Source organism: Platalea leucorodia (assembly GCF_965183815.1).
Source record: "Platalea leucorodia genome assembly, chromosome: 1".
Lineage (NCBI taxonomy): Eukaryota > Metazoa > Chordata > Aves > Pelecaniformes > Threskiornithidae > Platalea > Platalea leucorodia.
Window position 1 is genome coordinate 98642766 of NC_138823.1, and position 114236 is coordinate 98757001.

General features: G+C 44.9%; 2 protein-coding genes across 7 annotated transcripts; both read right to left on the reverse strand.

Moving 5' to 3' along the window:
- Positions 1-242: 242 nt before the first annotated feature.
- On the reverse strand, positions 243-56126 carry GMPR (guanosine monophosphate reductase). 6 transcript variants are annotated; one of them, XR_014229636.1, is made up of 10 exons: positions 55701-56126; positions 50739-50858; positions 49971-50054; positions 48180-48353; positions 40016-40097; positions 34815-34921; positions 29147-29189; positions 22447-22606; positions 11092-12384; positions 243-9488 (listed from the first exon to the last, which is right to left on the reverse strand). XR_014229636.1 is itself a non-coding variant. In XM_082325649.1 (10 exons), the coding sequence occupies exons 1-10, from the start codon at positions 55785-55787 to the stop codon at positions 9486-9488; spliced, it is 1029 nt and encodes a 342-aa protein (XP_082181775.1). In that variant the 5' UTR covers positions 55788-56126; the 3' UTR covers positions 243-9485. The 6 variants fall into 6 exon arrangements, 5 of the variants coding, with proteins under 5 accessions (XP_082181775.1, XP_082181776.1, XP_082181774.1 ...); XM_082325649.1 differs by having other exon boundaries at positions 12216-12384; XM_082325650.1 differs by adding an exon at positions 52010-52093 and having other exon boundaries at positions 243-12384; positions 55701-55785.
- A 36708-nt stretch (positions 56127-92834) lies between these two features.
- On the reverse strand, positions 92835-110158 carry MYLIP (myosin regulatory light chain interacting protein). Its single transcript, XM_082326621.1, has 7 exons — positions 109901-110158; positions 108594-108784; positions 98244-98429; positions 97290-97487; positions 96795-96959; positions 94577-94997; positions 92835-94202 (listed from the first exon to the last, which is right to left on the reverse strand). Exons 1-7 carry the CDS (start codon positions 109985-109987, stop codon positions 94113-94115), a joined length of 1338 nt encoding a protein of 445 aa, XP_082182747.1. The 5' UTR covers positions 109988-110158; the 3' UTR covers positions 92835-94112.
- Between the last annotated feature and the right edge of the window lie 4078 nt (positions 110159-114236).

Below are 114236 nucleotides of genomic sequence, written 5' to 3' on the forward strand. Positions count from 1 at the left end.
TACTGCCCCTTTGAGATCACAGGCATCCATTGTTTGCAGTTAGGTTGCAAATCTTTGTCTTTAACTCTAGTACTGTTTTTAGTTCATGATTATGGACAACTGGTGCCACTTTTTTTAAATTTCGGTGTGACACAGGAATCCGCTGTTGAAGATGAACCTAGAATGTCTTTAAGCACTTAAAATGCTGTTCACACTTTATTGCTGAGCATCCTGGTCTAACACTCAGTACGTACTGTATCTCATTTTAATCTGCTCAGAAAGCAACAACAACAAACAAACAAACAAACGAATCTCTTCAACACTGTAACTACATGCAACTATGTAAAGTTTTCTCACAGGCGAGATGCTGAAAGTTTTAATGTGGTTTCAAAGGGATGAATGTGAATTATTGAACTAGTATGTGACAGTCATTGTCCACAAAGGACTACTTAATAGGAGGCACTTTTTAAACTTTAATGCTTGAGAAAGAGTTAAAGGCATATGCGAGCTGACAGATAATAAAAAAAAAAAAAGAGAAAGGAAAAAGGAAAGAGAAAAAAAAAATAATTGTCCAGTGTTTTTGAAAAAGATGGACTTTAAAGAATCTTGCAATTTGCACATCTTGAGTTTATCATTTGTGTGGTATTCCTGCAGTTTTTACCTAATAATGTTGTGGGTTGGGGGGGGTCTGAAAGAGCATAAACAAATGTAGCAATTACTCACTAACCTGCCTACGCTCTAGGCCATTTCATAGGGTTACGTTCCTTTCAAAGTTCATTTTTGGTCTTTCTACCATATCTGCCACACAGAACCAGGTCCTACCGGGACAGCTCTGAGAATTTTTCTTCAGACATGCCGAGAGAGTTTTCCACAAGAAACATTTCTATACGTAAGCAAGGTGTTTGTTTGTTTTGAAAACAAACCTATTGTTATTTTATTATTATTATTATTTGTTATTTTAATTGCATCGTTTTCCATTGGAAAGGCGAGATTTCAAGAGTTTAGTACAAACCAAGTAGGATGGGGGGGGATTCATGCCGTTCGGTCTTCTCTTTCCCCAGGTAGGGCCGGATCCTTTGAGGTGCTGTGCACCCAGCCTCCTGCACAAGCCTCGGGGAGGTGCAAGTATGAAGTACGTCGGGGCTGAGCGCTAAAGCCTGTTGCTGCCACTAGAAAGATCCCGTTGATTGCAGTGGGATTGCGCTTGGGCCCTACGTGAGCAAGCGTTCGTGTCGTTGTTTTTGGTTGGCGAGTTCGCATCCTTCAGGTAGTTTTGAAGAAGCTGTACTGATAGGGAGAAAAGGAAATAAAAGTCCGTCATTAGAAACACAGTAACCTAAAGTAAGCAAATTTATTTAAAATCTTGTTTTCCCTCTCCCCTAAAATACAGTGCTTTTATTTAAGAGAAGAAATGTTAACCCCAAACCCCAGCTTTGACTCTGTTACTTGTTACTTGAAATTTAGCTCACACCAGAACTAATTGTTTTTATACCATATTCTGGGGTGCACCAAAAAGTTGAAATACGTTTAAAATAGCTTGAAACTTTTCTTGAATTTCCTTGAATTTTATTAACCTCTCGGCGGGCTACCAAATAGCTGAGTGGGTTTCTTCTCACAGTCACACTGCTTAGTTAGTGCTTATTTGCTAATATTTCTGCTCAGAGAAGTTGCTTAATCTTCCATATACTCTGCTCAGGGCACTTGCAGTTTATTGTTTCTTTTTGTTTCCTGTTTTGTTTTTAAGCTTTGATGGTAAAGGAATAGAAAGAATTACAGATTTTTAGTTCACAGTCGTACCACTATTTCCGTACTTCACGCGTACTCGGGAAAAAAAAAATCTCAAGTAAAACCATACGCATACACATTTGTGGTTAATAAGGAAGCAGGGGCTATTAAACTGACTGGATCTATTCAACTAACACTAAAAAAAATAATAATAATAAAAAAATACGTTTGGAGCAATAGGAATGTATTAGTTCTGTGCTTGTATTTCAGACTGAGGAATTCTGAAATAACTGGTTCTTTCCAAACAATTGTCCCTTTCCATGCTTTGGCTTTTGTAGGATGTGCAATACTTTACGTGCCAACTTAGACTCACCCGTGCGGTGTTAGCTAGATCTCATACCCACTTCTGATTTCCCCTGATTTTGTTCTTTTTGAATAGTTTCTGTCTGTGTTCCTTTTTTTTCCCCCCCTATTAATAAGTCCCTCCCTATCCTCCCCCCCCCCCCCCCCCCCATTAAAAAAGAAAAACGTATTAAGGGTCAAGCATCCCTTGCCCCAGGAAACACCAACCCTTTTTGTATTTGACGTTAAAAAAGATCCAGGAAGAAAAAAAAAAAAAAGAAAAAAAAAAAAGATGTATTGGTGTCTGCGTGCCGTCCAGGCGGAGGGCGCCTGGACAGCACGCAGATGAGGCCTGACTCCCACCAGGGAGAGAAAAATCCCCCCTGGGACCAAGTCCTTTGCAAGGGGGGGGTTTGCCTCTCCCCCCCGGCGCCGAGCATCCCTTGCAGCGAGTCCCCGCGCCCGGGAAGTGCCATCGATCCCCGGGCGCACGAAAAAACACCGCTCGCAGGCATAGAGATGCCGAAGTGAAGCCGGTGGAGGAGGTTTAGCCGCTGCTTCTGCGCGGCGTCCGCTTTGCAATAGTAACTGACAGTAGGTTTCTTTTTCTTGTTGTCTTTTTTTTTTTTTTCTTTCTTTTGTAGCAGGCCTGTTTAGTTTACAATGAAACGCATACAATCACCAAGAAATTAGTCAGGGCAAAGAAAAATAAAACAAGAACCTCTTTATAGGGATTTCTAAAAAAAAAAAAATCTATCTATCTGTCTATCTATATATCTATATATATAAAATGACTGTTCCTTATAGTGTTTAACTTAGGCATTGTTTCAGTTTGTCTGGGCCACATCATGGGGAATTTGAGTTTGATGTCACTTACCTCGAGTCCTCTGGTCGAGACCCAAATCGGAGTCGCCGTTCACCCATTTTACCATTTCGTACCTTGCCCTTGGGCTCGCTTTCCCTCGAAGATGCAGACCTCGGGAGGGGGGGGACACAAACACACACACATACGTTCCTTTTTTATTCCTTTAATTCCTTCGTCCCGCTGTCGCTTCATTTGACCTGTCGTTCCCGTCATTTTCTCGGCGTGGGGAAGTGACATCGCTACTCTCGTTTCCCTTAAATCAAGGAACATTTAGAAACCTTTCACACCTTTTACTCAGGGATGGGGCTGGCATATGTGTGGTACACTGATGTGACCAGAAGCAGCACTTTTACTGCTCCGGAGTAGGGATGTACAATGTTACAGACAAGTTTGGATTTCCTGAATCTCATGGTTTAAACTTTGTAGAGCTCACTTAGATTGCAATACAAAAGCAGCAGGCTCAGTGCGAACTGTAGCTGTTGGTTATCGTGAAAATTCACTCTCTGCAGAGATTTATTTTACTTCAAAGTGTGTTGCCAATAGTAAAAAGGAAACGGTGAAATTCTGTTAATACTTGCAACTGCTAAAAAAAAAAAAAAAGCCTGTATCAAGGAGAGCGAATCCTCAATATTTTTAAACACTAACAGTGTTATTTCAAAGAGGGGGGCTCTTGGCGCAGCGCTCTGCATGTCCTGGGACCCAGTTCTGCAAACACTTGTACACGTGCTTATGGGAGGTCCGGGCTGGCCGGCGAAGGCTGCTGGGGAGCTTGCTGTGAAGCACGTGTATAAATCTTTGTGAAATTGAAGCTTGGTTCAGTCAGGGCCAGATCCTGACCTTAATCAGGCAGCTGGAAAAATCTTGGGGTTCGTCCAGGTTCACCAGGACGTAAGCCCCGGGCGGGCGGGGGGGATTTGGCCCGTTGAAATACTTCTGCTGTCCCAGCAACGCAACAGATGTCAAAACGGGACATGCACCTGTACAAATGGTTTCCATTTCTTCCCTCCTCATCATCACCGGTAACAGCAGAGTCCGCTCTGGGCTCTGGCCGGTGCCGATGCGAAAAGCGAAAAGCGAGGGGGGCGAACGCACCGCCAGCGTGCAGGCAGCAACTTCCCTTCCTCTGGTTTATCCAACCTTCCCCCCCCGCCCCCGCTCCTGAAATACCTAGCAAAATGAGAATTTGTTGACGAGATACGCGTACGTGCACACGCGCCCCCGGACAGAAGCGTCTGTTTGCACACGAATAAATACGTGTGGATTTTTTTTACACGTATGCCTACGTGTCCACTTGATTCCCTGTCCTGAGGACAGCCTTGCTTTGTGTCGGTAGGGAAATTCCAAACGCATTGCACACCTCTACTCCAGAGTTCAATTTCTTTTACATAGACGACCTCGCTTCAGATGTGTTACCTTTACTGATAGGATCTTTTCTTGTAGCACTATACCTTGTGGGAATATTTTTTGATGTAAACCTAATTTGAGAAGCTTATTAAAAATAGAAACTTTTTTTGAAGCACTCACATTGAGGAGTACAGGTAATGTTTTAAAAAATTGCACAAAAGAAAAATGAATGTTGGAATGATTCATTCAGTGTTTGAAAAAGAGACGGCTCTGTTTGAACAGTGAGTTTCATACCTTGTTTGTAAAAAAAAAAAAAAAGTTTTTAAATACAAAAGCAGAGAAAGGTTGAAAGTTACATGTTTTTTGTATATAGAAAATGTCATGTCTAGATGATCTGATTTGTATTGGCTTTGGCCAGGAAGAATTATTACTTAAAAGGCTCTTAAAGAACAACTGTGCTTAATTTTCTGTTCGTATTACATGGGTCCCATTTCTGGGGAATGGAGTCATGCTTCACACTGTTTATTCCTGTGCTGAAAATATACCTTGGAGCAGCAATTCTCGAGTGCAGCTACCGGGCACTTCAAAGGGTGGCTACTGTGCAAAACTAGATAGTCTCACTCTCCAGCTGGATTCTGGCTTTAAGTCTCCCCTGCCCGTGCCAAGGGAGCCCCTGGCAGCCCACCGGGCAAGGCCGGTTTTGAGGGAGGCCTCGGCCCTGCCCTTCGCGGGCCAGGCCGGGCCGGCGCGACCTGCTGAGTTCCCGCCTGAAGCCTTTCGGCCCCGTTTCCCCCCCCCGGGATGCTGTTCCACGTTTTTTCGGCACTTCCTGTTCCAGACGAAACCCAAAGAGTAGAACCCTGAGCAAGAAGTGCTTATAACAAGGGATCCTAGCCCCGCGCTAGCCGCAGAGCGATGCCCCAGGCGACCCGGCCTTCCAGCCCCTCTCGCTGCCCCCTCTGCCCCCGACCCCGCTCCCGGAGCCGCCGGGGAGCCATTAGTCACGCAGAGCACGTTTCCAGTGATGGTCTTGACCGGCGGCGAGACCGGTGTTTTTCAGAAGCCGAAAGGAGAGGATCCCGGAGCGGTTTCTGAGGAGAGGGTCCTTTTCCTGTCCAAAGATTGAGCCGGGCAGCTGGGAGCCGGCGGCGGGGCGGAGCGGGTGAAGTTTCAGGCCGCTCCCGGCGCCCTCCCCGGAGGTAACCCAAGCTTCGGCTCCCGCAGGCACGCGGGGCAGAAACACTCGCCCCGTCCAAGTGACCCCCGGGCGCTCAGAACACCGGCCCCAGTCGTGTTACAATGAAGTGCATTCAGCCAACAGGTAGTATTTATACAATAACAGTCTCTGAGGTTTCCGTAGTTTTTTTCTTGTTGTTAGCTGAAAGGACTCAAGTCTTCCACTGAGGATTTTATGGAGGCTTCATCCGAGGTTGTTTCTTTTTCGTTCGTTTCTATTTTGAGCGGTCAAAGCTCCTGTGCCCTTTCCCTCGACCACGCAGTAGGTATGCATTGGAAGTGGTGTTTGCAGCGAGCGTTAGTCACTCCTTGAAGCTGTCGTGGCTGTACTACGGGATTGCTGACGAGCAGAAACCTCAGGGCCCAGATCCTCGGCCGGCGCGGGGCCAGTGTGGGGCCGCCGGCTCCCCGGGCAGCGCCGCTCTGCCCCTTGGCGCCCGCCGGCGAGGGGATCGCGCCCTGGCGTTTGCTGTAAAAATCCAGGACCCAGGTACTCTCCCTTTGACCGCGCTCTGCAGAACTCCTGTCCCAGCCGGTCGGGTTTGGATCTGTGCAGCCGAGGGCAGAGGGGGCCGGGGCGGCTGCGGGTGGCTCGGTCGGTGCCTTCGGCCTGGCCGCCGGGCTGGCCTCTTAGCGGAGTTACGGATCTGCTGAGGCGTAGATGCGACTCTTCACGACAGTCAGCCAATGTTGAAACTCACTAATGTATGTATTTGCTCCTTTTTTTTTTTTTTTTGTTGGAATAATATATTAACTTGGTGAACACTGTTCTTTTCGCAGTGTTACAAAGCGGGGGGGAGGGGGATTTCCCAACCTTTTTCAGTTCGGGTGAGCTACTGAAAATCATTTTGTACTAGCTATGTCACTGCTCCCGGCAGCCGGCGGCGGCGCTCGGCGCGGGGCCGTGCCGGGGTAAGGTTTAGCCGTTCTACAGCAGTAGTTTAAGTTTGTTTTTTTGTTTTTTTTGTTTTTTTTTAAAAATCGTCTGGTTTTACTAATGAGGGTTGTTGCAAATCACACTTCCAGTGTAGTTCCTAGCGTAGGCCCAGTAAAAGGGATATCGCAGCTTTGTGTTGGGGAGAAATTGAGCTGACATGGCCAGTACAAAGGAGAAATAGGGAGGGAATAACGTTTTGCACCTTATTGAAAAGAGGAGAAGATTTTAAGTGCATACAGACATAGTTAAGAGCTTTTATTGTGACAGGAGAACTTTTTTCCATATGCGTGCATACTCTCTGTAATTCCAGTGTAAAATATTGTACTTGCACTAGCTTTTTTAAAACAAATATTAAAAAAAATGGAAGAATTCATATTCTATTTTCTAATGGTGGTGTGTCTATTTGTAGGATACACTCGCGTCTGTTTATTGAATTTTATGGTCCCTTTCTTTGATGGTGCTTGCAGGTTTTCTAGGTAGAAATTATTTCATTATTATAATAAAACAATGTTTGATTCAAAATTTGAACAAAATTGTTTTAAAGAAATTGTCTGTATACCAGTACAAGTTTATTGTTTCAGTATACTCGTACTAATAAAATAACAGTGCCAATTGCAAACGCGTGGTTTGTCTTTGTGCGTTACGGCTGAATGCGAGAGAGCTTTTCTAGGGAAGTAATGCGCCCAGTTTACCCCCCCCCCCCCATCGGCCGTGCATTTTAAGGCCCTCGCTTTTATTCGCCACGCCGCAGAGATGCGCACGTACCCATCTGCGGCCGCAGCACCCTCTCCAGACCATCAGAGTGAAGCTCTTCATTGCGTAACAAAACTTCCCATTGACAGCTTCCCAACGCGGCCAGCGACTGAGCCACGTGCGCCGGGGGCGTCGCGCGCGCGGGGCCCCTACAGAGGAGGGGAGGTGGTGCTCGTCACGGCCATCGCCGCAGGGCCATCGCCGCAGGGCCATCGCCGCAGGGCCGGCTGGGGCAGGAACGCATCACATGCTCACCAGCTCTTTTTGGCCGATTACGCGGAAGCACTTCACCGTTACTGCAAGCAACACCAAGGAGTTTTGAACTCTGAATTAAATGTGTGTATGAAAGCTTCAACCAGTAAACGTTGCGTCAAGTAAATGCTGGGGAGGGCTCGCTTAAACGTGGGAATGACCGCAAGCGAAGCGAAGGCTGCGGAGGGGGTCCGTGCTGCGTTTAGGGGCGCAGAGCTCTGCCAGCATCTAAGCGAGACGTGCTTCAGCCCCGCCGCCCCCCGGCAGCTCCCAGCCCGCGGGGAAGGGCCCGGCCGCCCGCCCGCTGGCTCTGGCTGCCGCAGAAAGCAAACCGCTGCTCCTGGGCCTTGGCTTTTTTGGGTTTTTCTCTCTTCTACACAAGCAAGACCAAACCTGGCGCTGGTTGCAAAAGCCCTCCTGGCTCCAGCAAAGAACTTTTGGTATAAAACTGATACCAGCAACTAAAAAGCAACATCCCCCGGGTGGAGGGGTGGGAGGCGGTGAGGGACAGACGCTGCACGTACGCTGGCAGAAAGCTGTAGCAGCAAGTCTGTTCAGGGCTCTGGAGCTCAATAGGTATAAACTAGGGAGTGCTTAGTTCAGAAAAGGCTTCAACTCAACGTGTCCGTGACTGGAAAACACCAGCCCCCTGTCCCAACACAGTGGGGCCTGGCTAATTGCCCCTGTGTTTTTTCCTCACCCCCATCCTTTCTCCCCTGCTACTGACTAGCTAAAATGAAGACACAGGCACACTGTGTATGGGAAGAGCTCCTCCAAACGTAAGCAGAAGCTCCTCCTGCCCCTGCTGACAACTCTTCAGATTTACAGGGTGGCCCCATCTCACATTCAACCCCCCATGGCCCAAGGTGAGAAGAAAGCGGCAGAGAAGAGAATGGCCAAAGCGCCTGCCCCGTGGCCGATGGGGGTGAGCCGCCCTTGGCAATAAGCGGGGTGGGGGCAGGCACGCACTCGCTGGGTGTGGGCGCTCGTTTCCCGCAGAGAAAGGAGACCCGCGTGGCTTCTTTTGCACCTGGCAGGGTGCTGGCTCAAGGCCCACTCCCCTAAGGGGCTGGCCTCACACCTGTGAAGAGGTCTACACCTGCGCTCCCCGCAGCCACCACGTAGCCACCCAGGCGCGAGCAAGGCTGCTGCTGTGCCAGGTCCTTCCTCCCCAAGGAGGGCTCAGGTAAGCCAGGCTGCGTGGGCCGGAGGCGGGCCAGCCCACCCTGCGCGACACGCTGCAGCAAGGCGACTGCAGGAGGAGGCTGGGAGCGGCGGGGGTGTTCTACATGCCCTTTTATTTCAAGAAGCCGGAGACGGACACACGCAGCAGGGATTGCTTTAATGATGTAACGCTGCCCTTTTCAGCGTGCCTGCTTGTAGCTCTTTGGTATGTGAAACTAAATAACTGCAGAGCCGGTGGGCCGAACCTCAACATTGCTGTTTGTTAGGTGCTCAACAGCAGCTGGCTGGCTGGGGGAAGCGGGCATGACCTGGGCCTACAGCGCAGGTTATCGCATTCACAGTGTTCCTCTGGAGAGGATGGGGTCGGGGTGGTGGGGTTGAAGAAGACCAGGTTATGCACAATCAATCAATCACCCAGCGCTAAGCGCTTATGAATGACACTTCCCACAGAAGGGCACCAAGGAACAGAGAACCCGGTTAAATGCGCAGGTGAGGTAGATCCACAAATGGCACGTGGCATTTATCAGTAGTTGTGGCCTCTGCTTGGACCACCCTGCCAGGCACAGCGCGCCCTCAGCTCCCTCTCTGCCCCCCGCTCCTTGCGAGAGCGGCCGTGGGCTTGAGCAGGGCACAGGACCTGGGGCGAAGTGAAGACAAGGGCAGCTACTGGAGCACAGGACGGGGTGTTAAAGGAGGGCTCGAGCTCGTCTTTTTTCTGTTTTCCAGCCTGAGAGCTGGACACGTCCAGTGTAAATGGTGAGCGTGACATAGCTGAGGTTCTCCCTGAACAAAACCCACATACAACGTTGGGTGAGATGCAGACGTGCCGCCAGGTCAGCCTTCCTGCAGCCAATTTCTCTCTCCCACTCACTTTTGAAAGAGAAAGGGAAAATGGAAGAGAACACATGCTCCTTATCAAAATGATGGTAAGAGCTGCTATTTAGAAAACCAAATCTCCTAAGTCAAAGCTTTATCAGTAACTATTCTTAGCGCCAACGTCATTCACAGCCTGGAGAATTTGGGGGACAACCTAAGATCAGCCTATCCCCATCCTTTCCCGTTAGTCACCGGGCAGCCAGAGGTATGTGTGAAAGAGGAAGGCGAGCGGGTGTAAGAGTGGCCCCAGCCCAGGCGGGCTGTCTCAGCGAGCAGCCTGCCCGGGGAGGAGGCCCCACGCTTGCTGCGCCTGTGGAGAGGCAGCCACGCCTCGTCCCCAGCGCCTGCCCGGTGGAAAAGAAACTGTTCCGAAGACATAGCATGAAGCTGCTCTCCTCGCTGTGCCTATGATCTTTTTAAAAAAATGTTTACAAATATAGATATATTTTTATATATGTGTATGTATTTCTTAAATTCCATTTAGAAATGTTGCTAAAAAAAGTAGGAAAGCGCTAGCGAGAGTAGGCGTGAGACCAGCAGACTGCTGCACTTCCCACGTATGAAGGCACGAGTGTGGAGACACACCTGCGGTCAGGCCTGCGACACGATGGTCTAACCCCGCTCCTCGCGGAGGTGTTCATTTGCCTTTGTACTCCTACCCTGCGCACCACGTAAATAAAGGAGCGGTGACCTCCTACAGCCCTACCGACGCAGAGTAGTAATACTGCCTGTGCTGTTACTAGTACTCTGGGCTTAGTGAGGGCAAGAGCAGTATTTGGCCTGCGGCAGGGTTTGTGATAAAGAAGCCTGGCATCTTCGTAACGTGATGCTTTCAGGCTGGAAGGAACGGAGACCAGATCCTTTATTCACAGGGCCTGCTTCTCTTCTGCGTTCAGGTCCCTTTGTGGTACGTGGGCAGGACAGACGGTCCTTAAAGCCAGCACAAGCGTAACCTGTGCTCACATTAAGGCCCTAATTCACCTCCAAAGGAGAAGAAGGGCTCATACCACAGTTAAGAATTATGATGTCCTACATGTTAAGTGGAAGACGTTCAGAATACCAGGCTATTTGGAAGAGATTCTGTGCTTTTTCTAATGTGCACAACCCACTTCAAAATCACCAGGGATCAGCCTGTGGCCTAGATGTGCTCCTCAGCATGGTCAATTGTACCAATCCTTGTGCGTGGCTTTTTGAGCAGTCCAGCACATGAGTTTAATTCTAGAGTTTCTCTTTGCTATTCCTCTTCCTACAGATCACTTTTTTGCTTTTCAAAGGAAGCTTGCCTCTGTCTACAGATATCTACAGGAGGGGAACGTCCGACTCTGAAGTACTGAAGTAACATCGGCTGTATTGCGATCTCAGCAGCACTTTAAAGTAAGTGGGCAAGCATTATTAATTTATTGGTGCTCACTTTTACATCATTTATCATAACGAGCTGCTGTGGTATTCATGTGGATGCAATGTGTATTTCCAAAGAAATTTCATTGTGATTTATCTATTAATTAGCGGGCCATTACACTTTATTAAAGTGTTACCCGGAGTCTTAAACATTCATTACTGCCTTTAGAGCAAATGCTTTAACTCCATCTTAGCCTACCAGTGTCTCGCAATCAGGCTATCCTGCTGAAAGCTCTCTTTTGCTTTTCATGGCGTCAAGGACTGAAGAGGAGTGGTACCAAATGACCAAAAGCGAATTTGATCCCTCTGGCCTCATTCACCTGGCCGCAGAGAAAGCACATCACAGCATTTTCATGTCTTTGCTAAATGGATATGAACAGGCAAGGGAACAGGGAGGGCTGCAGAGAAACCTCCCCTTGGTGGGGTTACTGTTGCTGAGTTTCAATGTCTTAAAAATCTGTTCACAGAGAGCAGGTAAAAGCAGGAACCCAGGTAATTCAGTAACTGCATGCACGAAAAAGCAGGCAAGCTCTGAGACATTGTCTCCTGAACTATCTCCACAGATGGGGGCAGGGGGGACAGCATGGGTTTGCTACATTCAATGCCAGCTTCTCTGAAGAGGCGAGTCCATCGAATAGGGAGATTTGAGCAAGAACGGCAATACCAGCCCTGTGAACTGAAAGAGATCGGGCATTTTTATCATCACAGTAAGAAGTCACCAGTAGCCAGGCCTCAACCACCATCCACCTCTGACATTCTGCAGGCTGGCAGCCGTGCCACAAACATCCATTCTTTTGCCAGAACAAAGATTTAAGAGAATTTGATTTTTTGATTTCTCCACACAATTCTTTGCATCTTTTTCTCTCCCCGCCTGCAGTTTCTGGAGGGTGCACTGTCAGAAGCAGTGGTAGCTGACAGGTCAGTCTTAAAAAAGGGAATGGGGGGTGTGTGTGTGTGTGTGCAGGTGTAACGGCCATGTCTGTACAAGCCAATTCCTTGGTAATTGAGGTTTCAGCAGCTATTTGTCAGAGGGGGAAAAAAACAGGTGAAGAAACGTTGATTAAAAAATAAAATAGGCACAACAATAAAAGATGAGGCCATTGCAATTAGAACCGATGGTGCTGTGTTAATAGCACGACCTTCCCCTTCCAAATCCCAGCCACAGCCCCTCCAATGGCTATGACACCGCCATTCTGAGAGAGAGGAGAGTTTGCCACTAACAAACACAACATGGAGGAGAAAGCAAAACAAACCAGCAGCCCTTCCTGCTCCTCTCCCCCACCCCTCTCTCTCCAGCCCCCCAGTCCTGGGCTAAGAGAAGACCTGGCTGTGCTGCTGGGTGACCCGGATAAATGTTGTTCTCCTGCTCAGTTCCTTGAGTTTGGCAGCTCCCACGTAGGTGCAGGTGGAGCGCAGCCCCCCGAGGATGTCCAGGATGGTGAGCTCCACGTCCCCTCTGTATGGTACCTCCACAGTTCTGCCCTCCGACGCCCTGGAGGAGAGATCGGTTATTGCATTTATGTCTAGATATAACAGTGTTTTTTCTGGAGCAATGTGGAGCTTAAGACTCTGCATGCTGCAGTTTACAACCGTTCCCCCAGCTTTCTTGCTTGTTTTCCTGTTGCTGCTTGGTGCTCTCAAGCACTGAAATGCCTCAACTCCAGTCACCACCACTACTGGGAACCTGAAGCAGACAAATCTTGTAGATGCCCCGATATCCCATGAGTGTATTTCAGATCTGCCCCTTCCTCCTCTCCACCCTCTGCCTACAAGCAAGTGAAGCTTCCAGGTTTACTGAAAGGTAAATTTGACCTTGAGAGTTGCAAGCTTTAAAGTATAAGGAACGGCCAGGCTCAGGCAACTTACAGCAGTGCTGGAGCTGGTTCTCAGCAGGCACCACTCAGCACAGCTCTGCAGAGGCTTCACAGCCCCTGGGCTCTGTCCCATGTCACTGACCAGCCGCAGATGGAAATGCTCCAGCTGCCTCCCACCAGCCTGGTTCTCCAGAGCCCACAGAGATGGAGTGGGAAACCTGTTACAGAAACCCGCTGCAGAGCTGCCCCTGAAGCTAAAAGGTGAGCTAGCACAGCTCAGAGCCAGGCAAAAAGGCCAGAAAAAACAGCACTGCTGTGAATACTGTCCAGTACAGCCGCATGCCAGCACAGACTGCACTGTTCCCAAAAGCACATCTGAAGATCTGGAAGAATCCAGGCAAATAACCTTCACTCCTTGCCCTTCAGCTTCCTCCAGCCTCATGCTCAGCAGTCCCTCCTGCAGCGGCGTTCCCCAGTCACCAGCTGATCTCACTAGGCTTGACAGCAAGCTTGTTCCGCACAGCACGCTAGCTCCTTTCGACAGGTAGGCCTTGGGAAGGGGGGGATCTAAGAAGAATGCGGAGGGGAGAGGGGATTGCTCTCCTTCTCCCCTACAAAATGGAAGCAGAAATCGGGGCAGGGATCTGTCATTGTTGTAAATGTGGCTTTATTTACTTATCCCTTAAACAAGTTGTCTAGGGGATAGTGCAAGAAAGAAAGGGCATGCCTGTTTGGAGGCTCCATTTGCAAATCATTAACAACAGCAACAGCAGCTATGTGGAGGTACTTCAGTGTGAGCCTGGCTATATTTCATTCTGTTAGTTTAAATGTGAGGTCAGAGCCCTAGGGAGACAATAAAGGAGAAGTGTTAATATGCCATGTGAATAAGGAACCATGATTAATCTCCCTACAGCTGATGAGTAATTGACTCTTTCTCGAAACTCTTAAATAAACACTGTAATAAGCGGCCAATGGAAAATGTATGTACCACCGCCATGTAGCAGTCTGCACGGGGCTCAGTGGTCTGTTGCAGGGCCTGCGCTGCTGGCAGTGCTTTTATTTTCAGCTCCAGTACCAGCAGAAAGAGAAAGCCTGGCCCACAAAACAACACAAAAGTAGTCATGCTACCATTCTGCAGCTTGGTTTTCAGCCATGCCCACCTACTCCAGTCAAAGTTGGGACGTTTAGCTCGGCCTCCAGGGAGCCTCCTGTGAGATTTTTGAGAGACACTGTCTGTCTGGGATTTGGAGAAACCAGTGCAAATTTCACCTACCAGATCCTGCCATCAGAAGAACTCTGCATGTTGTACTGGGCAAGCAATGCAGGGTTTACTGCATTCATGCATGACTGCCCAGTCCATTCACGCATGAGAGTCCAATTAATTTATGTATGAATGCCCCATCAGTTCAAACATGAGTGCCCTGTTAATTCATGCTTGAGCCTCATGTGGGGCATAAGTTGCAGAGTTTTTGATAGCAGAGAGCTGACTGCAAACAAAGGCAGCCCCAGTTACAGTGGTTCAACAGCCCAGCAGAGATGGGACCATTGCTCCTCAGAGCGTGAACACTTGGCAGTCCTTTTTTCAGAGCAAAATTACAAAAATGTGAGACATACAGCTGCTGCCCCTGGGAGATGCCCCTGCAGTGGCTACAGTGGTGTTAGGAAGCTGGAGCTTGTGGGATGCCACTTTTGGCTTTGGAGACCAAAACCTACAAAAGTGGCGACTGCCTAATGTCACAGCCCCAAAGCTCTGACGGCAAGACTGTTGGCACTGCTCCTCTAGTATCAGCTGATAAGCTGGTGGGATGTCCTGTTGATGAAGGAGTAACCTAACCTATAGAAACCATACTGGGGGAAGCATGCTGGAAGAGAGGTGTGGGATTAGCTCCACAGAAAATGCCGAGTTCAGTTTTATGTTCATCCTTGGAAAAAAGTGTCAAAAAGGCCTGAAAATTCTACATGCTCCCACCCTGCATGCTGGGAATAACGGGTGTTCCAGAAGGAAAAGAAGGAGTATAGGATGGAAGTGGGACAGAAATCTAGAGCTGTGAGTTAAGCAACTGCAAAGGCAGCAAAAAAGTCAGAGCTCAGTTAATGTTGTTACAGCTGTGGAGCAAGCCCCAAGACAGCAAAGCTGTTTGGTGTGTCATCTGACTCCCCAAATGGGGACATGCCCATGCTGCTGCACGTGAACACTGTTCACTGCCACCCATTTTGGATGTAAATGAAGCCCTACAGCTACTGAACTCATGACCCTATTGGTACCTTCAACAGTGATGGTAATTTTTGCTTGGACGATCTGAATCATATGCTTTTATGCTAAAGCACAGTGAATAACTTGAGCTGCCATTATGTTCTTGGTTGGTTGTTTTGAAGGGACAAGTCCTAAAATTTATAGCAAGTATTCTGATTATGATGATGTTAACCCTGAGAGAGGTCCATAGGGGCGAGGGGTGGAGTTTGCAATGGGTATATATTCAAATTGTTGGGGCTTTCTTGGTTATGTATTTTGCAGAAACAAAGCGTGACATTTGTAATAAGCACGTGCTCAGACTGTTGTACTATTAACCTCCGTAGTCTTGTCCACAGGGATGAGGGGGTGAAGTTTGTGATGAGGGATAACATTAACCCCAATACTCCAGTCCCCAGGGGAGAGGGGTAGAGTTTGTAATGGGTAACAGGTTGCCCAGACCGTGCTGATGAGTCCCGTCATCTGGTTCCTAGGGGAGAGCGGGTGGAATTTTACTAAGTGTATGCACACGTTGTTGCACTATTAACTGCTGTATCATCTGGTCCAGGGGTGGGGTCTGTGACAGGTATATAACCAAACTGTGATGTTAACCCTTGTAACGCGGAGGAGTGGCATTTTAGTAAGTGTACTGTTACAGTATTAATCCCTACTGTCTGGTCCAAAGGGAGGAAGAAAGAGTGGAGTTTATAACTGAAGTACATTAAGATTGTGATGATGCTGAAAAGAGTTCATAATGGATTAACGTTCCAAGAGTTCTTCCGTATGTGCCTTGCGGAGGTGAGGAGTGCCATACAGGCCATAAATTGTTGGGCTTGCTGTGTTCTTGTGTGAGTGCCAAATTAGTTCTTGCATGAGCACTGAATAAATTCGTGCATGAGTGCCCAATTAATTTATGCATGAATGCCCAATTCATTTTTGCATTAGCATGCAATTCGTTCATGCATGCATGCCCAAATAATTTATGCCCAAGCACCCTGTTAGTGCATGCATGAGTGCCCAACTTAACGCATGAGCACCCACCTAATTTACATAGGAGCACCCAATTGTTACACATATGGGTGCTGTGCTGGGCATATATGGTAGAGTTTTTGGGTAGCAAGCGCTGCTGGCGTGACCTGCGTGGGAGGAGGCCATGATCCACTTCATGCCAGTCACAGAGAAAGTTCCACCTGGCTCTAAAAACGGTGTGAGCCACTAGGACTTCAGCCAGCCGGGGAGCACATAACGCCCCTGCTCAAGTGTATTTAAGGAACAGCAGCAGCCACTGGGAGAGGAGACACACCTGGACACGCCCGAGGAGACACGTAGCTGGAGAGGGACTCTCGAAAGGAGGTGCTCTGTGTCAAAGGTGTGCACTCCCAAAGGGACTGTTGTCCCTGGGTGACCCATGCCAAAGCAGGGACACCCGCAAAGGGACTATGGCCTGTGGGCGACCCACGATGGAGCAGGCACAGGAAGGAGGAGCGGCAGACAGAAACCACTACACACATGACCACAATGTCCTGTGCCACCCCTTTCTTCACTGAAGGAACTGGGACAGGCTGAGTGTGACCTGTGGTGAAAGTAAGGAGAGCTAAGAGATGGAGAGGCAAAGAGAAGTGTCTGGCTTAAGTGGGGTCTGGAAAAGGGGGAGGAAAGATATGTCTTTGTTTAATTACTCAACAGGGATTAGAAGTTTGTGTTAGTTGGCAATAAATGAAACTAAGTAAAAAAATCCCCAAGTCGAGACTGTTTTGCCAGCAACAAATGCCTGCGCACAGGCCACGCATGGATTGCAAGGGGGTGTCGCAAAAGCTGGCACACTTGGCAGAGGGCTGCACAAGCAAGTCAGCAGGAACTGCTGAGGGATTTGCAGCTCTGACATCTCTCCTGGAGTTATGACCCGAAACTAACCCCTTCTCAGAAAAGAAAGGTAAAGTCAGAGCAATTGGGACTTCCAACAGCTGGGAAAGGTGTGCTCAGATGCTCTCAGCAGAGACTCTGTCTCTCGCTAGCCACTGAATGGTGGATAGAAGGGGACAACTATTTGCTTTAGACTTTTTGCACAGGGTCCAATCTGCGGTGCGCCCCATAACTCCCGGCCAGCTCAAGCCTGCTGCTGGCATGGAGGGATGGGCACGGTGGGTGGGAATCCTGGCAGGGTGGATGGGGTGAAGCGCATGTGATGGTGCTCTTTCAGCCCAGCAAAACATGAGTTGGGATAAAGGGGTCAGGCTGCCCTGGCATGAGGCAACCTTACGAGCGGAGCATTTAAGAAATGGCAGGAACTGGAGGCAGGTCTTCCAGGCTATCATTTGGGATACAGAAAAAGACAGTAAGTAGCAGCCAGCTGCTGGTGCTATGCTGTCTCTGTGGCCCAAATTCCACCCTACAGTTAGTATAAAGTGCCAAAACCCAGCTTAGTAGCAGCTGTGAATTACTGAGTGACCACAGTAGAACCGCAGCATCCACACAAAACCTGGGAAATCGCAAAAGGGTTAACAAAAGCAAACTGGCTCTAACTGAACAATACTGTGAACCCTGTTACTGCTTGCCTTCCCATAAAAGAAAATAATTGCCTTTCAGAAATTCCCAGCTCTGGTCCATGTTCCTTGTGGAAGGAGGTAAAAAGGTAAAAATAAACCAATATATAAATGACATAAAAGTAATGAAACCAGGTACACAGATTTCATACAAAATTAAATGGGATCGACTTGACATATTCATTACAAAAACAATTACTCTCATGACTTTATTCCCTGCTACAGCCATCTCATCTTGCCTGTCAATTTTAATTTAACTGTTTGCTGGAGGCTCAGGTTCTCCAGCCAAAATGTGTAATTTTGAGAAGATGAAGTTAAGTGACAAGTAGTCTTGTCTGCAGGGGGCTGAGCACACTGAGCTCCTCACTGCTTGAATAAAACATTGTGAGTGCTCAGGCTCTTTTAAAGACAAAACAGCTTATTGGGGTCACTGATACAGACTTACAGCTGGGCTTTTTAAATGCATCTAAAGAAGCCCCACTGACTTGATCCGTTTGGGGTATACAGCATTTAAAATGCTGAGTTAGAACCCTTTTGGTTCAAGTTTGCCATAAGCTAAACTAGCAAGTGACTAAACTTCCTGTAACTTTTCCTACAAGAGTAATTCAAAGCAAAGCCTGGCCCTGTTTCCAATCGTCCCTTCAATGCCCAGCACATTTACAGTGCTGGATAACTAAACGGTTGCTATTTTTAAACCACAGTGACACCCATCATGCTGGGACAGGCCAAGCAAGACCAAGACCAAGGCTGGTATGGATAGCCAGCTCTTGAGTTCTGGCTGCAACGTGAACAAGGTGAGAATCGGCTCCTTCACAGTTAACAGCTAAGTCTTAACAGATTTAATGTTTGGAGCTGTTGTAGGTAGCAGTAGACTGGAGACTCCTATGTTACCTATTAGTGGCACAAAAAAGCAGTATCTCAACAGGGACTAAAAATTTCAGATTGTGCTTCTGCTCCCTTGTTGCTGAGGTGGTTTCAGAACTTGATCCCCAGGGGACTCTAAAATCAGGATGCAAATCAAAATACAGCTATGGACCAAGCAGAATTTGTGTAGCATTGCCCATAATGAACTGAGAGGCTCTATCTAGACTGAGCCAAATACACCGCCTTTCTGTACATTCTTTACTCCTACAAGACATAATACTTGCATTTTATTTCATTTTTAAGGGGGACCAGTGTCAATTAACTCTCCTGCTGGCGATAAATTTTGTTGCCGGATCACACGTGCACCTAACCAGGCGGAGCAGAATCTAACCGCTTAGTCCTTTGGCCTACTGGTACAGCAAGCTTGTTCACACTTTTCCTGCAACTGTCACCAGCTCTGTGGGGGCCAGGCCCTAAATGACTATGCTGCACTGAGGTCCATGCAGCATGCTTGGGCTGCTCTGTGATCTCTCAGGGAGCTGCCATTAACTACATGCCTGACCAGCATCAGGCCTTTCCCACAATCCAACTGATGCAAGCACAGGGTAGCAAAGGACAGTAAGTTAGCGTAGTTCAGATAAAGGTTGCCAGCACCTCTGTGTAACTGGCAGCTGCCACTTTTAAATGATGAGGTAATTACTAGTGCTGACTCAGACCATTTGTTCAGAGGCTTTGATGATAAGCAGATTCAATGAGGGACAAAAAAAGCCCCAAAACTGTACACTGCATCTGGGAACTGGCATATGAACCCAGAGTGAATCAACGCTCAGAGGTATGCAGCACAACCTTCTGATGCATCATTTCAGCTTGTCTCAGACGCAGGTAGACTCTTGTGCAGCCCTTTCTTCTGCAAATAAAACAGTTGTGCTTGAAAGCAAAAGCACGCTGAACCTGCAGTGCCAGAAGAGCCTTGCAGGTCAACCAGGTGAAAAGCCAGCCACATGTGTCGCTCCCCTAAGCAATCCACTGGCTGTCCTCAGTGTAGCCAGATATCCTGCAGACAGCGATGCTTTTAACTGGTACAGATGCAGCCCCATCTGAGATTAAAAACAAATCCCTTGCACATTGCTCACTAGCTTCTGATCTGAGCCCCAGAAAGAGGTACACAGGCTCAGGTAAAGTAGGAAGGGTACAGTCCACTCAAGAAAGACATATACGTCCCCCTCAGGCAGAAGGCAAAGGTATCCTTGTCCCCTTCTCATCCTATTAGATGCAGAAAAATCCTGGCTTTAAAGATCTGCCAGGATATACATGTTCTCCTAAACTACAGTATTCACTGTACATTTTTGCTTGTTAAGAAATATCTTTTTTTTTTTTCCTGCAAAAACAAATGCCCTTGGAACTTGCCAGAACTCATCACAACCTTTTTTGCCCTTGAAAAACTCTTTACTATCATCTGTCATCCCCATGTCCAACTGATTTTCTTCTTTTCAGAAGTCTTCCTCAGACAGTAGTACTGAACCAGGCTGTGTCTAGAAGGCACAGACTATCAGATAAGCACAGTGTCCACAAGCTTTCTGTTTCCCCATTTTCACATAGGCTTCTCTTTTAATGAGCCTGGGTTTTCTGCCAGACCAGGAAAGCTAATGATTTCTTTTGTCTCCAGGTCTCTCCTGCACAATGTCTACCACTAGCCTTCCTCAATCTCCATTATTATTGCAGTCTAGGAGCTCATAATAATTTAGTATCTTCATCAATGACACAGACAGTGGGATCAAGTGCACCCTCAGCAAGTTTGCACACGACGGCAAGCTGAGTGGTGCAGTTGACGCACCTGAGGGACGGGATGCGATCCAGAGGGACCTGGACAAGCTTGAGAAGTGGGCCCGTGTGAACCTCAGGAGGTTCAACAAGGCCAAGTGCAAGGTTTTGCACCTGGGTCGGGGCAACCCCTTGTACCAATACAGGCTGGGGGATGAAGGGATTGAAACAAAGTAAACATTATTGCGGAGAAGGACTTGGGGGTACTGATGGATGAAAAGCTGGACACGAGCCGGCAATGCATGCTCACAGCCCAGAAAGCCAACCGTATCCTGGGCTGCATCAAAAGAAGCGTGGCCAGCAAGTTGAGAGAGGTGATTCTGCCCCTCTGCCCCACGCTGGTGAGACCCCACCTGGAGTACTGTGTCCAGCTCTGGGGTCCTCAGCACAGGAAGGACATGGACCTGTTGGAGCGGGTCCAGAGGAGGGCCACAAAGATGATCAGAGGGATGGAGCACCTCTCCTGTGAGGAAAGGCTGAGAGAGTTGGGGTTGTTCAGCCTGGAGAAGAGAAGGCTGCAGGGAGACCTTACTGCAGCCTTTCAGTACTTAAAGGGGGCTTATAAGAAAGATGGGGACAGACTTTTTAGCAGGACCTGTTGCGATAGGACAAGTGGTAATGGTTTTAAACTAAAAGCCTAGATACAAGGAAGAATGTTTTTACAATGAGGGTGGTGAAACACTGGACCAGGTTGCCCAGAGAGGTGGTAGATGCCCCATCCCTGGAAATATTCAAGGTCAGGTTGGCCAGGGCTCTGAGCAACCTGATCTAGTTGAAGATGTCCCTGCTCATTGCAGGGGGGGATGGACTAGATGACCTTTAAAGGTCCCTTCCAACCCAAACTATTCTACAATTCTATGATTCTATGATTTAGGCCAAAGGAGACAGGTGTAAATGCTCTGTAGTAGGCTGTCTCTTTGTAAAGTGCTAGGTGAACTAGTGCACATTTTTATGGTGCATTTTAACTCTTCAGAAGTGGCAGACAAAAACCACCACAAGAGCCAATGTCTGGGTGGAGGACAGGAGGTGGGATCAAAGATGCTTTCTATCTAGTGTGATGTCTGGGATTGTTGTGGTCCTATCAGCATGTCTGTGTCAAAGCGTGAATTCCGTTTTGTTTTGTGGATCCCATTCTGCTTTACAATCTGCACTGTCACCTTCACAGTGCTGCAACTCTTACCCGTGGTAGCACCTGGACACACTGGGAAAAACCCACATGCTGGAGTGGTTGTACCAGACGAGGCCAACAAATCCCATCAATCCTGGATGTCTGGAACAGTAGGTAAGGTCACTGGCTCTGAGACTCTTATGAACAGCAGTTTACCAGATGGGACCAGAGCCTGAATCTACCCCAGCAGAGGAGAAGAATCAAAGGGACCCCTTAATAAACCAGTGTATACTGTAGGACAGGAAACATTCTCTAATGAAGTATGCAAGAAGCACGTTGTCTAAGGGCAGTGACTATACCTGCCACTCATAAGAGTAAAGACACAGAGGTTTTCTGGAGTCATCTGCTTTTTCAAAAAGTCAAAATTCTCAGCAATTTCTGGAATACAATAGCAATGGAAAAGAGATTCCTTTGCAAAGCCTGTCTTCCTTTCCTCTCCCCTGAGGATTTTAGCTCAAAATCCAAGCTCTCGCATGCTGCATGATTTGGGGCTACTCTGCTGCTTTGTTATCCAAAAAGGGGTGGGAAACCTGTACAGCAGGATTCTGCTGCCTAAGATGACTGCTCAGCAAATGCAGGATGGAGCCCTGGGGCTACAGTCTCCCTGTGACTGAGAGTGCTTTGGAAGTCCTGGGCCCTCATTAGTGTTACAGCTGTAACTCAGTACTATACCAGGGACACCGCGGCTGAACTTCGCCAATTCACCAGGCACCCACTTTCTGCAAACACAAGGGAGCATGTAGGCCAGCCGGGAACCCATACACCAACAGGACACCCAACCTGGACAAGCAGAGGGCCAGAAACTGCAGCTGGCATGCCATGTTCCAGCATTTAATTCATACACATCCCAAGAGACCCATAAGTCAGAACAGTGCCTAATGACTTCCCAGACCACGCAGTGCTGCAGTGACAGCTAGCCACCCCCAGCTCCTTCTCCCTGTCTCCCCCTTGATGTCATCCCTCCCTCAGATCTGCTGCCGTAAGTGTTGGTAACAGCTTCCTAAATGGGAATAGAGGCAGGGGCCTGTTTCCAACAGATGTCTTTTGCACAATTCCACTCCAGAAGTTACTGGATGGCTGGTTCACTGCAATTGCTCCTGTGTGAAATTCGTACCTGTATTCAGCAACCCCTCCTGCATGCTTCTTCATGGCTGTATCAGAGCTCATTCCATAGAAGAGTTTCACCTTTTTGCCATTCTTTTCCATAATCTCTCCAGCACACTGGTCATGGCCTGCAAACATTCCTCCAAGCATGACAAAATCAGCACCGGCTCCTGTGATCAGCAAAGCGACATGTAAGAAAGCACAGAAGGGAGAAGACGGTGAAAGACAAAGCAAGAACACAGTGGCCTCCAAAAACAATAGCCAGCCCTAAACAGAGAGTTTGGTACAGAGAGTCCCTTCGTGTAACAGACACAGCAAACTTGGAAAAAATGCTTTACTGAAGAACTGACACATGCTGAATTGTATTTCTCTGGTATTTTAAATGGAAAGACTTCTTTTCTGTTGTGATGACAAAGATATATTCTACTCCACCCCACACTCTTTATTTTCAAATTCAGTTTTAACCCATTACTTCATAATGGTATCTGAGCACAGTTCCTTATTAGCTATATTGTGACTGCAGTACTCAGAAGCCCTAATCACAGGGCTGGGACCTGTTGAGCTCAATGCTGTACAGAGAAGAGGACAGCTCCTACGTCAAGACCTCTCTAGGCTACAAGCTGTGAGTGGGAATGTACCCTGAAGGAAGGAATACTCATCAATGTAAGGTACTACTCCCAAGATTGACATAAAACGAGCAGATTTTTTAATGAAATGATGGATTTTTCAAGTCCATCGGCCATATGTGTTCAGTGTAGGTCGGGGTGATCCCTTGTCAAAGAGATCTGGATGGGCCTGCATTTGGTTCCTATTGTTTAGAAACTCTGGGCCAAGGACCACCACCCCTGGGTTCTGTGGTTCTCAGCATGCACCACAAAGGGGGTCTAACCCATAGCTACAATTGCTAAATATGTTCCAGATACTGAGTAACAACACTGAATACTCAGTCATGCCTGTTCAGTCTGTCCATCTCCCCTGGCTTTGCAAATCATGAAATCAATTCCACTGGGAGTAAGATCAGGAAAAAGGTTTTTGGAATCACTCTTGATTTTCTACTGTGATTTCCAATATTTCCAGCTGGGCTGGAACTATTCCACCAGCAGCTCCTCCTGTGATATTTTGGCATAACTAGTCTTGCTTGGAAAAGTTTGGCTTTTACTCTTTTATGAGCCTGTGGTGACCCATCCCTGAAACAAAGCATTTTCCTGTTCAGACTCTCTGCTGCTTCAGTGTGTATGTGTCAGAACAGGCCTCCCCTCTGCCCAACTTCTTCCCAGAACTGGCAAAAGAACAGGGCTATAAACCTCACTTCGTAGAAAGCAGATGAGCCTGAACTAACCCCACCCTGTTATGAACATGACCGAACTCTGGGGAGATCCCAGGCTAGGTAAGTCTGGCATTAGGATTTGCTGTGATCTCTGTCTCTATCCGAACAATAGCACAGGACCTTGAAATCTGAAAAGTAAGTAAGTGACATCGTTATCAAATCTGCTCAGCTTCTGCCATCTGTTTAAAAGCTCTGCAGACAAACCTGAATTCGAGAATATTTTGATCTTAGAATACATGACAACTGTGGAGTATGCACTGATTTATAAATGCCAGTTGCCTCCCTCCAGCCCTTTGCCAAAGAGCAGGCCGAGCAGCAACGGCTGGGAGCAGAGCACCCAGCTGCTCTGCTGACCTCACCTCCCTTTGCCTGGTTGTTGTTTGAAAGGAACAGTATGTCCGTGGTAAAGCGATATTAAAAATGAGGCTTGTGCAAAACTGCTGAGCACACTGCAAGCAATATTTACAACCAGGCACCCATTCAGGTGTCCTGTCATGCCAGCTACCTGGCAGGTATTTCCTGAGCTCTCTTGTTTCAGATGGCTTAGTTTTAAAGCCTCAGTTTGACTCATGTCTGATACTACTATTAACCTGTCAAAACCGAAGGGAACACTCATCCTTTAAGACATTTTCCATTACTGGCGGGGAGCTCCTGTTGTTACCTGGCACAATCTTGCTCCACCTTTGCAAAAAATAAGTACCCTGGGAAATCTAGTTGATGTCTTCTTTATGGGTAGAAGAAAACAACACGAGGAAGGAGGGATGGATTTGGGGTCAAGGTTTCAAAGAGGGAATTTAAACAAGTCAAAGGCCTGCCAAAGGACACTCTCAACTCTTTGCCTTGTCAATACTATCCCCTGATCCCCATTCTAGTCCTGTCTCTGGTTGTGGGTCTGACAGCCTCTGAATCATTAATGCAAAACAGTCACATGAAATCTACACTTCAGAATCACAGAATTTTGGTTCCTGTGAGCTTAAGTATCTATTTATTATTTTTCTTTTGACTGCATATTTTGGGAGGAAAGCAAATACCTTTCAATTACAGGATTGAAACTCATCCAACTTGAGTAACTTTTGCAAACTCCAATGTAATTCATCAAGCTCTTCCAAAAGAGAGGAGCTATGTTACAGCAGACACAGCACGTCCGAACACTGGAATGACACGTGCTTACTACCCTGCAGCTCCAGGAATGACAAGTCCATATTAAATATATTTTTTTCAATGCTCTCCAGAACTTTCCACCCCACTTCAGTGTTGCAAAGATGTCTGAAAGTTTCAAGTCTGTTCCACTACTTTTCCACCGGTTAACATCCAATCAGGAGGCTGTAGTTTTTAGCGTGGTCTTTCTTTACCTATGCATGGTTTTTTGTATGACCAGAAGCATTGGTGATGTTTGCAACACCCAGCTGCAGTCTTTCATTTTCAAGTACAGATAGACAGTGTGCGATTATTTTAGGTTGTGGAGGACTGGGAACACCTGGCAACAACCCCCTAGGTAATACAGAATGTGATGGGGTACGTTGCATACAAGCATCCCAGTAGCTCACCCAGAGTTTGGTAGACTTATCCTGTTTCTTCACAATGCCACTTCAATGCACTGACTTCCCCCTTAAGGCCTACACGATATCTGGGCTGATTTTGCTCATGCACATTTCACAGCGCCTTCTCTTTCAAGCAGTCACAGAATATGTGTGCTGCCACCAGCCCAATCTTGCAGCACTCACACAGTTCTGCTGGATCTGGATGGAGTCCCTCAGATGTCTTTTGTATGCCTGATAATACAAGTTACTGATAACCAGCTTGGCTCTGCAGAAATTCAGCTGGAGTCAGCCTGGATTTGTAGCCTGGGCAGCCCTCCAGGCAGATGCAGCGTAAGTTTGCCTGGACCACAGCTGGCCCTGGAATCAACATTCACCTGGGCTCCAGCTGAGCCAGCGAGCCTTTGCCAATAGTAGGTATACACACACAGCTACTGAAAACAGGAAAAAAAAAAGCCAGTATGATCTGTCAGGTATATTTTGGAACCAGTATATGTCCCCAGTTGACTTTTCCACATGACTTTTCCTTCCTTTTCCTTCCCTGCTCCTGTATCTCTTCTCACCACTGCTGTAACGAACAGCAGTATTGTGTTAAAGATGCTGGCGTAGGATTCAAAAGGCACATTCTGTTCCTGGCTGTGTCACAAAAATATATGTGACCTCAAGCAACTGAACTTAGTATTTCTGTGCTTTGACTTCTCATCTTTAAAAAAGGAGACAGTAGTACCTCCCTGGGGCATTCTGAGAAATGTGTTCATGTTATCAGCCTTTCCAAGGCTGCAGTTATGCGAACCATCTGAGAGCCCAACACAAAGTTCTTTCATGCTCTCTCTCATTCCTGCATCAAAACACCTCTTTTCTTCCCAATCAACCTACATCTTTTCCATTGTCATCTGCAATAGCCAGATGGCAGTAACATCTTCAGTTTACCAAATCCATGCCAGATTCCCCTCCAGCAGCTCCAGAATTCCAGCAGTCTCTCCCAAAGTATCTGTCACTCCTGGCATTTTTGTCCCCCACCTTCAGTGCTTCTCTGTTCCTTGCCTTTTCAAATAGGCTTCTACCTTGTGTCCCCTCTGACAAAATGTCCAATTGGCCTCTGACTGCTGACACCAGTCAATGGTGTCACCTTCCACTTGTAAAGCTTCTCAGCGTCTTCTTCATGGTTCTTCACAATTCTTCACTTGCACTCAATCCGCTCTACTCCTCCTGTTCCCATGAAATTGCCTCCTCCAGTCACATCTTTAGCCATTTGTCAATCTAATCTTCACATCTGGGACTCCCTCATGCTTTTTATGATTCAAATGGCTGCTTTGTCACTGCTTTATAATGAACACCTCAACATCCTTTTCATGAAGACTTTACAATGATCTACCAAAAAGAGATAGTATAATCACTTTAACCAAAAGTCCTCTTTGGGTCTCTTGTCCATGCTTTGTCCGGGCCTCCATCCCCAGGTGAAATTGTACATATGTGTTTTATCACCTTGTCTCTGCTACCCAATGTATTTACGTAATAGACCCCCCCCCACCCTCCCCGAGGCTCTCAGCAAGCACAGAGGTCTGTGCTAGCCAATTCAGCATCAGTATCAAGGCTTTGGCTTGTAAATGCTGTGCGTGGAGGCTATCATCTTCTACGTGGCTCACATAGCCAATCATCACCTCAACAGCATTCAATAAACACTGATAGCAATAACGTTATCTAGAAGCTTATTTTGCCACCCACCTTTGGCAAATGCACACCTGGGTCCAGCTAGTCAGATGTCCACAGTGTGTCTACTTCAATTATACATAACCAGATATGGTAAATTTATTGCCTCAGGGTAATCTCTATCAGTTTCAGCCCTGTACCTGCGACACACAGGTCAGACTGATCTGTCTGGCCTACAGTCAGAGCAGAACTACTGCCTGTAAAATCTTAGCTTTCTGATGGTCATCTGCCCCAGGGACAACCAGTGGTAGCCTTCAAACACTGTGAATCTTCCCTGAAAGGGTAGTCAAGCACTGGAACAGGCTGCCCAGGGAAGTGGTTGAGTCCCCATCCCTGGAGTTATTTAAAAGACAGGTAGATGTAATGCTTCAGGACATGGTTTAGTGGTGGACTTGGCAGTGCTAGGTTAACGGTTGGCCTTGATGTCATCTTAAAGGTCTTTTCCAGTGATTCTATGATTCTATTCTATGATTCTATGACTCTATGAATCCCAGCACCTCCTGACAACCAGCAAGGCCAGAATCTGCCCTTTCACAGGTTTCAAGCAAGTTTCTGTTCAGTTAGCCCAAAGAGACTACAAGGACCCTTCAGACTTGCTATAAACATCACAAAGGAAAACATTTTAAACACTTTGAAGTTGCTTCCTGTTGTTCTAACTTCTGGAAATGCTCTTGTTGAAGGAAGACCTTTTCCACAGGCCAGGTTTCTGTGCAGGCAGCTGGGAACACAGCGAGGCCACAATCTTCGTTCACAAGCTCCCAACGACAACAATGCCAGCAAGAACCGGTCAAGCTGCGGAGCCAGAGAAAGTCAGGCAGAACAAAGGCCTCACTGCAGGTGGCATGATGTCGGAGTGGGCTGGGCTGAGGAGAGGTTGGGCGTTTTTTTTAATACAATCTTGTTGTCAAAGAAGGTGGATGCCACTGTTCAGCTACGTCAGACTCACCCAACTGGAAGTACCTATTCCCTACATCACATAACCCACAGGGTAACACAAGGGTGATGTGAAATCCTGTGACTGAGCAGATTCTTTGCTGGTAGCAATCACTCCACGGCTGTGCTTAACATTCTCTAGTTAAGTCTTCCTTGTCATCTGACCTGTCTAAAAACAGGAGCTGTCTGCAAACTCAGAAGACAGATTTTGGTTTCAACCTTTCCAGGAGGCCCAGAGTTTTTCTTGGCAGGTCTGTAATCTGAGTTTAGGCCTGCCCTGCTTTCCATACTTCCAAAGCTTCCTGCCAAGTAGACATGCTGCATCATAATGTGACATCTCTGTATTGTACCACCCTGAAATCCCCATGAGAGACTGTGCTGTCCCACTGTATTCTGGGTATTATCCTACTGTGACATCTCCAAAGGGTCTGGCATTTTGGGGAGTGGGGGAGTGTCTTTAAATGTCCTGTCAGCCCAGGATGAATTTAGCACCTGGTTCACAAACACTGCTGCAACAAGGTTATGGCTAAGTGACAATCCTGACCTTGATACACACCCCTCACTGATGTAACTTTCATGCCCAACAGAAAATACTCACAGATTAAATACTCTATTCTATAATCAGCAAGAGCTGGTGCAATTCACTGAAGCTACTGGCATGAGAGCAAACTCTGTTAATTATTAACTTGGATGTTTTAGACATCTGCTCAGCTCTAGGGGATACAGTACAAATAAAATCTCATCTCCTCAAGTGGACAGCTGATCCCAAGAACATCTCCAGGGATCTGGCCTGCCTTTTTGTTTTGTTCTCCTGTCCAACACACATTCCACCATCTCTTCGTCCATTCAAGGCCCAGGTCAGCCAGATCTGGCAGCGTTACAGGCATCTTTGAACACTACTCAGAAGAAACCCTTATCAGTTTTCTTTGTATTACTGGTCCCAGTGGCTGTATCCCATGCACGCCTGGCAGATAGTTTCTAAATAGGACTTCGACCACTGTATGTTTTGCGCTGCAGAATTCAGACTGTCTGGTCCAAAGAGCAAATTCACGTCTGGCGTATTAATTTCACCGGAGTCACCCACAGGGACGAATGTAACCTATCACTGATTACACATTCAGGGTCAAATTGACTCCCGCATCACTGCTGATGGTGCTGGAGATACGCGGGGTGTAAGGGGTGGCACTGCACACTGTCCTTACCAAACGCTTTGGCGACATCTCCTGGGCAGCTGCATCCTCCGTCCTGCACAAAGAAAAGACGACAGTGAGCGGCAGTGAGCTCACTCAGGGACCCAGTGAGCACTGGCGCTCTGCGACCTGCAGCAGAATGGCCCCTGCTCAGCGACAGCGACACCATTGGTATACATCATCTTGGAGGAGTTTTTAGGGAATCCCTATTATCCTTTCTATTGCTTTCCTTCTTTAGGCTCATTTACTCTACCACATAGTCTACTGATAGTACCACTGGTAACAGCAGCAATGCAATTTCCTAAATCCCAGAAACTGGAAAACAGAGCCTCCTCTGATGATCTGAATCATTCCCTGCCATTTTAATGAAAGGCTGTGTGATGCAGAGGTACCACAAACCCCTACCTTAAACCACCAAAGACATTTAAAATAACTTTCTCAGCAGTTTACAATACATTAAAAGGTCACAGTGGGAGGGGTGAGGAAATACACCATCAGCTATGTTGGATTTTAATCTGATAATCTGTAAGCAAATCAGGTAATCTAATCTTTGGTAAGTAAAAATGAATCTCTCATCATACTTCTCACTGTTTGCTATTGGTTTGGTAAAGAAACAACAGCACTTTGACATCTTTAGCATTTTAGACCTATGTGTTTCAGTTTCAGTGCAGAGCAAAGAAGTGGCTGATGAGGGGGTTTCGGCTGAGGGGAGGGAAGTTATGTATGTGTGATAGGGCTGTAAAAAAGGAATGGCACGTAGCAGAGCTCATCATGTGCTATGGTTCTTTAGGTTTTGTAAAGGTCTGAGCATCAGATGAAAGATCCTTTTACTCTACACAGTCACTGTACCAAGAGGGCTCCCCATTCCTTTGATGATCAGGGTCCGTTGCAGACTGCCAACAGCTTTCCTGCTTTTGAAGCTACTCCCCAGGCTGTATGGTTACTTCATTTTGTTTCCCCTCCCTGTTGGCAGAAATGCATGCCTGTGTATGACCTGCGGCTGAGCACAGCCAGACACCCCCACCATCAGCCATTTTAGAGCTGGCTTTCGCGGGTAGCTGGCTGTGGGGCTGAGTGTTAGAACCTCTCTGTGCACAGAAAAGGATTCAAACACAAACTGAGCAGGTGGATCCGAAAGTGAGTGGCTTTTCAAAGGGCATCCCACTGCAAACAGCGCCTGGTAGAACTTTAAAGGCTTTTACTCCATTTGCCGATAACCTCTAGCACGTTATGCCTTTTGTTGAGCTAGACACTCTTGCTGTCAGCTCCAGAAAGGAGCGCTGGGCTGACAGCTGAATCTCTCCTGTTAAGGGCTCTGCTTGTGCAATTCTTTCCCTCTGACAAGTCTGTCAGAGCCTGGAGGAGGGTGTGAGTGTGTGTGCATGTGTCAGGGGCGGAAGAGGCGAGGTAGAAAGAGGGGTCTAATAATCTTCAAAGAGTAGTGTCAGGAATTTGCCTGACTCTTACTGTCTGACTGAGACAGGCTGGCTATGAATGCTCTCTGGTAGATGGGTTTCAGTCTGTTCTTGTTGAGTGGCTCAGTGTCTGACTTTTATAATTAACCCAGTAGTGGCAGCGATGGAGGCTTTATGCTTTCGGAAGTACCATGGGGATGGGGGTCTTAGTATGTAATCATTAATCATCGGCTTCAAAAAATATCACTTTGAATGTCACCAAATTACAAAATGCTGAGCAGACTAAGAGACTTTCCCAAAAACTCATGAGTTACCATTTAAGATAAAAGGAAACAATGATGATGATTCACAGCACTTCTTTATCTGTAGATGCCTCCGCTTACTCCACATAAGCAGGTAAATTTAATGATTCACAGAAAGGGAAACAAAAAGGGGCCATACTAAGCAGTTATGCCAGAAGATGCTATATAATAAAGATATATGCATTAAACAACTTCATTCCATGTGAAAAATCAAGTGCTCTGTTTAGAAAATAAGACTGCTTCTGCTGCATTGTCTGGGAAGCTTTCCCTTGCAGTTCAGCTCGTCCCAACAGGGGCCTGGCTCTGGACTCAAAATGACTTGTAGAACTGCTGGGCTTCAGTCATGGAGCTTCTTGCAGGCTCAGCCTCTACCTCAGAGCCCTGGGGAAATGTATCTGTACAAACACCCCTGTGAATTCAGGAGAACTGGCATTATTCTGAAGTCAGCCCACTGGAAAGGGTGGCCATGGGGCCTGTAGAGAGAAGAATTCTGAGACAACTGGGTGCCAAGCTGAAGGAGAGGGGAAAACAGCTTGCCAGTCAACAGAACTATTTTAACGTGGCTAAAATAATGTTATTTTCCCCAGTCTTGTTCTCTGAACAGATAAACCATTTTACAACAACAAAATTTAGCCTGAGGAAAAGAAATACAGTATGGAAAACCAGTAGGAACTGGTTGAATATTTAATATTATATGCAACTTATAATAAGTTTATGATTTATGTTTCAAGCAACCTTTATAATAAACTCTATAACCAGTCCTTCCTACAGTATCAGCAAACAGATAGCTATTTATTATGCAGAAGATATATAAAGTACGTGGCATATACAGCAGTAGAAACAATACATATGGTGCTTTATTCTGAACTACATATGCTGGGCATACTTCTGTGTGGAAAGTGTTCTGTGTGGAGGAAGAGATGGTATGGCAGTCGCTGGGTGAAGAACCCCTTAGGCATCCTTTTCACCAAATGCCGGTGGCCCATCACCCAGGCAGGGTGAAGGGGAAACAGGGTTCTCTAGCAAACGATAGCCAAATGAGCGAGGACACATACAAGGCTGCTTTCCATTCCCCACATTGCTGGCTTACTAGAATATGTGACTGCCTCTCTATCCAGCAGAGTAGTTCTTTGACCTACAAGAAACAGAAACTTTATCTCAAGTAAGGCGTTTCTGAAGGCGCTCTCCTGCTAAATGGCCTCTCCACTGTAACTCACTGCTGCACTTTCTCAAGGCCAATGGATTAGCGAGAATGAAAATTGAGACTATTGGCTCCCAGACAAATAGCACGGGACAGAAACAGTGTCTGTATCTTAGACAGGGTTTCCTCTCTTCTTTCAGTGAGTCATGAAAGATTAATTTCTGAGGTGAGCTTTGAGTCTTAAGGATAATTTAGCATGAGGAAAGTAACTGGTGCAATTTCATGTCCCCCTCCTCTGTGTAAGCGACTCTAGAGAGACACCAGGCGTTCACTTCGACTATCATGTTTGCCTAAAAATTGTCACCTTCTTTGTCAATGTAGCAGCTCCAAAAATAATACATGATCTCTTCAGTAATACAAACATTTAAAATCCCAGTTTGTGCGGCCATCCTAGCAGAGCTACTGCAGAATGGGCTTCAAGTGTGCTGTGTTCCTTGCAGTGCCTGTACTGTGCTCAGCACGGTCACTTTCTCATTCTGTGAGTGGGACTTCTTTCCCTTCATACAGAAACTGAGCCAACATAAGAAGAAAGAGGAGCAATTCGATGAAGGTACTGAACAAGACAGAAGTGGATGCAAGGAAGTGCCCCAAGGGACTAACCCATATCACACCATCAGCTATAATCTACATGAAGATAGCTGGTAGGCTTTGAATCTTTTCACATCCTTCCTGCTACTTCCATATCAATATACCAAAAAACTGCTGGATATATTTTCTCCTGCCAAACTGACGTAGATAGCTGTGGTAATACTCTGCCTGTAGAGGTCCCCTTTGGCTCAGGCAGGGTGTGACCCTTCCTGAATCTATGTAATGACAGTATTGAGACATTTTGAGGGATGCCATGTATACTTGTTGCCACTAGACCCAATTATATACTTAGGCTTGCTCCCATATGGTGGTTTTCCCTCAGGAGGATACCTCCCTTTTGTGATACTCTTGCCAGAGCTCTGGCAATGACCATGCAGTCCAGCCTTTTCTTTCCCCAATATACACACCAATACCTATCTGAATGCTGCATAATTCAGGTATAATATCCTCACCCTTGCTTTAGTCTCCTTAGCTTGGGTGACAGGGTTGAGTTGCAGTGGTGTTAGAGACCCCCGTTACAGCTGAAAGTAATTCTCTTGGCCCAGATGTTGTAGTAGACAGGTATCAAATTGCCCTTCTATACTCCCCCTGTAATGGCTGGGGGGTTGACCGGTGAAGGCTCACTGAAGCTGACATGACCTAAGCAGGTCACAAACTGATCCATCCCCAAAGCAGGAAAGGAGAGGAGGAATAGTACAGAACCATGTCATTTTTCAACAGTCTAAATACACACTCCCTGTTTTCTTGTAAAATCGGGATAATAACGTTCTGAGGGTTGCTAGCAGCAAATGATTATTGCAAAACTAGGATGGGTCTCTGAGCACCACTGTTAGGATGACACCTATAGTTATCCAGCCTTCATAGTAATGAGTCAGTCTTTCATGCTCTATTGCACACATGTTCTGCTGTCTGCTATAGACATAAACATTTGTAATATTGCCCAAGTCATAAAATCACAGACTGCTTTTCTTTTTTTCTGCAAAATTCATACAGGGGAGCCATGGAGAGGAGAGAATGCATATGCGTTAAGAATAAAGACCAAGAAAGATCCGACTGTAACACATACTTGTTTTCCTGCTCCATTATACCCACAGCTTCAAGAAATACAGTCAAACCCTTTGCCCATCCACAGTCAGTTTGTTCTCCTCTCCCCTCCTTCCTCAACAACACAACGCACCCTCTTCCTCACATGGATACTAGTCACAACGGGGTCAAACAAATCAGGGCCTTCCAATGATTTCACTTGGCAGTAGATCTAAAATTCAGTGTGTGGTCTCTTCTAGGGCTGCAGAGGGACACTGTTGGCTGTGAGGGTACCTGTGAGCACAGCATGCTGGTCAGCCCCTACGCCTTCTGGACTACCAGCTGCCTTACAGCCAGCCTGCAGAGACTGGAAGGCTGACACAGCCAGGGGCACGCTGGCTGGCTGGGCGTGCCTAAGCACACAGGACCTTTGGGTGCTGTAGGCTGCAGTCTAGCTCAGTCTGGGGCCATGCTTACAGATTTGCTTTTCCTATGTGAGGTGAATCTGGTCTTGTTGGTAGTGGAAGCTGCCATTAGGAGGCCATACAGATACATACTCTTTTTTCTCCACAGGCTCACTATTTCCCTAAAGCTTTGTGAGAACGTAAGCGGCTCACGTGCCAGCTGTGCTCAACAGAGCCACCTCTGAAACACTCCTGCCCCTGAACAGAGAGCTCTGTGAGGATGCTATCTGAATCAATCCAGCTACTAGGGCACAGATGGGCTCATACTGTTTTACCTTGTAGTCCCCTCTACTGCCTGTCTGTCCCTCAGTCCCGCTCTCTGGGGAAAGCCATGTTTGCATTTCACTCATTTTTCAGAAATCTTTTGTAGGAATTACTGTTTGCTTCAATGTGAAAACACTATCAAGCTTCCTGTTCTGTTCACATAAGAGCTTACTCCATTCAGGGAGCAAGAAGCAGCTTTCCAAAGGCACAAACAGGAGTGAGGTGCCCAAGCCTTTTTAAACATTAGAGGGAGTTGGTTTCTTTACATTTAAATCTCCACTGACTACCCTAGGAGCTAGTACAGGGGTTAACTGGAGATGACAGAAGGATAGCCTTTAACATGCACGATACTGGACTGTTTGATTCTCCGATTCCACAACGATTTGCACAGTGGGAATCTGAGAGGAGATGATATTTACTTACAGAGATGATATGTCCTTTCAAGCCATGTGCCGAGTCTGCACACTCAATAACAGCACTTAGCTGTGGATAGCCCACCCCTGTCTTAATCCGAGTGGTACACACAGAACCTAGACAAGAGAATGAGAAGAAAAAAACATAGCCCGTTAGGCCGACAGAAAAGATACGGCTTGGTTTCTTTTTCTTGTGGAAAAAATGTGTTTCTATCTGTATTATTTTTTCCCTCAAGAAGTCTCTGCTGCCAATGTTGGCTTCTCATGGATAAAAAGAACACATAGGAACTTGAGTTTTAAAATGCTATCACACCACTTCATGGGAGCTGTAACTGAGGTGACTAATACCCCACCTTTCTTCTCCAGGGCCACAATTCCCAGTTTAGGTCTCATCAGTAATGCTTCCCGGTGAGCGAATTACTGCATCACGAAAAAGCAAATCTGACTGAGGTGCATGAAAGGACGGGGGACAAAAGCACCAGAGCCACAACCCGTGAAACTCAGCAGCATCATTTAATACCTGAATATTTCTTCCAATAAATATTTCTCTCTCTTTTCTACATGTTTTAAAAAATAATTCTCAGGGAGAATCTGTGCTTTTATTTTACTTTTTTGTGGAGATTTTCCACAAAGGAGATAAACCCATCTTTTGCCTAATACTTAACGCGGGAGTATTTGGTTGATCACAAAAGTTGGGAATATAAGAAAATCAGCACACAGCATTTAAAAAGTGAGATAAGTAATCATCAGAAAGCTGTATAGTGTAATATTACAGGAAATATACTAATTATATCTGATTATTAAACTATATTATTTATACACATGCATGGTGCATGTGTGTGTATCTATCTATCTATCTATCTATATATATATAAAAGGGGGGGATATACATATATATAAAAAACCCACTTCAGTTATAGTTCAACATGGTAACATGGCTATAGATCTTTTGCAATACCTTCTTTATTTTTCTCCTCAAATTAAGAGTCAAAATGAGGACTGCTTTTTGCCAGTCCAGGTCTTATAATTTAGGATACAGACCATAAAGGTCTGCATGATAACAAGAATTTCAAAACAGATTCTAAACCAAATGCAGTGAAATCTGGATCCCTTCACCCAGCTGATATCCAGATATACTCAAGCACCGGTAAAGTAAAAGTTTCCAAAGATCTTTCAAAGAACTGACAAGGTGAAAACACTGAGAAGTATTTCTGCAAAGTAGGAAGAAAACTAGTTTTAAAATAATCTCCACAGGGTATGTACTTATATATGTAATGCTTTATAATAAATCACTGCCATTTTCCACAGGATGGACTATTATCTGGAAAAGAGCCTCAAGATCTGATCTTCTGTGAGGAACATTCATTATTTGTGGGCTTGGGTGGTCAACTTGTACAGATCTGTTCAGGAAGATCTCCAGGGAAGGCTACACAGCATTTACTCCTAACTGTTTCCACTTTGAGGCTACAAACTATAATATTTCTTCTTTTATATCTGAACTTGCCTGTGACAATTGCACCACAACATCTCTGTTGTTTATTCTTCATGTCTTTTGCAGTATTTATTGTTTTTTGCTGTCTTCCTGGGCACAACTGCAACCTTTATTACATCACTTGCTCTGCTCAAATTATCCATTCATGAACAACAACTATTTGGCACTGTAGAGTAACAATCTGCCTGCACTGCACTGGCTGATCACAGCTATTCTGTCCGTGGCACTTGGCGCTAGCCAGTTTAAAATCTAGCCCACGCATGGTGACCCCAGCTGCAGTCTATGAAGAAAACAGAAAGAGGAAGGAGCAAATGAAGAAATGCACAAGGGAGGGAAAGAAAAAAGGGAAGACAATACGGCAGTATATGCCAGACAACAATATTAGGGAAGGGAAGGTAGGAAAAACACTGTAAGAAGTTTAGGGTCCTCCCATTTATCCATGGGAATATTGCAGTGATAGGTAACATATAAGTGCATTAATGCAAGTATTATAGCTCCCAGGCAGTAGCAACAGGTAGAGGCAATGTTATCCATACGTCACACTTAATTAATGCCATTTCATCTTTGAAGACATTGACAAGATGGGCAACCTCAGCACACAAATCATAAAGCTATTTAGAGACCTATCTTTCCTTGACAGAAGTGGATACCTGAACACAGTATCCTTTGAGCTGGGATGACTCAGCCTCTTTTCAACAGGCTAGAAAAAGTGTTCCTAAACACAACGGACATTATCACTGATAATGTCAGTAACTTGGGCAACTCAGTGCTTCCAATAATAGTCATCTTCACTGCCAGAAGACAGAATATGTAACACTTTGCAGTACAAAACACTAGCACCCTGCCCCTGTATTTCTTAAATATACTATGTGCAAGGGCAAGCAAACAGCATTATACACTGGTTGCATCTGGACAACTTCTCCTCATGTGTCCTGGTTTCAGCTGGGATAGAGTTAATTTTCTTCTTAGTAGCTGGTAGAGTGCTGTGTTTTGGATTTAGGATGAGAATAATGTTGATAAGACACTGATGTTTTGGTTCTTGCTGAGTAGAGTTTACACTAGTCAAGGACTTTTTAGCTTCTTGTGCTCTGCCAGGTGCATAAGAAGCTGGGAGGGAGCATAGCTAGGACAGCTGACCCAGACTGGCCAAAGGGCTATTCCATACCATATGACATCATGCTCAGTATATAAGCTGGGGGAAGAAGAAGGAAGGGGGGGACATTGGGTGTGATGGCGTTTGTCTTCCCAAGTAACCGTTACGCGTGATGGAGCCCTGCTTTCCTGGAGATGGCTGAACACCTGCCTGCCGCTGGGAAGTAGTGAATGAATTCCTTGCTTTGCTTTGCTTGTGCGTGTGGCTTTTGCTTTACCTATTAAACTGTCTTTATCTCAACCCATGAGTTTTCTCACTTTTACTCTTCCGATTCTCTCCCCCATCCCACCGGGGGGGAGTGAGCGAGCGGCTGTGTGGTGCTTAGTTGCTGGCTGGGGTTAAACCACGACAGTCCTTTTTGGCGCCCAACGTGGGGCTCGAAGGGTTCGAGATAATGACAGATTTAATTGGAATGTGCTAGACTGAATTTATAGCTGTTAGTGCTGTTTAGGTATGAATCAGCAGGCTTCTGTACTTGCCATGGGGCTTGCTTGCCTTACTGTATATTAGAGTATAGTGCTCGTTAGTGGCTGCTTTTTGCTTTTGCTACTTGCTGAACTGCTTATCATCTTACTGTGCTGTGCCTGGGAACATTTTGATAACAACAACGGCCATGCCCTGGGCTGGCAGATGGCCAGGGCATTGCTGCTGTTTCTGCGCTGCTGTACTGGACAGGCTGGAACTCCAGTGTGAACTCGAGTCAAAGGGACTGTGACCTGTGGATGAGTCCATGTGGGAGCAGGACACCCCGAAGCGCCTGTGGACGTGGATAAGCCCATACCAGAGCAGGTATGTCTCGAAGAGTCTGTGGCCATGGTTATGTCTGTGCCACAGCAGGTATACTTCTTGAAGGGATTGTGGCCCAAGGATAAGTCCACGCTGGAGAGGGTACACCTCGAAGCATCTGTGGCTGTGGATAAGTCCGTGCTGCAGCAGGTACACCTTGAAGCATCAGTGGCTGTGCATGAGGTCATGCTGGAGCACCTCAAAGCGTGTGGCCATGGGTAAGGCCATGGTGGAGCAAGTTCACTTCTGAAGAGACTGTGGCTGCGGGTAAGGCCATGGTGGAGCAAGTTTACTTCTGAAGAGACTGTGGCTGCGGGCAAGGCCACGCTGGAGCAGGTATATCTCTGAAAGCATTGTGGCCCATGGAGAAGGTCATGTGGGAACAGGTGCACCTCTAAGTGACTGTGGCTGTGGATAAATCCATGCCACAGCAGGTATACCCCTGGAGAGACTGTGGCTCATAGACAAGGCTCCACTTGGAGCAGGTAAACCCCTAAGGGACTACAGTCTGTGGATAAGTCCAAGCCGAAGCAGGGGCAAGGGGAGGAGTCCATTGCAGTGTTAAGCCCAATGGTCTGGTCCAAAGGGGCCAGGGGTGGAGATTGTAATGGAAATACCTTTAAATTGTTGTAACCCAGGATTTGAGTTGCATGTTATGAGAATTACTATAACAGGAACCCCTTGTTGCTAGCCAGGCTAGGAGCAAGGGGAGGAGTTCATTGCAATGTTAATCCTGGCCCAAAGTGGCCAGGGGTGGAGATTGTAATGGAAATACCTTTAAATTGTTGTAACCCATGATCTGAGTTGCATGTTATAGGAATTACCATAGCAGGAACCACCTGAACAAATGGAGGAGAAGCCTTACAAGAAGCAGTGCAAGTGCAGCAGTAACCCGACCTGAGCTGGCTTTGGTGCCCAGTAACTCCACGCAACACACCACCTCTCCTGTCCTGAGTGATCACCATCACCGATGGAGCCCAAAGTCACGGACTAAATGAACTCAATGGACATTATGTGGACATTTGTGGATGTTTATGGACATTTTACAGACATTTTACAGGAGTGGTCCATAGAATAAGTGGGGTGGTGGTTAATGAGGATGTATTGGATAATGTGGGACCTGAGCATGACGTAAATGGTATGGAATAAGGGGTGGATACTGTCCTGGTTTCAGCTGGGATAGAGTTAATTTTCTTCTTAGTAGCTGGTAGAGTGCTGTGTTTTGGATTTAGGATGAGAATAATGTTGATAAGACACTGATGTTTTGGTTCTTGCTGAGTAGAGTTTACACTAGTCAAGGACTTTTTAGCTTCTTGTGCTCTGCCAGGTGCATAAGAAGCTGGGAGGGAGCATAGCTAGGACAGCTGACCCAGACTGGCCAAAGGGCTATTCCATACCATATGACATCATGCTCAGTATATAAGCTGGGGGAAGAAGAAGGAAGGGGGGGACATTGGGTGTGATGGCGTTTGTCTTCCCAAGTAACCGTTACGCGTGATGGAGCCCTGCTTTCCTGGAGATGGCTGAACACCTGCCTGCCGCTGGGAAGTAGTGAATGAATTCCTTGCTTTGCTTTGCTTGTGCGTGTGGCTTTTGCTTTACCTATTAAACTGTCTTTATCTCAACCCATGAGTTTTCTCACTTTTACTCTTCCGATTCTCTCCCCCATCCCACCGGGGGGGAGTGAGCGAGCGGCTGTGTGGTGCTTAGTTGCTGGCTGGGGTTAAACCACGACATCATGTTACCATAAGTCACCCTTATTTGACTGGATTTGACTTACCTGGTCCGATACCCACTTTAATAATATCTGCTCCGGAAAGAATAAGTTCTTCTACCATCTCTCCTGTCACCACATTGCCTGCCTAGACAGAAGGAACAATATCACATATATGGGAGATTTCAAGACTACTGCAGTAAAGACTAACGATGATAATGTAGAGTTTTATCTAGAGCTTTTATGAGTTGAACTATATAGAGTCAGGAAGAATATAGTTCACTATATTGTTCATTGTGCATGCCACAGAGATCAAACAAATCACACAGGTACATTATCAAGTCAAATGAATTTCATGATTGGTCCAGTAAACCCCAGTCCTTAGGATCCCATCAGGATACCTGCTTTGTCTTCCATCCCGCTAATCCTCACTCAGCGGCTCTCAACCCTAAACATAAGGCCTACACAGTACAACCTCTCCCTTACATGCAGTGCAACTCCTCCACCTCTCCTGCCCTGCTTATCCCTCCTGAAGAGCCCATATCCCTCCATCCCATTTGCGTACCTCACTTTGTGGGAAGATGCTCAGATCTTATTTAAAACCCTGGCAAATCTCTTTTTCCTTTAGGATTTAATATTTTGAGTACTGAAAGAGTAAGAAAGGTATTATTCTTGCCATTTTGTACTTTGGTGCCAAAATTGGTTATGTACATTTAGATTATGTAAATAAGGGTATTTATACCATATACATTCATTTGGTTGTGGTGAAGCCAGAGGTGAAAGAAAGGGGTTTGGTTCCCTCTGCATGAACTTTGCAGAGATGTAGACAGCATGCTGTTTATATGAGGTCTTCTTCTTGGAAAGAAGTCCTGAATTGTTTTGTGTTCTTTACCATATTTTTCCTTGCACTTTCCTAACTCTTTTCCTCCTTTGGCCTTCATCCTCAATACCTTCTTGAAAGTGATGGCAGCCCTCTCAGCCTTTGTTTTGCTCCTTCAAGTAGTCTTCTTCTGTAGGCCCTCCATGCCCCTAATCAACTGCTTAGTCTTTGTCTGCCTTCACCCCAGACAGAATTTCTCTTTCTTGAACCTGAGGAATGAGAACTGTCCATAGTGGTACAGGTGAATTCTCACCAGCGCTTTGCACAATGCTTGCCTTTCCTGTGGAAATATCTTGCCTGACACACAAGAATGCATTTGCCTTCCAGCCCCTTCATCAGCTTTGCTGCCCTCCTCTGGACACGTTCAAGGACCTTCACATCCTTCGTAAACTGTGGGGCCCAGAACTGCACACAGTACTCAAGGTGAGGCCACATCAACACTAAATACAGTGGGATCATCACCCCTTTTAACCAGCTGGTTATGCTGTGTTTGATGCACCCCAGGGTGCAGTTTGCCCTCTTGGCTGCCAGGGCACACTGCTGGCTCATGTTGACCCTGCTGTCAACCAGCACCCCCAGATCCCTTTCCGCAGGGCTGCTCTCCAGCCACTCCCCTCCCAATTTATACTTGTGCCCAGCATTACTCGATGCTAGGTGCAGAATCTGGCATTTGTTCTTGTTCAATTTCATGCCATTGATGACTGCCCAATGCTCCAATCTATCTAGATCCCTCTGCAAGGCCTCTTGTCCCTCGAGAGAGTCAACAGCACCTCCCAGTTTAGTATCATCAGCAAACCTGCTAATGGTGCATTCAACTCCTGCCTCCAGATCATTGATAAAAATATTGAAGCGAACTGGCCCTAGAATTGAGCCCTGAGGAACACCACTGGTAACTGCTTGCCAGCCAGATGTAGCACCATTCACTGCAACCCTTCGCATCTTGCCCTTCAGCCAGTTCTTCACCCAGCGCACTGTGTACCTGCTCATCCCGCAGTTGGACAACTTGTCCAGAAGGCACTGTGAGGGACAGTATCAAAAGCCTTACTAACATCCAGAAAAACTACATCCACTGCCTTCCCTTTGTCCACTAGGCAGGTGACCTTATCATAGAAGGATATTAAATTAAACAGGACTTTCCCTTTGTGAGCCCCATGTTGACTATGCCTGAATATTGCATTGTTCTTTAAATGTCTTTCAATAGCACACAGTATGATCTTCTCCATAATTTTTCCAGCTACTGAGGTTAGACTAACAGGTCTGTAGTTTCCTGGGTCTTCCCTCATGCCCTTCTTGTAAATTGGAATAATGTTGGCTAGCTTTCTGTCGGCGGGGACCTCCCCAGTCTCCCAAGACCTTTGGTAGATGATTGAGAGGGGTCCTGCTGTAACATCCACTAACTCCTTCAGTACTCTGGGATGAATCCCATCAGGCCCATCATTCCATCAACCCATCAGATGTTTGAAAACCAAGTATGGTTTGGATTTCAGCTCTGTGGCTTGTCTCTTGTCTACAGCATGTTCCTAACTAGAAAAACTGCACAAAATAAACTTGTATGAAACAGGAGTCCAGTTTTCCGCATCATCCATTTTGCGCTTGTACTGAGATGGACTATTCATTTGCGGAGATCTGAATTTAGGATCAGGAGATGTTCAGAAAACTTCTTACATAATGATATTCCAGGACTTAGCAAGTGTTTGTAGCAGTACTGATATGGGCAGAGCAGGAGACAAATCCGAAAATCCTTACTTAATATTTTCTTAGTTTTTATTGAAACAGAACTCCTGCAGAAGTCAACAGGAGCTACCCAGGGAATGTTGGGCAAGGCCTATTCTCCACTTACTGATTTTTGGCTCCTATTTCACCATTATTTTTTTTTTAATGAATTTTACTTCCCCCTTTTATTAGCCTGAAACAGCTGACAAGCCACCACCTGAGGCACTTATAAAAACAATTATACTGTTAGGCAGCGATTTGTGGTCTATGACAGAGGACCACTTAACTTTGCTCAAAACTGCATGATATTGATTAAAAATAAAATAAAATAGAACAGTCGGGAAATAAGGAACATATAACAGGTACAGTGTTTCCAGCTAAGTGCTGCTTCCTTTCTGCTCAGTGGTAATTTGTTATACTAAGTGTTGTACACTCCAAGGTGGGGTGATGGAGAGCATGCTGCTTACAACATTAAGGAAGCAGTTCACATCTGGAAGGCAGATGACTACCTGTGCAGTATGACATGCAGCACATTATAACTTGGTGAAGTACTGGAGTACATGCAACAGATTCATAAACAGGAATGAACGGGTATGAAAGTCAGTGGCTCCATGAGATTTGGGATCAAATACGTATTTAACTTAAACAGCAGTGTCTTCTTATTAGCTGAGCATAGTGGGTTGTCAAACTGTCTCTTCAGAAATGCTAACCAGACGTTTAATGTTAAGTTACTGCTAGAAAATGCTGGAACTGCATATGTTGATTCAAAATGCTCATCCTAGCAGGGAAAAGCACTTATGTCCCCAGCATACTTTTTTTCCTGGAATGCATGTACACACATCAGTGGTTTCTGTCTTTCTGAATCTGCAGATCCTCAACAAATTTTCAGGGAAGACATGGAGCTCTACATAGCAGACTTCAACCTGCCAATGACAGGCTTGCTTCTTTTAGATACCTTTTGCAGACCTCAGAGAGCACAAAAAAAACCACTACGAGAGAGGCACAGCTATCTGTATGTGAAGACACTCTAGTATCACAGCTGAAGAGCAAGGAAAGCTGTTGTCTTACATCCAGCTGAACTCTACTTCCACTGAAACCAATGCTTCTTGCTTTACCATCAATGCCAGTATGACAGCTGAATAGAGACAAAAGGGCTTTTTAAAGCCCCACCTGTAAGGTAAAGCCAGAATACTTCAACTAAAAAAAATCTGAAAACATGAATATAGAAAGACTGAGACTACAGAGATAAAACCTCCTTAAAATTAACTAAGACTATAAAGCAAGTAAAGCAATTGGAACTTGTACAAAGAAGCCACTACAGACAATACGTTTTGTAGTGTATTTGGGCAAGTAGTCAGGGAACATAGTAATTGGTGGAAGTATTGTATTAATGAAAACCATGCTCATCTTAATGATGAGTCCATGTACCAATGCATTTCTAATCTGCTACAGAACTGGCTTCCTCGAAAGAGAGAGAGCCCAGTAATTACCTTACCGCTAATCTAACTTTGCTACCCCTGGCAGTAAAGTAACAGCATCAGTAACAACTGAAAGTCAGGTAAACTACCATGCTTTCAGTGCGGTCAGTTATTAGGGGCTACAACAAATTACCCTGGCTGTGGGCCTGGCCTTACACACTCAGGCCGACATTCAGCTGTACCATCACTCAATGTGAGGTTTCAAGTGAGCGTCACCCTGGCTCATTCCAGCAGTATCCAGGATGACTGAACTGTGGGTCAGTCCTAAGGGAAATCCTGGCCTCAGAAAAGTCAAACAGAGTTTCACTACTGACTTTAATGGGATCAAGATTTCACCTAACAGGATTATAAAGGCTACAGCTTCTCTGACAGACAAGCAAAATTAGTGAACACAGTAGGGCAGTGCCTCTGAATTTCAGTCAGGCATTTGATACTGTGCCTCATAAAAGCCTGCTATAAATATCGACTCACACTGACTAAGACAAGAACACTGCCTCACTGATTGAAAGCTGCTGGCAAATGGCAATGGATCAAGCTGGGGAGAAGTGTCTGTGACAACAGTTCTCAAACTTTCTTCTTGTATCCTAGAGGAAAGCACAGTCTGTGCCTCCACACTATCAGGAACACTGCCAAAGGACACCTCCCACCCACCAAAGCAAGGGGTGCTTTACCGTAAGATGGAGATGATGCCCTTTGCGAGGCTGAGCTGTATCGGGTGGGCGTTTGCACTCAGTATTGTGAGTGACCCAAGATAGCCTCGGCAGCATCACTGTCTCCAACCCTGTGATCCCACCTGGCCCCTGCTCTGAGACCCCAGCCCTGGTGGGGGTGACTGGATTGACTCTGCTGCTTTTCCAGAGATAAACTGGGAGCAGTCTGCATGGCTTTCTCTGACTGAATTATGCCTCCATTAAGGCCCTGAGAAGTTCTGCTACTGACTCCAAGGGGAGCAACAGTTTCTGGCCCCTGCTGTTTCCCTCTGCTCCTGCTTTGCGATTCCGCTTGCATCCCGCTCTGGCCCACATCTTGCGGGTGCTACTGAATCTGCAAGTGTGCTCCTGCCCCAGCATTTTCCTTCCTGCCACACTCCCTGCTCCCCTCCCCGGGGTTTCTTCTGTATAATGAACAGAGAACGCTGCGAAAAGGAAAATTCAGGATAAAAACTTGGCAAAGCTTGCTGGCAAAGATATCTTAGCTTGCTAAACAGACTTCCTGTGAAATGGAAGAACGCTAACATCTACAATTACACTAATAAATAAGGACTACGCTTACTGTAATATAAAGGCTGTGACCCTCCATCATGAATGTCAACTGAAGTTTTGCTTTAGACTTCAGTGAGTAGGCACAACCCAAGCACATGATGCTGTGCTACAGCAAACACCCCACTGGACCATTACTCTTGATCCTGGGGGGCAATGCATTTGTAAGACATTCAGGAGACTTGAATACTGCTGCTTCCTCCATCCTCAATCTAACAAGTGATTTAAGGAAAGTCATGTTGTACCTTTGTGCCCCTGTTTGTCTTCCCTATCCTTTGTGTTCCATGGAGAAACTGATCTTCTTTGTAAATTAATATGAAAGGCAGGAGTGAAAAGAGCTTGTGTCAGAGCCAGGAAGAAGAAAATAAGGTAATGTGATTATAAAAGCAAGTATTTAAAAAGGCAAAACCATGCATTTGAAAGGTTGTTACACAAGAGACATCTTCCATCTGTATTGGCCGCAGAGAGTACTACGTTAACCACAGTTGCTCTGCACATCACCTTTCAGCCTCAGAGCTGAACCCATTACATGGCCCCTGGGAACATACGTTCCCTGACACCCCACGTCGGGTTACTGTTACGTACTGCACTGCAGCTGACTGTGGAATGAATGGTCATGCTGAGGAAAGCAAACAAGACAGCCTGCAAGGTCCTGGAGATCACTTTCAGCTATGAGAAAGCTTCTTTATTTTTATACCTTCTATTTAACTGCTAACCCTTTTGTTTGAAAGCCACAACAGCAGAGAGCATACTGCAGGCGTAGCACAGAGACATCAAAGCAGACAGAACAGGTAGCAGCAGGACATGTCTTCCAGAGTATCATAAAAAGGAACCTATACGAGCTCCTGCATTTCAGCCTGGAATAGCTTCAAAAGGCCATTTTGGCACAGACCGTAAAGTAAACTCATTTGCAAGTGGGGTAGAGGTGTGTGTCCCTAGTTGAACCAGAGACTTTCAGGGACTGCACAGGCTCTGGAGGCTTTGGAAAACAGAAGGGTTTTGAACACCCCAAGTTTGTTAGCAGGCTTTTCGGAATGGAAATTACCCCTGTGCAGGAGATTACAAACATGAGCCATACTAAACCATGTTCAGAGAAAGAAGCTACAATCAGAGAAGGCAACTGAACAGGTCAGGGCTGTCTATGTGCTCAAGCAGGTGGTGCTGTCAGGACAATGAGATGTGAAGTAACAACAACCTTAGTCACAGAAGCAGAGAAACTAAGCGGGCAGCTTAACAGATGTGGGAGGTGGATGAGACTGGCTTAAGGACCTTGGACTAAAATCTGGGCTTGATACCTGACTTTGACATTGACCTCCTATGCCTTCTGGGCAATTCGTCTTGGCTGAGTTCCCTCCTCAGTCAGCAAAGTCAGCAGTCTGTGAGGAGGTGGAGGAGGGGATGACACACAATTTTCTTTCCACTCCTGATATGGAAGATTTTTTTTTTTTTTTTAACTATGTGGTTTAAGCTCCCTCCCACAACTCTTCAAGCCAAAGACACTGGAGTAATCACACCACTAGGAACAACACTTCAGATCCAAAGCAAGGAAACAACTCCTTCCCTCACTGCAGTGAACATGGAGCAGGAATCTCAAAAAGCCCACATCTATGATTTCATACTTCCAAAAGCTCTCCCCAAAGCCATGGGAAGTACGGTCATATCAGAAAGGTTCCCACGTCTGCTGGAAGCTGTTGAAGGATGCCTATTCATTAGCCTATGGTAACCCAGAACCCCACAGGCATTCCAGCCCACCTCCATTTTCCAATGCCACCATTGTTCGGAGGCAAGAACACAGACTTCCTCGGACATGGGAGGAAGGAAGGAATGTAGTCTCCCCTGAGCTGCCTGAACATGCAGTTCCCTATTGAACCAAGTCAGAGCGTGCATTTATGACCACTTTTACTTCACATTTACTTCACATGTGTGAAGCTTTGTGTCTGGCATGAAAAAGTGAGGAAGTGTTGCCTACACATGATTTTTTTGCTGCACTGGCTTGAAGAAAGGCTGGTAGCCTCACGAAGAATCTGCTGCTTGTTTGAGAATTTCTGCTATTCTCATGGAAACAAATTCAGACCCATTTCTTCAAGGGCCCTGGGAAACAAGCAGGAGCAGTAGGGCTCTGCTGAAAGGAGTCCCGTGTTGATGCAAACACCCTACTCTTAGTGCAAAAGGGCTGGAGAAAGCATGCCATTAATGCTCTGAGATTGGACAGTAACCTCACAGAAGGTGCATGAAAAGCCCCAGCATTGACTATTTTGCTCCCTGATGACCCCATTCACGACTGCACAACATCCCTATGATTCTTATCATAGGCAAGGATTAGTCTACATTCAGCTGTCTTCATAGTGATCTAATTGATGAAAACAGCCATTGGCCACATTCCCATAGCAAACCTCAGCTTGGAATCACCAACACAAACCTACACACTTTATGATTAGAGGTCACATCTGGTGTGGGAAGGAAGATGTGAGTAGGAAAAAAATTGGATCCACCCAGCCTGCCATGCCAACATCAAACTGCTGTATCAGAGCACACAGTGAACATTCCCACAGAAATTATCAGCAATGGAAGACTGACAATGCCAACATGTTATTAAACAGTCGTCATTTGGCTCAGAGTCAACCTCTTGCTGAATTGAAAGGGCAGATGAATAGAGCTGCCCTCTATATTCTCAGAAGGGTATCTGTCTACATATATTTGTCTCGAAGATGAGAGGTTTGAGTCAGACTTTTTTTTTTCTTTCTTTCATTCATTCTTTCTTTCTTTCTTTCCTTTTTTTAAATGAGGAATCAGAAATTGATGGAGCTACCACAGAGCTTCTGATGCCTACCAACCAAACTCTGGGCCCTGTTCCTGGACAGAATTCCCACACACCCCCTCCACCCTTTCTACACACTTACCATAATGGTGTGATGTGGGAACAGGGCACGGACAGACTTCACAAACTCCACAAAGTGCTCTGAATAGCCATTTGCCACATCCAGGCAGATGTATCTGATAGGTGGAATGGCCTCTAGAATACTTGTTAACTTGTCCAAATCAGCTTTTCCACTACCTGAGCTTGCTGCCACATGCTACAAAGACAGGGAGAACAAAAGGGAGTAGTAGTTTGTAAAAACTGGGATAAGCACATACTTCACATGTCTTTTTCTGCATAGTCTTGGGAGGACTTGTGCTAGAAACTAGTGAAAATCATGCTACATAATATGAAACAAATACCTTCCTGGGAATATCAATATGTTACTTCTGTTTTGTTTAAGGTTCTAAAATAAAGCAAAATTAGCATTTTATCAGCTCTTCATTCACAAGTGGATTCTCATAGGCAGATACAATCACCTGAGATGGATGCAGGCTCAGCTGTACTCATATTAAAATAAACACAGAAGAAGCCCTAACTTGGTGTATTTCCAGGAAGGCAGAGTGGCAAAATTTGGGGCACTGTCAGAGAGTGGAATCTGGGTCTTTCAGTTCACCAAACACTCTCTTGAGCTACATAATCACAGAATAGTTGAGTTTGGAAGGGACCTCTGGAGATTGTGTAGTCCAACCCCCTTGCTCAAGTAGGGTCAGCTACCATTGAAAACAAGCAGATTGCTTCCTCCTTTGTTTTCCTATGAGTTCTTTCCAACCGAAAAATAGTTTCCACAGCTGCTGGCCCACAAAACCTCTGCAGAGATCCAAGGTCACAGAGCAAGTCAGTATTTAATCACTAGGAGATCCTGCTCCAGTGATTATGAACCACAAATGAGCCAAAGTGTTCAGACACAGGATATTCCTGGGACCACTTTCTACCCTATACTGGCATACAAGCAACCCTGATGAACTTAAGTGATAGGCTGGCTTTCAGACAATCTTGTAATCAATAGTCTTTATAATATAATTCTAAAATGTGCCACAGGTAAAGATACAATGCAGCTGTGTAGTATTCTTTTCTATACAGAATAAGTTTCAAAACTCCACTGAACTCCTAGGAGGAGGGGAGACAGCCAGGCACACTCTTATACTGCCTCTCCTGGTGTAGGGGCCGGCCAGAAGAAATCTGGATATGAAAAAGTCGGAACTTAGGTCAACGTTTAAATATATTAAATGGTGTTTCTCTGTCATGGCTCAGGCTAGGACCCTGTGAACAAGTGGGGCAGCACATCTAGTAGTAGCACAGCGTGAGCTCTAGTGCAAGGAGGTAAATGTAGGACACATATGCTCTGACAGTTTTCAACGCTCATCTCTGCTTGGGCCTAGCGCTTGGGCCCCTCCAGCTGGCAGGCTCCAGGCCTGCTTCCACACCTGGTAGCAAAGACTCTGCCTAGCACAAGGGCGTGCAGGGCCAGCTTGTGGTTGAGTTATTCAAGGCTATTTGCATTTGTGGTCTTGGGCTGCTCCCTCACCAGCACTACCACAGCTCCTAACAGCAACAGAAGCACAGCAGTTAGACCTATTCCCAAGTATTTCCTTCTTCTTTGTTCAGGACACTTCTCTGTTTCCATTCCGGCATAATATAAGCACTTTCATAATGGACTCACATAGCTATTCTTTTTAAACCAGGACAAGCAACTTCCCTTGATGCATTTAAGAACAGCAAATATCTTCATTCCCCAAAACCTCACTTGACAACAGTATTCCCAAGAGACTCCAGTGTATGTGAGTTCAGAACAAAGCAATAAACCATAATAATTTACAGTATGAAAATGTACCTCAAGGCATTCTGGGTGATTGGCAGCGAACAGTTTCCATTCTTCCAGAGAATAATGCTTGTGAATTGCAGTGAACATTGCATGCTAGCAAAAATAAGAAAACTGATATTAATGTCCAAGTTAGTCATTTTTCCCTCAGCTGCAGCATAACAAGATATCAGAAATTCCCATTTTAAGTATAGGCTCATCCTGCTTGAAAGAAACAGTAAGAGTGAATAAAAGACCAGGCAACTCCAAACAGCTCCTCAAAGGTAACTTAGCATACTTAGCTAGCCTTTCAGGATCAGGCTTCTGATGTGTTTCATGAAGTCATGGTCAGTATTTTGAATGCGCTTAAGCACTGCAAGAAATTAGGGTGAGTCTGGAGGCCAGAGGCTAATTAACTAGTGACTCCTGACTGCTGCAGCTTTATCCAGTAACCTACACTTTCAAAACTGTTGTCAGCTACTGATTTTTTTCTGGAAGGGAGCACAATATAGACCTCAAAAACTAAGCTCTAGAAGCTCCATCTGAAGCTGAGCTACACCCAAGATGGAAATGTCCCAGCAAGCATCTCCACTGAAACTATCTTATACCTGGAGCCTTGTCTCTGGCAACTGTATTGCTGTAAAAGCACAGCTACTTTGCAGCGAAAGCACACATTCTTGTTCTGGATTTTTTAACTCGTGCTCCCCTGTTCTCCAACAAACATAGCTAAAAATTAACAAAGGCTGCTCACTGTCACCCAGTGGCTTCCCAATTGTTGCAGAAACGAGAATCAAGACTTACTTTTGCCATAACCACGGCCATTTCAAATGTCCCCACAGTGTCCATGTTTGCCACTATAATGGGAATTCCTGTGTATGTCTGCTTGGAGTTGCGGAAGGTGAAGGTGCGCGTGAGGTCGACCTGCAATGAAAAGGCACACATTCTTTTAAGTAATTGACTGCAATTTAACAAAGAGTTTTGCCACTGACTTCAGATACAGCAGGTTTGGACACTGCTTCTTAATTTTCCTCAGGTTTCCTATTCTTCCTCCTTTCATTCCACTATTACCACACTTTATTTATTTATTTTGTTACAACTTCTGCCTTCCAAGTAAGAAAATATAAAAGTAAAATAATGTTTTCTGTGATAAAGAGAGTTCTTGCTGAAGAAAAAGAGAATCAAAATAAGAAAAAAAAAAGAAGAAGACAGAAGGGGTTGGAAAGGAAAGAAAGGACAATGAGGACTGTGTATTATTTTATGCAGAAGTAACCTCAGCTGTTTGTTTGGCTGCCTGAGAAACCCACATTGAAGTCCTAACTCCACAGAAGTCAGAACTGGAACTCCCTCTGTCTGCAGGGCATAGAGGGCTTTATCCCAATCTTTAATGTAAATGACAATATAATAAAGCAAGCTCTTACTTTTGGCTATGGTTACCACCACTCTTTCCATACAACATGAACAATCATACCCTGGCTTAATAAAGAATGAGGCTGCTAGTTTCTAAGTTAATTTCTTACAACTGTGTCAGCCTTCACCTTCAAAGTTATTTCTTCTTCAGCATCCTCAAATGATCCTGGTAACATCAGGCATTTTGTTCCTTACATTTGCAAGAGGTAATATCGAATTTAGATCAGTTCCCACTGGTCTACTTAGCATCTTGCAAAAGGGAAAAAGAAAACCTCTAAGAAATGCACAAGTCTAAGATATTAGGTTAGTCCCTTTAGTAACAGTGAAAATGAAGGCTCTTTCTTTCATAGTTTTCATTACTCCTTACTTCAGCTTTAATCCAGGAACATTCAGAGACCTGAAATGAACTGAAATCCATCACCAGAAAGGAAGCAATATGAAAAATATAGGACTTTGATTATTTATTTATAACATATTTTGAGCACTGTCATATTTCAGGCTACATTCTGATTGATTAATATGGTGGGGGCTTTACTACTGATTTGTATAAGAGAGAAGTTGGTGCCTCAGCGATACACTGTGAAACAGGTTCTCATTTTGTATAAGCTCATAAGGGAAGGGTCACTTTGGTGAACAAGCTAAGACACATCTTAATGGAGACTCACCCTTCTTCCCATTTACTGTCAGAGAGGCCCAATTCTCCACCCATCACTGATGACATAACATTCTTATGGGAATTGCAGCTGCAGCTAACATGAGAAAATAGCATGAAGAAGATAGATATGAAATAAGTATGAAAATTTAATGTATTTTACTCCCTTTTAATGCAATTTATTAACTCAAACCAAGGAAAAAAAAAAAAAAGACAGAGTATTACACAACCAGTTCTACACAGACAATAGTACCAGAACCACTGCCTTACAGAGAAAAAACACCTCTTTCAAATGAACTTAAGAAAGAAGTAGAGAAGAAGAGTATGTTTAAGAAAAGACTGAGGCAAGATGCAAAGCTTTGCAGGGAACACAAGGCCATTACTTTTTCAGTGATTCTCACCTCCGCTTACTCTAACTTCTCATATGTGACTTCGTTTAGCCAGCCAGCCAGATGGATCTCACGCAATTATCCACACAACTGATAATACTGTAACGGCAGGCGTCTATGAGGGATAATTGCAGGGCTTCCCCTAATGAGGCTTTTGTTCTATAAGAACAGGAGAAATGGCACACTGGGTTGGAGATGTTTATGCGGTGCCCTAGTTCTCCAAACAGCCAGTACCAGATGTCTGGGAAGGCAACATGAGAACAAGGCAAGTTTTGAAAGACTCTTTCCCTAGCCTACCTTCCCAGGTCCCAAGAAGCTGATGCTTCGAGACCTTCAAAGACAAACGTCTCCTCCAATCCATTGTGCTAAATAGCCACTCATGGACAAAGAACTTGCCTTGTAATTTTTTTAATCCTTCATACTTTTAGCCTCTCCAATATCCCATAGCAAAAAATTCCAAAGATTAATTATACGTTGCGTAAAAACTATGACCCTTGCCTGATAATTACATTCAGTGCTTCCTACTTCTTGTTTTGTGAAAGACAATCAACAGCCACTTCTCAGTTTCACCTTTCCCATTCCACTCACTTCATAGACTTCTAGCATATCCTCCACAGTTGCTTCTTCTCCATACTGAATAGTCCTAGTATGTTTAGCTTTTTCCTCATGGGGAAACCAGTCAATACTGCTGATCATCCTGGCTGCCATTCTCTGTACCTATTTTAGCATATTATGCTGTTCTTGTGAAGGGATCACCAGAACTGTGTACTCAAGACGAACATACCGAGGAGCATCACAAAGCTAACTGGTTTTCCTTAGTTCCTCTAGTAGCACTTCTGACCATCTCTTTGTCTCTTTCCTGAGTGGTTAACAGCTAATTTATAGCTTATTGTTCTATGCATTATGAGAAAATAACTTCTGACTCCAGGATTGCTCACCATCACTCAACAACAGTAAAAGTTTCTTCAGAAAGAAAATCACAAAATGTATTTTATAACTCCTACCTAGACCTTCAACATATGAAACTACTAGGACATTGACTGTTCTGTTAAAGGTCCCTGGACTTATTTGAATTTACAAATTTAAATTAATGACTAGAGTTCCTACAAGACACTTGTCTGGTGAACTTAAAATGGACAGCCTGCAGAGGCAAGTCCAGCAAAGGCAAGAATAGCAGGCTGCACGAGTACCAAGACCCCACATACAGATAATGCTGCTCCCACTCCAGTCATTGTTTTAACGAATTTTGACACTTGAATTCAAGCTTCAAATTTTCTGGTATCTTTTCAAAAAGAGAAAGCAATCATGGAAAATGAAGACAGTGCAAGGAACCAAAACCAAGTACCAACATAGGAGACCTACAAGAAGAGCTGCAAGCACCCCAAACTGCCTCTCTAAGAAGCTGACTTAATCCTAGTTACTGCATAAAAAGCTATCCTTGTGCAAAATGAGGTATTCACACCAGAGAAGCAGACGCTTGCCGATATAAGCTTCAAAGCAGCAGCTTGCTGGGTAACAGGCACTGTAGTATGCTGCCTCTGTTCCTCTGCCAGAACTATTTATTTATATTCTTGTTTTGAAGCAGACTGGGGCTGTCCATTTCAGATCTGGCTCTCACAGACACTGTTTATTCCTGTTGCTACAGCCTCAGTGATGGTGTCCAATTTCTTAACCTTCATCGGTTTTCACTGACCCCCCTCATGACATGCACTTTTTCTCATGTGAAATGTTTTTAACAGTTCATCATAGCCACCCGTTACAACCCTGCCGTATCAGCTCGTGTTCCTCCTATCATTTTCCCTTCCCAGCAGCCCTTCCTTCCACAGCCTGAACGCGGCTAAATATACAAAACACTGCACTGGAAGGAGCCATATGTCACTCGGTGGAGCACAGCTCCACCTGTTTGCCAGGCCAGCACAGTGAATTTTAGAGAGGGACCATAGGTCCCCAAGCAAATGGCTGGAAAGGGCCTACAGGCCTTGTGAGCAGTAATTGCACAGGATCAGGAGTTACTCAGCTGGGACCCCATTCTCTGTAAATTAAGAACAACTAGCCTGAGATTACCTTTCTACTCAGAGGGCCTCTCCAATTTTATACCTTCATAATGGCAAAAAAGTTTTGCTTAGTTGTTGCCCTCAAATTCCCTGGCCATAGGCCTGTAACAAACACGGCCACCTCGCTTCCCTTTCCAGTCTTGCCTTTCTACCTCGCTCGATTTGTCTCGGTCTCTCTCTCTTACAACTCTGCTTCCCCTGGAGAAAAGCTTAATCCTCTTTCCATCCCCCAACACAATGTAATTCCTTCATGAGTCAAACTAAATCCTTTGTTAACCTTGGGGTTACGCGAGGTAAACGAGAAGGCACCTTCAATCCTGAGGCAGCCATCTTTGTTGTAGAGGCAATCCTCATGGGATTTCCTGGGGTCTTTCCTGAGCCCTGCTGAGAAGCAACTACAGCAATATCCCGGCTAGCAGTGGCCCTGGGCCAGCGGGGCGCAGCCTTGGCCGGGGCGGGGGGGCACGGCTGGGCTCTGCCGGCGCAGGGGAGGCAGCAGCAGGAGGCCGGTCGCGGGGGTTGTTAACACAAGTGAGGGTGAAACGCACCCCACCGCCCCGCGCTTCCACCCGATGGGAACCCAGCCCGGGGCACCCTGTGACGTGGGAAGCGCTCCCCAGCATCTTCGCTGGCTGTTTTTTATTACTACTATTTTTTAAATAGAGCACGTCAGTTACTCGGTAACAGCGCTGCCCACAACCCCCGCGGCTGAGGGCGAAGATGCCTCTGCCGGCCCGCACCCCCGCCTTTTGCCGGCCCAAGCTGCGGGGCGCGTAACCGCATCCCCCCCCCCCCCCCCCCGGTGCCCCGGAGAGGGGCTGGCAGAGCTGCCGGTCCACCGCTGCCCCTACGGCAACCGGAGGTCACCCCCCCGCTCAGCGCCGCAGAAATCCGCAGAGGCACCTGTTAGGAACCAACAACCCCCCCCCCCCCCCTTTTTTTTTTTATTTTTTTGCTGAGGAGCGGGGGAGGACAGCGCGGCACCGGCTTGCAGCGCCCGCCGCCTCCTGCTCCGCCGGGGCCGGGGTTCGCCTCGCCAAGGGCGGGGGGGGGGGACACACGACACGACACGGACACGCCGCGGGCTCCGTAACCCCGGCCCCCCTCCTCCCAGGAGCAGCGGCATCGCCCCCCCCCGCCACGGAAAGGGCGTTTCGATCGGGGAGGGCATTGCTACGTTACACCGGGGAATAAAAATAAAGCAGGGAGAGAAGGAAGGTTAAGGAAGTTAGGCAAGCATGCTGGGTTTGAATGCCCCCACCTCTGATCTGCTTTTGAGGCTGCTTCTTTTAGGTCTGAGCAGGACATCTTTAAAGTCCAGTTTGAGGTCTGCGTCTACCCGGGGCATCTTGCTGGGGTGGCGGGGCGCGGGGGCCGGGGTTCTCCTGGCGGCGGCGGCAGTGGCGGCCCCGCTGCGCTCGCTCCGCTCGGCTGCACCGCGCCGCCTGCAGAGCCGCGCCGGCCAAAGCCCGCGGGCCGCGCACGGAGCGTATTTATAGGGCGCGGAGAGCGCAGCGCCGCGGCCCGGGCCCCATCGCTTTATTAGGAGAGGGTTGTTTTTAGCCGAGTAGCCGGCCGCCCCCTGCCCCTTCTCCCGTCGTAGCCACCCCTGCTTCTCCGCCGGGCTGGGCGCTCGGGGGGGGAAGACGGGGACGCGGCGGCCGCCCGCAGCCGCCCGTGCGGGGCGAGGCGCGGGCACCGCCGGCGGCACAGCGGCCTTAAGGGCACAGCAAGGGCAGAGGAAATGGCGCCTCCATGTGACCGAGCGGGCGGCCGCCGGGTGTGGGAGCCCGCCGCTGCCGGGCGGCCGCTGAGGGGCTGAGCTGACATCTTGCCCGCCTTCCCCCCGCGCCGCTTTTATCGCCCCGGGCGGCGGTTGCGGACCAACGGCTGGGGAGCAACCGCCGTCGGGCGCGGGCGGCCCTGAGGCGGCCACACCGACGCCGACCGGCGATGCTCCCCCAGCGTTTTTCGGGCGGCTGCGGCACGGCCCGAAGCTTTGTGCCTCCATCCTTACAGAAGACCAGACTTTGGTCTCGGTGGGCTCTGGTGGGAATCCGACTTTCCGGGGCGCTCCGCTCTGAGCCCAAACTTGGCCCCCCCCCCTCCCCGTCACCCTCTGGTAAAACTGAGCGTTGCCCAGCCCCTGGGAGCCTCCGAGCTGGTTCCCCGCCTGACTGCAGAGCAACGGGCTGGCGCATGTTTTCGGTGTTAGAGATGTTGAGAAACGTGCAGCTGGTGGGTCATAGGAGAGCAGTCACAGCACCGGCCACCTGGAGCTGCCTCTGCACAATGATTTCCTATTTTAGTACATGCAAAGAAGCAACAGGGAGCTTTTTCTTTGCCCTCCATAGCATAGAGGAGCCTGATTTGTGACTTTATATGATCCGTTTTCAATGGCTAGCCACTGTTCAACATGCAGTCGCAAAACCCCCATAGCAACAGAACTACATGTGCTGGGTCCATCTACATCCATTGGCACAGAGATCAATACAGGGTTACCAGATATCATGAGAGATGACTTTCACAGGAGCTTTCAGCCTTAAAATCCATTGAATTACGAAGTCGGTGGGTTGTAAGAGTTGGACTTGTTTGGAAGACGCATGAGCTAAGCCTTGTCAGTGGCTAGAAACTGAAGCACAGGAGGATCATGGCTGGCTTCCCTTCCTCAGACACATTGCAGGATGAGGTAGTGCTCTCTTTATCTGAAAGTTGCATACATCTGGTCAACACCCTGCCTCCAGCAGAGCTCTTTTACACCTCTTTGCCCAAGCGTCCCAGATAATTCGATATGACCAAGCATGAGGCCTGGGCTTTACGTAGCAGGCAGGGCATTTGAGTGCTTGCAGTTTTGAATGTCCGTGTTGAGAGGCCTGGCATCTGGTTTCCAGGAAACCTTGAGGCCTCAGAGCTCCGGATGATGCTCCAGGAGAGCCTTGCCACTGTGGATATTTCCCACAGAAATATTGAGGTGAAACAGAACCCTTTATAATTGGTCTCATCTGCATAACAGAGGCCATTCACTTGGTGGTTTCTCCACTGGATTCAACAATATGACAGAACTACTAAAATTTATCCTTCAGGCAGATAGCCACATCTCCCACCATTTACTGTTCGGTAATAACATTTTGTTCAGGAGCAGAGAGTACTGATGAGAATGGGTTCTGTGAAAGTGGCATGCCTGTAGCAGAGGATTGAGAATGGAGAGAAAACAAATGCCTTCTGTCTGTGCCTGGCACCATGTCTTCTCTTTGCCCTCATGGCAGGCATGTGATGCTGAGAAGAAAGAAAGAAGCCACTGCGCTGCACTGTGAATGCAAAAGGTCAGCACTGTCGTGGGGAGTAGGAGATGGAGGCTAGCACTGATACTTGTAAGCCCCAGAAAATCATGCCTGATGCTGTTTCTCATTTCCCGTACTTCAATTTTAGTTTCCACTCAGAATTCACCATGCTATTTTTCTGTAGATTACAGTATCTGCTAATATCCAATATTTTCCCCATGTATACGTACCAACAGACTAGTTGGGTCTCTCAGATCGGCTCTGGTTCTCTTGGAAATCTACGGAATCCTCCAGTTTCTTACTTCAGGATGCGTTTTCTGTAATTAAAATCATGGTTTCTTGCTGAACTACCTCTGTCTTTTTCAGTGTCCTTTCTGAAGTATGGACACCAGAAAGGACGTGATCAGTAGTCACATTAATATCATAGCCAGGAATGAAGATCACCTCGTTACGTATCTTTGCTATTCCTCTTTACACCTGCAGTGATCCCATATTATCCCTCTGTGCTATGGAAGAAGGAGCTGTTCAGCCAGGCTGTATGCAGTTTTGGTATTTATCCTGTAAGTGCAAATGAGCTATCACTGATTTCAGAAATTAGCATATGTAAATTATTCCAGCTACTTTCTTCCAGAGCTGTTCTTTTCTCTACTTCATTGTTTGATATTTCTACTTAAAAGCAGATGGAACAATGCACTCAGAAGAGAACTTATCAGCCACTGTAGCTGAAAAGACCAATGCCAGTGTAGCTTCATAGGTCTTCTGACAGTTTCCTGAACTTGGTGTTTTTGAGAAGAGGGAGACGTGGTCATTATAATGCAAATAGTTTTGCCATGTCTCAAGAAGAAGTATCTATCTGACTTCGTCCTATGATTATCTAAGAGTTATTGTTGTCCTTGTGATTTTCATCCTGTTAATGTAATTGTAAATGCTGTTGTATTTCATAGTAGAAATTAGTTCATAAGTGGGATCTGGTGACAAAGGACATGGAAGAGGCAGAGGTACTCACTGGCGTCTTTACCTCAGTCCTCCCTGGTAAGATTTGCCTCAGGAATCCCAGGCCTCTGAGACCCATGGGAAAATCAAGAGCAGTGAAGACTTACCCTCAGAAGAGCAGGATCAGCTTGGGGGGAGAAGGGGGAAAGGCTTCCTGAGGACTACAAAAGCAAATGTCACTCCTGTCTTTGAGAAGAGCAAGAAGGAGGAAGGATCTAGGGAACTACAGGCCAGTCAGCCTCACTTTGATGCCTGGGAAGGTGATGGAGCAAATAATCCTGGAAATCATTTCCAAATGCATGAAGGACAAGAAGGTGACTGGAAGTAGTTGACATGAATTTGCAAAGACAAAATCATGCTCAGCTAACCTGATTACCTTCTACAATGAAATTACTAGTTTGGTGGATGAGGGGAGAGCAATGGATGTTGTTTATTTTGACTTTGGTAAGGCTTTTGATAGACTCCCGTAACATCTTCATAGACAAACTGAAGTGCAGACTAGCTAAAAGGACAGTGAAGTGGACTGAAAACTGACTGAACTTCTAGGCTTAAAGGGTTGTGATCAGTGACATGAAGTCCAGCTGGAGGTCAGCCCTTTGTGGTGTACCAGGTTAATTGTATATGGCATTAAAAACACCCCTTTTTACCCATGCTCAATTTTCTTCTAATTTAAATAAGAACACTTTTTTCACCAACTCCTTGGTGCTGAAAAAGGCATTCAGTGATAACCTTAAAGTATGAGCACTTCTGAGCACCAGAAACACCTCTAGGGTGAATGCTTAATGAGGTTGGCATTATTTATCAACAGAAACTCTGGTCACAGCAGATGCACAACTGACACAACTGAAAGGCACATGCTGACTTCTTCACTGTGGTTCCTAGGAAAATACTATAGCCTCATATAGCTCCCTACAGACAGCCTGTAACATAATTAGCATGCATGTTTAAGGAGCGTGGTGAGCAGTAGTGAAAGCATGGCTCAGCTGGCAAGCGCTCCCGCAAACTGTGTGTCACAACTTCCCAGCGAAATCCCGTATCTGGAAAGAACAACATGCTGCAGGACATGTGCGATGAAGATCTTTCACTGTTATGGAGAAGCCGTAGGTTTGGGAAAAGAGCCTTGTTCTTCTTCTGAGAACTTTAAATCACTTATTTATTCTGTTTGAATTTGGGCCTTGTCTACACTGAATAGCATTTTCCAGTAAACGGATCAAGAGACCTAACTCAGCAAACCCTGCAAATGCAAGCAGAAGATTTCTTTTGGTTGTGGAGATAAGGGGCTTTCTCTGAACTATCAGTAGTTACAGCATCTACACCAGGGCTTTTGCTGGCCTTGATAGCCACCAGAAATGGGAGGAGTAAGGCTGACACCCCTGACTTACACAGCTGTGTCAAGCAGACTTCAGCCACAGGCATCCAGATCACTTGTTATGAAGTGAAGAGACTTGTATGCCCTAAGTATTTTCAGTAAATTCAAAGGTCTTAGGATAGACCACTAATCATAAGCTGAATCCCAGGCCCACGCTGAATTCAGTAGGACAGCCTCTCATTCAAGGTACAATTTACTTGGGAGTAAGTGACAGTATCCATTCCTATTTGATTTCAGCAGGTTTCAAGTGCTAATTATAAGTAATCACGGCAATTAATAATAAATGAGACTCTGACCTTCCTTGGCTTATGAAATACATTTAGAGTCTGTCTGTGCTGATAAACAAAATGGACCAAGCCCAATCTCTATCCCTGCAAGGCAAGGGACAGAGTGTTGCTCACACATAGCATCTGTTTAGATGCCATATGTGAGCTTCAAGGGGTTCCACTCATACTGCATATTGGAAACAGTCTGATGCTGTTCCCTGAACTGCCTTCAGACTACCTGGTGGAGTACTAGCTGGCCAGGTTGTCCAAGGGAGTGTGATACTAATTAAGGAGTATGGACCATTGGATGGTAGAGCTTATGGCCATCTACTGGTCCAGTTTGGCTTTACTGTTATGAAAAGGGTCTGTAGATTTTATTGAAATGGGACAAACCTGTTGTATACTATCCATTGTGACCTGATATTTCTGTAAATTACATCCACGTCCCACATACTGTAAAAGAAAGTGAGATTCTCTCCATGGAAATTTTAAGCCATCTCACAGGATGGAACAGGTATTCTGTTGCTGCTACAGAGCTGTGTGTACAGAGCCAGCCTCTCCTCAGTGGTGCCCACTGGCAGAAGGAGAAGCAATAGTCACAAACTGAAACACGTGAAATTCCATCTGAACATAAGAAAACACTTTTTTTTCCTGTGAGGATGGTGGAACACGGGCACAGGTTGCCCAGGGAGGTTGTGGAATCTCTGTCCTTGGAGACATTCAAAACCTGACTGGACACGGTCCTGGGCTGACCCTGCTTGAGCAGGGGTTGGACTACATGATCTTGAGAGGTCCCTACCAACCTCAGCCACTCTGTGATTCAGTGGTTCTGTACACTACTTTGTCATTACAGAGGATCTTCCCTTGCAAGATCTCAAGGGGCTTTAAAAATTCCAGTGATTAACTACTTTATTTGATGGTCATAAGCATTGTTAAAGCTTGTTTACATAAGAGAAAGACATGAGAAGACAAATCAGGGATGAGCAAAATCCTATCCAAGTTACACATCAGAACTCTGATTATGATCTCACACTGACTTTATAGCAGTAAAACTCTACTGCCTTCAGTGGAGTTGTCTGGGCTTAATACCACTACAGAGAGAAATAGGCTGTGGAGTAAACTCATCAGAGATAAGTGGCAGAGTGCCGTAGCCTACATTGATTTGGCATTTATAGCAAGTTTACTTCAGGCAGCAAATACAGTGGACTCGCTCCCATTAGTATCCGTAGGATTTGTTACTACCAAAACATGGTGAAATTTGGCCTTGAGTTGTAAGCCCTCGTGGCCAAAGTTATATGGAGAGTCATTTTTAGGGTTAGTACTGAAACCAAAAAGGAATTCTCAACTCTCATCTCAGGGTATGTTCAGCCTGGCAGAACTCCATCTCATGCTCTCTGTTCGAGCTCCTCCTCTGCTCTCATGAGGTTTTGTCTCAGTGTTGTATACACATTGCCTGCAGGCCCTCAAAGTCACTTCTTCATCGGCCTCTTCCTAGCTGCACCCAATGTGGTTATCCACACCACCACAGAGCTCAGTAGGGAAGGGGCTCTCAGACAATGGACCCTATCTATTCTTTTTCCTTACATCTCTGAAAAAGTTCCTTGGTGGGGCATTCGTGGCTCCTTGGACTCCTTTTAGGAGGGGTGGGCATTTCTAGAGCCTCTCCTTTGTTTTCCTCCTTCAGAATCTTGCTTTGGCCCTGGAGCCTCATGCATGCCCATGTTTTTGCACCTGTTGTCCTCTAAACATTAGACAGCCTGCCTACTTGGCCTCCCCATCTCAGATTGAGGGGATGGAGGTCTTTTGTCTTGACTGGACATAAGCTGATTTACCAGGATTTTCCAAAATGTACTGGACCAAACAGCAATGCAAGTGAGGTAGCTAAACTGCCTCAGGAAATAAAGAATTATATTTCCAGATAAATAAATAAAAGCAATAGTGCACATTTGCAGAAGGATCTGGACTGAGAAGAACTCAGCAAAAATGAACTTCTGGTGTTGCCTGCACACCAGCTGCTGACATTTTGTCAGCAAATCACCTACTGTCATGACCGTGCATGACATTTTCACCATGTGACAAGCCAGACTCGACTGGGTCTGGCTGTACCCCCTTTTTCCCCTAGTGTTTGTATTCAGACTTGGATGCAAGCTTGCACGTGAGCTTCAGCCATCATTTGTAGCCTAGAAACTCCCAGGAATCCATTGTCAATTCAACCTGCTCATGTAAAGAGAGGATAATACTGAATTCAAGAAGCGATTTTGCACAAGTGTTTTTCTCACCAGCAGCTGATTTTACAATATGCAATAGAGAAGTCACAGCACTGCTGGGGCAACACAGATACTAATATTGCTTTTTGCCTCTTAATTTTGTAATTTTTATTTTTAATGTACCTGTATCAACATGCTTCTTCCTTCATGTTAACCTATTTCTTCTGGAATTAGCAAGTTGTACGTTTCTCCCTGAGTTTGTGTTACTCAGGATCAAGGTGGTTAACACAGAAAAGAAAAAAAAAATAGTTCTCTTGGGCTCAACACTGTTGATTTGGTCAGTCCCTCAGGCGTAAGGCAGACTAAGATCCTGAAAGTCCATTTTCTGCTTATGGAGAAGGGTCAGCACATTGCCTCTTTTAACCCTGGTAATTATTTTTTTTTCCTGGTTTGGTGCCCACAGCCTGTTTGAATAAGCACACTGACATTGCTATATGAAAGAAATGAAAGGCACATCATTAATTAAAAAAAACCCCATTATATAACCAAATGGCATTTTCTTTATTTTCTGGGCTTTCCTTGACATTTTTGTGTTGGGTGGAAATCTTGCTACAAATTTTAAACTGGAAAAATGTTTCTAAACTACGAACATCTGGTAATGACTAGCTTTCAAACCCAATTTAATCTTTATTTAAAGAAAAACTTAATAACTTTGCTGCCCAACTGCACCATCTACAGGCAAAAAAACCCCCATGTTGTTGATATTACAAAATGTTAGAACTGTATTAAGCACTTTCTTTAATCATTGCAATTAATAAATAAAAGTGGATGTTTCCATTTTTAGTCTTAAGTAAGTACGAGGGGTTTATGCCTTTTATGTTTAAAATTACATTTCCCACAACTTTAAATACCTTGTACGCTTTGGCTAGGGAGTTTTGCTTCTGCAGAACTTGTGTTAATTTGCGTCTTATCATGGGGAAATAGAAAACAAGATTGGCTTGGACCTTTATTGCATTTTAAGAGTTTAATGGGATGCAGATAAAAGCTGCTGCATTTATCAGCTGTCACACACTTTTCATAAAGACACCTACATAAGCATTATCATAGAACAGAATTGTAGCATACCAGGTTGGAAGGGACCTCAAGGATCACGATTAACATCAACTCAGTTGTCACCGCTATGCCTTTCTTACTGTAATTCCTCACTGCCTAAAGTTAAAGATATTCTTAAGATGACCTAGAAAATGCTGCCTCTCTTTCCCACAGCAAATAAAACCTTGCTAAATATTCTCGTATATCATTATGATAAAATGGGAAGGGAAAATTTAATGCCTGAGCTTGTAAAATATGCGCTAGTTTTGCAAGGCTGTTAAAAAAGTGAAGATGATTAGCCTGTGAGGCCACAGTAGCTGCACATCTGTAACTATGCCTTATATCTAACATGCGGTTTGGGTGTCCATGATATTTCAGTAATCAAATGGGACAAATATGATGTGAAACTGATGGATCACATCTCGTGAATTGCCCTCCTCCTTTTTAGGAAGAAAGCAGATCCTCTTTAGCTAGTCTCTCCTTCCCATGAACACGTGTTTAAAAAAATACACCCTGGAGTGAACTAAAAAGAAATACAGTCCTTAAAAGTGGTAGATAGATATATGCATTCTGTCAAGAAAATTCAGAGGAATTTAAGTGATTTTGTTCTGGTAAGAGAAAGAGGGGCTAATTTCAAGATTGCTTTTCTACTAGGATTTTAGTCTCATATGTCGTGCCTTTGCTAGGAAACTCTGTGGAGCAAGAACGTTATTTGTCGCAGTGTATATGCAGCACCCAGAGTCAGTAAGGTACGGATCCTGATTACAATCTTTTTTGCATTACTATAATGAATACTTCCTAAAATACTGCATATTTTTGGTCTACTTTTCCGCATCCTTGCCTAGCAAATTGTCTATTATTTTGCATTTTGATTGTTGCCTACCTGTCTCTCCCTTCTTCCCTTTTTCTGTGCAGCAGCGCTGGTTTTTGATGTTGAAAGAGTTGGCATGTTTCACCCCTGTCGTCCATAGTTCAGGAAAGGCAAGAAGTCACTTCCATACATGGTTTGCAGAGTGCTTTGGGATCCTTCAGGATGAAAGGCGTGATATAAATATAGGCTACCATTCATTCCCTTTTTTCTGCAGCACACACAGTGCTAATAGGTTTTGCTTTCATCTTGAGCTCCCCTGACTACATTGTCAAACATCTCAGTAATACCATGAACGTTTGCTTCAGGCACAGTCATAATCACTGTTCTGTTAGCTCCCTCCTTACAAAAGGACGGCTATTCTCCGGGCGCACAATTGACTCTCCTACTACCAAATGTCTCTTTATTCTGACCGTCCTCAATAGCTTCTCTTACAATTTCCCTTGAGTTTCCTTGCTTCAGTCTAATCCTCTGGATCTCATTCAGGTTGCATTTCCCATTTGCCATGTCAGTTCACCTGCAGTACATTGTAAAGCCTGTGCTGGTCCTGTATCCTGAGCAAAAAGGACGAGCGTAGGGGTGTTTCTTTGGACTTCTGACGCCTGTGTCTGTCTGTCTTCCTTTCACTGTGTTTAGATGGCAAAGGCTCTTCCTCCTTAGGCCGAGTGCTGCAAGGAAAGCAATGATCAGCTTCTCCAGGCTACCTAAGCAGCACCTCATTCTCTTCTCAGAAAGAAAGAGGCAAACCAATTGCTTTTCTGAGCCCTTCTGCCCAACTCCGTGGGAAAGGGAATAATTAGCTTCATTAAGCTACGGGGCCAGCAGCCCCTTGCCTTCCCTGCAGTCCCCTTACTTGACCCCACTGTATCAGAGCGGCAGCCAGTCCCACAGTAAATACAGCTGAGCAGGCGAGCCGCTCCCAGCTGTGGCCACGTTGCGACTCCCTGCCCCTTCCCATGTGCTGCTGTGGCACCCACCCAAGGCCGCACAGCTGGCCCTCAGGGAGCGCAGGTGGTAAACGCAGAACATGGCGGGGCATTTCCTCGCACTCCCTCTTTCTCATTCCTCATTATTTTAGCTCAATTATTTTTGCTCCCATGTTTCTGGACCCTCTTGCATTCAACTGTAGGCTACTTCTTTTCACCCTGACACGCTGCTGTCAGGTGGTAATATATCGCTCACCCGAACAAGAGCTTGTCAAGAAAATCAATGAGCTGCAGTGTCCCTTTGGGGCCAGGCAAATGAGTTGTGTGGAATTTGTTAAATAAGACGTGTGGGGCTACACTGTCATGTGGGGAAAAAGGTAGGAATAAATAAATGGCTATAAACATTTGATTTCCTGATCTTTGAAATTGATCCACTTGAATCACTGTGTCTGGTGCCCCATTTGGCAAAAAGACATCTTTCTTTACTCCTGATTACTTTCCCAAGCCTACGTTTGGGCTGTGGTGTAGCAGACTGGTATATTCCATGGCATAGAATCTAGCTTCCCTCACTTACATAGGTGTAAACTGAGACTACGTCTACGGGAGCCAGTGATAGTGTCATCATGTAACACTCGTGTGTATGATCAAAAGGAGGCCTTGTTTTTCTTTTCCCACAACTCAGAACAGAGCTCAGAAATGCAGAACCATTTTGGTATTTAAAAACCATTTGATATTTAATCAGAACAGAAATGTGGCATGTGAAGAAGATGGGCATATATCTGAGCTGAGCTTTGGGAGACATTAATAATGAATTATGCTGATAAAGAACAGCTGTATTCTTACATCAGAAACCATGGGGACAAATAATTAATTTGCCTTCATTAATTTTCCAATTCTTTCCTGGCAAAAAGTCCAGAAATGCTTAGACTACAGATCTAATTGCCATGACAAGAGTGTATGCATTAAGAGATTGTATCAATTATTGGGCCATCAGACATTATTAAGAAAGCTGATTTCTGCTTCTGCAAAGTTAAGACCCCCCGCCCCTGCCCTGTTGCTTTTTTTGGTTGGCTGCTAACAGCAAGTCTGGAGAAAAGACCGTGATAAAATGTTGATGATTGATAACTTTCTCATTTGATAAGAGAGGAGTCTGAGTCTGTTTCTGAATGTCAGCTGAGCAGGGCTGCACACAGCTGTGAGGTTGAAGGGGGGAACAGGGTACAATGTTAATTCCCTCTTGAATGACAACAATATGGAGGCCACAGCTTATTTGTCCCCCTGCTCACTCTAGACTATAAAAAAAAGGTAATCCCTAGGTTTATATTTGCTGGCTAAAGTGTGGTTTAAAAAAAAAAAAAAAAAAGGAAAATCAAACCAGTTGATCAGATGAACGTGTGAGTTGAGTTGGGTGGCAGAGGAGCAGGGTAATGGAGGGACGATGGGTGGTGTACCAAATGTTTTTGCAGGGGGGATGCAGATTCCACTGACCGTGCTGGAGAGGAGCACTGTGCCCCTGCTACCATGGGGAGTGCAAGCCTGAGGGCAGGGAAAATGCCGTGACGCACTCAAAGCTCAGCTGCCCCTGGCTCCCAATGAGCCATCTCATGCAACAGCCCCTTCCAGGAGGGGCTTGCCACTGACTTCTCTGCCCAGCGGTGGCCCACGATAGCATTGCAGGATGTGATGGGATATGTGGTGGTGGGCTTGGCTGGAGGGGAAATACACCCAAGACTTTGTCTAGCTTGTCCATGCTATAGATGGAGACTTCTTCCCTTATATGCCTCTGATGCTGGAGCATAATGTGGGTTTAAATTTGTGGTTTAGAGAACAATAGGGACATAATCATACACAGAGTACATACGTACAAAAACTATACATCACAAACACTCCTATTGCAGCACGCCTACAGACTGAGGAAATTATTAGGAACGGGTAGATATTCAAAGGACAGAATGGGAATCCGGTTCCTGGGAAATACAGGCTCAACATCAGCTGGTATAGGACTTCTGAAGGATGTAGACCTTATATTTATAATTGATCAAGTGCCTTTGAATGAGTCAAATTTTATTTTAGCGGCAGGCAGATCAGAAATCTTGGCATTGTTTTTTGTCATGAAGCAATCTTGACAAGTATATATGGCTGCTACTTAAAAATTCCTACTGCATCGTTGAAACACTTCCAGGCATCATTTAATCAGGTGAAGGAGATCTTAGCTCACTGCTTGTTCTCATTCAGGTTTGCCAATTATAGCTCGTCTAGAATTTTGTCTCCTCTTACTTGCAAACGTCTCTTCAATTCTTGCTAATTTCTGCAGCTAGACTGTGATCAGAACCAACATTTATGGCATGTGCTCTCTCCCTGTGCACCATGCTGGCCATGCTGGTGAGCTCTGTGAGCCCTGTGAGCCCTGTGAGCTCTGTGAGGCTGGATATAGGTCTGGTATTTTGTTCAGCTTGGGCTGGCAGGGCTTGAGAAGTAGGAGTGCGCGGCTGCATGGCGCTCCTTCGTTACATGGTGCAGGTTACACATCAGTACCAGGAGTGCCAGCTGTGTAGCTCCCCTACAAAATCTGTGCACTTGGAATGATTTGGGGAAGCTATTTATGTATAGTTTATAAATTCAGTTTTTTACCGGGGGCTTTTTATGCATAACCACCAGTTGAACTGGACTCCATTTTGGATATCTGCTGCTGTTTTTCTCCCATGTCGGACTGTAATCTTGGGTGCTGGAGACACCAGGCTGCCCTGACAGGGGAGCTGTCTGAGGTGCTTTCTTCCAGGCAACAAGCTGATTCCTACGCCAGAACAGATTTATCGGAGAGTGCTTGTTGAGCATGAAAATCATCTGGTAGCAGTCCTTGTACTTAACAGAGCAGGCACTATTCTATTTTGATCACCCAGATTTACAGCCTCAGGCTGCAGAGGGCTGGTATTACAGCAGACCCCACTGACTCTGACGAGAAAGACTGATGGAGTCTTGAGGAAGTATGTGCCACGCTCGTGACACACTACACTAGTGCGTGTTCCTGAAGAGGTGACCTTCAGTAGAAGTGGGAACTTGAGGGAGACATCACTGCTTCTAGTGCCGAAGCAGCTGGATGGGAGCATCAAAAAGAAGGCTCAGGTATTCAAAAGCCATCAGAACTTGGTCCTGGGCAACGGGCTCTAGGTGGCACTGCTTGAGTAGGAGGGTTGGACCAGATGACCTCCAGAGGTCCCTGCCAACCTCAACCGTTGTCTTGTTCTGTGATGTAAGCATGCAAATGGACTACATTCCTTGACGTGCAAGACCTGGAAAAGATCTTTAAACATAGTCAAGACCTCTGGACCTAAGAGCATATAGGGATGAGCATCTGATCCTTTCACAGCAATTTAGTAAGCACCCAGCAGGGAAAGCTCACCAAGAGCTGACACGAGAGCCTCTTACATAATGCAGAGGCACCAAATGGGCAACGACTGACAGCAGCCATCTCCACTTCTACGACAGCACAGCTTGTAACAAGTCTGTGATGCCTCAGCTGTGGCTTCAGGGGTTTTGGCAGGTGAGTGTTGCTGCTGGTGACACTGAGCTTGTAAGCTTTGTTGGTAAAGAACGGGCCTACATGCAGCGCGGCCACAACAGTCCTGTCCTTGCTTGTCCGCGCCTTTGTGGCAGTCCATGTTTCACAGGCTCAGGTTTCATGTTTGGCTACAGGATTGATCCAGCTAGCTTAAGTAGCCCCCAGCTTTTTTCCTCCTCCCCTTCCTCTTCCTCCGTGCTTCCCCACACCCCTTTCATTGCAAAAGTCCCTCTGCCTGTGCCTCTGCACAATAACTGCATTAGGAGCACTGTTCAACTTGAAAGACAATCCAGCAAAAGAAGTTTTATTTATCCCCTGATCTGCTTTCCCGTGTGGCGACATGAACGGCTGGACCAGAGCTTCAGTGAGAAAGACACAGGCACTGGAGCAAGCGGAGGCATAAATGCCTTGGAGAAACACCCATGGCAGCATCTCTGGAAACTATGGGTGTGCTGGAGGGATTGAAGAAGGGTTCAGAAGTGGTTGCAAATATTAGATGAGTTAGGTGGTATTAGACAGGTTGGGAGGTAGGGTGTCAGTGAGTGGGAAGGGATTAGTGACTGCCAGAAGACTGTACACTGTGTTTTTCCCTCAGCCAGGGAACTGCAAATTGCTCTTAGTCATTAGCAGCAGCTCGGTCTCCTCTGAGGTGAGGGAGATTTAGCATCACCTCTGCAGCCAGCAGCAACCGAGCCACTGCCCTTCTGGGGGATGCGCAAGCCGGAAAGGGGGAACAGCCACTTTCAGACCATTCGAGAAATGCCCTCTGCGTGTCGGAGGTACCGCACTCCTTTCTTCAGCGCCTTGTACCGGGACGCGAAGGGAATGAGCACTTGCAGCGAAGCTCCCTGCGGCTCTGGCTCTCTGCCCACCGCCACCAGCCCACAGACCCCTGCTCATGGGCACAGGGCTTGTGCGGCTCGGAGGGGCTGGAGCCGGACACCCGCCTCGCCCCACAGGCTCCCTCCGCTCGGCCTTCCCTCGGGGCCAGCGCTTGAACGTATGGAGGGATTCCCGCTGGAAAACGGTGATGCCGCATCTTCCAGATTCTGTTCTGGTGGTTTTTTAATTTCCTCCCCCCCCCCCCCCCCTAAGATAATCTGTTAGCAACATAGTAGGAAGCGATTTATTCCCCATGTCTCCAAACCACTTCGTTACGCCCTTTAGATGCTGTGACGTGATTTATTGTGTGTGACAGAGTAACCTGCAGAGGGCAGCTTTACTCTTGCATCGTAGGCCGCCGCCGCTTGCTTTGTGTCATCGGCACTGCTCACAGCGGTGCCGGTTTCTTTCTTTCCCGCAAGAGAAAATAACAATTTACATCATGTAATTTTTCTCTGTTTCTTTTTCTGTAGCCTGCTTGTGACAGAGGAAGTCACCCAATCGACTATAATCTGTTTGGCTAAATAACATACAGTTCATTTGCATGGCATGTGATTACAAGGTTCTAGAGGACACTAATTAGGAAGAAAATCTGGGGAGAGAATAGGGATTAGAAAGTATCCGTCAGTCAGATGCCTGCCAGCCAGCAGAATAATAATAATTAATCATAATTAACAATACGTTCTGTGTCAGTAGTGCATCTTATCTGAGGACTCTACAAGCATTTTGTATTTAATCTGCGCAGCTCCTTCTGAGGGGAATAGACATGATAAAATATTTAGAACTAAATTTGCAAATGGCATTTCTGAAATGAGACCCCTAAGGCAGTTGTATACAAGCGCCAAAATAAAGTGCCTGATTTTCAGACGTGCTGAGCATCTGCAAACCCCAGAGTTTGTGTGCTAGTATGAACTTAGATGTCTTTTAGCACAGACAACATGAGTACCGCCTGCTTCTTGGTGAAGGACAGCAACATCTCAAGTGATATGCAGGCTGTACTGGGAAATGCAAGCCTGACCCTGTGGTCATGACTGGATTTACCTCTCATCTATATTATTTGTATTCAGGCATGCACTCTGCATGGGCAGAGCCTGATCATACATGCAGGACCAAATTCTTGCGCATAAGCTGTGCACAGGTTGGGGATGTGCAAGGCCAAGCATGCCACAGGTCAGTTCACCTGCAAACACTCCAGTTCCAGCTCTTCTTAACCATGGTGTGAATGCTTTGAACACAGCTGGGACGCTGTCAGCAATGACAGAAAATGTGCTGGTTGCAGGACTCAGTGTCCTTACTCCTGCTAACTCACCTCACAAATCACTGTGCAGACATTGTCCGAAGCACTAAGAAGCGGTCTGGTGAACAAAACGCCAAGTTGCCTTACAAGTCAAACTTCTGAGTCATAACCAAAACAACGATGAGAAAAAACTTCCAGCGGTTTTGTGAAATATCTTTTGTTTTATAGCTACACATTTTTTCAGTGTTTTTTCCCCTCAGATAGGATCTCAGGATGTGTAATGCTATTTTTAGTAGCATCAGAAGAAACAAAAAAATCCAGATTTTGAGCTCACGTGTACAATGCCTTGCTGCCACTTTTCCCGCACACAGGTGATTTCTGTCATTTTCATACTCGGGGACCCTGAAATCAGAAGTGTTACACCCTTAAAGCCCCCCCATCTCTCCAGGCTCACTGGAGAGATACATGCCATTTCAGGTGAAAAGTGTTTGTTTTGTCCAACTAATAGTATGGTTAGTCACTTAATTGGATGCTACTCCACCTCCTGCAGACCTGGCAATTTTTTTCCTAACACAAGTTAACTGAATAAAGCCAAATAAACCTGTGCCACAAATGGCTGTCCACAACCCCAGGGTATATAGCCCTTTCTGGCCTGTCTTCAGCCTGTTTTGTCCTTTTTTTTCTATCACCATTGTAACAAAGAACTGGTATACTCTGTAGGGAGGGAAGCCTAAATTCTGCCACGTGATCTCCTAGGTCTGTAGCACAATGGTAGAAATCCTCCAAGTTCTGTAACAAATGCAGATTAGTTAGAAAATCCCTCTTTAGAATTGATTTAAGTATGGAAAGAAAAAATACATCCAGTGTTGCAGCTTTAGTGCTACTCATTTGAGATCAAAAATTCTTCCCTCTCTTTTTTTGCTAGCTCTCAAATTTTCTATTTCTGCTATGCTGCAGTGCTTTTGAACCAGAATAACACAAACCCCTAGAAAATGATGGCTATAGGACAAAAGGTGAGGAGTTCTGGCAGTGGACCAAGCGGCAGATTATAGATTTGTAATGTCCTTTTTGAGTTGCAGAGTTATCACCGCTATGTAAACAAATGGGCAAGCTTCACAGTCCTCCTAGCTATTGTTTCAAGTCGCCTGGGAATACAGACAGAGTGTTCTACACTGGTGACAATCTGATATTAAAGTCAGTACCATGGGGGTACTACCATGGGGCCCAACTCTGTCTTTAAAGATAAAATTCTGCTATTCTGTTCAACACAACACACAAAAATCTTGTTTGCAGATTTGGCGACGTGGCTGCAGAGGTTTCTGGGGTGTTGAAAGCCCACTGTGACCTTTCTCCAATGCTCTGCTGGAGAGATGTAGTCTGAGCTCCTGCAGAAATCTTTCATTGAATTTTATGCAGAAGAGTCTATTTATTTCTACAGATGTTACTGTCTTTTCCACCCTATAGGCAGTCTCAACCGTGCTGTGACTAAATCCACTTAAACTACAGTTACCCCTGTGCTAGCAGAGGACAGTGTCACTTGGGGCGGGAAGTGAAAGTTCATCCCTTAGGAAAGAGCTTGCCGTGATTTTGCAAGGCACAGCAGTAACCTGGTAACCGACATATCCGTTCCTCTTACATTTTCTAGGTCAGCATGAATCATTCTTAAGGGAGCAAATTTAACCAGGCAAGTTGAGAGGACTGTGACTACCCTGCACTCCCCATTCCCCAGGCAGTACTGCCCAAGGAGAGGTTTGGGCTTTCATGGCACGTGGTGTAGTCAGAGCGATGCAGTCCCCATCCCCTCCCCATCCTCTCGAGGTGCTGCACACCCCTGCTTTGCTATTGACAGCGAGGCTAACAGTGATTTTGGTTCTGAGGGTCCTGTACCTGGGATCCCACTGAACAAATACAGAATAAAATGAGAGAAGAAAGCAGTTTCAGTCTGAGTCAGGAGACAGGTATACATGTAAGGGCACAAGGAACCAGTGGGAAGACACGGCTCAAAATGAGAGACAGATCCCAAAGCAAGGTGCCAGGCAGAGAGGCAGTGCTGGTATACACCCCATTCTAGCCCTATATCAGGACATGAGAAGGAATCCATGAGCTTGGAAATACTAAGGGTTCCCCCAGGACACACATTCAAGGATAGTGACATACGTATGAAAACAATACTCTTCCCTTTCCATAAGCTGTGAACAACAGCATCAGCAGTTGACACAACTCCCTTTTATCCAGTTGAATAATGCTTTCCTGCGAGACAACAGTGTACAGCATGTACATTTGACCATGCTGCAATATTTCTTTGGTGTTATCATCTCTGAAGTTACTGTGGGCCAGAGTCTTGGCTGTTTTAAAACCTGAAGCTCTCACGCCATAAAGCTAAAAAATGTGCTGGCACAGGTTACAGACTGCAGTGATTTGGGCTGAGGACCAACAGGGTATGACATACTGATTAACATTCAGTCTCGGTGCAGCAGTTTTTGGGCAAAGAGCATCTCTCCACAGGAATAAACCAGGAAAAACACAGAACACATCTTCATCAATTACAAGTATTTCTTAGCCCACGGTTATCACCAATTGGAAAAACTCTTTTCTCTTGTGATGAACTTCTTTTTTGACCTTTTATAAGATACTCCACTTCCTCGTGCCTCAGTTTCCACACAGGGGATGAAAATACTCTTTTACCTTGCAGGGATGTTGTGCTGATTAATTAATGCACAGGCTGCACTTTTTAGGCTCTTGAGATGAAAATTGCAATGTACGTATTTACTTTTAAAACTGTATTTGACTATCTTGCTGAAAAAGACATCATTTGGACCACTGCCAGCGTGGGGAGGGAAGAGTTCTCAGGGGTCAGAGGAAATCAGAGCTAAGCACATCTTGTGCAGCCCCCAAGCCCTTCTCCTCCAGGACTTGCTCAATGCTCATTGCAAGACCAGAATATCTGAAAAATACCTGCTGTCTCTGTCCAGGTTTAATTTTGGCTAAATATTATTCAGGGAACAAATTACGACAGCTGTTGTTCAAACACAGTGGGCCTTCTGTTGACGTCAGTAGTTGTATGAGAGACAAATTTGGCTTGCTATCCCATTTTAATGAGTGCAGGAATGTATCTGTCATCTCCTGTGTGTAACACTGAGACAGTGTTAAAGCAGGTTAGGATTTGGTTTAAATTCCTCAGCCTCTGGAGCTCTCTTATTTTCAGCTGAAGAATTCAGCTCTTCAGCAAAATGTATGTGATCATAGCAGAATCAGGGGTGCCATCTGCAGTTAGAAAGCTGGACTCCACAAAACGATGCCTTTGCTTTCAATGAGTGCATCGCACCTCCTCATGGAGCCTCTTGAATGTGGGCCTTCACTTTGAAAGAGGGGTCCTGGTTTGTTCTCTTGGAGCAGCGCTCACAGTTTCTCAGGCTGCTGCACAGGGTAAGGTGAGTGCAGTTTTTCTTTTAACCCACCTGTGCAACAACCCCAAAAAGTGTGTGACAGGGAGAAACAACTCCACTGTGCAGAGGACAGCAGGCTCCAAAGTGAATTTTTAGGTACAAAGAATGTGTGGGCTGAATTAGTAGCTGAGCAAGAGCTGAGAAGCTATAGAAATCAGAATTTTCCTAGATCTAAGAGGTTTAAATTTTTCGATGGAGAATAACTGTGCCCCGTTGTAACAAAGCTGAACAGTTTTTTGGACTGTGTATAAACCCTTGATTTTGGCAAATAACAGCTGACTGAGAAGCTGGAAGCCGTGTGCTGTGCATGCAGTCTGTAAGCCTTTTGTCATTCTGACTGTTGGTTCAAGTAATCTTTCTTTGACAGCTCATTTGCATCTAAGCTATCCCCAAAGAGTCTGAGAGTTTGGAAATAATAGAGATGACATTTGGGTAAGTGTTTAAAAATGCACAGCAGCAGCATGCTCGGAGGCTTGCATTAACAAGCAGAAATGAATTCTGAAAGTGAGCTATAAAAAAAGAAGTAGAGAATCTGTCTGAATGAAGTAAGCTTCACTGGGCATCTGATGACTAAGTAGGAAATGTTTTGTGCCAAAACCTGGGAAGGTAAGCGTTACTCGCAAGATGACAGTGCCAGAAAATAAACCAACGCCAATGAGGCTCATGGCTAGAATGCAGTATTGAGCACAGCGTACTCCCAACCTCTGTGAAGTGCTCCATTGAGAAAATTGCTTGTAAATCAGGCTGAATGGCAATGGAAAAAACAGGGCAACAGAATGGTTTCAATGAGCCAAAAAAATTATGTGATTTTAAATGTTCCTGTCCTCTAGCACAGGCACGGTGCCAGCAAATCTGTTCAAGCAAGCTTTGAGGATTAGGGAGATGCAATTTTGCTAGCTCCCAGGCAGTCGATGTCATGTGCAACTCTGGAGATGCCGCTCAGTACCAGTAGGGTGTATCCTGACAGGAAAAGAGCTGGTGGCTGGTGAGTTTGGAAGAAAACTGCTTATGCCAGGACGGGTACATTAAAACTGTCTAGGTGAAGGTAGCTCCATGAAGCTGAAGCAACACAGAATTGTAGGTATCAGGAGCACTAAAGTTCATGAATTGGGTTTACCACTGGTGTTTCCATGATGAGCAAATATTCTAATTTTTACTCTTATCACTATTGTAATAGCTCGTAAGGGCAGCAGTTCAGCTTAGGGCCTGATTTTACAAACATATAATAAGAGACAGCATTTGCCTGAAAGCTTTGTAGTCCAAATGGGGTGAAACGAATAAAGAATTGAAGAAGAAGAAGAAAAAAAAAGCAAGATAAGGGGAGGAATTGCCCTGAAGTAGAAGGACAAATTAGGGCAAAGCCAGAACTTCCAAGTTCAGCATCATGCCCGTAATAACCGTGCAGAGCTCCTCAGTGGGTATAAACCACAAGTGTATCAGGACCAGCGTTTTATACTCATTTTGCAAAGCATAACTGCCTTCATAACGGAAAGCAATGTGACGTGTCAGGCCCTCTGAAGAAAGAGGACAGAAACACTCAGGAATTTAGCTCTGAAATGGGTATTTTGGGCTCTGGAATGTTACAAAAGTATATTGATTTGCTATGGAAGAATGGAGATCAAATTCAGGCTGTCTACAGAATCAGGACATAGCTATGAGCACCAGGGCCTGATCCTGCTAGGGGAGGCACAGGGATACAGGATTTACATGGTGCTCACTACAGCCTTGAATCATGGCTCACTCCTGCCCGGACTCCTGCCTGCCACTGTCTATACTTAACAAAACACAGCAAGAACTGCTGAGCATTGGAAATAACTTTTAAAGGTCATTGATTTCAGCCATTTATCCTTCCCCGTTTTCCACATGATGGATTATGTGGTTTTACCTGGAGCTTTTTTTGAGCTTTCTTTCTCTTCTGTGGCATAAAAAGTCAGCCTGCAGTCTGAGCTCCTTTGCCCACCAGTGTCACGCTCAAGAGCACACAAAAGCCAGAAACACTCATATAAATTACCTGCAAAGAAAGATCAAATGGAATGAGCTGGTGTTGACTGTTCTCATTCGTTTCAGTAAGCAGCTGTAGTGCGGCAGAGCTCCTGCTGAGCGCCAGTGTCGCCTGTCCTATTTCCTTCAGACCTCTCACCCCAAATAGCGCCTGATCAGCTGTATTGCTGGCTTCTTTCCGATCCAGAGGAAACACTTGCATTATAAGGAGGTCATAGTGTCCTGCAGTAATATATGGGCAAGAGTCTTTTATATCTGTGCTCCTGCCTGGAAAGCCAACTGGCTCACTCAGGTCTAGGTGCGGGCGATAAGCCGGCAGGTAGGCAGCATGGGCAATGGGGAGTTTGGGCTTAGCAGGACTGAGACCCTAAGCTAACACAACAGCATAGACAAAATCCCTCTGAAAAATCAATTGCTTTTTTGCAGAGGGCAATTAGCCATTAGGGGTCATTTTTACAGAGAATCACTAATAAATAACTCAGAAGGGAACAGGATTTTCTCTGTGATGAGAAAGATGGAGATTTTGAAAACTCATCTGCTTCCTCTTCTTCTGGAACAAAATCTCGGAGTTTTTTTGCAATACCTGCCTGTATCCTCTGTTTCCCAGCTAGGCGCTTTCCCCTCTTTCCAAGTGGGCTGCATGGGGAAATGGCCAGGTGAGGAACCAGCTGCTTGGACACTTAAGTGAGGAGCAAACTGAGGAAACACTTTGATTTTGATAACTGATGTTTGAAAAGACCCAAGCCTTTTACGTTCAAGAATTTCTGAATTCCCGTGGGGAATAAAATAAATAAGATCCCAACTCAGAAATAGAGTCAAAATATCCCGCAACACCCAACTGCTATTCTGGGATGGGATACAAGTAAAAATGTGATGAAAGATTCAGATGAAAGTATCATTCAAAAGAAGGTTTCTTGTTAAACAAATAAACATTTTAAAAATACCAGCAATGTCAGTTTAAGAAGGAAGCATCTGATGATTGACAGATTTTGTACAGAGGTTGTAAAAACTCTGAAAGCCAAATGATTTGTCAAGTGGAAATTTTGTGTTCATCTGCTAAAGATAACATTATTTTCTGCTTTTCTTTTCTGTCTTATCCAGCTTTTCACCAAAGGTTTGAGAATTTTTTGGGAAAAAACTGTGTGGAAATCTTTAAGGTTGGATTTTTTTTCTAAAGATTCCTGCGGAACCCAACCCATTTCAGAGTATGGACAGCTGTAGTGAGAACACAGAAAAGAGTAAATAGCAGAGGCCAATAGAACTGCTCCTCCCCCTAGAAACCACTTCTCAGAAATGTGGGTGGAAGTAGCTGGAGAGTTCTGGGGCACTCCTGGGTTTTGTCCTGGAGTGGTGAGCTGGAGAAATATTTATTTGCAAACCTTGGTCAGGGAATAAGGAGCCAGAGAAATGACTCACAGGATCCTAGACCTGCTGAATAAGACCTGTTTGAAATGACAAGCCACTGAAGAGTACAGTATTTCTTGAATCAGTTTAGAGCTTCAGTGTACAACTTCTGTGATCACAAAAATACCTTAAACACTTTTTTGTTTCTTTAGTGCGTCAACTTCTACAGGTTCTGGACACTCCCAAACGGAAGAAAGCAGGTGACTTGCTTGTTCTTCTGGACTAATGTGAGAAGCAGGCTATATCTTTATTTTAAAGAAATTGGGGGTGGATGTGCCTCTTTGGTCCACATTCTATCCAAGAAAGTCCCTGTGCTGTTTAGGAACAGGCAGCTGTGCTATGCCTCGACAGGGGTTTTGCAAAGGAAGGCAATATCCCATTCACTTGCCTCTTTCTAACCCTAACCCTAACTCCCTCTAGAGGAAGGACTTCTCACAAACAGGCTGCAGCCTGTAAAACACAATAAAAAAATTCACAAAGGCCATTAGTATTCATAAACTACAAGAGGCTCTGGAGAGATTCTTGAATGCTTTATTACTAAGGTAATTTCCATGCTGCTTCTAGATTTTATTTCTTCAGGCTTCTCTACAGTATTTCCAGATCACCCAGATGTATGTCATCTGGGGGAAATAAAGACATCTCTGAAGAGCACAGTCCTTAATCTGAGTCCTTTTTTGTTATATGCTCTGGTTTCAGGTAGATAAGTTTGAACAATGTGATCACATACATGGTTCGTAAGTATGGTTAGTAACATGAAATGCCTTATCTGCGGATGCATCTACACTTGCGTTTTGATGTGCTACAGTAGTGTAGTGTTGAAATGAACCCCCTGGTCATTCCCATTTCTGGTACACAGAATTGCTTGGCACATGGGAGCTAGGCTTCCTTTGAAAGAAACTGCACCAAAAGCTCTACTCCATATATGCATCAGCTATGCCCCAGCTCCCAGTGAGGATATGAGGCTCTGGACCTATGACCCGTCCATCAGAGAGCTTCAAACCACATGCCTGGGGATGATCAGATGGCACCTTGCATGAAACCAGCTGAATTCAAGCTCTAGATGTTCCTTGTGCGAAAGGCAGAAGGAAGAAAAGCAGCCTAGACTGTCAAATCAAGTCAGACAAATGAAGTCAATAGCAGTGGTACAGATCACTGTCTTCCCTGGAGATATTTGCTGTGTGTCAGTCTCGCTGACTGACTGATTCCCTTTTTCTCTATGACATTTGAAACCCAAGAATAAATTAGGGATTTAATATAAATAAATTAGCAGTTAGCACTGTTACTGCTATGCAGGGAGGCCTGTAAAATGTGGGCTAGGAGCCCTGGAAATTACACTACTGGAGAGCGAGGCCTGGTCAGCCATGCCCTTTGCCTTCACAAACCACTGATGCCAACATTGCTTGGGCTGAACTCCAGGTGATGAAGAGTTTGGTGTGGCTTGAACTGTGCCTCACCGGCAGAGGCAATGGTGCATAACTGTGGCCCTGCCTTCTTGTATCCCTCAATAAACCCTAACGTTGCCACTTCTTCACCTGAATGTTTTGCAGTCTGAACTCTTTGGTAAGGATAGCTCCAATTTTGGGGAGTAGCTGAGTGTAAGTAGCTCCTATTTGCTGTTACTTTGCCTGTGTTAAGCATTGGATTTCTCTTGGCAAAGCAGTGATATTTATTGTCCTGCCTCTTGCACGTACTCCATTCCCCAAATATTTTTTCTGACCTGCTCTAGCTACAACGTTAAATATAGTGAAATGATTGTACAGCATGAATAATTATTATAGTCTTATTTGCCTTTCCGCTGTATGGAAGAATTAAGCCCCTTGAAAAATTTAAGAACAATGTAGTCACAGTCCATTGGAAACAATTACGAGGGCAGAAGAACCTAAGATGCAACATCAAGTACCTTTGATTTTTTCTTCTTTTTTTCCCCTCTCCTTTTAGTTTTTCTTTACATGGCTTGCTGACAGCATTATGCCACATTTTTCCTAGATAACTTTTCTTGTGAATTTTGTAAGATGTTTTTATCCATTCTTCAAGGCTGATGATAAGACAAATTACTCAAGGCATCTTATTGTTCTCCGGTTGATATCAACCTCATGATTTCATCATTTGACATGGATACATTCTTCGTACATTGATGATACACTATTTTTTCTGTATATAAATCAAATGGGAGTCAAAATAACAAAACAAGAAAACATACACTGTGAGCGGATTGTCAGACAAGGCAAGCCACCAGGCTGCCACTAACAAGGATTATGGATATATTTATGAAAAGACTCCTCCATTTCCATCTCAATGTTCAGTTGATTTGAATGTCATTAAGAAGTTCATTGCTTAGTGTTGGGGGAAAAAAACCCATTAATTATAAATAAACAATCAGTTCTTGATTTTTGCAATGCTTAGCATAAAATTAGAGCACAGACAAACCAGCACACGCAAAAGCCTCTGGCTTTTGGCTAAGCTTAGGTGAGAATGAGGTGCTATTGATGGGCAGAGACCTGTAAGCATTGAATTCACACCTGTTTCAGGTAGTCAGCTTAGATGATGGTGCTTATTTCCTAAGAGAAGAAAATGGTGTTATTACTAATTGCCTTCTGACTAACAAACAAAATTCAGTTCTTGGGTTAGGCTTTTCCCAGGAACTTCTTTACATACACATGGTTGTTCATGTGAGCTCTGGCTGTCACATACAGGCAGGAGCACAACAAACGATCAGGAAAAAATCATGTAGTGTTTTTCTCCTGCAGGTTTTGAGAAAAGAAAAAGAGGGTATTACAGCGTTGGCATATCCAGGTAAATTTATCGCATATGAAACTAAAAGCCTTAATTTCAGTCCTTAAGTACCTCTGAACTCCATGGTCAGTCACCTAATATGCATGGCCTGTGTTCAGCCAAAGACCAGCAGAGATTCTCCTGTGGAATCTCTGTGGAAGGGACTTGCATCTTCTTTGTATCAGGAGCCCACGGGTTGTGTCCAGATATTCATGTCTGGCAGTGCAGTTTTATCTGCAGAGATATTGTGGCCATGCGATAGTTCTGAATACATTTCATAGTGGAGAGGTAACATAAAGAGGCATCGTGACAGGTTTCCATATGGTACTGCCTCTTCACTGAGCAAAAGACTCCGCATGCAAGTTGGCTATGCGTGACTGTTGGCTTCTTCCAAAAATACAGCTGGTCATTAAAGCAACTCTGTTCTTTTTTGTTGATGTTATTAAACTGAGAGATAAATCAAGTGTTTGTGGATACGTAGGAAGGCAGGCAAGTAAAAGAGAAAACAGGAGGCCAGAAAGAGGCAAATCCATACAACACACAGCATGAAAGCCCTTGCAGAAGTAGGTTGTGTGTCCCTGCAGCGTTTTTATTTGTCTTTCAGCCCGCCATAGTCCGTGGGGAAATAAGCCTCATAACGTGCTGAAACACTGCAGGGAACACGGTGGGCTCCTGTTCATGTTCCTTGAGGGACTTTTTAACTCACTGAAACTGCCCTTAATTATTGGGATTGAAATGGTAATCAAAGAAGGGCCTGAATAGGGATGTTGGTACTTCTCCTTGTATCCACAAAAGTGAGAAAAATACCTCAGGCCAAGGTTGCTTCCCCAGAGATATGTTTGCTCAGTTATCTAACAGATCTTGCAGTTGGCAACACCTCTATTTAATTACAACTTCAGCATCATGGTAACGGGAAACTGTTTTTCCTCTGCCCTCAGACCCTTAGATGTCAGGCTCATCTGCTGCTCTTTTCCAACTCCCTGATGGAGCCGCAGTGAGTAACAAGCCGGTGCTTCCGGATGCACCGTGCATAAATACTCCTGGAAGCTACCCAGAAGGTACCCTCCAAGAAAATTCCAGAGACGCTCTTGATGATTTAACGCTAGGGAACCACCTAACTGGATGTGAGCACTCACCCTGATAGAAAGGGCTTAATCTAGTAAGCAAAACAGGAGCCTGACTCCCAGCCCTTTTTATTTTTTTTTTCTTCTTTCAAAGCCATCTGCTTCTCCGACCTATTTCAGAACATGCAAATTCACAAGCGAGGTGAAATTTCCCATTGACCAGTAGCCTGTGAAATATAATTACTGTGCTAATTTTGAATTCCAAGCGGTCAGCACAGGCTAGCAGTGCTCGCTCAGCAAACACGTTAACACAATTACAACGAATATTAAAAACAGCCACACTGAGATTTGGCAGTGACTCTGGAAAATGACAGGTAGCTTTTTTGGGGTCAGAAAACAGGCAACAAAATGCCTGATGAATGGTTTTGCTTCCCAGAATGTTGCACAGATGCATTCTCAATAGAAACGGTTGAGGGCAAAAGGAAATGATAGCGAGAGAGCATTGCAGCCAGGCTGCTTACCCAGCAACGCTCAGAAAATGAGAAGCTGTTATGAAACCTGTGCTCTCTTGCGAGGTCTTTGCTACCTTGTGTGACCTCTGTCAAGTTATGCGCTCATTCAGCACTGCCGCCTGTCTATAACCGGGGCTAATGACACTAAGCCTGCTGGATAAATCCATGTGGGATTTATGGCTGTGCAGTGCACAGCGTTTCAAGGCATACAGTGTGCCAATTTGACAGTATCAGTGACAGGGGTAAGGCTGTGAAGCTGTTTCAAAAAACCTTAGAAAAATCCTGCTTATGAGATAATTTTCCCATTGCTTCACAGTGGAATAGAAGAGAGAGATTTAATACTGTATTTTAAGGGAAATAATTCTGCTGCTTCCAGTAAAGACAGTACATGGCTCATTTTTTTTATTCTTTCAGGAACACCTTTGGGATTCATGTAATATTAAAGAACGTGTTTTGATGGTGACAGCAGGTGGTACATGAGACAAACTCCGGAGTAAATTGTACTAGCGCAGCCTTGCCGAAGTAACCAGGTACGTCAGTTTTGCCCATAAGCATCTCTAACACTGGTGATGGGTTCCAGGCTGCGATGCATGGCAGAGGGAGCTCAGCTCGACAAAGCAAAGCCCCAGCTCGCTTCTGGGGGAGGAACGCTCTTCGGCCTGCTGTGCTGCTTACCTGGGAAGAGGAGCTACAGGTGCCGCTGGTGTGCTCATAGCAGGACCCGAGGGAATCGAAGTCGCAACCGTTCTGCACGTTGTCTCCATTTCTTGGGAGGGCATATGTACAAGGTGTGCATGGAGTGGAAGGGGGAATATGTCTCCCTGCATTCAAAGATCAATTTCAGTCTATTGTAGCATAGACAGAAGAATCAGAGAACTCAGCAGAAAATATACAGAAGAAATTCTTAATGCAAAGATAAGACAAAATGTAGTGACAGTGGGGGGGAATCCATTTTGACATACATGCTTGAATCAAGCAGCCCAGTGATTAGAGCACTCATTCAGATGTAATCTGACCTTGGTCAGACCTGACTGAAAATCCAGTTACAAAAGGCGATTTCTCTCTCCCCTGGGTGCTGCATGTCTGCAGAATAGGATCTGGGGGGAGAAGAAGACCTAGGGGTGCTGCTAGATGGAAGTGCCCAGCAGCACAGTGCTGGCCTGCTGCAGGTACTCGTGGGAGAATATCGAAGCTGCCCTGCAGGTTCAGGACAGCAGTCTGCAGTGTAAATGTGTTTTAACAATCAGCTGGGAAAAGCATCCTACATCACATGGCTGGCATCTTGTGGGAACTCCACATAAAAGCAGAATTCAAATCCAGCTCTCCAGTGCTGAGAATTGCTGCTTTAAGCATAATGCTGTTTTTCTCCTCCCTCCCCAACACTAACATGTTCTCCAAGTCAGAGCCATTTGAATGAGGCAGGGTAGGAAGAAAAATAACCACAACTGAATAAAATATATATATCTATATGCACATAGATATATGTGAATACATGTATCTGTATGATCTGGATGGTACACACACAAGGGGTTTGCATAGGCAAGAGTTTTTAGGCTGACAAAACAACATATTTTTCCATAGCATCATTCTGAGAAAATTTTAGCTGAGGTTTAAAAAAAATTCCATCAGTCTGAAACAGACAGGCAACACAGTAAAATAAATTTTGAGTGATGCAAATTGGTATAGTTATTTGAATAGAGTTAGAGGCAGACATAATAATTGCTCCCGCCTGACTATATTAAAAAGTCTCTGCTGCTGTAGAAAATCTTCCACGAGTTGCAGCTCTCCTTTCCTTTAAGTAGTTGTCCGAGCTTGTTCACTATTTATGGTAAAACAATACTGAACATTTTGCTGTCATGTTGGGTCACAAGACAAACATAATGACAAACAAATGAAAGAGCACCAGCAAACAAAACCAAGGGGTCAGCGTATAGATGTCTGACATTATATCTGACTGGAAATTATTCCAAAAGTCAACATATGCAAGTAGTTAAATGTGGTTTATATTTTCCCTTTGGTCCAGGGCCCTGACTTTCTTAATGGCAAACACTCGAAAACACACCATCTGTTGTTGAAGAGTGAGCAGTTTAATGAGGAGGATCAGATTCTCTCCGTCTCACTTATTCCTTAGTGCCCATTCCATTTTCTGGGCAGTCGTCGTCTGCAAGTAAAACAAAACTTCCTTTGGTTTCCTTGAGCTGTTGTTCAGACTCTTAACTCATTAGATTGGTGATTTGGGATGCAATCAAGTATGTCAAATACATTTTATGATTTTTAAATAATTGGCTTTTAAAAGAAAAGAGACCTGAGGAAATCACTCAAATATTATTGTCAGAGCAGCTGTCCTGTGTTTTAAAAACAGAGGCGTAGCACCAGCAACAGCAGCCATCTAGACAGGCACCTGCGCACACACGGTCTCTGTAGTCACCTCACTCCGACTTTCACCAATCTGTTGATAAAACTACCAAGGAGGTGATACTGGTGTCCCTGTGTCCTTCCTCACCTGGACCATTTCTTCTGAGCTTTGGGACCATGGTATGGTAGATCTCCCACAGCACATTCCCCACACTGAGCTGGTGCACTCATCTCTTGTGGGCCTTTTCCAAATGCCCCACTTGGCTTTCGCCTCCCCCTGGCAAAAAGGCTGCAGGTCCTTTCCCTGCAGTTTCCCAGTGCTCCTTTCCCACTGCGAACCTGCCAGGAGGGAAAGCGGGACTTTCTGCTACAGGAGATGGTGATCCTCATTCAAGCTTTACCCAACCGACAGCCACATTAGCAACCAGCAAGGAGCCCGTGAGCAACCTCAGGCTTAATTTTCATAAAACTGAGCCATTTATTTCTCTAATCCCATTGTACGGCTAAAGAAGCCTGACTGTCCAGGCGGAGCAGCAGAGGCTGCCACACTCCATCTCTGCCAGCAACTCCCTGTGGCAGTTTGGCGTTACACTGCGTTTATGCCAAGGAAAATGCCAGCCGGGGCCGTGTCCATACAAAGGCATAACTGGATCAGTCCTTATGTTTGAGATGAAGGTCCTATTATGCCACTGTCACCATGAAATAGGGCCTCAGATAGACCCCTTTCACACAGTCCAGCTGGTTTAACAGCAGTTTGGAGACCCTGGGAATGCGGTTGGTCATAGCAGCATCGATGGCAATGATGGTTTGGTGGGAAAATGAAGCTCGGAGAATAACTGATATCTCATCCTAATTAATGTCCATGTAAAGACTTGCATAGTAAAATGAGGCTTATGACTCACCTCCCTTAGCCCTAAGCAGCTCTGGAGGAAGTGTTTGTTTTACAGAGAAACAAAGACGAGGCAAGAAGCAAAGCTAACCCGCCCACTGCGAGCACTTCTGTTGGAACAGAAAGACCTGTCTTTTGTAGGATGGCACAGCATTTTCCAGAGGATGGAAACCCTGGGGTGGTAATTACCTGATTCTTCAACCTACAAACCAGAGGGAAAGAATGAGTGTCAGGGGAAAGAACATGTCTTGGTATTTAATAAAAACAAGAGACATGCCCGAACTGCGCAGCTGAGATCCTGATCCAGATGGCAGTCTCAACTTTGAACTCCAAAACCAGAGGTTTATCTGGTTTCACTTCAGTGCCCCTTACAGATAAAGCCAGGACCAAAGTATAGAGAGCTCAAATGTTGGCCTCGGACTTGGGCCTATTTTTGTGGCAAACTGTGATGCCTAGTAAGAAGATCACTAAGAGGAAATACATGTATCACAAAAAAACTCTCAGGCAGATGGCTAAGAACCAAAAATTCCAGTCTAGAATGGAGTGTGCTGCAGGCTAAGTCACTTGCAGCAGGGAGAAACAAAAGTTTAGGAGGTTTAAACAATTAGCAACTTTCATTTATTGGAGACTGTGCAGGAAACATTGCTGTAAATTCTTTCTTGTCTGGGATGAGTTAGCTACAGACGCGTTTCATCTCAAAGCTTTTGAGACGAAAGAACATCACTAGCAAAATCCTAGAATTACTGATAGTAGTTTAGGTCCCTATTTGGCTTTTTCTTCAAAAAGATATTACAGCATCACTGTTGTTGGACTACACATCTGCATAGGCCAGCTGTCTTCTGCTTCTTTGATACTCAGTTCACCAGAGATGCAAGTGCCCGCACTGTGGCATCTCATGTTTTAAAAAATGCAGCAATGTCCTTTGTGAAAAAGGCAAAAGATCGTGGGGACACGCAAGTTGTAGGACGAACGAAAAGATTATAGGTAACTGTAGGGATTTGGGGATTTGGCTTAAATGAAGAGTAGGGAAAATACTGCTATGCAGCAAAGAATGCAGCATGCAGGCAGGAGGTGATTTACAGGGGGCTGCTGTGCTCCTGGGGCTTGGGTTCAAGATATCAAGAGTGAAGAAAAGGACAATGTGAAGCATGAGACTGAGGCAGGGGAGATGAGCAGGGCAGGGTTTGTGGAGAGAGGGGGAGCAAGGAAACTACAGGTAAAGAAACTGGTGGCTGCGGAGGGCAGAAGACCATGGTGAAGCCAGAACATTACATTTTTGGATGTGAAGCCAGAACATCGCATTGTCAGAATCAAGACAATGGCGTGCAGCATATGAGAGGTAAGAAAGCACGTGGCAGCAGCCATAACTCAGGGCAGAAGAGCTTTACACTGGATGCTGTGTGGAAGCTGAAGGTGAAGTTTCAATCTGGCGATGGTTTGGTGATAGAGAGAATTATCACTGAATTTGCAGAATTGTTTCCCTTATCTGCTTGTTTAACAACCTGCAAAACTTTCTGAAAATGCCTTTTCCTATGACTGAAACTGTTCATGTTTGCACTGAAGCAAAAACTATGTGTGCCTGTGTGAATGTCTGAGTCTGTTTTGAGGGTATGTAAAACTTGAAGACATCATTTGTATGACAATTTTCATAAGCTGGCCAGAGCTACAATGAAAAATATCCTTTCACTAAGATACTAAGCTTTTTTCCCTTTGAATACATTCATTTTACTAGAATAAAACACTCTACCAAAGTAAATTCTCACATGCAAATTACCCTTATTTAGGAGAAATGTATTTTGATAGGGCTGAATCAAAGGGAGTTTGCAACAGTGTGGGGGAATGGAGAAAAAGTCCTGAGAGACTGAAATATCACCTTGCGCATGGGTAATACTTCTTGGTAGGCATCCAGTAAGGTGGTGCTGAAGCTGCAGGGTGTTTCACGCGGCAGTGCTGTACCCCTTTCGCAAACAGGCTGGGCAAGAACAGGGTCCACTGCTCCAGGAAAAACGTACTCCAGTGCAATCCTAAAGGACTTAAAGTCTTCACAAGAAATCCAGGGAGACAACACTCGGCTGAGGATTAGCTGTGACGGTTGTATCTGCACCACCAAAACAATGTTGTTTCTCTGTGGCTGTGACTGGTGTTAGATAAAGAAGGTTTTGGCAGCCTGGGGGTGTTAATTTAATGTTTACATAGCCAAGAGTGGGAAAAGAAACATATGACCCAGTGCCATTTATTATTAAAAACCACAGAAATGTATTTGATTGTCGGGGAGTTGCCCTTTATCTTCCTGTCACTTGTTCCTTACCCGTGTTGGTTCCTATTTCCAGTCACATGTTCCCCTCTAGCTCAAGGACATGATTTTCAGGACGAGTTACAGCTATGCTGCTGATTTTACATTCGTTAGACCATGCTCTGTGTCTGGTGTTATTCTGCCTCTTTCCATCGCTACAGAGCTCTCTGCCACATAGAGAAAATATTGTTTGCAGTAGTGACCTTGGCTTGCAGGACATGGCAGTTGATTTTGAGGGAAATCTTTCTGGTAGGAACAGTACTTGAGGGGGAAATGCCAGCACTTGGGCACTGGGGAACCTACCTGAGATCACAGTCTTTTGGGCAACAGTGTCCATTGTGGCAATACATTTGTGTCTCTCTTTTTCCTTCCAGAAGTTTTTCCACGCCTATCGTTCCCACCAATCTCAAATGTCTCCTCCAAGAAGGGGCTGGCTTTTCTTAAAAACAGAAACTGAGCAATCTTCTCTCTCTCTTTTTTTTTTTTTTTTTTTGCCTTTTAAAAAGATCAGGGAAAAAAGACACAGTCCTTTTCTTCCTTCTGTTGCAACAGAGGGGTTGTTCACCCAGGGAATAGAAAACCTGTGGTCATTTACTTCTTCAGCTGCAGGGGAGGTTCAAATGCATGCCTCCCCCAGCGCAGGAGAGCCCTAGGACGAGGTGGCGAAGCACCACTTTCAGTGTACTAAACATAAAGTCCCTGCAACTGCGCTGTAAGAGTAACACACGTGTCGTCAGCACATTGCCCAGACAGGGTGCTGTCAGGACGCTTTGGTATTGCTTCCCTTGGCGGACCTCGGAGAGGCGGAGGAGGAAGTCAGCTGCTCAAACCACAGCAGAGCTGAAGGTGTTTTAAAAAATTCCAGTTCAGACAGTGACATAGGCAAAGAGTTTTAAGGTCAAACACAGACACCTGGTGTGTCAGTGTATCTTCAGGACCAGTTTGCTGCTGGCCACGTGCTTTCTGCATTGCCTTTTTGGAACTTCACCTTCTGAAGCAAGAGCTGGGTCGGCTTTGGAGCGGAAGTCCAATTTTTGGCTGCGTCTCTGTGCCTGGATTACTTCAGTCATCAATACTGTTTGAATGAGAGTCCTGTATTGACTATTTATAGTTCTAAACAAGGAAAACAAATACTGTCTCTTCAGATGAGCTGCCAATGTCTCTGTAATTCCCACAGTTGTAGTGCTATGATTGGAATTTGGTGCCAGATGCATGGATTCCTCAGACAAACAGCTTTCTGGCAGGAGAGAGGACGATCTGGCTCCAGCAAGCCTGTTTATGTAAAAAGTTGCCATGTTACTGTCTATCATTACCTGCAATGATTTGCTTTGAGGAAGCAGAGAAGCTAGACACCAACTACTGGATAAAATAGAGATGGCAAACACCTTCACACATGCGCACACCTAGTTAATCCCATCGTAACCACTAAGTGACCCTGAAAGGGTAGCTATAGACAAACATTTTTGTCTAGGCACCCCAATGGTAAGAGGAAAGATTAATTTATACTGATTTTTTCCTTGCTGCCACAGATGGAGATGGTGCCCTTTGTGCTCCTGACAAGGCTCAGAAAAGGTGTGCGAGAGAGAGAGAGAGAGAGAGAGAGAGAGAGAGAGAGAGAGAGAGAGAGAGAGAGAGAGAGAGAGAGAGAGAGAGAGAGAGAGGGAGACCTTCACTGGATGATGTTGGGCAAAGAAAGTCAGATTCTTTCCCAGAACAGAGTTTATGTAGACAGCCACTGGGAGAAGAAAGGTTGGCTTCAGAGCATGGTGATGGATCCCAGAAATCACTGGTGAGAGAACAGAAGAGTCTTCAGGAATAAGGAAGGGTCAGCAAATAGTGGACAGGCTAAATCAGGTCACTCAGGAGAGGGTCAAAGTGAAGGTAGAAACAGGCATCAACTTTCAGGGGCAGATTGATTCCCCTCCTACTCGTGTCTCGCCCTCCCCCAGCCAGCAAGCAGCTGAAAAGGATTCTGCATTTTAGTTGGCAAGGTATCAGCAAGTGACCTCTTGTTAAGCTCTCGGAAAGCTGGTATGGTTTGTTTGCTCGACCTTTTTCTTTCAGGAACTTGGTGTACGCATGACTGCTATGTAAGTTACCCACTGGCCACACAAGTCTCCAGTCCTGGCAAGAACAGGAGGTCACACTGAACCTTGTTCACCATCTCTGAGTGTAGGGGAGCACCAGCCTCATTCACTCCTCTGAATCCCTCACGTCCCGCTCTCACACGGAGAGGAATCGCGATTCCCACTGAGTTTTCAGAGCTATCACGGTTTGTGTTTTCCCACTACTGCACCAACCAGTGATTGCTTTAGCTGGGGCTGAGAGCCCTTCCTCTGTTCCTTCTGGTGCCTCTTCCTACCTCGCACCACCCTTTGCAGGAAACTAGAAGACCCTGAAACCACGATAGCTTTTACCACCCAGTAAGGAAGCAGTGAACCAAGGGGCTCCAGCTGATGGTTCACCTTGAAGTCGTGTGATGCTATGAGCTCCTTGCAGACGGCGAGGTTTGGCTGTGGCCTGCCTGGGCTGCGCTCCGGTGGGAGTTTCCCCGGGGAGTTACCGGCCCAGCAGCGGCTCACCTGCCCCGGCACGTCTTGTCTCCTGCCTGGCCTTGTCCTGCCTCCCCTGGACTACTTCCCACCCAAACCCTCTCGCCAAGGGCCAGCAGCGCTCCCTGCCAGGCCGCCTGTCCCGGGGGCAGCCGCAGCCCTGCACCCTGCACCCTGCACCAGGAGGCCCCCGGGAACTCCCTGCTCGGGCTTCCTCCAGCACAGCTGCGCTCAGGCCCTGCCCTGGAAAGTCCACCCCTCTTCTGCCAGTCTGCCCCGGTTGTGGTTTTTTCCCCTCCACAATTTCACTGAGATTTCTTACTTTCAAACCCATTTGTCAGTTGCTACTGTCTGTTTTAACAGGTTCCTGCTGGCTGAACCCATGGGCACAAAGGCGACCGAAGCACTTACCTGGCGCTACGGCATGTTTTCAGTCGAAGTGGGGTGGGAATTCAGGAAGGATACTTGACCAGGCATTGCCGAAGCTACGATTTGTCAATTTGTAATTTTAACACTCCATGGTAAGTTTGTTGTTTAAAACCGTATAAGGGAAATCTGAACTGTAATTTTCCCCCGTCTTTGATCAACATGCCAGTGTGCTGCTGTGAAGTGAAATAGTCTAGGCTGACGGATGAGAATTTTCCCCCAAGGGCATTGCGTTAAGAACGCAACAGTGCTGATTTAGCAAGGAAATAAATCTTGAAATGTATGAGTGCTGCTGTGTACATGCTTTTGTGGCACTTGGGGAAGAAATTAAAATAATTTCAAAATACAGAAGCCTCCATTCTACAGTTCTTTAGCGTTTTAACATTGGTGTGTACCTTGAAATGAGCGACTGTGCTGGAGGATAGAGCTTGTGCTTTTGTAACAGCTGTAACTTGAAACATCTCAACCTCCCGCCTTTGTAGTCCCTCGCAGGTGGAGCTCTCCATAAACAGAGATCTTGATGCAGCGAAGGGAGGATGAAAGCCAGGCAGATACCTGCGGAGCGCTGGGAGTTCCCAGCACTAGTAGCGCAGGGGTAGTTATTGCTAAATCCCTGTTTTGTTTATTAATAACATTTCAGTGTAACAGTATTTTAGTAAGAACGTCTCTCCTACGGTTCAAACTCACAACCCTCTCTCCACACGGCCACTTTTGAATGCTGTCCTACCGTCAGCAGCTCTAAGGAACTAACAGGGCTCCTGCGCTTGAATTTACCCAGCAAGTCATGCTGTCTCTGGAGGTGGGTTTTCCCCACCTAGGTACTTGTAGCAGAAACTCGAGACTCTACACTTTGCAAATGACATCGCACACACCCGAGGGGATTACAGCAGCTGCATTGCAAATTTGAAGACAAATGAGAACCGAGTTTTCTTGCCAAGCTGTACTACCTTTGGGTAGCAAGTATCGGTGCAGGAGCCGGCTTCATCACGAGTGCCTGGTACGCGCAGATACGCTGACCTAAGGCGTGCGAGGCACCGAATGAAGCTTTGCGATCAATCCTCCCGCTCCTGAGGAGGAAGCGTAAAGGACACAAACTCCAGTTGTTCCCACAAACTATTCTGCTGGGGCTTTTTTGCGCATTTGACATTGAGATAAACAGCTCTCGTATTCAGAATTTGTTGCCTAGTTGCCAGCCACCTCCCCCCTTCCCTGATCAGTGGTGTTTCAGAGTTAGCCCAAAATAATTTTAGGTCCAGGGCCTCAAGCTTCTCTCCCTGATGAACAGTCTTGACAACAAGACGCACTACTCTGCAACAATCTGTTTTAAATAACAATAAATTAATTTTAAAAGGTCACAGTTAAGTGGCTTTAGTTTGCGCTTGCTAGAATAGAGCCCCATGGATTACAGAGAGCTTTGGTCTGACCCCAGCACTGCCTTACATCCTTCAGCCTACTGGTGGGGGTAAGCCAGAGGACCGTGCTGGAAGCGCGCAAGGACCAGCTCTTCAAGAATGTGAAAGTCAAGTCATAAGTTAGTAAATATGACTAGCTTCAGCCAAAAAAAAAAAAAGATGCCAACACATCTGTAACTAAGAACTTTCCTAGACAGGATTGCTGAAACTCCAAATCTCCATTCACAAGCTGCATTTTTTTCATTTCTCTCACCTCACTAGCATATACTCCATAGACTTGGGGCAGTTTACCATAGGGAAGTTCTTCACAAAGTTAATTCTGAAGGCTATTTTACAGTTGGAATGTCAGCGGTTTTAAAGTACGCTGCCTGAACAAGGGTGGTTACACCACACCAGTCGTCTTCCCTCCCTTGAAATTTGCAGGCACCTGAGGAAACTTCATTCCCTCTTAAAACATGACACAACATTCAGGACTACAAGCATGAAAATACTTCATACTGTATTTTCCGTTCAGTAATGCCTCAGATGAATTTCAGAACAAAAGGAAAGTCTTATCAGTAACACAAAGCAGATTTTTAAAGTCCTTTATTAATCCGAATATAAAAAGACAGAAGTTGCCTATGATATAGGACAAAGCTCTTGCTTCATGAGGAAACAAAATTTTCTTTACAAAGTGAAAAAATAAATACCCTCTTCGAGTAAGGTTTATATGCTAATGTGTCATAAAAAAGTAGAGTTTTAATATTTTGACAAAATGTCTGTGCAAAGAAACAGATGCATAAACACACATTACTGCTACATTAAGGCAATATGAAAAGTATAGTCAGAAAAATTTCAGTAAAGTGACAGTGTACTTTTCTAGCTTTGATTAAGCCAGTATTGCACCCAAACACGGCCTCCAGCTCCCTCTGTACCCTGGAGAATACACTAGGAAACCAGAGCTCAAAATGCCCAAGTAGGGGGGTGGAGACAAAAAACATTTTAGCAGGAAATGACCTACCCAATAAAGATGTTAACTGAAGAAAGCATTTAAAATCATACACAACCGTTATTTTACAAACTAATGGTAGATGTTTAATAATTTAAAATCAGCCTCCAAAAATAGAGCCCACTGAACGGGCAGCTGACTGCAGCTCCCGAGACCACCAGCCAAGCTGGATGTGGGAAACCTGGGAGCAACCCTGCCCGCTGGGAGTTGTGAGTGAGGTCCCATAACAGCGCTTCCACGGGTCACGGCCAGCTGGGCGACTTTCCTGACCCACCCTCAGCACTTCCAGATTAACAAACTTGTCCTACCCTTCCAAAGCTATTCTCTCAGAGTTGTTTTCTATTTAACAGAATTCTGAATTAAACACAGCTGCTTGATGAAGCTTTGTAACTTTAGTTTAAGAACCAATTTTTTTAAAAGTTCTCTCCTCTTTAAAGCAGTTTACTAAAAGCAGAAACTATGAGCCATACTAAACTGATACTTGTAAAAGCTAGTCTTGCTATTAAAATAAATGGAGTGACCATACTAAAAAGGATTTAGAGAGTGTAAAACAAAAGGCTGCGTTGCTCTTGCTGGGTATATCAATGTGTACACCACATTTCTCCAGGGTCACCTAGCTTTTTGGCAACGCCACCATGCTACAAGCTTATGCATCATTCTCCTTTTAAGTAACATGAATCGATTACACTTCTGCTCTCAAAAGATGTCCCAAACCATTTTGGACATGCTGAACAAAGAATGTTTATGTTCAAAAATGCAGTATTTTTGCTTTTGATCCTAGATAGGTGCCAGAGCGATTGCCTTCTTCACAATCAATGGTTGCATTTCATATTAGTGCAGTTTAAAAAGTACATGATGGGTTTAAATTGTACACGTAGATCATATCACAGTCAGATTGAGAAGACTGGTGTGGGTTGGCAAGTACACATGCTGGACATGCTCTACACGAGATCTGCAAACAGGACACGACTGGAAAGGAAGAACATTCGGAAGTTAGTTCACTTCATATTTTGAGACTCTCTACACTTATCGGAGACTTCCCTCCGTGTACACAGTAACAGAGCACTTTTGCGTAATCTCCATATTTAAAACAGGCTACCATGAGAAACACGCAGCTAATTCTTACCCTCACCCCAAGTGAAGTCAGCACAACTAAAACTTATCTTTCGAACACATCATCTAAACACAATGTTCTTTGGAATTAGTTTACCACAAACAAAATTTTTAAAAATAACTTCTCCTTGAATATCAGCATAAGCATATTAATCCATGACTGTCAAGTATAAGGAAAACCAAAGCTTCCACATATTTGCTAACTCGCATCTTAGCGGCATTGCAATTACCTGTAATTGGGCAGCACAGGTCTTGCAGCATACTGTGTGGCCACAGGGACAAAAGGTCGAATTTATTTCTTCTTCACAACACACCATACAAAGCATGGACTCCTTTAGCTTCCGCAGCTTCTCTTGCAGAGCTTTTGTTTGTTGGCAGCTAAGACCCTCACAATTGTCACAGTTCATGCTGCTTTCCGAAGACTTAAGGGGGGAACTTGGTGGGGTTTGGTCACTTCTTGAAACAAGATCCACAATGCCAGCATTATAAAGAGCTCGCCTTGCATGATCATAAACTTCTTTTGATGTTCTTTTAATGTCAAAGACGTATTTTTTACCAAGATTAATGTTTTCATTCAGGAACAGAGATGCCAGGTGGCCCTTTAAGTCTCGACTATACTGCATCATGACAGCACTGGTGACAGTGTCACACCTATAAAACAATATGACAAATGCAAACTTGGTAAGTTAATACCAGTAAACCCACCCCTACCATAATTTGTTCCAAAGGTGAAGTAACAGCACTGAAATTAAAGCAAAAAGAGCAGCCCAAGGTAATATTTCAAGTTCTTGAATGCTGTTTGCATGACAACTCTACTTTGAAAAGTTTAAAATGGAAAAGTGACAGTTATTTTACATCTTCAAAAGGGTGAAGTGTCTGGTAAAATGGGAGTCAGGCTGTGGAAGGGACTTAAGGCATTATGCTAATATAAACAGCCAACGCTTGTTTAATCCACAGTTCAGCTTGGCAACACCTCTTCACATGGTAATTTCCAAACACCGTATTAAAGAATTCCAAATAATAGTCTTTGGCATAACACCTCTTTCTTTAGACAGGCTCTCAAAAATTTTTTGCATAGAGTCAAGTAATGTCTTTAACCAAATTTCCACTCAGTACTTCACATATTAGTATTATATCTGAGGGGAACCAGTGTGAATGCAGTGTAGAGAATTAAGCCATTTGTAGTTGCCACTGAGTATTTCAGCTACCCTAACCACGCTTGTCACATATTTCAGTGACAGTTAAATCTGCAGAAGCCTATAGAGGCATATCACTTCTCTAGACGACATAGGAAAGAAAACACAAACACAAAACACAAGGACTACAGCCTCACCAGGCCTAAGGTCCAAGATCTAAGCTTATGGCCAAATGCTATTGCCTAGCTAAAATTCTGCTCAAATTAAAATCAGAAACTGTGAAAGACAGCAGAAGGTACAAGCAGAGACAAAGTTCAAAAAGTTAAGACTGTCTAAAGAGGTTATATAATGCTTTAGTTACCCAGAAAAAAAAAAGTATGAAGAGTGCAAAACAGCAGTGCAAGGGCATATAATTACAGAGCAGAACAAGACATGCTTACCATCAGGCTCACAAAATAAGCAGTGGTTAGCTGTGATTAGCTGCAGTGGCTAGAAAGGCAACCAGTTGATGCTAATTGCTATAACTGTATTAAAATGATCTAATTTGAGAAGCTGGACAGGTCTTTGCCTAGCGTATGTACTTTCCTCTGCTTTACGTCCAATTCTTCTCTTACAAAGTAACTGAAACTGGTATGTGATAGTGGTGTTTTCTCTAAATTAACTGTCTTTGACAGTTCTACTGATGAGTGTTGGACCTCACGGCAGGAATGAAAAGGGGGTTAAAAAAATCAGCCATCAACAAATGAGTATAGCATCCCTACCTCAAAGAACAACAGGGTAAGGATGGATAGCTGCTGGCATGAAACAAAATCCTGGGCACGTGAGCAAGGACAGAGGAATTGTAGGAAGATTTTAAATACATGGGATGGGAAGGTGGCATACAGATAACTTCTAGCAACTGGAGGAGCCAAATGAAGGAGAAACAAGGAGTACACGTGCATACAAGCATACATATTCTGAAAGACAGGATCTTTCTTTTCCTTTGCTCTCTCATACTCCCTCTTAACACAGGGACAAAAAATGCATGTATTGTTTACGAAGTATCAAAAAACACAGTAAATTTATATTCTGAAGTGCTATTATTCATAGTGGTAGACTGAGAAGTTTTGCTTGTCTTGTACTCCCACCCCACAAAATGGAAAGGAGCAAAAACCTGTTCAGCTTCTGGACTTAAGAGGAAAGTAGAGGCTGCAAAGACAATGAAATTTTGCAGAGAATTTCTAAAGTGCAGTCAGACTGCTGGCTGCTTAAGCACTTAATTCAAATATTCTGGAGAAGAGCAGCAACAGTTGACTCTAGTAGCAATACTGACCTGTAAAATGCATGCGTCTCTGTAATTGCTCTATAGAGTCCACTTGCTGCCCTTGTACTTATCATCTTAAACAACAGAACTACGCTATTACCAGACTCCTTGGTAACAGTCAGATATACATTCTTCCCAGACTGAGTCGCCATTTGAACAACAGGATAAGCAATCCTATAAATGAATATAAAAGAAAGGTTATTTAGCTTTTAAGGATAAGGGCATTTTCCACAAACTACCACCATGCACTTTCATCAGAAGTTACAATGATCTCCGACTGTTTTCTGTAATGCTGGATTGAAGATGCAGCCTCAAAAATACACATAAAAATCAAGAATATTAAGGCCAGTTGTCATCTTGATTATAAGCAGGTAGCATCCTCAGACCCTACATTTCAATAGCTCCTTTTAGTTTTCAGCAGTTTTGTATATTTATGTAAAAACTAGAGGCATGCTGAGTACTTCTGAAAAGTGGAAGATGAAAATGGTTCCACAAAACACGTACCTGTTGATAGGACTCAAGTCATCTTTACAGATGGATATGCCTTCAGGTCCAACACCAATAAGGAGTTTTTGCCCTTCACTGTCTCTCACTGAGTGCCACTCTACCCCATAGTTCTCCAGTGTTGTAACAATCTGTAGAATCTGGTATTCAGCAGAAGCTTGACTTAGACCTTCTAGCTCCTTGTGCTTTGCAATAATGCTGTTGATAAAAAGATTAAGGAGAGATGAAATAACTCAAGTATGTGCTGTTACTGTCAGCAGCTTGTTTTAACATGGGTTTTTAGATGACCTAGTTAAACAGATTATTAAATGCTCCTGACCTGCTTTATCTGGCTATGGATTTCCAGTAATCACGAACTGGAGAGAATTGAGAATTACCAAAACATCCTGAGAATGTTCAGGAGACAATACTGTGCATTTGCTTAGAAATTAAAAAGCTACATGTAATCAAGGCTTTCCAACTAACACCCCACCGCAACATATTCACCTGAACAACCACAAAGTTCATAACTAAAAAAAAAAATCCACAGAAAAGCATGACACAAAGTTTCTTGATACTCAGGAATTGAGCTATGAACGTGTTTCGGGAATCGTCTTTACTTCAGTGTAAGGGTACTAAGCCAGATATATTCTTGTTACTTTCTTTCACAAGTGTAGGTCTAAGACATACTTGCAATTTGATTACCCCGCTCTAAGTATTTAGATACCTGTATTTCCCCAAGTACTACAGTTCAACAGCTTCTGCTTTTCACATAAAAAAAATACTCGTAATTGAGCTTAAAAATGAACTGAAATCAGAACATTAGTTAAACATTCAGGTTGCATTTTGGTCCCCAAAGCTATCTAAGTTATTATTCTTTTTAACAACAAGATACATTATAGCATCAGCAATTAAGGACACAATCTTATGCTTTTGGTCTCCAAAAAGGAGGTTATATCATTGTGCTCTTTTTACCTCTCCAAAATGGTAGTGGTGAGCTCTTTTGCACACAACTCTTCATAATTGTACTTGGCAGTGTTCTGGTTATAATCTCCAAACTTCATCTGTGCCAACAACGCACTAAGTTCAATTGCATGCTCTGAAGAACACTGAAGATTACCAGCGAGAAGATCTTCTTTTATATGCAAGAAAAACATATGCCTGCAATGGAATCAGAAACCTTTGCTTACACAAGATGTTAAAAGATGTTTGTAATCAAGATATGTATCAAATAACATCTCAGATATGTTATGTAATCATTACTTGGGCAATCAAGAATTTGCAATGAATGTACCAACTAGAGAAAGTCTGGCACAAGGGCAAGAAAAGGGCCTCCATCTTATCATTCACTTACACTTAAAGATGAAGACAGTATTAAATGCACTACTAAAAGAAATGAGTACTTTAAGACTATGTTCTTAAGATTAATAACTGCTTTAACTCCAAAGGCCACTTAGTCCTTCCAATTTAGTGAGTAAAACATCAATGAAATATATTTGGATTAGTTTCCTATGTTTAAATTTCTTTGGTTGCCATTTACAAATTATTCTGCATTTCAGAAAAGCAAATTTGTGAAGAGCAGCCCAAAACAGCATACACACATCTATCATGCAACAGGAGAAGCCACACTTTCTCTACACAGCCAAAATGCCTCTGCCACCACAGTCAAAGGGAAGATGGTGCTTTTGCCAGGGACGTGATTAATAGAATAACTGGAAACATCTGAAAAAGCATTGTGGAATAAAATACAAAAACCATCCATTGTGTAAGCATATTTGTCAGACCAACCTTTACATTTTGGATCAATGCAGGTTTGACACCTAGCTGGAAAATTCACAAAGCTACTCTTAATTATCTAATACATCAGTTAATTAGAAAAATCAAAGTGTCCACCAACACTAACAGCAGCCTGCTAATTTCCCCTACAGTCTACCTTAACTTCTATAAATTCATCCTTATCTCCCCTCTGGGAAGACAATAAATTTCTTAGCATTTGTTCTTAAGACTCAAGATATGTATGGAAACCAGATGCAGAAGTAGTTACATATCACTGAAAAAAATTCTTTCAATAAACAAAGCCTAGTACCCACAGGGATGTGTCTTAGCTTCCACAGTAATGGGACATTTACATTTTACTTTTTCTAAAATTAAGCGTAATCTATTTTTCTTAAAAAGCTATATTGAATCACTCATCACTGAAGTTCCAGATGCTAGTAAGTGATTAGCTTTCCTTCCAACAGGAATTTTGGATAATACCTTATGTATATCCTGTTGTAGCGCCCTACAATTCCATGTACAACAGGGCAAATGAGGCTATTTTTTCACCACTGTGAGCAATTACGTAACTTGCAAAATTTGTGTTCGTTCTTAGCTCTACTATGGTAAATGTTGCAGCTAAGAAAATACTGGCCTAAAAGATGCCCTGTATCCAGAACTTTTGCAATCAGGAAAAAGTAGGTATTAAATTATCCCATATTTTTACAAGGGAGCATAGTGATAGGACAAGGGGTAATGGCTTTAAACTGAAAGAGGGTAGATTCAGACTGGATATAAGGAAGCAGTTCTTTACCACGAGGATGGTGAGGCACTGGAACAGGTTCCCCAGAGCAGTTGTGGGTGCCCCCTCCCTGGGAGCGTTCAAGGCCAGGCTGGATGGGGCTCTGAGCACCCGGGTCTAGTGAAAGATGTCCCTGCCCATGGCAGGGGGGTTGGAACCAGGTGATCTTTAAGGTCCCTTCCAACCCAACCCATTCTACGATTGTATGATAAGCTGCCCTTTCCTGCAGCAAGTCACAGCTCCATCACCTCCTTTTACAAGCAGTTTGAAGCATGCTAGAGCTTTGTTGCAGTTGTGACACAAGTGCTTAATTGCATCACTCTGATGTCTAGACATCAGTCTACACTTCAGCAGTTCTAGTGGGGGTCTGGTGGAAGCCAATATCCTCACTCTGTGCAGGGTACAAGTTTAGGCAGTAAGAGGATCAGAACTTTGGACAGTACAGTTGTCTCCACTGTTAGCAGGTTATTCCTTGCTTAGGCTTTTCTTGGAGCAAGTCCCAAACCTCTGCTCCAATCCCTTTCTCCTACCTTGCTAACTCATAACTCGTTTGGCTTAGGCCACAAAAAGGCTTATCTGTGGCTTTTAAAATGCATAGGTTGTATATACTCCTTTTAGGGCTCAGTCCATAAATCCAGACAAAGTATTTGATGAATTACTGAAGTGCTACAGTCAAAATAAATTCAAATAGTAGACATTTCCCTAATTCCAATCAACATTTTGTAAAATAAATGGCTTTTCATGCACTTCTGATCCTCTGTAATACCAGAACAGGCTTTCCAGTCATTGTAACTATGTACTAATTACACATACAGTATTTCAAAGAAATATCTGACAATTTTCTTCTCATTAGCTGACAGGTGTTTGCAACTACCACACCTAGATGCTTGTATCTTCAGTTTACTTTACACAAATGACAGCACTGACCACAGAGGGAAAAGTCAGTCTCCTCCCCTTGCTGGGAAGACCTTACTGACATCAAGAGGGGAGCTGAAAAGCAGAAGATCACTCCTGCAAATTCAGATGCATTACAGAAACTACAGCAGAGGCATGGCTTGTCACATTTCATTACTAAAAAGCCAGTAATGGCATAAGTAGACAAACGAGTTTAAGGTACAAGGTGAAACAGCATCACAACAGCTAACGTGCAGTAACTTCCCATAACTGGCTCCTATCACATAAAGGAAAACACCTCAGAGACTAAGCTACTTTGCATTTTTCTGTTAAAGGGGATAAAGGCATGGCATATATAAGGGGCAGTTATTGCAAAGTAGCTAAAGCTCTGCAAGTTCGTGTCCTGGCTTACACTATGGAAAGCTATTTTGTTGAGTCAGAGAAAACAGACAAACACCCGTGCTTAACAGCCCATCTCACAAAGTCGTTGGTCTGCACCTAAAAACCCCATTGCTGGCCCAAGCCCATGGCTTAAACAGCACACGTAACAGGTCAGAAACTAGTTAACATAAGGCCTGCCAGTGAAATTAGGTTTTGAGTGACAGTGAATGACTTCATACCAGTCTGCTACAGCAGATGCCCTGAACCAAGCAGCAAATTCACTGTTGTTTTTTTTTTTTTGTTTGTTTGTTTTTTTTTTTTTTGTATTTTGAGTCCTTAAGTGTGTTTGAGGAAGGAAAAGCATCTAGAAATTGAAAGACAGCAAGGGTTGCAAACATTTTACACATCGGAAAGTGATTCTGATTAGTGCAGATTCTGCTTAGCCCATCCAGCCCTCCCAAGATTGCACTTCTCCAAAGTTATATTAATATCCATTGCAAAATCATCCCCTTCAAGGTTCAAAACATGACACTAGCCAGAATCTGATTATAAAAGCAGATTTTTCTTTTTTTTTTTTCTTTTTACACAAAACTAAAAAAAGTCTTTTGATCCTTAGAATGGCAAAAGAATGTGCTTTTTTTGCTGAATACAGTCAAGCAAAACTAAAGCATTAGGAGCCTTGAGGCAGTTCCTTATCCAACTCTGCAAAATCTAAAGGACCCAACAGATCATCTGTAGAAAACCTGGCCATATTACAGATTCTATTTAGTTACCAGAAAGTGTTTATTTAAGTTTTTGTAAATGAGATTGTGACCTAATTACTAATAGCACTTAATCCACCATCCCTCCTCTCTCTAGGAATATCTAGAGACGATGAAAAAATTGTTCAAGCTTTTCCCACCTCTTAAGATACTCAGGCTGTGCAGTAAAAGGATACTTAGTTTTTCACGGAATTATTTCAGTGTTAGTATTCTATGCTTAATGGAATTTTTACCAAGCAAGTTTCAAAACAATGAACTGTTTTAAAAAACTGAACGGTATAACTGAAGTCCTCTAAAGGTTACATTTCCAACATTGCGGATAGAATATCTTAGTTTGACCACCATATAAGAAATTAATTGGTTTTGTTTCTGCATCATTCACCACTTCAGTTATGCATGACACATTAATATTACCTGTCATAAATTTGACAGGTAACTCAAGTCAGACAAAAGGTAGGTTTCCTACCCCCCCGCCCCAATATTCTCTTAGCACATTCTGCAGCTTTGTTACTACTCTTGCCAAAGTTTCATTTCACCTTTAAATCTTCATAGAAAACAAGTCTTCACAACTCTGAACTTTACCAATCAATTATTGTGGCTCCTAGTCATCTTAACATCTGCCAGACATGTTGGGACATCGAACAACTAGTGGCAGCTTTAAGAACAAACAGAACTTTCCATTGCACTTGTAGCCCGAGTCCTACACATGACAGCATTAGTACAAAAGACAGTCTATAGAACCTAAAACAGCCTTAGTTCCCCCTTCCCAAACCTCATGCTAGCTCGGTATTCCTGTATATTCAATCACAGAACATTTCCTTTGAGTTTGTTAGTTCAAAACAGTATGTAGAAATACTGATTAGAGGACAAAGCCTCAAGTTTGCCAAAGCTATACTTCATTAGTCACTGCCCAGGCAGAATTTCTTCCTTTCCGAAGGAAAAAAAGGCAGTTTTAGAATTAGAACAGGATCATATGCTTTCTTCAAGCACTAGTTACATTGATGATTTTATATTAATTTTGTATCCTTATTTTGCCCTGGTGCTTTCCATACAATTTAAGTTCTACGGGAATATTAAAGCACTCAGTAAAATCAAATGTACAGTGTAATTAATGTATTTTAGTTGCATGTAAATAATTTGATACAAATGCTGTAGAAAGGGGAAGCTACAAGGAGATTTCAGCAGATGGCCCATTTTACAAAAAACTACAGCTACCGAAGTCACAAACCTAGATATGACATCAATTGCTTTTTGCCTCCCTCTGAAGCAATTTATGCAGGCTGACTATACTGAACACCACTACCAGAAATGGATGTCAGTATTTCACTACAGGAGGCAAATGACTTAAGTTATTGCCAACTGAATTGGCAGTAACAGCCCCACGAAATAAGCACTATTAAAAGTACAGAGTATACATAATACAAGATTAACTTCTCATTCTTAACTCACTGCAGACAATTATGTGCATCAGGATTCAAAGTTCTGCACTGAAAACTTTGTTTCTACTACTTTAATCAAAGAAAGGAAAACAGGCTAAATAGAAATGTAAAGTCTATATTAAAAGTTCTAAGCTGTAAACTTAGCTGCTAGTGGAAAAAGTGACAGACTCCAATCCTTTACCAATAAAAGTATCTGTATATGACTAATGATTCCTAAACTAGAAATATAGGCAAAAGAACCCATTCTCTTGCCAGACTACTGGCAAGAATCTTAGCATACGTCCCAAGGAACTGTCTGTTCCCTTTGGGGTATGACACTCCTTACCACAGGGTAAGGCTCTTTCCTACCGTGAAGTAAATTTACAACTCTCTGCAGTCTAAAGGAATCAAAATTAAGAGGCATTATTGTTCTCCCTAAAAATATACTGATAAAGATCTCTCAGCAATAAAATATAATTCTGTTTTTAAAAGCAGAAGGCCACTCAATATGAAAAAGCAAAGCCATACACAGTTACAATTATGCTCCTCAGTATCTTTGTTCTTACTTGCTCTCAGCAGAGTGGGTGAAAGGTTACCAACTGCAGTTCAACTCTCATTTAGACAAACAGACCCATGACACTCACCCAGCTGTCTATTACAGCAGACTTTTATTGCATTGTAACAAATACCATGACACTGCTGCACTGGCTAGCCAATGCTATAGGGTAAGAGGGTATTTTTCTGATTTTCCACCTATGACACATATCTAACTGCTCAAAATGTTTTACAAGCCAGTTCTCAATTTTAACTAATTCATCAATACAACTGGATAACGCTGCAAAAACAATGTACTCTGTAAATATAATTCGAATACTGGGAAATATCACACACAACTTTCAACAGCTTCCAAAATAATAATTACCTATCTCAAGGCTGGCAAAACACAGCTCTTTTGAATGCTTCATGAGATTGCATGGCCTGTTAGAATCTGACATGTTATTTTAAGTTGTCATGGCTTACATATGAATATTTGATTTTTCAGTCATATTGCACAAGACTAGTAACTTTGCCCATTTTTAATTCAATTCCTGCCACTTCTTGGGAGTAGGGGTGTTCACTAAGAGCTTAATGTAACTCTTCAGGGGTGAGGATTAAACATTTCCACATTTGACATCAGCTAGGGTTCTTTGGACGTTAGGAAAAGGTTCTTCACTGAGGGGGTGGCTGGTCACTGGGACGGGCTCCCCAGGGCAGTGGTCGTGGCACCAAGCCTGTCTGAGTTCAAGGAGCATCTGAACGATGCTCTTAGTCACATGGTTTAGTTTTAGGTAGTCCTGCGAGGAGCAGGGAGTTGGACTCTATGATCCTTATGGGTCCCTTCCAACTTGAGATATTTATGATTCTATGAAGTACATCTGGGTAAACCTTGCATTGCTCAAAATACAATTCACTTGAAAATTGTTTCTACTTTTGTGCAATCACTGCGATGTTGACTTTATCCTTCCAGACTTAAGACCATTGTTCTCCCGGACGACCGTTTGGCACCATTTGCCTCACCCGCGGCTCGGCAAACATGCTCGTTGTTCAGGTGGCCACAAGTTCCGAGGCTTCTCCGCTGCCCGTTTCACAAAGGCGGCGTTTCGCCAGCGCAGCACAACTTTCCGCCCCGAGACAGCGGCGCAGCCCCATCGGGGGCTGCGGGGCCGCGCCCCGGTGCTGCGAGCCGAGGTTACTGCCGGTCGGTGACCTGGAGTGACACCCTGCCGGGGCCCCGCCGGGCCCGCAGGGAGCGCGGTGCCGGCAGCAGCCGCCGCCTCCCGCCCCCATTCCCCCACGGGCTCTCCTGAAGGTCCCGACCGGGGAACCGTCTCGGTGTTTCTCCCAGCTCCTCGCTGTAACTCAGTGCTTCATAACATTCGATACAAAAACCACCCATAAATCATTCTGACAAACACACCCGACTTTTTACCTTTTTTTACTAACTGTTGTAATACCCATCAAGAAATACAGAAAAGAGTGAAAACGAACATGACATAAGCCAAAGCTTACGATCTAGATCTTGGACCACCACTTGTATCTTTAAGCAAAGAGATGGCAGTCCTTTTCAAGACAATGTGATTCTCCCTTCAAAAAAACCACACAGTTACTCAACCTCCTCTCACCAAGCCCACTGTTCGCATTTCAGACTGGTTTGCGCAACTCGAGTTGACAGCAGCAGATGAAATTTGAATAGCATTCTTGCACTGAAGCACTTTCATTCCACTGAAAACAATTCTAAACTATAAAATCCTGTGGTGAAATTCAGTATCAGACAGCAAAATAAAAATTAGAAACTGGGATCCAGAGAACAATAGAAATAAACCACTTTTAACCCTGTAAAAGGAAAGAAAGCGCAGTAAGAAGTTTTTTTTCCATGCAGTTCTCCCATTCGCAGAGCACTTGGTGAAGGTGGTTTGTTGCCATCGTGGTCAAATGTACAATTAGAACCTGCTCTGCCTTTGCGCTCAGTAGCAAGGCAGCTCCCTTGCATAAGAAGATTAAAATGCATGAGGTTGCGATCTTCCACCAGGTTGCACACTGATTAAAGAGACCAGAAGCAGAGGCTGATGTTCAGTTGCCAGATCAGCTTTTCACACAGCATGTAGAAACCTGAACATTAAATTGCTACAAACATACATCTGAGTTTTAAATTTAAGTGCGAGACAAGGATCTCTAATGAAGCAGTACAACTGGGGTTGACAAAGCTTCCAAAGTATATAGAAAAAACTGGTAACAACTCAGTCACAACATTCGCTATTATCATCATGATGAAGCATATCAACAAAATTTAGAATTACTTGCAGCTTCCCAGATTTCAAAAGCAGTCTCAACATGCATCTGATTTATAGCTAAAAACAGCATCAGAGGCAGCAAGTAAAAGACTGGGAGACTGCCTCAGCGTTCTTCACACAAGGGACCAGAAGGCAACGGCTCTGCCAGGAACACCCTATACATCAGTTGTGGACACAGCTGGTAAGGAAATCAAGGATACCCCCATCACTATTTCTTTGTCAACCGGCACACTGACCTTGCACGTAAAGGTAAGAAACAAGGTGTCAGCTGTAACTGCACAGCTAATCCTTGCAGTTCTGTGATACACCTATTGATTTGAAGTTCAGTGACAGGTTTAACAAGTTTTTTGTCTTCTCCTTGATACCACACATGCTTACATGCAAACTAAATACAAATGCAGTTATGTGCCTATGCAAATCCTCAAGCAGACACGAGCAGAAAAGAGTAAATCTACTGAATCTCAGTGTCAACACTACAGACATATACATCAACCACGGGCATGATGGGATGCTAGGTCTGCTATGTGTAGACTACTGGGCATACACAACTAAAAGGCAGCTATTGCAAACTCTTTTACCAGTTGTGTCTGTGGCAAGAACACTAAAAATTCTCAGGATGTAGACAGAACAGCTTAGCTGAAGTCTCTGGACTATTTATGTTTGCAAGACAGAGTGACATTAAATACTAGTTTTAATGCCTGTTGCTCTCCGAAATTATAAGTAATTATTTCCAGAGCATAATTTTTAATAGATCTCTTCTGATGACTCAGCCTCAATTAATTTTAAAATTGCTAGTTAAAAATATTAGTTTTAGAACAGTCTTAGTTCATACAGAAAAGAAAGCTTGTCCCACCTATAACCTTTTAAAGTCGTCTTTATAGTGGAGAAGTACTTGCTACTTCCATGTAGGTATACAAGCTCTGTTACATTCTAGCTACACAACTTGTCTTTTAGGCCCTTGGGGTATGCTTCACCAGTTCAAGCTCTCTATTAACTTGCACAACTTGCCAGGTCTTGTGTTGACGGTGTTGAAAGCAGGAACACAGGTGTCTGCAAAAACCTTGTGAAATTGAACAAACATTCATCAAGGATACCATAAAACTGCCAACCATATCAGCTTTAGGTTTCCTCAGATTCACCCTGATTTGGTCTGTGTGTGGAGACACATCCAACATGCTCAGGGTAATCTCTTCTGCCTCATCAGGTATGAAATTGTGTTGCTCCTTTTGTTCTACATAAAAATCTTTCATTATTTCATTTTATACTTATTCTCATTAAGAATACTGAAATAAGACGACAAGTTTCTTTAAGAAAAATACTCAAAGAGAGCCCAGAGACATGCCATGAGTAGTAGAATTTATTTTTTCAAAGTAAGGTACATCAAACCTGGAATTAGGTTAGAATGCATTTGCCTAACTAAAGCTATTATACAGGACAACTAGGGTCTAACTCCAAACATTCTGAAAACTTCAACCAGATTGGTGACCTGAAATCACTGCTCCCCAAAAGCCTCTCCCCGCACATTAGTTCAAAAAATAAAACAATATATGCATGCTCCTAACTCAAAACCTTTTTCCTACAAAATAAACACCAAATCATGCTGTCAGCCTCTGACCAAATTCTTTAGACAAATATTCTGTGCAAAACAACCGTGCTGTATCCATGGTCTTAATTCTCAAAGTCCCAAGTTAAGGTGAGTAGTGAAAACATATTTTGGTATTATCATATAAACACTAGATTTCAATTCGCCCCATTTCTATTAACTGTTCTATCTAAAACTAACAGGAAAAATTAGTTGAAAGGTCAGCATTAAATATGTATGTGCACAGCTTTCTTTAAAGATAACTCAATTGCAATTCATGTGCTAATCAAACTCAAGGACTAAAAACAAATGTTCACTGCTAATCTTAGAGGACTAATTCTTACAATTGACTAACAGTATAACAATTTAGTTAAGAGGACTGGCCACAGAAGAAGCAAAACAGCTGTTTCTTTTGTAGCCTCAAAGGGCCTGTAGCTATTTGAAAGTTACTGTAACATAATACCAGACAAAAAGGAATTCAGCAAGTTTTTTTGCTCTGTGGGAGGAATTGTTTCCTGCCTTTCTGTACCAGTGGTTTAGAACGACCTAGAGTAACACCACTGAACAGGGGTTACTATCGGACATGCAAATACCATATAAATAGTTTGCTACTGGTAGCTCAGTTTCTTCCACTTCCAGCACTCAATACTCATGGAATTGCCGACACTCATTACTTAACTGGTAGCTACACAATACTTACAACATTACCAGTTTTGTTCCTTTTTTTCAAAAAAGGAATAATGCATTTAAATAAAACTAAGGTTTTAAAACCAAACAGAAAAGTCAAGCAAGATTACCAGAAGACAGAAGAAATAAAACCAGTGTCTAACCACTTTCACAAGTTACAGAAATTGAAAACAAAATAATAAATTCAGTCTACTTACAACCATCTTTACCTTACCTTGTCTGTTCTTGTAAGATAAGATGCGGCTCTACAAAAAACTTGACTCTTAACTTAAATCGATATGGAGCTAAGCCATCCATCTGCTGGGAGATCCTGTTCCTCAAATTCAGCCACAGATTCTCCCCTTTGCTGCCAGTGAACTGCAGTCCAAAATAATCAACTTCTATAATTCCCAACCTTCTGCAAACCTGAAAGAAAGAGGTTCTTTATAATGAGCCTACAACATAACGATGAAAAATATCACCTGAATCAAGTACTGTTTCAGACTGCTCACTTAAAACGCAAAAACATAAATCCTGCTGTAAGCACCTTTATACAAAAGATTACTTAATTATTTGGAGTTTAAGTTGCATACAAAACAGCATGTAGACAAATACTAAGAATAAACTGGGAATTTCTCCACTAGTCGAAAACCACTCGGACTTCCATGGTCCAATTCCTCCCCCTCCTCACCCCCAGGACAGGCACTTAAGAGAGTCACTGGATTTCCAAAAGAGAAGAGCATCTGTTATTCAACATCATAGCCAATAGTACTTTCTAGGCAAGAAGGAGAAAAAAGTACAACCCACAAGTTTTATTTAGATGCCACCAACAGACTGGGCCGCTACGTTTGGCTCTCTCCAGCATCCTCACGGCAGGCGCCGCAGCCACATCGCGGCGGTGGCGACGGAAGGGCGAAAGCACCTGGACCTGGCCCGGCACGGCCCCAGCAGGCCACGGGGACCAGCTCGGCAGCGCCCGGGCGGCGTCACCCCAGCCAGGTGGGTCCCACTCGTGCCCCCCAGCCTAGGGACAGTTAGAGCAAGCTGCAGCAATGAGGCCGAGGCCTTCCCCAGGCTCCCCCGCCTGCCCTTCCCGCACGCGCTATAAAGGAGAAGGCAGAAAGGCCGGAGAGCCCCGAGGCGGGGGATGCAGCAACCTCTGCATCCAACATGGAGGGGGAAGGAAAGGAAAAAAAAAAAAAAACCAAACCCACAACCAGAAGGAAAGCGGGGAGACTGCGGCGGCCGCCGCCGCCTCCCCGCCCCGCCGCCGCGGACGCCGCTGCGCAGGGTTGCGCCGCCGCACGGCCCTGCCTCGCGCCGCCGCCGCCCTCAACGGCCGGGGCGCGCGCCGGGGGCGCCGCGAGCTGGCGAGACCGTGCTCCTCGCCGCCCCCCCCCCCCCGTCCCCCGGCGCGGTGGCTCGCGGCTCTCGTGCGCGTCTGTCAGGCACCAAGGGTCTGCGCTGCCCAACGGTCACCGTCACCCCCCCCCGGTCCCCGAGCTGCCGCGGCGCGGCGGAGAGCGCAGCGCGGCCCCTCACCTGGTTGAGACAGTCCTCGCCGTTGGCCTTCGCCTCTACCTCCACCTCCATCACCACCGCGTCCGGCCTGGTCACATAGCACAGCATGGCTGGGGCCAGCCAGCGCCGCCACTGCCACGGACACTCGGAGCGGCTGCCGCTGCTGCCGGTGGGGAATCGCAGCTGCCGCTACAGGCTGAGGTACGCACGCCTCCCCCGGCGGCCGCCGCCCACGCCCGGACACCGCCGGCGCCCCGTCAGCCGTCCCCGCTCCCCCAGTGCCTGCGCTCCGCCGGCTCCGCTCCCTCCACATATACCCTCCCCTCCCCCTCCCCCCGCCCAGCCGCACCTGCGGACCAATCGGGAGGCGCCGCTCGCCGCTGCGGGCCGCCGCCGCCACCAATCAGCGCCGCCGTCCCCGGGAAACGGCGGCGGCCGGCAGGGCGTTTGTTGTGGTCGCTCTCTGGCGCCCCCTGTCGGCGCGCGGGGCCGCGGGACGCCCCGTGGTCCCCCGCCTCCCCCGGCCCTGCCCGGCGCGGAAAGCCCCCGCCGCAGGCCCTGCCCGCCGGGCTTGGCCGCCCAAAGGAGCCGCTCGTCGGGGCCCTCTTCCTCTATAGCACCCGGCGTCTCCCAATTACCTTCATGCGCCATCACCTGCAACGGCCCAGGACTTCTTACCCTGCAATTATGTCCGGTTAAATGGAAGCAAAGTAAGTTCTTCTAAGTGAAGGCGGAGATCAAACCCACCCGGCAGGGACTGCCTACAAAATTCGTCTTAGAGTGAGTGGCTGTGAGCTATGCGACAACCAAATATTTTCATGGCTCATCTCTAGGCTTTGCAAACGCTCCGTTGAGGGGAAAATAACATCGGGATTAATGCTCTCTCTCACACATTCTCTTTGGTCTTGGTCCAGCTCTGTGTTATGCAGCATGCAAAGCACTGGAAATGTGGAAACTTTAAGAAGGACCGGTCAAGGGATATTGCAGCCTCCGTGCACTGTCATGCTAATGGATGATGGAGCTTTTGCACTCGTTGAACTCTGTAGGTACGAAGCTTGTAGGTGATTCCTGTCCAGGGGAGGAACACCTGCACCAGGCAAGCCCTTAGAAGTATTTGTTTGACAAACATACCTATGGTACATAATGTAGTTTATAGCTGCTTTAACAATGTAAATTGAAACGGCAGGGAGGACTAAGTACAAAATTCACACTGCGTTGGTTCCCTGGAAGAACTGCAGATCAAAGAAGTACTGAGCAGCGCAGTAGTGAGGAACAAGTAGGCTGTCAGGGGAAGAACTAAGAGAGGAAATGGGGATCTGAAAATGCAGTGAAGGATAATAGGAACAAGAACAAACCACAGCACTGATGCAAAGTCATCACAGGACTGAATATTAGCTTGTTCCCATGTCTATGGGTCACTTGCTTCCGTTTGGGTATTTCTGCTGTGCTTGTCAGGGTTGTTAGTATTTTCAATTTGTATTAAAGGAAGAGATGCTCATTCTGCTGGGAACTCTGCAAACACGGTCTATGGAGCTCTATCCATTTTGTTCATATGAACTCTGTAACTAGAAGACTGCTCAGTTCTGAGCCACGCACAACAGTGGGAGGCAGGTAAGAGTCAGGACATGAGATATCAAACCTGAATGGCATTTCACCTGTACACTTACTAGCTCAGATTTTCATGCCCAGGTGTATAGTGTTTAAGTTGAAAAGCTTAGACTCTTAAAAGACCAGACTCATAGAGTGAAGGGTAGAAAAAGGGAAATAACATAAAAGAAAGATGAACGAAATTGCAAAATTATGTTAACTCTGTGATTTTCTGGGGAAAAAAAAAAAAACCTCTTTGGGAGGGACTTAATTTTGAGGGGATTAGCCACTAACAAAAAAATCACAAAATATTCTACTATGGAAAAGAGCCTGTATTCTCCACTTGTTCTTTAGTTTCTGTTGGAGTGGATGCAGGAAATAAGATTTTAGTTTTATTTTAGTTTTACTTCTATATATAGTGGTATGGTATTTTGTGCGATGTCTATATTTCTGTCATAATCAAAGGAGTCCTAGAGCTGTTACGAAGAAGAAACACAAAAACTGCCATGATGACTCATGCTATTAGTATTCCAATATCCTCTCCCTGACAGTAGCTCAGATCAGATGTTACAGAGGAAGGTGCAAGAAATCTTTATGTAATTGTGAGATAATGTCCTTGTATATTTTCTCTAGCACTAAACAGTTGAAACTGGCTTATACCTAATAGATTAGCCTTTACTTATCCGTGTTACTTGTATACTAGGCATCAGTTCACCTTGTGCTAGGCATTGTCCAGACAAAGAGAAACAGATGGTTCTTGTCCCAGAGATCTTACCTTTTCTCTATATATTAATATGCATTCTGTGTTTTCCTTTTATCTGACTTAATGTAAATGCAGGTGTTCTTATTATGTCTGTAAAAGTGTTATCCTGCTTTGAAATCTGCCAACCTGTAAGCCACAAAAATAATTTGTGGCAGTAAATTGCATAGGTTGGTTAAGCCCTGTGTAAAACAAGCATTTCTTTTCAAGGGTGTCATCTGGACACCGCTGTCATAGAAATACATTCCATTTCACAGTCTCTCTGTGATATTTTATTCATGCTGTACAGGAGAGAGTAAAGGACCGAGTCCTGCGTTAGCACACAGGAGACAGCTCTTGCAACAGGTGCCCGTTGCAACCCTTTGGGCTCTCTCTGAGAGAAAAAACTTAACTGTCTTACAGTCTCCTGCCTGGTCTCTTTGATGAATCAACAACATGCAGTGAGGTACACTGTCAAACTGCTCATAGCATGGATGTTCACCCGTTGTGTATCATCAAAGAACAGTGTTTATCAACATGTCATCTCAGTGCTGTATGCACATAGCATTTCATGACAGTAATGTCTCTGTGATGGGTCAGTCTTTTGCTACTGTGTCAATTTGTAAGTAACTCACCTTATATACATTAATATACTTAAATTTCCTTGCCTAACACTTGTTGATTATTTTTCCTTGAGGTAATCCCTCTACAAGATTCAGTTTTGGTCACATCCTACTTCACATAGCAAATATTAGTTGTAGTGCCTCCTTGCCTGGCATTTGAATGGAAAGCCTGCGAAAAGTCCAGTTGTTTGGAGAAGGGAAATAATAAGTTCCAGACCTTTGAATTTAGACCCCAACATGGCAATATTGACCCTCATTTCCAATAAAGACTAATGTCTCTCCTTATACAGATTTTTGTTCACAAGGTTTCCCAGGTACTTGCCTCCAACCTATTGCCATGGTACTCCATCTTGTGAGGAATCCAGTAGTGTAGTTATGGTCTCTTTACCCAGATGTTTATGCAAGATCTTCTCTTAAGATCCTCTCTTGTGTTGCTTGTTGCCCATGCTATTAACTCTGATCAAATTCAGGATACTTTACTGCTACAGAATACTATGCTATAGGGTAAAAGGTTAGAAATGCTCCTCTCCTGCATGTGCTCAGGATGAGGCTTCATCAAGTATTTAGAAGTACCTGTCATGTATCTTTACTGTCCGTTGGTGGCAATCACACTAAAGCCATGCATGGAAGTACTGTGTTATCCCAGCTCTTGGTGCCAAAGATGTGCTCTGCAGACTATGAGGGAGACAATAATCCAGACAAACAACAAGCTTCTGTAGCCCTGTATAACACAGCAGCCTGTCCTTCTCTAGGAAAGCTAAACACCAACAGAATTCTCACAGTGCCGGTTGTGTGTGCTGCCTTTTGTTCTAGCAAGAATGAATGGCTGCATGACAAAATATTTTTAATTGTAATCCCAGTTTATATAACAATCAGAAGCAGTATGAGGATGTAGACCCTGGCTTTCTGTTTCCCTGTTCTTGTGCCTTGTATATGCTCTTCTCCTGTTGTGATTTATTGCTTTCTCATTTTGTTTGGCTTAAATAAGAGATATTAAGTAGGTTTAAATACATACAGTTTGTTAGGCTATTGACAGATTGTTGGGTTACCCCCACACCATCACAGGAGAGCCATGAAAGGCCCATCTTCATAAGCCCGGAGGAGCACAGAGGGCACAGTGGCAGGCAGGAACCCAAATTAAAGACTAAGAGGAAAGGAGACCCTGTCCGGTCCCCTGCCAGGGCTGTCCCGGCAGAGCCTCAGCTCCAGTGCCCGGGTGTGAAACCCATCACCATGAGCTCCAGTGCCCGGGTGTGAAACCCATCACCATGAGCTCTCCAGGTTACCTCTTGGACTAAGGGGAGCTACTAGCTGGAGGTGTGGGACACATAAGGGGATGCAGGGCAAGAGCTTTTGGGGGTTGCAGAGGATTTATTATGGGATGTTCAGGGGAGGAACCAAAGGCAGG

Excerpts from the sequence above, each read along its gene's own strand:
- GMPR (XM_082325648.1), bottom strand. The coding sequence starts at position 55,787 with ATGCCCCGGGTAGACGCAGACCTCAAACTGGACTTTAAAGATGTCCTG. Across the intron at positions 40,098-48,179 it reads TCCCACATCACACCATTATG|GCAGGCAATGTGGTGACAGG; the intron begins GTAAGTGTGTAG and ends CCTTCTGTCTAG. Across the intron at positions 34,922-40,015 it reads TAAAGTGGGTATCGGACCAG|GTTCTGTGTGTACCACTCGG; the intron begins GTAAGTCAAATC and ends TCTCTTGTCTAG.
- MYLIP (XM_082326621.1), bottom strand. The coding sequence starts at position 109,987 with ATGCTGTGCTATGTGACCAGGCCGGACGCGGTGGTGATGGAGGTGGAG. Across the intron at positions 98,430-108,593 it reads ATCTTACAAGAACAGACAAG|GCATATGTTTTTCTTGCATA; the intron begins GTAAGGTAAAGA and ends ATTCCATTGCAG. Across the intron at positions 96,960-97,289 it reads GACTTGAGTCCTATCAACAG|GATTGCTTATCCTGTTGTTC; the intron begins GTACGTGTTTTG and ends ATTCATTTATAG.